The 119,639-nt window shown below is 32.9% G+C and overlaps 8 protein-coding genes and 1 long non-coding RNA gene across 20 annotated transcripts; 3 read left to right on the forward strand and 6 right to left on the reverse strand.

Moving 5' to 3' along the window:
* Window positions 1-15,092: 15,092 nt before the first annotated feature.
* Window positions 15,093-23,204, reverse strand: LOC107425019 (transcription factor bHLH19). Of its 7 annotated transcripts, none has more exons than XM_060819064.1 (7): window positions 20,848-21,026; window positions 19,738-19,862; window positions 18,032-19,105; window positions 17,304-17,372; window positions 16,539-17,057; window positions 15,968-16,345; window positions 15,093-15,422 (listed from the first exon to the last, which is right to left on the reverse strand). In XM_060819064.1, the coding sequence occupies exons 4-7, from the start codon at window positions 17,340-17,342 to the stop codon at window positions 15,351-15,353; spliced, it is 1,008 nt and encodes a 335-aa protein (XP_060675047.1). In that variant the 5' UTR covers window positions 17,343-17,372; window positions 18,032-19,105; window positions 19,738-19,862; window positions 20,848-21,026; the 3' UTR covers window positions 15,093-15,350. The 7 variants fall into 7 exon arrangements, 2 of the variants coding, with proteins under 2 accessions (XP_060675047.1, XP_060675048.1); XM_060819065.1 differs by lacking the exon at window positions 20,848-21,026 and adding an exon at window positions 20,130-20,819; XR_009639686.1 differs by lacking the exons at window positions 15,093-15,422; window positions 15,968-16,345; window positions 16,539-17,057; window positions 17,304-17,372 and having other exon boundaries at window positions 18,058-19,105; window positions 20,848-22,877.
* Window positions 23,205-23,330: 126 nt separating this feature from the next.
* On the reverse strand, window positions 23,331-26,515 carry LOC107424994 (COMPASS-like H3K4 histone methylase component WDR5A). The gene is made up of 2 exons (XM_016034911.4): window positions 25,764-26,515; window positions 23,331-23,872 (listed from the first exon to the last, which is right to left on the reverse strand). Exons 1-2 carry the CDS (start codon window positions 26,421-26,423, stop codon window positions 23,579-23,581), a joined length of 954 nt encoding a protein of 317 aa, XP_015890397.1. The 5' UTR covers window positions 26,424-26,515; the 3' UTR covers window positions 23,331-23,578.
* Window positions 26,516-27,006: 491 nt separating this feature from the next.
* On the reverse strand, window positions 27,007-34,811 carry LOC107424973 (kinesin-like protein KIN-8B). Of its 2 annotated transcripts, XM_048478471.2 has the most exons (16): window positions 34,518-34,811; window positions 34,345-34,418; window positions 34,154-34,225; window positions 33,898-34,014; window positions 33,144-33,232; window positions 32,199-32,343; window positions 32,007-32,102; window positions 31,442-31,533; window positions 30,557-30,805; window positions 30,337-30,487; window positions 29,855-29,917; window positions 29,536-29,772; window positions 29,104-29,208; window positions 28,906-29,019; window positions 27,907-28,515; window positions 27,007-27,558 (listed from the first exon to the last, which is right to left on the reverse strand). In XM_048478471.2, the coding sequence occupies exons 2-16, from the start codon at window positions 34,390-34,392 to the stop codon at window positions 27,319-27,321; spliced, it is 2,427 nt and encodes an 808-aa protein (XP_048334428.2). In that variant the 5' UTR covers window positions 34,393-34,418; window positions 34,518-34,811; the 3' UTR covers window positions 27,007-27,318. The 2 variants fall into 2 exon arrangements, with proteins under 2 accessions (XP_048334428.2, XP_048334427.2); XM_048478470.2 differs by having other exon boundaries at window positions 34,345-34,811.
* A 4,480-nt stretch (window positions 34,812-39,291) lies between these two features.
* On the reverse strand, window positions 39,292-47,180 carry LOC107425041 (probable sphingolipid transporter spinster homolog 2). 2 transcript variants are annotated; one of them, XM_016034970.4, is made up of 16 exons: window positions 46,878-47,175; window positions 46,533-46,664; window positions 46,149-46,250; window positions 45,903-46,007; window positions 45,746-45,821; window positions 45,544-45,618; window positions 44,580-44,682; window positions 44,424-44,489; window positions 43,726-43,777; window positions 42,611-42,708; window positions 42,247-42,323; window positions 41,983-42,096; window positions 40,839-40,958; window positions 40,533-40,661; window positions 40,331-40,409; window positions 39,292-40,104 (listed from the first exon to the last, which is right to left on the reverse strand). In XM_016034970.4, the coding sequence occupies exons 1-16, from the start codon at window positions 47,087-47,089 to the stop codon at window positions 39,971-39,973; spliced, it is 1,674 nt and encodes a 557-aa protein (XP_015890456.2). In that variant the 5' UTR covers window positions 47,090-47,175; the 3' UTR covers window positions 39,292-39,970. The 2 variants fall into 2 exon arrangements, with proteins under 2 accessions (XP_015890456.2, XP_048335352.2); XM_048479395.2 differs by lacking the exon at window positions 45,544-45,618 and having other exon boundaries at window positions 46,878-47,180.
* A 2,340-nt stretch (window positions 47,181-49,520) lies between these two features.
* Window positions 49,521-57,883, reverse strand: LOC107424996 (uncharacterized). The gene is made up of 20 exons (XM_016034915.4): window positions 57,542-57,883; window positions 57,180-57,227; window positions 57,040-57,073; window positions 56,846-56,909; window positions 56,585-56,713; window positions 55,882-56,086; window positions 55,214-55,348; window positions 54,635-54,739; window positions 54,390-54,488; window positions 54,056-54,185; window positions 53,530-53,577; window positions 53,327-53,437; window positions 52,853-52,962; window positions 52,461-52,629; window positions 51,555-51,641; window positions 51,281-51,352; window positions 50,901-51,014; window positions 50,303-50,364; window positions 50,082-50,178; window positions 49,521-49,952 (listed from the first exon to the last, which is right to left on the reverse strand). The coding sequence occupies exons 1-20, from the start codon at window positions 57,655-57,657 to the stop codon at window positions 49,833-49,835; spliced, it is 2,055 nt and encodes a 684-aa protein (XP_015890401.3). The 5' UTR covers window positions 57,658-57,883; the 3' UTR covers window positions 49,521-49,832.
* A 1,429-nt stretch (window positions 57,884-59,312) lies between these two features.
* LOC107424990 (uncharacterized) lies at window positions 59,313-63,630 on the reverse strand. Of its 3 annotated transcripts, none has more exons than XM_060819072.1 (10): window positions 63,344-63,629; window positions 63,094-63,143; window positions 62,697-62,974; window positions 62,091-62,214; window positions 61,726-61,794; window positions 61,524-61,644; window positions 60,925-61,418; window positions 60,665-60,810; window positions 59,964-60,056; window positions 59,313-59,880 (listed from the first exon to the last, which is right to left on the reverse strand). In XM_060819072.1, the coding sequence occupies exons 2-10, from the start codon at window positions 63,112-63,114 to the stop codon at window positions 59,775-59,777; spliced, it is 1,452 nt and encodes a 483-aa protein (XP_060675055.1). In that variant the 5' UTR covers window positions 63,115-63,143; window positions 63,344-63,629; the 3' UTR covers window positions 59,313-59,774. The 3 variants fall into 3 exon arrangements, with proteins under 3 accessions (XP_060675055.1, XP_015890392.3, XP_060675056.1); XM_016034906.4 differs by having other exon boundaries at window positions 60,665-60,795; window positions 63,344-63,625; XM_060819073.1 differs by lacking the exon at window positions 63,094-63,143 and having other exon boundaries at window positions 63,344-63,630.
* Window positions 63,631-64,356: 726 nt separating this feature from the next.
* On the forward strand, window positions 64,357-68,542 carry LOC107425008 (uncharacterized). Of its 2 annotated transcripts, none has more exons than XM_016034936.4 (8): window positions 64,357-64,580; window positions 64,812-64,904; window positions 65,690-65,757; window positions 65,860-66,000; window positions 66,537-66,578; window positions 67,311-67,450; window positions 67,920-68,021; window positions 68,129-68,542. In XM_016034936.4, the coding sequence occupies exons 2-8, from the start codon at window positions 64,828-64,830 to the stop codon at window positions 68,255-68,257; spliced, it is 699 nt and encodes a 232-aa protein (XP_015890422.3). In that variant the 5' UTR covers window positions 64,357-64,580; window positions 64,812-64,827; the 3' UTR covers window positions 68,258-68,542. The 2 variants fall into 2 exon arrangements, with proteins under 2 accessions (XP_015890422.3, XP_015890421.3); XM_016034935.4 differs by having other exon boundaries at window positions 64,827-64,904.
* A 19,045-nt stretch (window positions 68,543-87,587) lies between these two features.
* On the forward strand, window positions 87,588-88,856 carry LOC132804539 (uncharacterized). The gene is made up of 2 exons (XR_009639732.1): window positions 87,588-87,849; window positions 88,398-88,856. It is a non-coding gene; the product is annotated as an uncharacterized LOC132804539 (long non-coding RNA).
* An 11,024-nt stretch (window positions 88,857-99,880) lies between these two features.
* On the forward strand, window positions 99,881-106,716 carry LOC107425119 (phosphoenolpyruvate carboxykinase (ATP) 1). Its single transcript, XM_016035049.4, has 13 exons — window positions 99,881-100,041; window positions 100,311-100,601; window positions 101,204-101,382; window positions 102,095-102,248; window positions 102,377-102,461; window positions 103,321-103,421; window positions 103,645-103,943; window positions 104,147-104,320; window positions 104,466-104,531; window positions 105,463-105,641; window positions 105,783-105,952; window positions 106,047-106,215; window positions 106,338-106,716. Exons 2-13 carry the CDS (start codon window positions 100,321-100,323, stop codon window positions 106,479-106,481), a joined length of 2,001 nt encoding a protein of 666 aa, XP_015890535.3. The 5' UTR covers window positions 99,881-100,041; window positions 100,311-100,320; the 3' UTR covers window positions 106,482-106,716.
* The last annotated feature ends 12,923 nt before the right edge of the window (window positions 106,717-119,639 follow it).

Here is a 119,639-nt window from a genome sequence, read left to right on the forward strand (position 1 = left end):
GACTGAGGAATATGGAATATCCATGAAGATAGGTGATTCTTTCCGGTATAACTTATATATCCCAGAGTCACAAGTTAAAAACTGGAATTAGTTATCAAAGAAAAATAGAAAATGGATCAATAAGACTTCCTAAATGATTAGCTGATATGATCAGTGAAATTATATATATATATATATATATATATTTCCCGTATGCAAGGAATATTGTATTAGCTAGGCTGCTTAAATAATTGGTAGGGGAAGAGGGGAAAAAAAAAAAAAAAGGAAATGAAATTAGATAGAAATTAAAAATAAAAATAAAAAAAATAAAAAGAAGAAGAAGAAGAAGTTTAGACAATTAAGAAGTAATATATATGCCTGAAGCCCTTTCACATTTTTGACATTTTTGTGGGTAAAGAAATGAAGGAGCTCATAAAGTTTTTATGAGAAAGAGGAGGAAATTAGAGCTCGTAAAGTTTTCCTAAGAAAAAGGAAAGAAATTAGAGCTCTCCAGTCAGCAGCACCAACTGAATTGAGGTGCTGGATTGTGTTGGACTAGTATGAGTGAAACGAGGTGAGCAACTTGCTTTATGAAGGCGCAGGCCAGTGGGGGACCAAGGTCACGCACATTTTGAGAACTTTGTTTAAAAAAATTATTTGGTCTGAAAATTAATGAATACCTATTGGGCCACCTAAACTTGTCACTTAGTGTCAAATAAAACACATACAAAATGATGAAATAGTTTAATATATATTAAGTGAATTATACAAAAGCACACATAAATAATTAACCAGTTACAAGTAACACTTTATAATATTACCCAAAAGAAAAAGAAGAAGAAGAAGAAGAAGAGAGTACACCCTAAGTTATGAAAGACAAACAAAGAAGGACAAATCACTAAGTATATTACAAATAATTGTCAAATAATCGTCTCCTGTGTGTTTTAATAATTTTTTTATGTGTCATTCAAATAACTATTCATATTATATATTCACTTAAAAACTAATTAAAAATACATAGATGATATATATATATATAAGATAGTTAATTTTAAAAAGAAATAATTTTTTTATATAGATTATATATATATATATGATTTTACAATAATGGATTTCCATATGATGCACGAAGGTGAATCGGTATAGAAACCACAAAAAAAAAAAGAAGAGGGAAGAGAAAAGAAAATCATACACCCATCTACATGTGGATAGGGGTAATATGCGCATTATATGGTGAGCATGTACACTAATTGTAGCAAAAGTGTATAAATAGTGATACAAGATTTATATATAATTGTTTTTAAATAGTGATACAAGATTTATATAATTACATAATATATATATATATATATATACAATGTTTGTAGTTATGACGTGATTAATATTTGCTAAGATAACATATATGTATGTATAAGATTGACCTTATTACTTTCTGATAATTTAACTTCTGGGAATAGTAATAAACTAATAATTCAACAGTTTTTTTTTCTTTTTTTTTGCATGACTAATATACAATAATATATATATATATATATAAGGAACTTGGAATGTAGAAAAACCATTCGTATTATCTTAATGCAAGGACAAGAAATTCGCTTGTAATTGTTCGATTAGAAAGATGCAAAATATAAACATATAATAAGAATATAAATACTGTTAATAATATCAAATAATTTACTAAAATGCATATAAAATATCATATATCAATATTTAATTGATTTATAATTAATTATATTTATTTTTTCAAAAATTTATTTGTCTATACTAAATTATATTAATACTATATTAATCGATAAAATTAATTCTGACAAATGACATAACATAATCTTGTTATATTAATTTTGATACCTTTACCATTATTCTAGAAATATGGATAAAAAGGACAACATTTTGCAGTGCATCAGTACTGAAAATTGAACGTGATAAAATAAATTAATAGAAGAACTTATTTTTTTCTTTTATAAATAATAAAGCAGAAATTTCATTATCAAATTTTGAATTGAAAATCTAAAAGTTATCATCAATGATAATATTAAAAATACTCTCTTCTAACTTTGTTGGACAATTGAGGAAAAAGCAATGTATAAATTGTGTAAAATATTATATATAGCACGGTTCTAATGGCAAACACTCCTACCATCCATATTAATTAATGATATGGCTACATTAAAATAATTATTGGTACCAGTATAAATTCATAGTTTCACGTGCTGTAGGAGTAGGACGCCGGCAGATGAGATCATTTTAATATTTTCTTAATTTTTTATCCGTCAATCAGAAATCTCAACACCACATGTGCATTTGATAAATATAGAAAATTAATTGTATTATTTTAATATTCGTGTGGGAAAGTAAAAGCTTGTCATGTAGGGAATCCTAGCAAATTAATTTTATCGTTACCAAAATAGTAATCCTTGAGGGGTCGTTGTTAAGATTTGTGAAGGACTATACCCATAGGGGACCATAAGAGCAAAATGTCACAAGTTTGTCTTTCAAATAATTAGTTTTGTAATAGTTCAAACCATCCATATGCGATATTATTTTTTTTAGATCTAAAAAATTCTTTTACAATCCAGTCTTTAAAATTTTAAAAAATCTCATCAAAAAAAATTATCTATAACCACTTATAAAAACTGTTTCGTTCTCTTTTTTAACCAATATGGAACTTCATATATTTAATCATATACCTTTGCTAGTTGGCAAGAGAAATATTAAAAAAAAAAAAACTCTTGCCTTAACTCTCACTAAAATCTCTTTCAGCATTTTTTTTTTCCTACGCATTTATAGGGGGGGAACAGTAAAGTAATTTGTTTTTTGGGAAAATGGCAAAGATTATTAAAGAATAAAACCTCATGCAATTTTTTTTAAAATTTTTTGAATTGGTATATTTTTTTTTTTTTTTAGTGAATAAATTTTTTAATTGGTTTGGTATTGTTTGTGAGTGAATTGACTAATTAAGATGTAGATGGCCCTGCGGTTCTTGCAGGGAAACAGGGATTTATCTGTTTTTGGTAAAGCTACTAAAACATTTCGTTTCCTAATTGGAGCCATTCTACTATGCGCCACGTCATCGCTTGCCGTGGTCCCTCTCTATGTCCCACCTTTCAAAAGCAGTCACTTCATCAATGTAAACAAAAATTTTTGTACGTACTAAACATAAAATGATTAATGTATATATATTGATATATAATTATGTCAACCTCTCCCGGTAAGTAACAGCCAAGCAAGAAACTAGAAATAGAAGATGTTAGAACTTAGAGCACCAACTTTTTTTTTTTTTGTTTTTTTTTTTTTTCCTTTCTAAAGACTAAAATGTATAGGACTACATATTTGAATTCCCGGCATAAAAGTATATGTTGCATATCATTGCTTTTAACATCTTGATGTTGAATATTATAGTTCGACAAAAAAAACAAGTCGTGAGAATTTTAAAGTTGGTACTGATTTTACAGTTTTTAGATGCTAAATGAAAAGATGAAGTTCAACATAATTATAGCGAATTTAAAAGGTCATAAAACAAATATAAACTTCTAAAATTTATTGTTCTCATGATTTGAGATTTACTTTTTTTTTTTTTTTAGAAATTTTATTTGAGACTTTGCTTGTAACATCCCGTCCCAAAGTACAACAGAAATTTTCCAACTTTGACTTAGGTTGACCGTTAACCATTGATTTTGACCGTTGATTGTTGACCATTGACTGAAGAGGTCAAAAGTTGACTTTTTGACTCTGATGGAATTCGAGGTTGACTAAGGTATTGTTACGAAGTACATGTTGGCAGGAATTCGTAGACTAGTAGCACGTTGAAAACGGAACTACGGTTTGAAAGATATGAACGAAACAAGATTGGAATCCAAACTGTCCAAGAGTGCCGGAGTTGATTTTTTATTCATGGGGAAATGAGCTTCGACTCATATATGGGAAGTGCTCGTCGATACGAGTCCATAGACTAACGGCACGCCTGATTTGGACATCCCGTTAAAATGTTATGGACTTGCAAAATTTTAAAATATCGTATTATTTTAATTTTATTTTTAAACGTGTAACAATGTGCCACGTGTAACTTAATAAATGTGACCATGTGTCACCATGATGAGATACCACATGTCAACCATGCTTAACACCATATTATTTTATTATTGTTATTTTAAATAATAATATTATTTAATTATTTTATTTATTTTCTTTTTCTTTTTCTTTTCTTCTCCCCACGTGGAAAAAAAATAAAAGGGGGGAAACACGGGACTTTCTTCTTCTCCCTTCTTTCTTCTTCTTCCTCTCTCTCTCTCCTCCTCTCCCTCTCAGCCTCACAGTTTTTCATTCTCACGGGCCACCAGAAGGACCCACGAGCAGGCCGACATGAAAGCCCGCAGCTGGGCGACACCGGAGGCCAAATCTCCGGCTGAATGGCCAGCAGACGTGCCGGGATCGACCTCCAATGTCGGCGGCCGGTGTGTCGCTGGTTTGCATTTTTTCCGGTAGCCACCGGTCGTGCAACCGATCCGTTCCCACTAATTTGGACCTTCTAATTCCGATTCTAAGCTCCAATTAACTCAACTCCCGTCGATTTGCGAGATACGAGGAGATCAAGATCGTCCGAAGCTTTCCGGCCATATTCTGGCCACCGCCGGTTGAATTGAGCTCAATGGAGGTCGGTAATGTGATCCTCATCTCACAAGCTTTCCATAGACTTATAATTTGTCAATTTTGATTAACGTTTGTGTTAATCCCCCCGAATATTGGGTATTATTTATCCGAATAAAATATTAATTTATTTGAGATGTGTAATATTGTTGTTCTAGGAGCACGTGTACGTCGTGAAATTGATCCCATGAAGGATCTTGGATTAATTGCATGCTCAAGGTAAGTGACCCACCTTCAAAATTATTTTGGGATGTTAAAATATATATATTTTGTGTTAATTTGTTATTTGAAAATATGTTAGATGTGTTGAATATTTAGTAAATTTATATTTGGAATTTTTTGATGCCAAAATTGAATAGAATTAAATATTTGGGCATCATAAAATATGTTGGTTCTAAGGAAATTGAGATTTTGGTAAATTTTATCAAATTTCATTGTTGAAATATCTCATAATTAAATATTTGATAAATATGTTTTATGTATTTGATATTAAGAGAATTCCCAGATAAATGGTGTTGCTAATTTATAATGTTTTTAATATATGTTTTGGTGCCAAAAGAATATATTTGGAAATTTAAAGAAATTGTGGTTTGATTTATTTTAATTATTACTATGGTTATTAGTTTTAAAAACTGTTTTGGGGTATAATATAATATATGTGTTCGAATAATTTGGTTTATATACCATTTGATTGAATGTTTGGATTATGCATATAAAAATATTTGCCTTATTAAATATGAGTTGTCATTTTATGTAAGGTTTGACAATATATTAAATGGTTTTAAATTATAATGGGTTCGTAAGTGAACTTGGAGTAGTTAAATATTTTGGTATTTAAATTGAGATTTTAAATCATATTGGAAACTATTTGGTTTGAGAAACCAGATTAAAAATCATATAATTTTAAGCACGATCAAATATTTTTTAATTTTATGTGCTTAAAATTGGTTTATGGTGAATATATTTCATTGTGGTATTTCTGGTTTTCGTATGAAATGATGTTTTAAGACTTTGAAATATTGAACAAGCGGTTGAACTTGACAATTAAATTATGATTATGATACAGTAGGATACTGTATCGGTCATTTTAAATTGATGTACCATGTAATGTCAATACCTTGGATCAGTATTATATTACATTATATTACCGCACGCTGGGTTTACCACGGTGCCGTGAGGTTGGTTTCATCCAACGGTTATCTATTATTACCACGGACTGTAAGGTCGGGTTTATCTGACGGTTTATTATTATTACCATGGTGCCGTAAGGTTGGTATCATCCAACGGTTTATTATTGCCATGGACCGTGAGGTTGGGTACGTCCCGACGGTTATTTATTATTTCCACGACACCTTTTATATATTGAGGGTTGTGAGGTGGGTGTATCCCACGGTTTACAGATTGGTATATCGCATGGTACATTGTATATGTTGTATAAATTGTTGTTTTTATTATTTATTTAAATTTAAAGCTTTACACAAATTTTATGGAATTGTTATCGTAATTTTATTACCTATTCTCATTAATGTTTAAGAGTTAATTGTCTTGATTTTTATCATTTAAATCGATTAATATTTTAAAATAAATTCTATTATATTTTTTATCAATTATTTTATATAGATGTTTAAATTGATTTAAAATATTCCTTTGGTTATTTCCTTGATTTAAACAATAAATTTTATAATTTATATATTGGATTTATTTTTGTTCTTATGCCAAATTTCTTTAATATAAGTATTATTTATGATTTTATTTATGGTATCCAATGATGTCTTATTCTTTATTTCCATTATAAATTTGGATCCTTAAATTCTTGTATCTTATTCGAAATTTATTGACTAATTGTTTTCCTTGATTTTTGGGGTATAAAAGATTGGGTTTTGCGAAAATATTTTAAAAGGGGAACCTTTCCAACGGAGTGAATGGTGAGGATTTGAAGGGAAATTATTATTTTCCAATTAATTATTAATTATTTATTTATTTATTCTTAATTAATCAAGTGTACTATAATTATCGTGGCTTTATAATTGTACAGTAGTTAGGGTCACTCACTAAGATGATTAGCATCTCATATTTTTTAAATTCTGTTCTCCTAGGTCAAGGATTAGAAGACGTTGATCGTCCGGGGCGAGCCAGACGTCTCAGTTCATTGCCGAAAGTCCAATAAGCATTCCTTCCCTTTTTATTTGTATAATGCTCTGTATACTATATTGGATATTTAGTTATTAATTATGTACCGATTTACTGTTATTCATTTGGAGTGCTGCAAATTTGTGGAATTAAATTGTAGTAATGTGAGAGGAATAAGGGGATGTATATAGAAGTGTGTTTTCAGTGCAGGAAACTTATGGTAAGTCCAAACCTTAAGGGAGGTTCTGTCGGATTTTCCATTGGAAGGTCCGGTAGGGTTATCCTGGGATCAGGGCTTGTCTAGGGTTTCGGTGAGGAATTTTGGATGTGTCCTGACATTGCTAGTTGCATATTGTGTGTGTGTATATATTATTCCAAATTAAGATAAAGAAATGTGACACAAAATCGTTTTTCATCCATTTCATGTCCATGCAAGTTAAATTTCTTTTGAAGTCTATTATTTTACCTACTCCTTGTAGATTATGTTGCTTCTGTCCTTTTCCTTGGACCTCATGCTCAATAATTCAGTTAGCCTGCACATTAATTGATATCTATGATTCTTAAGCTTTTGGTTAAGAAATGCATATAACTAATTAGTAATCTTTTTCTTTCTTTCTTTCTTTCTTTTCTTTTCTTTTAAGTTGGGGCATATAATTAGCAGTAGATATTCAATTAAATAACTCTTTATTTGAATACGAAGTGTTAATGGCCGTGGTAGCATCTAATATATTTCATTCTGACACCTTCTTACCCAACGCATTACTAGGCATCCAAAAACGACATGTCAAAAATTATAATATATTTTTCATATAAGATTTTTTTTTTCCCATATACAATAATTTTTTTCCATTTCAGTCGTCGTAAATGGTTTATTAATTGAAACAAGCTTACTTAATTATTTTAGTTTTTAACTTAATGAATTAAGTTTTAAAGGCCAAAAAAGGAATATAATGCATTCAATGTCAACCAACCGTCTTCATAATTTTGGCCGGTGACAAGTGTAGCTCGACAATGAAAGGAAAATGAGAATCCTTATTTTATCAAATACAAAAAATAAAAATGATCACGTTTAAGCTTTTTCTTTCAGTAAATATAACAAGGAAAAGTATACAAACTATAAAATAATGTTCAGCACTTCACCTAACTAATTTCTTGATGATCGTCGTCATGTAAAGAAAATTGAGATAAATTGAAGTTTGATTTTAATTATAGGTAGAAAGGGATATTTGAATTTGAATATAAAGTATCCATATGCACGTGTTGTTGCTCCTCTTTCATGTAGCGAAAAAGATTAATTGTATTTTAATATTTTGAATTTTAGTTAGATTACAAATTGAATTTTCAAATTTAAAATGTTCTAGACCTTCAATATATAATTTATTTCTCATTAATCAAATCCCTCAACTAATTTTCAAATTGATTAAAAAAAAGGTTAAAAAATGAAAAAAAAACGATTGATTTTTTCATCAATTAATCAATTAATTTTTTTTCTCATCTTTTTGCAAATTGAAAAACAAAAAATCAATTTTTAAATTTTTAAATTTTGTGTTAATTAATTTGAGAATTGGACATTAGTAAAACAAATTGTAGATCGATGAAGATTTAATATGTAACCTGATCAAAGCAAAGAGAAACGGTTTTAGAACAAATTGTCTTTCATTAACATATATTGCATATCAAATTAATTTATAATGTCGTGTTTTGGTTATACATAAATTACTGCTTCTCAAAACGTATATCTAGCATAATTAATAAAACATTTTGACTTCAATATGATCTTCTTTTCAAGAAGAAAATTTCTAAACTACAATTACATAATTTTTATAAATAAAGTTATCCGGGGGTTCGAGAATCAATCATGCAGCACTGATTTGTCTGTCTCCTTCATAAGTTTTACAAATTAACAATGAGATAACGACTCCCCAACTAACCATTTGAGGTTTGCTTTTATAATATTAGACCTTTTCTGGTTTTGAAAATGTCAATTATACTTATGAAATGTGCAAATTATAGAGATTGATGTTAAACTCGAAGGGTGTGAATAACAATCAGGATTGTAAATGAAAATCTTTTAAAGCCATCAAAGAAAAGATGATATTTTTGAATACCGGAAGAGAATAATTGAACTTAAACCAAACTTTCAGTGGAGCAAAATGATATCAACCCAGTAACAAATTTGTTTCTCTTTGCCTATTACCAAATAAATAAATAAAATAAAACAACGTGAAAATCTATGCTGGTGCTACCCCAAAGCCATAATTCATACTTCTGACTCGTTAAAAAATAATAATAATAATAATAATAAAAATCAATCCTCAAGCGACTACAAAAGAAGAGACAGGAAGCTGAAGATAAATTGGCCTAGCATCAATACACAAAAATGTGAAAACATGTTAAAGGCCAAAATAGAATCGCTCCACATGAAAGATATTCAGTTTTATTATTTAAATATTTTGTTTTTGGTCGAATTTTATTTAAATATTACTTCTAAAACTCCCTTCACAAGTTGCTACTTTTACAACGATCTAGTAGTACAATAGATTCCAAAAATAATTAAGCAGGCGGGTATATTTCATTTAAGAATCTATATCGTACATTGAACAGAGAAAAGAGCATCAATTTACATCAAGTTATAAATTAAATAAAAAATACCTTAATTACAAAATTTCTAGAGTCTCTTTGGTGCATGCGAGATGGAAACACATGCACTGAGCAAACTTTTTCCTTTTTTTTTTTTAAAGAAAAAAACAAAATAAAAAAGGGAAAACTAAGGCAAAAACAAGTCTACTGTTGCAGTCATCAGCAGGAGATAAAAATGAGATTAAAATGTAATAATACAATGCCAGCATCATGATTATATTGTACATGGGGCAAGTAAAATCACTGTATCATTAGTTTATCTAACAACAATTTTTTTATTGAAGCAAAAATGGCCAAAATTGTTCAATAGTCCGTAAATAATTAATTGCTTAAGAAACGGAAGAGCTAGCATTTTTCTTTTCCATTTTTGGGTCAAACAAAAAAGCTAGCACTGAGCAAAAAGTGAATGCAAGTTCCCAATTAATGAGACAAGGACATCCTGTAAGCCTAAACGGGGGACGGCACTGAGCTCGAAAATGGAAATTATCTTCGATGATCAATAAAGTGACAAAATTCCTGTAATTCACGCGTTGAATGTCTCAATAAATTAATAAAAATACATGCCTCCTTTAAAGAAAATAATTAATTAGCCAAGAATAAATTGTTTTCTTTAATTTTTTTCAAATTATAATTCGAGCTATTAATTGTACTATACATAATGTTATGTCGTCAATTTGGTGAAATTATGAATAAATAATTAATTAATTAATTTGAAAGGCCGTCTCAATAAGTAAGTTATTCACTCATATTTATAATTGTAAGATCATGAGTTAAAAAAAAAGAAGAAAATTTTTGTATCAGAAAAGAAAATTTGAGAGGCCAATATAATATTATACAATATGATAACTTAATGGGAATATTTTAAAACATTATGGACTAATTGATTTGAGACAGCCAAAAAATTAAGATGGTTATTATCTTATTAGTATTTGCATTGATAATAAATTTTGTTTCATATTTTGCGAGGGATACTAGCTTAGGACATCTGTCTTAAGGAATAATAAATAACTTTGCCCATACCTGTTAGGATCCGTTTAAAATTCTTCATCGCAACTCTAGATAAACTTTGATTACAAGGAAACACCACCGAATCTTCTAACGGAAAATTCAGCAGCATCTTCCCTAATGGTAGGACTTACTACAAAATTCTCTGCACAGAAAACACACTCAATAAACACCACCTTATTCCTCCCACTTTACTACAATTTGTTTCCACAAATTTACAGCACTCCAAAATAATAACAGAGAATCAGTAAGTAATTAAACAAATATCTGTCCAATCCGTATACAGAGTGTTATACAAATAAATATGAAATTAATACAATGTCAGATAAAGAATCAATACAAGATGGAAAAAAAAAAAAAAGGGAGGAAAAGCTCCTCTTGGACTTTCGGCAATGAATTGAGATGTCGAGCTAGCCCCGAACGATCAACATCTCCCAATCGGGGCCTAGGGGAACAGAATTTAAAAACATGAGATGCTAATCATCTCAGTGAGTGACCCTATCTACTATACAATTATAATATTAATAATATAATAATAATAAAAAATTAATTAATCAATACCAAACAATTTCATAAATAATCATAATAAATATTTAAAATAATGTTTTCTCTCAAAAACCCTTACAGTTCACTCAGTCGAAAAAGTTCTCCTTTTAAAAATTTTCGCAAAACCCAATAATTGTAGCCCAAAAATTAAGGAATAATTAATTAAATAATCCAAATACGAATAAAATGTAATGAAATATAATAAAATAAATTTAGAATACTTGCGTGAAAAAAATATAGCATAAAGGAAAAATTCAATATATAATTCATAACATTTGATTTAATAGACTAAATAAACAGTGTAAAAAATATAATCTAAATAATTATAACAATCATGTAAGATAAGTGGTAAAAATATTACAAAATTCCTTTTGAAATATTCAACCAATCTATATAATAAAAATAATATGGCAAGATGCATTCTAAAAACATTAATTTAAAATAAATGACATAAAATATGAATAAATATATTTTAGAAAATATTAATTGTAAATAGGTGATAAAACAAGTTAAATACATTTAATCTACATACGGCTTTAAAACTTTAGGACTTGAAATTTATATATGGAAAATAATACTTGACGCACCACACTATATACCAGTGATACTCTATAATACCCAGCGTCCCGAGCACGATCTGGCAGGAGGTTAAAGAGAAAAACTTCCATACGATCGCTTCAGCATCTCGACAGCGCCGCTGCTTAAACCGTCAACCCAGCCATGGATGGGGGCGGCTTATGTGCACTAGATAAAACTTGCCTGCACTCGGTACGATGGCAACTCACGGGAGACATTATAACTTGCGTGCTCATCCACATATACAGTACAGAACACCAGTACTGTATGAGTGCGTCTAAAACAAATAACCAATTTTATTATTAAAATACACAATTTTTTCCAAAATTCACCATGGAAATTATACCATTTTTCAAACTCACATTCCCATATTTTTCTTTAATCCTCATCATAAATTCATCACTTTAAAATCTATCAAGTTCAAATCCATCAATTTGAATATACAAATTTTTCATTGGCATAAGGTCAAGCCATTAATATTTCAATGCATAAATATTTTTAAACATAATAATTTAAATCCAGATTTTTCTCAAATTCTCAAAAATCAACTTAAATCAGTAATATTAAAACCATATAAATTCCATATATAATTAATTCATATAATTGTGCACAATAATTGAATAATAACCATAGCAATAATTAAAATAAATCAAAACCACATTTTCTTTAAATTCCCAAATATATTCTTTTGGCACAAAAATATATATTAAAAATATTATAAATTGGTAATACAATTCTAGATAGAAATTCTCATAATACTGAACACATAAACATATTTTTGAAATATTCCATTATGAAATATTCCAACAATGAAATTTGATAATAATTACCAAAATCTCAAATTCCTTAAAACCAAAATATTTTATAATGTACAAATATTTAATTCCATTCAATTTTAACATCAAATTTCTAAATATAAATTTACTAAATATTCAACACATCAAACATATTTTTCAAATAACCAATTAACACAAAATATATATATTTTAACATCCCAAAATAATTTTGAAGGTGGGTCAATCATCTCGAGCACGCAATTAACCCAAGATCCTCTATGGGATCAATTCAACGACGCACACGTGCTCCTAAAACAACAATATTGCATAATATCAAATAAATTAATATTTTATTCGGATAAATAATACTCAGTACCTGGGGGGTTTAACACAAACGTTAACTAAAATTTATGAGTAATATACCCAAATGAAGCTTATGGAACGAGGATCACGGATTGAGGCTTACCTCCCAGAGATCGGACCCATGGTGGCCGGGATCTCGTTGGAAAGCTCTCGGAACTCAAGTCCTCGATTCTCTCAATCCGTCGTGAAGTGGAGGAAAACGACCTCGGATTTGGGTTTTAGAGAGGTTGAATTAGTGGGGAAGGATAGGTGGGGCGATCGGAAACTCACCAGAATTGGGTTTTCCGATGAGCCGCTGTGGTCATCGGAATCCGCCACCTCCGATGGTGCGTCCGGTGGCCACTGGTCATGATTTTTGGTGGAAAGATAGATTGGGAAATGAGTGACTCAACGGAACCGGCGGTGAGGCAAACGGAGGTCGGAATAGGGAGAAATCTGGGTTTGAAGTAATCAACACCGCCATCAGAAATCCGGTGGCCACTGGTAATGATTTTTGACTGGCCGGCCGGTTTTCAGGTGGGCTTCAAGTTAGGGTGGCACGTGTACTGTTCTAGTGGCCAAAAATAGGTGAACGACAATTAGCCGGTTGGGTTTCTCTCTTTAGCTCTCTCTCTCTCTCTCTCTCTCTCTCTCTCTCTCTCCTCCTTCTCCTTCTCTCTCCTCCCTCCCCTTCTCAGCCAGTCAAAATGCCCGTGGGTGCCACTGTGCACTCACGGGTGGGTCCATTTTTTTGACACATGGCACTACTGTTCACACACCTACAGACCATGAATAGTAAATGCTATCTCGGAAAAACTTCACAGGTCCGCAACTTTCAAACGACATGTCTAAATCGGACGTGCCGCTAGTCTATAAACTCGTATTGATGAGTACTTCACAACCATGCATGAGTCAAAGCTCAATTTTTGCACGAACAAAAAGTCAACTCGGTACCCCTTGGACAGTTTTGACGTCAACTTGTTTTGCTCATAACTTTCAAACCGTAACTCCTTTTCAACGTGCTACTAGTTTATGGACTCATGACAACGTGTACTTCGTAACTGTACCTCGGTAAATGTGAAATTCCATCAGGAGCAAAAAGTCAACATTTGATCCCTTCTCGGTCAACGACGGTCAAACCCGGTCAATCTTAATCAGATTTTAAAAATTTTCGGTGTACTTCGGGATGGGGTGTTAAATACCTATCTACAAGATCACTATCATTATTACATAATTACCCAAAAAAGAGATCACTAACATTATATATTATTTATAGAGGCCATTTTAAAGGTCATCCATCGTTATAAATTAAGTTTCACGTTAGCCAGATACTTCATCTCTGTAGGGTATATGAATGTGCCTCAACTATTAATATTAAATTAGTTAGCATTTTTAGACAGAAATTTTTTTTTTAATAAATCATTAATAAATCTATATGATATATGATAATTTAAATATTTATTATTAAAAAATTTATTATAAGATTTTAACATAAAAATTATAGAATTAAACATGCTAATTATAATTTACTATTTTATAAAATAGTAACTATTATTAATAGTGATAAATAACAAAATTCTTTTAAATATGATTCAATTGAATTATACTTTTATGTCTAATTAAAAAGTTTATGAAGAATTTTTAAACTACAGGTAACGATGTCTATTTTTGCCATATGTGAAGAGTTTAGGAGCAATTTCACTCAATAATATTGCCATCTTTCGTGTTTTTTTCCTTTTTTTTTTTTTTTTTTTTTTTTTTTTTTTTTTTTCTAATGTTGGTGTTGCTGTTGTTACTTACGGTTGTACAATCAAAAGTTTGCTAATACTACCCCTCAAGTTATTCGCTAAATAATTACTGGTCCAAAATTATTTATTTATTATTTTATTAATTATGGCAATCATCATTAGCAATAATTTTCCGATTTAGGTTCAAGACCTGGTTCAAATCACCCAACTTATAATTTAAAAAAAAAAAAGGCCCAACAATTTTTGTATAATTTGTGGATATTCTACAAACAGAATACCTGCTACAGTATTGACTACTATTTATTGCTTTTAAGTTTTAATGTACAATTAAGACCCATCACCAAAGCAAATAAGGGGGTGTATTTATATTAAGTAACATCCTTAATAATAAACGTGCAAATTAACATATACATAGATTGTAAGAAAAATAATAATAATTATAATAATATAAATATATGGATTGTAGATTTTGAATAATATAATTTTAAATTAAAATTAAAATTATATTAAAAAATATACCTTCTTTATAAATGATATCTAGTATCAACACGATTTATATTTTATGCCCGCTACTATTAATTTAAGGGCATAACATATCGGGATCAAGTACTCAAGTGCTAAAATCATCCGTCGGATATACAAATCCAATAGTGTGGACCCCATCAAGTAAAATAATATACTAAGATTATATTTATTAATACGGAGTAGGAGGGAAGCTGTTTATCGATTACCAAATCGAGTAGTACACACATTGGGAAAACTTCATGCAGTAAGGATCAGAAATTGGTCCTACATCGTAGCATCTATATACCTAATTGAAATGTTTTATTTTATTTTATTTTTTGGGATACTGAGGGGAAGGGATTCGAAATTTATCCAATTGAAGTTTAACAAACATATTTATATAATATATATTATACATATTGGTAATGGATAGAAAACAACTTTGGGTTGAGATTAACAGTCAATGTTGTAAGGCTGAACGAAGACTTCTCACTAGGCCCTTTATTAATCCAGCACAGCTTTCTTTTTCCATCTGTAAATTAACATTGAAGATGACCATGGAGAAGAATCAGAAGAATATGACTAACATCTTTAAACACAAAGAAAGAACTAATCGTCATAGTCCATATCTCTCTGTTTGTTTTAGAAGTACCCTAACATAATAACTAAATAATCTTTTACATGCAATCAACCTCATCAAATATCATGCATACTCAAGACACCTATCAAATTAACTTTCAAACTAACCTTTTCAAATTTAATTTTAAAATATGTATCCACCTCAATTAAAAGAATTTAAAAAAATCCAACAACAGTAATAAGAGACCCTAATTTTGGTTATATTTTTGAAATAATTTTTATTTTCGCTTAGCTTTTTCATAATTTTTTTTAAAAAAGCTATGCTTTACTTGCATTAATTAGGACCTAAGAGCTCTCCCAGAACGTTTAGACCTAAGATCTTTAATATTATAATGATAATCTGATAAGAGACTAGTTGCTATATATAACAGATTAATTACTTTTTATATTTCTAATATAATTGAAATTGTAAAAAAGAATTATTTTAAGGCACAATACCTGAGCCATAACGGTAACGTCCAAAGACAACTCCCCGAACGGCACGGCGCAGCTGTTGATGACCTTCAAGTTAAACTTCTCCATCTCAGTGAGAGTCTTTGCTAGAACACCCTTCTGTTTCTTGCAATGGAGCCTGAGCAGGACATTGTTTCCGGACACTTTAGCTTCGATATGTGGGAGCCACTCTTCCTTGTTGTCATCTGAGATCTCATTGGAGCAATCGTTTTGATCATCTTCATCAACCACGACCTTTGATTTCCTGACTATGACCACTTGTTCAATAGCTTTCTTTCTACTTTGGACCTCAAGCTTCTTTTCTTTTTCTTGCAGCTGTTTTATGTACTTTATAGTCTCTCCAAGAACTGAAGATTTGTCCGTCTGTAAATAATAATTAGAAAGACAAATTATAACCTTTCAGTCCAAGTACTGTGTAGTGCTTGGTCAATAATATGAAAAAATATATGGCAAAATGAAGGGCCTAGAAAGAAAACTAAAATATATGCGAAATTTTCATCTTATTAAAGAATAGTCAGGGGAACCACAGAGAAAGCTAGAAGCTTCAATTGGGTACCTTTTTAAGGCCAGGAACAATGGTCGATAGAGCAATAAATAGCTTGTTGAGATTTTCTCGCCGCTTTCTCTCTGCAATAACATGATCTCGTAACTGAGATGCAGGCTTGGTAGCACTGGTTGTGTTCTTACCCCATTGCCCAAATACGATTTCGTCTTCTTGGTTTGCATGAAATGGATGCTTAGAGTATTGAAAGACAGGAGATGAGGAGCTCAAGTCTCCGGAAAAGCCTGCTATATCTTCTTTGTTGTACTCAGAGTTCCTCAAGAAATCTGGATTATTAAATGAAAGAATCAAGGGTTCAGAATTTTTGTGTTCCATAGTAGTTCTGCACTGTTTTAAGCGTCTTTGATCTTCCATGTATGCGTTTACGGTAGAATCACTGTTCTTAATAGCCAATGTTGGAGAAGAGGAGTTGCTCTCTGATGAGAGAGTTTGCTGGAGACCCTCTACAAATGCAGCAATCATGAGTTCGGTACTTTGCTCGTAGTCATCAGTCAAGATTGAGTCCTCCATTTCCTGCAATTAATCAAGACCAAATGTGTTTCCAACCGCTAATTAGATGATATATGATTGGTGCTTACAACCTCTGATATTCATCACAAGCACATTAACATTGAACCATCAAGAACTTATAAATATATAAATTCTTCATCCACAATAATACATTTAGCATGACAAGGATCATATACAATGAAATTGCCAAATTAGTATAGGAAATTGATAAAGAGTCACTGTAGAGTTCATTCTGGGGAAAGGCCTTACCAGTTCAGACAGCCATGGGATTGATGATGAAAAATCCATTAAGGTATCTGTTTGCTTCCACTATTAAAACTGAAACAAGAGAAAAGGAGTAAGACTTATGACTTAAATGGTCAGCTGATCAGGAGATACATATATATATATATACACGTACATATAAAAAAACATGTAAATTCCGTCGAGGAAGGAAGATATATGGGTTTTATATTTTCTGGCCAGAGGAAGGAATATAGATTTATAGACATATATATTTATGTGAAGGAATATACCTGGTCCTATAAAATTAAATTGGAAATGCGATTGGAAAGGGCAAAAAATTAAGTGGTTTTAAGTTTTAAATCCACCACTTCAATATTTCCCAACTTAAATAAGCTTCCAACTTTGATTGAAAAAAAAATTAATAAAGACAAAAAAGCTTCCAACTTGACCTATTCGAGGTCAAGGTTGAGACTATAAAGGTAATGGCGGGCCTTGATCCAACAGAACCTTCTAGGGGTCAAGGGAAGCTCTAAATTAATCTATTGCATTTCCATGAGACTCCTGTAGGGTGGTTTATTCAAAATCTTTTTTACGTTTAGTCAATAGCAAGTTTCTCAAAGAAAGAAAAATGCAAGTAATGGAGCAATGTAATTTTTTGTGAGAGAAAAAGAAAAACTCAGAGAGAGAGAGAGAGAGAGAGAGAGAGAGAGAGAGAGAGAGAGAGGGAGAGACAAGAAATTAAGCCAGCTCACCATTTATTGAGCCTCTGGATTGTGTTCTATGCGTGAACAATTTGACCGACTTGGTTTAAAATAGTTGTCACAATGCAAGAGAGTGGTAAGATTGTTTAATGGAAAATGAATAAACAAAACCATATATAACCTGCCAACGTGATGGAAAATATCAATCAAACATTTTATGCAAATCCAAGGTGATTTATTGCTGACCTAAAATTTACTCACATGTGACACTGGGCCGAGTAAAGTTATGCACAAATATATAAAATACAGAAAACTATTTTTCATCACAGATTATCAAACATTATAATTAAGGTGGACGAACCATATATACATTCAATTAGAAAAAGCTTCGCCATCTACAACTAATCAAAAAATTTAAATTGAATCCTTCAAATTGTAAAACTCTTAAAATATAAAATGATTCTAAGATTTCCACATATCCTCTGTAATAATCTTTCTTATATTTTCAAATAATTCTTGGTAAATGACAAAGTTACAGCTTCACAGCCTATAGAGCACCCATCTTAAGGCGAGATAATGTTTTCTTTTTGCTGTGTGAAGCACAGTTTTCAACATCATATAATTTTTCTCTATAAGCAAGTGCTCTAAAATGCCAGCGAGAAGAATAAATGAATTTTTATGGGAAATTAAAAAAAATGGCGGAAATATTTATATTCTACTGCTATATTTCACAAGCCGAGGCAGAAAATTGCAACAATTGCAGCAATTACCATGCAGCAGCATGTATAGACCCATGTGCTACTAGGTGGGATCTATAAAAGATGTTCACCAAATTGGTAAACATTTATGATCTTATGAAAATAGTTGGTCTTTGTACGTAGCACATAAAGTTGTTATTTGGTTTCAAACACTTGTATATAATAAAATCATTGCTATATATGTTTATCAAAAAAAAAAAAAAAAAATCACTGGTATGTATAATTTATAATAAATGTACATCTGTACCAGTAAAGTAGAATCTCATAAAACTAGCGGACAGTATGCCCACCGAAATCCTTGCCCTTTTTCCAATAAAATGACCATGCCGGGGAATCAGTATTTGTCTCTTCACACATGATAAGAATCCTTCAAAAGCACAACGACACAGATTAAGAGCTAAGACAATGACCACATGGTTTTTGTTAATTGCTTTGGTTATTGTGTGAAATAAATCAATATTATTTATTTGTCAATTGAATAGGATCTGGCCACGATACCCTTTTGCGGTCCGTTCAAATATATTTGGGTTTTTCTACTTGATTGTCAATTACTAGAAGATTTTTGTCTTCTGCCAGACTAACTGTTTAGGACGTCATCCCAGCAGTGGTCCATGGGCTCAGTTTGAAAAAGCAGCCTCTTCTAATTATTTACATATAATAAATGTATAAACAATCAACCACCCCAAATTGGACCAACCAAATTGGACTTCCTAAATTATGCATCTCATAATTTATCTTTTCTATATTTGTCTTTTTTCTATTTTCTTTTTTGGGTAGCCAGGGAAGGATCTGATTTCCAGGCAATGAGATGACAAAAACAGTCTGTTTCAGAAGCATGCAATGAAACTCTCCTCTTTAAGTCTTACACCTAGTTCCTCAAGATTTTCTTGGTTCTGTTCTTTCCTGGAACCTCAATAATTCAGTTGGCTTTACTTGCACAAACTGCCAATAATATAACCATTTATGATGTGTCACATATAACCAAATGCATTCACATACTTGTAGGACGAGTTTCTCCGTGTTTGTCTTCAAGAAGTCAGACACCAAGTCTAGGGGATCGATGGGTGAAGGCGTTGAAAGTACCTGGTCTTACTTCCAAAAGACCTTCCAGTAATGAGTGATCACTGCAGATCCCAAAATATATGAGAGTTATGAATCACCATTGACCACAAATGAGAACGTGACTTTGTAAATAACTTGTACTCGACACTTGAGATAGTGAAACTATTTAACAACTTGCACTTAGACCAAAGGAATGTCCGTTAATTATATAAGCTGTTAGTATAAACAATTACTAGTAGTTCATAGTATTTTAGTTTGTGAATACGTGGTTAAGCCACGAAATGAAACTTGTATTAGAAGGGATCTATAGCACTAATAATAATGAATACCTTCTACCTAGTCGAAGAGATGTTGGTGTCCGAATAGGATTACACGAAAATGTAAGACATTGCAGAGATTTACATCATTTCTCTCAAACTCGAGGTGTGACCGACTCCATCCTCTTCTCTATATTGGACATTTTGTTTCAGCCTTTAAGAATAAAGGAACGGTCGGATTTCAGGGTACTTGGACCAAGGTCCTCTCAGTACATAATTGATGAGGTTGCATTCACCTATTTGGAACTTGACCTTTCTTGCAGCTCATCTTGGTACCTAACACTTAGACAAGAGGTTTTTCCTAGAGTGATAACCGAGAGGATGAGCTCCAAGTTCATAGGTCATGAAGGAGAATGTCTAAATAATAAGAAATAAATTATCTCCACAATCATCAAAGTTTATCCATAATTTCATATTTTGTAAGTATTATCTAACAAGTTTACTGGAGGCCAGAAAGGGAACCAAATGCGTTAACACAACAACATCCCATAGATAACTTGGTCATTGATATATTGAACCTAGACAATAAAGGAAATAGTGATCCTGATTTGACATTTAAAACACAGGATCATGTTAAATTTTTACTCCACATAAACTATAAAATTGTAAAAAAGTTCAAAGTATGAAGTAATAATCAGTATTTTGCTTCACTGATTTCTTGGTAAACAGATTTCTTAATAATTCAAGGTAAAATTGTGACATAGATGATATAATAGGTTGAGAAGGATACCTGAATTCTTAATAAGTAGTATTCGTATGACATGAAGGCCTAGACATTAAACTAAGCACCACACTTCTACGCAACCACAGTGGTCCCACATAAATAAGCCTCAACAACCAAAATATTTGGCTCCTCCATTACCAACTACTGTAAATATTCCTAAGTATGAGTTATCAGTTTGCTAAAACTATTCTCCAACAATATTTTCTATTTGTTTGAGCATATAACTAGTCTCTTTCATTTCCATGTTCAGCTTTTCCAACTCTACATATATATCTCCCGTACAAGGGTGAGCAATATCACTGACTGAAAAGACATGAACCACTTTATCTACTTCAACCCAACTCCATCCTGCACTTTTCCTTATTGCCTTTTGTTGCATCGATTTCCTAACCTCAGCTACTTCATCCCATAAACCAGCTCTTGCATAAATATGAGACAACGTTACGTAAGGGGCAGCATTACTTGGGTCCATCTCAATCAGTTTTTGAGCAGCCTCTCGTGCAAGGTCTACTTCACCATCTATCTTGCAAGAACTTAAGAATGAACTCCACATTACATAGTTTGGTTTATAAGGCATTTCCTTTATTAACTCCTTTGCCTTTCTCAGACGCCCATTTCTTGCATAGAGATCAACCAGGCAGGCATACTGATCTAGCTCAGGAACTAGCCCATAATCCTGTCTCATTTGGTTAAAATAATCTACTCCTCTTTCAAGAAGCCCTGCATGATTACAGGCTGTCAAAACAGCAGTGAAACAGATATGGTCTGGCGTGAACCTTTCTTCAGCCTTAGCATGCTCAAAAAGCTCTAATGCATCCAACCCCCTACCACTCTGAGCATAACCCATGATCATTGAAGTCCACAAAATACTATTCTTTTCCACTGTCCGATCAAATACATAACGAGCCCAATCAATGCTGCCACATTTTGAATACATATCTATCAAAGCACTGACCACAAAAACATTACTTTCTGAACCCATTTTTGTGACCAGAGAGTGTATTTGGCATCCCTGTTGAAGTACTGCAAGGCTTCCACAGGCATTTAAAATACTGGTTAAAGTATGACTGGTAGGACTCAAATGCTTATTCCTCATTTCCATAAACAGTTTTAGAGCCTCTTCACTGTATAGGTTCTGTGAATACCCTGAAATCATAGAATTGAAAAGAATATTATCCCTATCTGCTGTCTCAGAAAATAACAATGCAGCTTGATCCATTGCTCCCCACTTTGAATAACAATCAATTAAAGTGCTGACAACAAAACTGTTTTCATCGAAACCAAGTCTCATAACATGAGCATGAAGCAATGAAACTTGTTTAAGAGCACCAGTGAGCCGAGTACATGCACTTATAACACTAACATAAGTAAAACTATTGGGTTTGATCTCGGTGCTCAGCATCGCTTTAAACATCGAAATGGCTTCTATTCCATGGCCATTCTGCGAGAACCCAGTTATAATTGACGTCCACGAGACTTGATCATGCCTTTTCATGCAGTAAAATATCCTTCTAGAATCCACAACAGCATTACATTTTGCATACAAATCAACGAGCGCAGTGTTCAAAAACAAATTGTCTTCGTATCCAATTTTAATAACATGAGCATGAATTTGCAAACCTAAGCGCCAGTTCAGGGTTTTAGCACAAGAATTGAGCGCTGTACAAAGAGAGTATTTTGTGAGCTTCCTTCCTACCCAGTTCATCTGTTAAACCGGCTCCAATGCTTTAAAGCAGCCAGGATTGCTTCGCTAGTCCTCTATCACAAACATCTTCATATCCTTTTCCAAGAATCAGAATCAGTAAAATGAGTGTCACCTCTCTCAGGAATTTTGTTGAACGCTTGGCGCGCAGCAGTTAAGATGCATCGACAGACAAGCAGGACTCGGTCTAATAGTGCGGGAAATGATTAACATGAGTTTTACTCTCGCAAAAGGCAGTCTGAAATCTCTAAATGCCAAGCAAGGACACGTATCTAAGCAACAATTTGATTTTGGAAAAAAAAAAAATATATATATATATATATATATGTATGTAAACCATAACGTACCCAGATACCTTAGCGTCACATGGCTCTTGTTATGGACATGAAGTTGTGTATTAATTTTCCGTGTGAATAATGAGAGTGGAAGTGAAAGAAAAAATCAGCATAAATTGGTGGGTTGGGGTTTCTGAATTTGTAGGTTTTCTTCTTCGATTCGTTCTTGCAAACAATGCAGAAACAGAGAAACTATGAGACACTGGCAGCCACTTGGCACTAATTATTTATCTATTTATTTATTTCTAAGCGGTAGAGCATCTCCGCCGAGAAACATGAATTTTACCATTTTAAAAAAATTAATAATAATAATAATGACCTTAATTAAACTGAAACTGAAAAATCCATACGACTATGAGCTTTGGGTCCCATTAATGGGTACTTAGGACCCATACACCTATAAATCCACACAAGGAAAATATATATATATATATATATATATAAGTCGAAGAGATTCAATTACCATATATATGCTTGGAAATATACAGACTTTACAAACCTCATCACCCCATTAAAACACACAGGCACAGTGGCTTAGTGCATCTCAAAACATAGCTTAATTTGCAATTGAACATTTCGATCCAGTTTGATCTCCGACCACAAAAGAAAAGTTCTAAACTACACTGACATACATAATATTCATAAATAAAGTTGGTTTTTGAGAATCATAAAGACTCATAACAAAGAGCAAAAAAGACTCTCAATCCTTGGACTGTGACCAGATTTTCAGAGTCTTGTCGTTGCCGAGTGCACCAGATGCAATTATGTTCTCTTTGGGATGACATGATACTGATATAACCGTGTCAGTGTGACCTTCCAATTTCTGTACTATTTTTCTGTTCTGCAATTCCCACAGGTATACACAATTATCTTCTGAACCACTAACTATATACTTCCCATTTGTCACAGAAAACGCGGACGAAACGCAATATTTTGAATTAACATGGCCAGAGTATGTCTTCAGAAATTTCCCAGTCGACAAGTTCCATAGCCTCTGTGAACTCAATATTCAATCCAAAGTGAGTTTTATTACATTAAAATGAACATAAACCACCACAAAGACTGGAGTCTGAACGGGATGAGAAGAAATAACCTTAACATCATTTTAAGAAATGTGCAAAAATATCTTAAACAAAAATAGAATAATTCACAGTCAGGATCTTTTTTCTTCGACTATTGCCCATGGAAAATCACCCCCCTAAATTGGTACTTGCTACACATGATTCCCCAAAAGAGGCAGCAAGGATTATGCAAGAATATATATTATTGAACCCAGTAACTCTGAACAAAAAGATGTCATGTAGTGTAGGGCATAGAACAATGCCCTGATTCCAAAATTCCTACAGTTTCCCTAGTTTGACAAGGCGAAACCAAGCAAAAATATGAGATAATTACCACCTATCTCTTAACTTAGGCAACCAATGCCCTGATTCCAAAAATCCTACAGCTTCCCCACTTCGACAAGGCAACACCAAGCAAAAATATGAGGTAATTAACCAGCTGTCACTAAACTTAGGAAACCAATCAGGACTAAGCAATAAATATATATAAATTTTTTGCATGACTTTAGTTATACCATATAAATACATGAGACAAAATCATACTGGGGGATTGTAAGTAACTAATCCTCTCACGACCAATCTAAAATGAAGGTTTTCTTTAAAGCAAGAGTCATTTAATCTCAACTTTCATTCTCTAGGCCCAACTTAAACTAATCATCTAAACAAATAGCTCTCTGGTCCAATTCCAACTCATCATTCAACCCAAAGAAACAGCGACGAGGTTAGGATGGGTCAGTACTCCCAAAGTTGGTCCCATTGATTTTTCTTCTTCCACAACTTGACTAGATCAGTTCAGTTGGTGCGTGTCCCAATACTCAGTTGGGTAATCACATATACCCCTTCCAAAAACAAGTCTATGTTCATCAGCAAGGAGCCAAAAGTCATGTTAAAGAAGCATTCTACATATATTCTGGTTTTGAACAAAATGTTATAACGCAATGCTCCCATTATCCTTAAGGAGCAAAAAGAATTATCACTTGAGACCTCCAACCAACATTTTGGTTTTTGGAAAGAAGGACCAAAGGTCCAAATAACCAGTAATGAACTGCTTAAATTCAACAGCAACAGATACTTATTACAAGAATATATAAGAAAAGTGCAGTTCTTCAAATGAAAAACCAAACTAATCCTATAAATTGATGAACTGTATGCGTGCATGCACTGAGCTTCAGGGTTCAAAGAATAATTTGATCAAACAGGAAACACAGAAAGGTAGAAGGAAAAACACTGAGCGTCAATGATTCAATGTAGAGCAAAAAGCTGAGCAAATATTAAGAAGCAAAATCCCAATGAGCCCCTGTAATTCTGAACAGCAAGGAACAACACTGAAGCCAAAAAGTGTAAAAATATAGTCCAGAGTCAAAACAGGAAAAAAGGAGATCAATAAAACATGCTTTGGAGAAAACAGTTAAGAATAAGAATTGGACTCGTTTACAACGAGAATGGTAGTCAAATTTGCTTCTAACTCCAAAACACACTTCTTATTCTCTTTGGTTACATACTATTACCATATACCATAGATTTTATTAACAAAATGACACGAATTATAGCCAATATTGTCTTATAGGCCAATCAGTAGAACCCAAGCATACAAAGTCAAATTTTTTTTTTTTTTCCCCTTCACTCTCTAAATGGAGAAGGCGAAAGGACATTGTGAAAGATCAAACACTGTGCCAAGAAGCTGGCAGGAAATTATATGTTGCGTCATTGTGAAAATTTATAAAGAATTGAGCAATCATTCAGTGCGAAACGCAAGAGGACCATCACGATTGAACCCAAAACGCAAACTTTAAAGCTAAAACCCAGGGAAAAAGTAGAGCTTACCAAAGTATTATCCAGAGTACCAACAAGGATAAACTTGCCATTGGGCGAGAACTTGACAAAGGAAACAGGCGGGTTCTCATCGTCGATGAGGGTCTTCATACAATGCCCAGTAGAAGCATCCCAAATCCTACAGAGACCGTCGTAGCTACTGGAGACAATGAGCGACCCATCGCGGTTGAAATCGACGGAAGTGACGGGGTCAGAATGAGCGGGCAAGACCTTCAAACACTTGCCGGTCTTGACGTCCCAGATTCGAACGGTCTCATCGAACGAACCGGAGACGATCATGTTGGACTGAGGGTTGAAGTTGACGCAGAAAACGTAATTGGTGTGGCCGTGGAGGGTCTTGATAAGGGAACCAGTGGGCACATCCCATAGCCGGAGGGTCTTGTCGTCGGAGGCAGAGACCAGAAACCGCGAGTCCTCCGAGAAGGCAAGGTCGGAGACTCCTTGCTCGTGGCCCTGAAACTCATGGAGCGGAGAGAAGAGGGTACTGGAATCGGACCCATTGAAGGAGTAGGTCCGGAGTGTCTTGTCGGCGGAGGAGGAGCCGAGCAGACGGCCGTTGGATGAGAATTTGACGGCGGAGATGGCACGCTTGTGGCCGGTTAGGGTTTGAGATAGGGTATAGGGTTTATATTGGACTGGCTCAGTCGCCATTTTGGTCTGACCTGTTTGGAGTTTTTGGACAGACGTTGGAGGATTTTTGGAGGGAGCGCTTTCGACGTGGACTATGAAATCAAAGCCACCCAATTTCTAGTGGAGTATGTTTCAGCAAATTTTATTTGCGACCCAAATGGAATATTTCATTTCGACCCCAAAAGTTTACATTAATTTTAATTTAATCCTTTAATTTTAAAAATTATAACTAATACCCTATAGAAATGTAAATGATATTATTTCAAAGGATAAATAAAACATAGGAGAGAAAAATGATAGATTATTTGAACTTAAAAGAATTGATAATATATTTAAAAATATAAGAATCAACTTGTATCTAAATTAAACATAAAAGATGAATGACACTAACCCCTTATGTTTGACAGACTTTTAAAGCAGATTATTTGTCATAGGATCAAATATCTTTTTGCATTAATTATTCTGACCAAAAGGATAAGCTGGATTTTGAAAACATAAATGAATTAAAATTTTATTTTCTTTTCGTCTAGAGGGTAAAATTAAAAAGGAAAAATAAAAATAAAACAAATAATATTCTTAGGTAGAGTAGAATAAAATAGAGGGGAAGTTGCACATATTCCATGGCTGTCAAATTTGGTATTGAAAGAGTGAATTTTATACATTCAAATTTCAAACCATTATATATACAGCATAAAGAACCAAGTTCCTTGTGTGGATGTGCCAAAAACTGTATCAATAACCCTGGCCATTCTATTTCCTCCCATCCAAAATCCCTTTCTTTCTCTCTCTTTGCAAAAAACCTAAAACAATTGAAATTCCCGAGAACATATACTACAACTACAAAACTATTTGAGGAATGTACATTCAATGAAGAGATATGAGAAAGAAAATGCAAGGAAACAGAAGACTATACAGACTATACAAAATTAGGGGTGTGACCATAATTTGATGGAGGAACGTGGGACAAATCTGGGGAGGATTCAGTATTTTGGAAAATATAACTTGAATTAAGCATGCTTGGACCTTGCTTTAATGGACTGCACCCAAACGAAAATGGTTTTTGCTCATCGTGTCTCGTTCTTCTATGTTGGCTGCTGCTCATTCCAATATGAGGATCCTTGAACGGAGGTTGACCCATGGTGTTATTCCATCCATCCTGTATGGAAAGTTTGTTCACAGATTAGAAAGAAAATTTATTACGGCAATTAAATTTAAAAATAGAAAAAATAAAAACTAAAAAGGTCTTTGGCACCCTGCAGATTCGCAAAAGACAATTTAGTGGTAAACTATTCAAACAAAGTGAAACTCATATCATTTTTGTATTAATAGAAACAAACAAGGATAATGAAAATGAGATAGTTAAAATGGGTATAGGACTCTAGTAGCCCCAAATTTAATGTCTCAATGATAGAAATTCTAGTTTAGCATAGTTCTAATATCTAAATGACAAATCAGATAATGGGGTAAAAAAATATAGTATAATTGCTTTAACGTGCATGCATACCATGTCCATCTGGTCAAAATCAGCACTTGGAGTTGACGCAGATATGCAGCTTTTACTATAAGGTGAAGACCAAGGTCTCATCTCTGGACAGGAGCTACGCAAATCTTGAGGAGATTTATCAGGAGAACCAAACCACAAATGGGGCCTGCCATCAACCCGGTATCCACTACTCCTTCTCATCCTGATATATGCTGATGGGGAGTGATAATGAGACACCAAGAAGTAGGAGCTATGATGCTCCTCTCTGCAAAAAGTACGAGCTGAATCCCAGTACCCCTTAGACAATGATCCTGATCCCATATCTTGGCAATGCTGGAAAATGCAAGATGATCTAGAATATAATTGTCCCATGTCAGGAAAGTATTCAAATTGGTCGTTTCTGCTAAAAGCTAACTCTGATGACTGCTTCTGTGCCGACTGCCCAAGCTGTTGTGTTATTGCCCAGTCTTCTATTGTTATTCCCTGCTTAGCTGCAAGGTCCAGTATATGTCTTTCATCAAGTCCTAGCCCCATAAGCACTTCCCACAAGTTTCTTACGGTTTCCCGTTGGTTATGAATGACTTGATCCCTCATTGCCATTTCAAACTGAAGCTCCATATTAGCCATTCCCTGTATTTTTGCAACACAACAATGTCAGGTTTTTAAAGCAACTTCATAGAACCACATCACTATGAGTTGAAATCTTTGACACCAACACCATGTGCAGCAGTTATTATTTCTTACTTTGACACTAACAAATATGTCTATGAAAAATTCCTGTAACTGATTACAATACAACACAAAGATCTATTTGATATCAAGACCAAATAATAATGTATTCTTGCTTGATGTCTAAAACTTCGAATATTGCACATTTAACCAAGCGAAACGAGGACCCCATTTATTTTGGTATGACGTTCCCTGTGACCCATTGTTAATATATATGGTTACCAGATTAAAAATCCAATAGTTGTAAGGATTCTCATGTAAGTGGATTGGGTGCCTATGGTAGTTACTCACCAAGAGTCTGTATTGACTAAGAATACGCAAGTAGGTTTTATTTCCATTATTACTTATGGCCTCCTCAATCATATCTTGGAGTTGGCAACGCTGCTTCTCATTAGCTGCAATTTCCTATAAAAGAAAAGTTGGTAACAAGATTGAAATTCATTAAGAGGTTGTGATCTTATGAGCCATATTGTAGTCCCAGGACAATACCTTCTGGTAGTTAATACCAGCTTCATCATTGTTGCGGATGTTATCTAAAATGACCTGCCGCCTTGCTCTCAAAGCCTCTACAACTGATCCATCTTTTTCAATAGCCTGAGACATAAGAAATTGCTCTCCATTTGTTAGTAATCATTCAAAAGTATCTTTCCTTGCCTGTAGTCATGAGATATCTTGAAGTAAAAGATCAAACTCTTCTCCCATCCCCAAAACTTTTCGGTTAAGGAAAAAAATAAAATAAAATAAAAAAAAATTGAACAAAGTATGATTAGATTCATCTGCACTCCATTTTTCTATTGAAGTTCAACCATACATCCCAGATATAGATAGATGAAGTTTAGGGTCAGAAAATGAGTAATTCGAATAAAACTTTCCAGAATACACAAAGTATGTCTAAAAAGTTGCATAAGCGGCTATATTAACCTGCTGTTTTGCAATAGCATCATCAAGATCTTGGAGTTCAGTGCGGTTATGAAGGTTTGTTTCCTCAAGTTCAAATAGTGCCTTCTGTAAGTTTATCCTTTCCTGAACATTTTCACTGGTTTCACTGCTCAAAATATTCAACCAAGATAACTCATCATCTGCAGCTTTCTCAGCTGGTTTGATGCTTAACTGTGATTCCTTTTCAGCCAGCTCTTTCTTCAATCTGCAAACCTCAATCTATATGCAAAACATGTTATGTTCCAACAAAGACAGAAATTCTACTTGAAATACTGCAAAGAAAACCAAGTCAACTGCTTACCTGAAGACTGTCAATCATTCTTTGGTAGTCTGACACATGGGTATCAATTGTGCCAATGTTTTTCTGTCCAAGAAATAAAACTATCCTCAAACATTATTTATTTGGTAATGATATAAATCTCGTCAGTGATCATATAGAAATGCAAAACATCAGAACATTTGAGTTAGAGTTGTGTTAACAAATCAAGCAAATACAGAAAAATTCCATAGGAAACATAAAATAGCAAAGATAGAAGGCATAATGCAGCATAGACAATAGAGTCAGTGGACAAAAACCCTATCAAGTTCCTATACAATGTAAGTGGGAGGCCAAACAATATACTTAACTACCATATCTTATTGGAAAACCACCAAATAATTTAATGATTTAACAGAAGATGATAATCAAACAAAAGCCATAACAGAATGATTCTGAATATAAGTTTTCTGCCATTCATCCAAATGGCTTAAAGCCATATTAAACCCACTCCTTAAGACTCTCACCTGGATGTGAGTCTTTATTTCCTTTGCTCGGTCAGCATATTTCAAGGTATTTACCGTATGATGATATTGACTGTCTGAAGGGGATATAGTAGCAACCATGACTGTTTGAGAATTACCGCTTAGACCATCTTTGAGTATACGGGTCAATTTGCTGCAAAAATTTTTAAATTAGCTAAGGCAATAGGAAGGGCTTTGGAATACGGTAATTATGATCAAATACCTGTTCCGGTAAGGAACATAAGCAAGACCCTTCTTCTGTTGTTTTCCCAGAGCATTTATGCAGTTTGCAAGAGCAAGAAGCGACCGGTTAATATTAGCTCCATCTCTCAACTTTTGGCCTCCACTATTTGCTTCTGAAGCTCGTTCACTGCCAGCAAGGTCCACAAGCGCAAGTTTCCCTTGCATGACTTGATTCCTATACTTGTTCCTCTGTTTCCTTTTAACAGTTATCTCCAAAACAGCATGTGACCTGGTTTTATAAAAAATGGATCACATATTTGTCAACTTAAAATAGAGGCCTTTACTTTATGTTGTAGGGGCCTTGCTGCTGGTGGTGATGACACTAGTAAAAGTTGTAGTTCAGAAGATGTAGTGCACCTAATATTTGTATCTTATCTATGACACATCAGAACCTAGTGTCCTAAAAAAATATATATAAAAAAAAGGAAAGAAAAACCAACAACAACAACCCAACATGACTAGTGATCAAAAATTTAATCGTAATAAATGCATACCTTATCCAAATACATCAATAATGGAATGTTCTATTACTATTTGATGATTTATCACTGGTCGATGATAGGAATATCAAATTCATAGTTGTAAGATATCATTTGCCAGTAAAATTACTACCCAAATACGAGGGACTGCATACAACATATTGAACATGTGCAACTTTACATGATTTTTTGACCTGAATGTCGCAGCCTTACATGATTTTTTGACCTGAACGTTACAGCCACAGGCATTTAGTTTCAAACTAATTGCACACATGGTGGGTATGGAAAATTAATTATAGGTGAAAATGTTTCCAGAAGCATAAGATTATTGAAAGCAGCCAAATAAACAGTATCTTTAAAAACATGTAGTAAGACTGAGAACAAACCGAGAGGATGTTGCATTAGCCTCTGTGCTTTCAGTTTTCCGCCGACTATTCCCCAAGTTTAGTAGTTCAAGAATCCTATCAGCTGAGTGAACCTGAGTTGTGCAATTCATGAAAGACAATTGAGCCTTACATGCATAACAAAACCAACTAACCAAACTTTTACATGTTGATTACACCAGTTGGCAAATAAACATATATAGAATTCATGAACACTAGAAAAACATCTTTTTTTTTTCTTTTTTTTCCAATAAGAATCGCAAGTTCAGTTCTGTAACAATCTTGCTCTGGTCCAACGTTCAAATAATATTGGATTCTATGTTAATACTTGACCAGTCACACAAACATTTATTACATTGATAATTGTTGGCTAGACTTTTAAACCCACTTGAGTATTACACAATTAAGAAAACATCAGTATTGCTCAAAGGGCTAACAAGCTATCAACAGATAATCATAGTTGAACAGCATATTTGTTGGCATTTTGCATGCCGAGGAAGAATCTGATGAATACATTCAAAGTTCACAGTGCCAGCTAATGGGGAAAAAAAAAAAAAAAAGGTCTGACCTTGATGCATCTCAGACCAGCCACAATTATTCCTTGCTCCGGATCCTCTCTGAGTTCCAAATGGCCTGATGCCTTTTCAAGTAAATCATAGATAACCTGTATTTATTAAAAGCAATTATTAGAAAATTTCCATAGCAAAGAATATAAGCATTGTTAATATATTAATTTTCTTAATTAAAAAAGACACCACACCTCATTATAGACTTCAAGATAGGAACAAGCAACTTCAAACTCATCAGAGCTTTTGTCTTTTTTTATTAGGTTGAAAATTGTATGCAAACTAAGAACCATGAGTCCAGGATCATTTTGGGTCCCAACCATTGTGTATGTTTTACCACTGCAAATGCACAGTAAAAAGCATAAGATGATCATGGATGAAACCAATGGGGAATCAGAATGCATAGTGACTGTAAGAATTAAGTTCTTAAACATTATTCGCACTCGCAAGACATTAAACTCATTATTCACTCAATTTTCATGAATTAGTCAAATTTGTGAAATGTCACTGAGTACAGGGAAAATATATTGAGAGGTCTACCAAAATTTTAATCCTTTCCCAAAAATTGACGTGACAACTGACAATATCAAACTTCAAAAATAAGCAATATGCTCATGAAAGAAGAAGAAATAGTATGCCTACCACAATGAAATTATCCAACACTTAAAAGTACAATACCAAGACAATAACTTTTTCTACACACTTTCAAATTTTTCTGTTTTGATGACTTATAGCCCACTAAGGTTCACAAATTTTGTATAAATTAGTTACAGTCTGAAGGCAGCCATGGATTTAGTCCAAAAGTAATATTCAAAATCAAAGTTTTATGGATTAACTGATTGTGTATGATACGACCCACAAAGAAAAAGTTCCAGTTTACAGACCCCACAAGAAAGCAGTTTAGAAAGACACTTGTCACATAATGCAAGAGTCCCAAACAAAGTCGAAAACTTTTAAAATTAAAAATCCTTAATCAACATCATCAGTAAAATGTAAGGATGGAAGCAGGAAAAATATTGGAAAAATATGGACTGAGATAAATGCAAATTGCCTTTAGTGAGTAGCATAGCAAGAAATCAAGCTCAACATATTTAAGGGTAAAGAATAAAATCAAATACAACAATATATCTATTTAGTACCTTCCAGTTGAACCATATGCAAAAACTGTTGCATTGAGACCCTGAACAACCCCAGTGATTACAGAAGAGATGCTTTCCTTATAAACATCCTGGATGTATAAAGCATAATTAGACAAATAACCAATAATACAAGTGTCCTTAAAATGGAAACCATATCTTTCTAGTCTTTTAGGCCACACAGATTATAAAAGCAACTCGAATAAGCGAACGCTACATTTAAACTGGTACTCAATACGTGTATGCAATGTTTCTATCTAAATATCACATACAAAGCAACCACAACTTTTCAACTGCAAATCAGGTGGCTTGCGGTCATTCTAGGTAATAGAAAGAACAAAGGAAAAACAATTATCACTTAGAGCCTTGCATAACCGAAAACCCCATAAAAGTCCAAGATCCCTGACCTCATCTTAGTTTCATAAAAAGTCAAAAACTAGCATCTTATATACCAATGCCGGTAGTCAGAAGGCTACCAATGGAAGTCACCAGAAGCAAAATACATCCTAGAATGATTCTCAAGCTAGGGAGCTAGAAGCTTATGCGAGCAGAGAATCCAGTCCTTTCACTGAATCAGTTGCCTCAACCGTATCTTAAAATGGCGTTTTCTTTCCATTGAGTACATGCTATTCAATACAAATAACCAAAATACCGAACATAAGGAAACTTAAAATACATTTACGAAAAGAAACAAACTTTTTTCCTTTTCTTGAAAAAATTTAGATTAATTGCCAGTAAGATGACGAAAATGTAATACCAAATTCGTACGATCAGGACCAAAAGCATGATCAAAACAATATGTCTTGGCCTTGGTTCGATTTTGCAAGCGTTCAAGGTAGTCCTTTGATAAGTCAGGATCTAATACAAGTACCTCCTACGCAATCCAAAATTCTTGACTTAGTATATCAAAAATTCCAAAAATTTTAAATTAAAAAAAATAATTAAAAAAATAAAAAAATAAAACAAACAAACAAACTAATATCAAATACAAAATTCGAAAAGCACCACAAAACCTTATTGTCAATCACTCGGACAATGTCTCGGCCACGTTCTCTTTCAAACAACGGCCTGCATTTCACAGCAACCTGTAGCAAAAATGTGACACTGAGCAAAGCTATAACATGTGCTGGAAAAATACTGCATTACGAAAACTTCACAATTTGCATAAAATAAAAATTAACCAAAAAACAAAAAATAAACTAACCGTGAGAGTTGTAGCTTTCTTCGCAGCAGGAACTTTAATGCTCGGCATGTTGATATTCTACATCGATTTCTTAGCTACAGAGAAGTTTTTTTTTTTTTTTTTTTAAGCTAAAATTTGATGAAAATTTTCAAACAGTTCGAATGCGTTATTTTATTTTATTTTATTTTATTTACCTTTTGTATATTCCGCACCTCACATTGCTACGCAGAGATATCAAAACCTCAAAAAAAAAAAAAAAAAGATTTTGTTTTTATTATTTTCTTTCTGTTTTCACGAAAGAATTACAACCAAACAAACAAGAAGATGCAAATTTTCATTCCAAAACGCCCGCATGGAGAGAGAAAGAGAGAAACGGACACTTCATTTCAGTTTTCCAAGAAACATAAAAGAGAGGGTGTCGTTTTTAGGTAGAAAATCAAGAACCTCGAGAAAATGTGTGAGAAAGTTAAGAGCGCGTTTAATAAAAACAGCCAAACAAAAATTTAATAAAAATGAATAAAAATTTTATAATATATGAAAGAGAGAAATAAATCTGAAACCTGAGTTGGCGAAGACGGAAGAGATTCCGTGCTACGCGGTGTAAGGTACAAATCGTAGGAATGCAATTCAAACCGTCCAATTAAATATCGTTGGATTATAATCACATAGCTTTTGGAAGATCCTGACCGTTGATTTTTTTATTTTATTTTTGTCTTTAGGTAGAGAAGAGACAAGAATAGGATTTTTGGATTTCAGAGGGGACCGACGTAGAAGGGAACGTCAAGTTGGGTGTGCAAACTACAAAAAGAGATTGAAAGCGAACTGGCGTTTAATGATACTCTTTTTTATATCATAAAGAGGGGCAAAAAATAAAAAATTTGAGTATTTTTTTTTTTAAATATACTAAATTGTTTTAACAGGTAATAAAAATAAATATAAAAACATTAAATTATGATCACGTAATCTAATACCTGTCATATTTTATTATGATTCAAACATGTAACCTTGTAATTTAATATTAAAGTCTATTATTATTTCTCATATTATTTTAATATTTTTTATTATATTATTTGTTATCTAAGATTTTGTTGTTTGTTCTCTTTTTTTGGGTTGCTTTACTTCCAAAATAGGATACCTTATTTATTGTCTCATTGAAATCAAAATTTTTATAAAATAAAAATAAATAAGAATAATTTGTCTTTGCTTTCCTTGTTATGATATATAATTTTTTTTTATGTTTTTTTAGTATTAGAATCAAATCCTCAAGCAGTAAAATTCTTGATACAAAACAAATAAGACACTAGTCTCATAACAAAGTTACTTTTTAAAACAAAATAATAATTCTAAATTTGAATTTCCATTTAATATATATATATATGTATCTATATTTTATTTTTGTAGGGAAAAAAAAAAAAAAGTGTGATATAAATTGCATGACTACTGACAGCCACGTTTAGTGTCCTGGGATGAGAGACCGCAAAACGCTGCCAATATGAATATAAATCCACAACATTTCATACTAACAGATACATCTTTGATGATGATGTGCCCCAATGCCAACGATTCGTTAGGAGTGGGCTCCATGCCAAGGGCACCCACCCCAAATTGTTATTTTGTTAAATATATTAATGAGTTTTTTCTCTTTTTTTTTTTTTTAGATGTCCATTATTATTATTATTATTTATGTCTCATAAATGACTAAAGAAAAGCAGAGAATACAGTAATTGAATGGAAGAAATGCTTGAAAGCTGGCCTTGCTGTGGCTGATATGAAGTCTCAATTTTGCTTTTTGTTTTTGTTTTTACGTTTTGTCATTTTCTGAATTTATTGTGCCGTGTCTTATACATGGCTTCTTTTTTTTTTTCTTTTTTTTTTTGGTCTTATACATAGCAGTTACAAAAATAATAATAATAATAAAACATGACTCAGAAATTACAGTCAAAATCTGAGTTAGTAAACTATAATCATTATTGGTTTTGCAAGAATGATTTCCAATTCAAATTTATATGACCCAACATAAAAAAGAAAGTTATAATTTTTGATTTTTTTTGTAAATGAAAAGAAAGCTATAATTTTATTTTTTTTGGTCAATAAAAGAAAGCTATAATTGTCTCTTGTATTGTTTGGTGATTGGTATTTTATAATCCTCTATGATAGAAAGTTATGTCTAATTTGAACATTTTAGCCTTCACTACTTAAATTAGACAACATTTTACTTCAAGTTTTTTTTATTTGTTTTGGTCGAGAACATTTTTCTTTAAATTGGTAATGCAAAAAAATGCTGCTACTTTTTTTATTTTTTTTTATTTTATTAATGTGGGAGATAGAAAGAAACAACAGATGGATCTGTTTGTGACAACTGACCAACTAATGTTGTTTGTTGTACCCTGTTAAAGCCCAGAACGTGAACTTTTTTTAAAAGTAGATTTGAAATTGCAATTGCCAAGCATTAATTAAAGTTGCTCCTTCATTTTTACTTTTTCGTGGATTTAGCACAAAAATGGAGATATCAACCACACAAAAACAAAAAACAAAAAAAAAATACAAAAAAAAAAATTGTAAATTTACTTTTCTTTTATATAAATTTGACACACTAATTGTCTTCTTCTTTTCTTCTTTTTTGTACGTCCACAAAGGACTAGTGAACCCTAGGTTATGTAAGAATGATGATATTATACTAGAATTAGTGGAGTACATAGTAAATTTGAATTAAGGTGAGAAGGGAATAATTAACTTTTTGAAAAAAGATTATTATTATTATTATTATTGGTTCATCACTAGAGTACCAACCCTAATAATGTTTGCTTCACTTTCACTACTATAAAGTTGTGGTTAAAATATGGTTTTGATCAATTATACATGAAAAGCAAATTATTGTAACACTAGGAAACTAAGATGCGATGCTTAAGAATTTTTTTTTTTTTTTTTTAAAACTTGTTTAATTTTTTATGATGCCGCAATTGAAGCCATAATGAACTCTTGTAACTTGTTAATTAGTTTAAATCAGGCATCTTTCAAAAGGTTACCTTTAAATTATGGTAATGCAAGACTCAAGAAAACACCAAAAATTAACTTTAAATCATGTAGTAATTACTTTTATTACTAAGGGCTAAAGTTCAGAATTTTCTTCATCTTCATCTTCTTCTTCTACTTCTATTTTTTCTTTTTATTATTATTATTTTTATTTTGGAGTTGAGGATTCAAACTCTTAACCTTTACTTGAGAAGAACACAAAGAAAAAAAAAACTGCTTTTCCACATATATTTTAAAGGTGGATGAGATTTTGTTTATTTGTCTCGAATTCAATTTTTTTCCCCTTGACAAGTGATGCTTTAACTGCTTCGTGATTTTTTTTGTTTTTTCCCAAGAGAATTATGTGAAAAATTAAGAATAACAATGGTGTCAAATTCATGTATAAAATTTTGAATACTCCCATTACTTGTTATCAAATTAGTAAGGCTCTTAGATACAAAAACGGGTGTTATCTAATGCAAACCAATCAAATAGTATCTCACCGCTTTACATCTATAGATTTTGGTAAAACAAATTTATTTGTCATGGAAAAGATTAAAATCATAATTTGATTTGAAATATTGCTGACTTTGATTCTAAACGGCTTCTATGAAATATCAAAGAAAGAATTTCCAAATCTCATTATCATTAGGCCAAATCCAACTATCTACACCAACTTCCACCAATCACGACCCAACCACCACTAAAGATCTTCTGCTTTCTTACTTTTTACAAGTTATAGGTAGAATTTAACCAAGCTTATCGAAACTTTTGCAACAAAAACAAATTATTAGAATCAACATACTCTGGTTCCCAGCTTGCAGAATTTTAACCAAGCTTATCGAAACTTTTGCAACAAAAACAAATTAATAGAATCAGCATACTCTGGTTCTCAGCCAGCATCAGTATCTCTTTGTTGTTCAGCAATAAAATAGTGAGAATGCCCAGCCATAGAACTGGTAACTTTGTTCTCAAAAGAAACAGTAAAAAATAGTGTCATTAACTTTTTTTTTTGGTAAAATGGAGTTATTATGCTTGCTCTTTCATGCATATAGGTATAGTTTAGTACGATTTTTGAAAAGCCTGTTTCTAATTTTTGAAGCCTAAAAAACAGGTCCTTTTCTTCAAGAACCAAAAAACAAAGCAGTTCCTAGATTTGGATAATTTTACTGACAGATTTTGACCTTAAGAATTGTCAGTGGTGGCCAATATGTGTAATTTTTAATATAAAATTCTCCACATAAAAATAATGGGAGTTATTTAAATTTTAATATTTTATAACACATGAGCAGCTATCATCAGCACTTTAAAGCCCTTTAATTAGAACTCTTTTATTTATTTATTTATTTTTTTTCAACTATTACTTTCGTTTCACTTTCATTATTTTGTTTGAACAATATTTCTTCTTTTTTTGTGAAAGTAAATAAGAATAATGTTACATGTACCAATTAATTTATCAAATTATAAACTAAGTATACATTTTAACTTATCAACATATTAATATAATTGAAATACGGATAAATCAACTCTTAAAAATATAAATATAATTAAATATAAACCAATTAAATAATAATATATATATATATATTTAGTAAGCTACTAGAATTAAATTTGTCCCAAAGAAGCTTCATTCTCTCGAAATGAATTCATAACCTTTTGATGAAACGAGTTGTCGAGCTACAGTTTTCCTGTTATTGATGCCACATGGAATTTAGAATTAGGAAAAAAGAAGCATATTTTGTTCTTATTGAAATCGATTTAGTTGCTTAATACTATGGATGTTATTTCATACCAAAGCCTCCTTCGTTATACGTACTGTATGATCTTTTTTTCCAGGGAAAGTGTGGTTTTGACTCGCAGACATTATAAGCAGATCAGTGTTCAATAGCGAGAAATTTTAACAGAAATTTGTTCATTTTATGCGCTACAAATTTCATGTAGAAAAAACATCTAACATTATGTGAGAATTTCTGTGCAATTTTATAATAAGATTCAAGATAACATTACATATTTACATGATCTTTGATTACTGTACACTGCAGAAAAAACTAATGTTAACATTAACACACATACAATTGTTACCTATGAAGAACAAGGACCAGCGGGTAAAGCATGGTAGCTATGCAGCTCGTCGTGGGGGAAATATTGCAGCTTGTTCTTTGATTGATTATAAGGTGGAAATATGTTCGCTATTGCATGATTTCCTTGCAAGCAAATCTGACAAAGCTGCCAGTAAAAGTCAGCAATTTGAGCAAATTTAAGCGGCCCTTCCCTTCCCAAAATAGTTCTTTTACAAAGGGTTACACTTGAAAAGAATGATGTGTAACCAGAAGAATCTAGCTAGAGATTTAGGAGGACTTTTTATCGTTAAATCGCTTGAGAAATTCTAGGCTTTAAATAACTTATTTACAAAGGAAGCTGCTTAAATGAGATCAAATTGCTGTCCAATTCTTGCATATCAAGGCGGTTGTCCTGAGAAGCTAAAGAAAGCCCATGTACATGTATTTTCCACCTTTAAAGATCAGTCAAAGAACATGCAAACAGATTATTTATGCTTTGCTTCCATGTAAGATATTTGAAAGCATATTCTAAATGCAATGAAGTCATGCTGGAATTAAAACATATCATGGGGAACTTATGATTCTCCAGAGTCAACTGGACCAGCATTTCTGTTCTCTTCGAGCAAAGGCTCTAGGCTGCCTCTCGTATTTGCAGCGACTTGATTTTCAAAATCTTCATTAAACCTATCCACACTGTTTAGGAAGATACCTATCAAAGCATGGAATAAACAAACGATACCAGCTCAGCAACAAAAACAAAGAACTCCAGTTCTGCATTAAATAGTTAAAGTGGGGATAATGCACAAAGACACAATGCACACATGCATTCCAAGTCCAAGTTTGAATTCCCAGATTTTATTCCACAAGTATTCCAACTATGGATTCACTAGTGTAGCTTTTACCATGTTGGTTATTTATAACTATCTGCTACTCACCTATGAACCATATTCCAGCAGCAACAAACAGAACAGCTGTCAGAATTAGGGATGTCACCCTCCAGTTGTTAATATTATCCTGTGTTAAAAAGCAAAATCTCACTCAAATCAAACGGTGAAACTGTTAAAAATAATGCTAAGATGGTAAACCAGCCATACTTTTTAAGCATGAAGGTACGACAATGAAACTGTGAAAGCAAACCTGGATGAGCCCAACAAGAGGGGAGGAAGGAACATCACCAAATATGTGAATTGAAACAGTAGAGATAGCCATAGATAGTGGCCTCAGACTTGGTTTAACACAATGGAGACACACATAATTAACAGGAGCCTGCAAAGGCATTATAATATGCCAGTGAATAAAAGTTCATATTATAGACAGCGATTTGATTCTTTTCTTTTCCATATATAAAGGGTTGGGGTATACAGTTAAGCATGGACACCCATAATAACATAAAGTAAGGATGAAACATTCAAATTTTCAAACCATCTGATGCAATTTAGATACCTGTGTTGCAAAAACTAGTATCTCACCCACTGAGAAAAGAGCTATAAAACCATACAAGCTCTTGAAACAGAAGGAACTGAAGCAAAATATTGCACCTAGAAAAGTCGCTCCAGAAAGAAGCTGAAGAAATAGCAGAATATTTTAAATTAGTATACAACTGGATGTCAGCCAAATAAAAGTATTGCACTTGAATGGCACAAATGCAACCTTTATTACAGAAGAAAGCATATGGAAATGATTTTTTGTATCCAATAAACAAATAACAAGGTACAATGAAAATTGCATAAACTTGTACCATTAAATATAAAATTATAAAATAGTAAAACTTCAAGTAACAATTATTGAACAGAAATCTAAAAATATTACATAAGCAGACAAAAATAAACAATAAGAAATAAAAGAATAGAAAATGACAGGACAGAAGCCTCAAAAATACCTGACTCAAAGAAAATCAGAGCAACACTTACATAATCTGAAAGTTTAACTAAAATTCATCTACCCCGCACTTTTCTTCATTAAGTCCAACTACCCTCACAAAAAATTATTGATCAGTTAAAAAATAAAATTTATATCAGGGGAAAAATGGTATTACTAACATGATTTAGAGTAGAAAGAAAACATCTACTAGCTCTTCTAATCAAGTGTTGTCTTTTCCCCTTGATAAGCATAATCAGGGGAGGGGATTGCAAAAGTGGCAAAACTGTGTCTAGCTTTAACTTATCATTCAAAATACAAAAAAAGTGAAATACAAAAATTTTTGCGACATCTTACTATAAAAATGCAATTTCCAATGAAAATTTAGAAATATAGACAGGCGCAATACAAAACCTTGCCTCACAGGGAAACAGGAAAACATGCATCTTTGTGTACATTACTAAAAATGGAAGAGGGAAAAAAATTAAAAATTAATAAAATTAAAATTAAACTGAGATTTAAATTATAATATGCCAACTAATCACTCTGAACTGGTAATATTAATCCATATGCAATGTAAATAAAATTCTTAATGAATGTAGATAATCAGCAGCTCATTGAATTAGAAGCAATAAGCATGTGAACTTTAATCTCCCATTGAAAATAAAATACCTGGTAAAAGATGGCAGAGGCATTCTTGAACCAGTTTCCTAAACATAAAATGACTTACCTTAAATGCGTTAGAAATTGTTGCCGTCATGCTATCAAGGATGAATCCTCCTGACAATGTCCCCAAAATTCCACAAACAACTGTAATCCCTCCAAACAACAAATCCGCATTATTCTGTCAAAAGTGATTCAAAATATCACCAGTATTACCAAGTCAAAATTTTAGTATCTAGAAAGAAATAATAAGGACCCATAATTAAGAAACCAAAAACTTTTATTTGAAAGATTAAGTGAATATAAAAATAAAAGAAGGAATCATCTGTACCATATGATAAATATTATAACCAGCCTTTGGTCCCCAATATGAGTAGGCACCAATAACAAAGTTGTATGATACATAACCTGCCAATCAATTAAATGTGAAGAAAAGTTCAAATAAAATCTAAATTTGCAACATAATTAGAAACTTCTCCAATGAAACAAAACAATATGATTAGTAAACAGGTACTTTTTACACTTCTGCATCAAAATAAAAATTCAAACACATGAATGCATGGAGACAGACAAGCAAATTAAAAACATGATGAACATCAATGAAATGTTAAACTTTTACAATTAAAAATATTCTAAATCATTATTCAAATACTGATATGTAAACCTGTGCAAGAAAAATGAATTTGACCTGATACCTAAAACGTTGACAGCATAAACTTTATCAACCAAGAGCACTTTCATGTCTTTTGAAAATCTTGTGAACAGGTTCGACAATTTGGATACAGAACTCGGCCTGAAATTTGAAGTGAACCCAAAAAACAAAAAACAAAAAAAAAAAGAAAAAAAAGGAGAATAATTAGTTATGGAGGTCTAACCTGATCCTGATTAAATCTATTTGGTTAACGTTATTAAAAGCTCAGTTTAGCTGCTAGGTAAAAAGGAACCTCTCCCTTATCCCTCCTGTCAAGCATTCCCAGATCTGTAACGGGTAATGATGTCTGAATGACAAAAATGGTACTTGATGGTAGTTGCTCAAAGCTTGTCTTAGGGAATCTTATTCAGGGTTTGAGATGCTCTAAAATAGAGTGGCTTAATGAATCAAGGCTAGAACTTAAAGCAACAAGAGGAAATAAATAAAACAGGTTGAAGGGTTTTACTTGTTAAAACAAACAACTAAATTAAGTGGCAATCAAAAATCTTTTCAATTGGTGGCATCTGAAGCAGCTCCTTAATTAATCATGGAACATACACATGGGAGCCAGCCAATAGCCTTTTGGATATTTTTCACTCAAAAGTTTTGATTTATATGTTCTCTTATTGAAACAGAACAGTTCAGGAACTAATTCCAGAATTTAAAAACAAACGACTAAATTAAATGGCAATAAAAAAAAAAAAAATCTTCTTTCCATTGGTGGCATCTGTAGTGTCTCCTTAATTAATCTTGTAACTTACACACAGGAGCCAATATCCTTTGGGATATTTTTCATTTAGAAGTTTTGAATTATATGTTCTCTTATTGAAGCAGAACAATCTGATAGCTACTTCCAGAATTTAAAAAAAAAAAAAAAAAAAAAAAAGAAAAAAACTAATTTCTTGCTTGAAGTCTTTGACAATTTAGAACTCTCTCTCTAGTTGTTGGAGGCAAGTTTATAGATATTTGGTGGCCTTCTCTTATAGTTACTCTTAATTTGAAATTCTCCCTCCACGTGCATATTTTAGCAGTTCTCTTAATTAGCAAGAACAAGAAACGTGCAGCAATATATGTAAGAAAAAAAATGCATGGAAAAACATGGATGAGGTAGCTACTAACCTGGAGCCCTTGTCTGAAGCAACAAGAACATGATCATCTATGTTTGATACCTCTGGATCAGCAATTGTAGACTAATGAGTACTTAGAAAGGAACTTTAAAAACATAATACCAACAAAATGATAAGGTTAGCGATAGAAAGTGGTGAGATGGTTACAAAAGAAAAAAAAAAAGAAAAAAAAAAAAAAAAAAAAACAACAACAACAACAACAAGAAGCAAAGAATGTCATCACAAAAATTTAACCAACCAATTTCAACATCCAAAAATCACATTTCACAGCCTCTAAAAGAGAATAACATCAATATCAGTGTCCATATAACTTCAGAACTTTGTCTTGAGCAAAGTTTTAAGTTAATCCAATTGTATTTAGATAGCAAGAAACTTTATTAAAGTTTCAGATATTGACACCACATGTTTTCCCATACAACATGCAAGGCACTCCATAAGACGCTTTCTAACATTTGCAATTTTCACCATCAATAGGCTTTCAGATGGTCATCTTTTTTTCCATTCCAAAATTCATGAAGTAGCTAATTTTTGAAAATAGAAAATAACCAAAACATGGCTTTTGAGAATCCGGTGTCCCATTGATTTTCTTTACTAACATAATTCCACATTTTGAATATCAACAGCTACACTGCAAATAAAAATTACAATAATAATAGGTGATGGAAAAAAATAAAAACAAGAATACAGTACCTTCCACCATAGGACCAGCTGTTTCAATGACTGTCAATGCTTTATCTGAATCGCCAGAAGTTAAACCTAAGGTTTCAAGTTAAAAACAGGTTAAAAAGAACCTAAAAGAATTATGACAATTTCTCAAACATAAATGATGCATCTCAAACAACATACCTTTCAACTGCAAAGGTTTCATCACAAATCCCAAGATAGCAAATGGAAGCATACAAAATGCCTCTCCCCAGAATGCATACCTCCAATTCAAATAATTTCCAACCTAGAAATTGAGAAAGATATAGGTTATTCTATATCCTGACAAAAATGAAAACATTATGAAGGAACACCATCAAATCAGCCAAATTAAAAATACAGAATCAATAACTATAAAAGTCTACAACAACTAGACATGCATAAAGAACAGCATACGCTGTAGCTTCTCAATCCTTGTACTCGACGGTTCATGAAAACCAATGCTATTTGTAACAATTTCCTGATGAAACTCCCTGTTCAGAATTTAGAATTACTAAAATTAAAATTGAAACATACAACATCTATTTTAGAAACTACTTCTTCATATACTCATTTCCATCAAGTATGTTTTGAGTTGCGTCTACAGGATGCAATGGGCTACATGATTTACTTAAACCAATAAGCCTATAAAGTAACGAAGCTCTTCCAAATTTTTTAAGGAAGGGCTTCAGTTGGTACTACATGATGCTGTAAATGCGATCTAACAAATAACCTCAGCTGAGGGATATCTACAACAAATAACATGATAGCTACTTCAGGAAAGGAAAAGTGCAATTTGATGAGCAGCGGGTTAAAAAAGCAGGTAAAATTAAATCACAGTGCCTACGAGGAACCACCCAAGTGTATTTTTCTTTCTCATTACATTTGTTGAGTGGATTAAACAGAATAAGAGCAAAATGAGGCATCAGCAGATGGTAGGTGTACATAAAGCCAGCTCAATCATCACACCCACTACAGTAGTGGTGCCATGGATTACTAGCAATGTCTACCATCATGTGAAACATTTTACCTAGCAGATTAACCAGGACAAGTAAAGCTGAGATGCAATTTCAACCAAAAAAGATCATACTTGAGATGCTGAAGGTAGAAACCAGATATTTGGACTTACCAGTCCACCATAAACATAGCCCAATGCAACTCCAGAAGGTATGCACATGTAAAACATTGCAAGCCATGCAGTTTTCTGGACAAATGACAAAAGATGTGTTTGATAAATTCTTGAGATAACCACAGAAAAATGTAGCAAGTTACTAAATTTATACAACTAGACATTGAAATATGGTTATGATATCATGGGGAACAAATCAAACCTGTTCAACAGGAGCATTGTCATCGATAAATGGAGCTGCAAGACTTATGAAAGATGCCTCACCAACGCCAACCAGCCTACATGACATCACCCATATTGTAACTCAAAATGTTGATGGAATTAAAAGCAAATAGAATGACCAATGTTGTTATACTTACATGCGACAAAATGTAATAGACCAAAAATTGAATGAGATACCACATCCAGCTGTAGCAAATGTCCAAACAGATAATCCAACCCCAATAAGTCTAAAAGGATTGTGGCTGCAATTTTTAACAAGATATACATTCGTCAACTAAACCAAGTAATGGACAAGCTGAAAATATGCTGATAACCTTGTTGAAAATATAAGTGTAAACCAAGTACAAAGGAAATATACAAGAGAAACTACTTCTAGATTTCACCTCTTCGCCAATGATGCAAATATTGGTGAAGCCACAAGAAGTCCAACCATAAATGCAGAAGATAGAACACCATCTTGAAAATTGTTCAAGTTAAAATCTCCCCTACAAAAAGAAATGATAACCTCAGCCAATTATAGCAAATTAACCATACGGAAAGGAACGTCATACCGAGTCATGCATGCCACTAGCTAAGGTTTCTGGTATCATATCAGAAACATGCTCTAAAATGTACTAAAATGCAAAAGATTGATGTGCTCGTAGACTTTTCCATTTTCTAGTAGTTAACTACCAAAGTGTGGACAAGTCCTTCGGATTAATTCACGACAATATAGAAATCAGATTAAAGGCAGATTATGTGTTCAAATGAGCTTAAAACAATCTTACTGGATTCCGCTACCGGAAGTACAAATTCCACTCTCTGTGCAAGTCCCAAGGCTACCATTTACACCATTGCTAGCTATTGCTCCCCGATCCACATAATTCAATAAGTTAATCACACAGAAGATCAAGAGCAACCTGAAAAAAAATTGAGCACACGGAGGATCAAAATTGAGCATCATAATCACATCGAAAAAAGAGCTTGCTTTTCATGAAAAATAACGAATAGCAAGAGCATAAGATTCTAATCCAAAATTAACAACAATCGATCGAAGAAGAAACCCTAGAACAAAAAATATAGCAAATAACATTTGACGAAAATTTGTTGGGTGAGAGAAACAAGTGTGGTACCTTTTGGGCGTGAACCATGATGGATTTGGAGGTGAGGCCTTGAGCGAGACTACAGCCATTGGAGCCGAGTGTTCGATCGGAATCTGCCTCCTCAGCTGGGCTTTGGAGGTGGTGGTTGTTGTTGTTGTTGTTATTGCTGTTCTGTGTTTACGTATAGCCGAAGCTCCTTCCGTTATTTTGGATACGAATATTCTTCCAACTCCCAACTCCATCAATACTTCCGTACCGTCTCTCTTAATATCTTAATATCTTAATATGATTGTTTTATTCTGTTTTCATTTTATGATTCCGCTTTTCCCATAATCTTAATATCTTAATCTGTTTTCATTTTATTTTTCTTCTCTTTACAGAACAATAAAAACTAGAATTAACAAAAGGTGCAATGCTGGATGCAATGTGCTGTTTGTTAACTCTTTTAATTTTTAGTGTTTTATTTGTGGTTTATTTTTTCAAATCAGGTGTATTTTTATTTACTTTAATTATTTATTTTTGTAAATTATTGTTAATTAGTGATAGTTGAATCTTTACACATATCAATTGATTATAAGTGTAAAAAAGAAAAACATAATTTTAAATTGTTTTTAATTTTATATTTTTGATTTTGTTCTTTATAATTTATAAATTATAATTGATAAAATCATATTAAAATAAATAAACCACATAGAAATTTAAAAAATAAAAAACAAAAAACACATGTACTTCAGTTTTACAACGATGCTCTTCTTATAAAATCAAAATTTACAATTGAAACATCTTTTCATAGATAAATTTATACTGACAACTAGTTCAAGTTTACAATTTTTGTTATCATCCAATTGCATGAAAACATCACTGCACTAGCATATATATTAGTTGTTCTGACCTATTTGTTTTATGAGTAAATAACCATATCCCGGCAACATCTCAATCCTAACGCCTCTCTCTCATATTTAATAATAGCATATCTAATAATATATATTTCCTTCATATTTTACAATAACAGATTTTATAATGAAATTTAATTAAAATGGTAATCCTCATGAAGTATTAATGGATATTAAGTGCCAAAATGGCTGAAGAATGCAAAATCATGAAAAATACACTTACATTTTTAATATATAAATATAACTAAAGTAAAAATAATATATTAATATAACTTATATAAAAATAATAAGTCTTTTGAAAAATAGATATAATTAAATATTTACCAGTTATAATTACTCTAACAACAAAAATAATTAAAAAGTTAACATGGTGTTGATGTCAATGATGTTGACTATTCAGTGATGTCATGACCCACTGTACTATTTCTTTGGGTGTTATGAAATTGCTCTTAAGGATTTTGATTAATTTTCAGCTCTAAGTACTATTTTATATATTTCTATATGAGAAAATATTATTTATGTTTTTTCTTTTTCTGAAAGTTATATTTAATTTTTTAATATCAAAGTTAACAATAATATTATAGTTATTAATATATATATATATATATATATATATATTTATTTAAAAACAGGGAAAAGTATTCAGTCAAAAATTAGGTAAATAAATGGGGTAGATTGGACATATATGTATATAGTATGTTATAAATTAAAAATATAACATAAAAAGTAATAAATGTATATTAAAATAAATTTTTTTAATATATATATATATATATATAATCATTCTATTATTAGGATATTCTAATGAACTTATCATGCACATTTTAACATATCCTTTAGAAGTTGTAAAAATACGCATAAATAAACATAATAATTTCATCAAAATATTATCATACTAAAATTGTATTTATATATATATATATATATATATATTTTATAATAAAGATATATTTGTTGGTAAGATGACAGTAGTGTACATTAAAAAAATCAAAAATAGCAATTAATTAAACAATAAAATAAAAATAAATAAAAGAAGTCTTTTTATATTAGTTTTTTATGTTGTCCTAAAAGAAAAAAAAATTGAAAATATCTATTCTTTCCAACATACATATATGAATATATTTTACTTGCATTATGTTTAATACATTTTGAACTTTTCTCTTTAAAAAAATGCCTTTTTATTTTTTCCCTCTGAACATTGAAATCGAAAAAAAAAAAAAAAAAAAAAGAAGAAAAGAAGTACATATATATTATTCACGGATTTCTAAAATGCTAAATATTTATTAAAACTATTTATCAAATTATATATATTAAGATATATTTGAATAATCCAAATATGATAAATAAATCTTAAATAAATAAATAGATAAAAAAAATAAACTAATTAAATATTGTTGCATCATATCCTACATCATGTAATATTATATTTTTTTAAGTCTAGCATTATTGCAAATCTAATCCAACAATATACATATATCTCTATATATATATATATATTAATCATTTAGAAAATGGAAGACTTGCCAATTCTATAATTAGTGATAGATCAAAGAGTCTATTTACCATGTTTCATACTTAAATTTTATTTTAAAAAAGTCCTTAAATTTTGTATTATTCTTCTTCTGACAGTTCTTTTTTTTTTCTTGGGTGAATTCTTCTTCTGACGGTCTGTTTCCATTTTTTTTTTTAAGATAAAGTTTTATTTTATTGTTTGATTGATTGAAATTATTAAAGAAAAATAACAATAAAAAATATTTAAAAAAAGAAAAAGAAAAATAACTTTTATAGAATCAAATGCCAATTTATTTATTTATTTATTTTTCTACTGAAATCGTTCCAATCATAAGATGGTTCGAGCAAGTAATTTCATTTCATATGAAATTTATTATTGGAGCTACCACCTAAAAAACGTTAACACCAAGTATAAGACACATTCCGATGATCTACCCAAACATCCTGTTTAGATTGGGAAATCAGAAACCTAATATATAATCCCAAAAACCTAGCCTTTACCATCGACAAATAACTATATATCATAAATAGAGATTGAACATGTAGATATTTACACCTACATTTACAAGTTACTAACAGTTCACAGGTCCTTTATGGCTGTGTAAGCAGAAATATGGATGTCACAGCACTCGGCATCCCATGACAAGTCCAGTGCCATTCCTTCCATTATCCTTTGCTTCCACTTAGACGGGTTGTTCCTCTACAAACAGATAACAATAACATTCAGATTTTGCTAAAAGAGTTGGATTTTTTGTCCCCATATTGTTTATATTTCTCAAAGTGGATAGCAAAATATGAAGGTTTAGAAGGAGTTGAAGAGACAACGTACGATTTCATCCAGGGCTTGGTTTAAAGACATGTTTTCAAATGTGGAGCTGATGAACTGCGAGAATCTAGTGGCCTCGGCATGGTGATCTATAGAATGTCTTTAGGGTACAAATTGAGAGAAGAATTATCATTCTTTCTGATGAGCTGAGAGGTTATTACCAGCAAAAAAAAAAAAAAAAAAAATCATTGCAAATTTGGAACAGATTTGTGAAAAAAAAATACCTAAAGCCCATGCTGTTGGAGGATAGTGCAACTGGGGCTGCTCCATACTTCAAAGCCTTTTCCTACGTTATCAGATAATAGATGAAAAAAATGAACTTCATAATAAGCCCAAAAAAAAGAAAACATCTTATACAATTAAACTCATGGTGTGAACCAAACGTATAAAAATATAATGGATGGCTATGAGACAGTTCTTCTAAAGAAAACAAGCGAATGTACTCAGAATGGAGAGATGATCCAACATAAGTTATCAGCAATACCAGGACAAAAGATGGGCAAAAAAGTTGAGTAAGGTATATAACATTTATATCATATGATAAATTGAAGAACACTCTTGCTAAAGCAACATAGCATTGTAGAGATTGAAACTTTACAGTTACTCTTAAGGAATTGCAATTCTATAAGAAAACTAGTACAAGAATAGTTGATCAGCTCTGTTTTGTTTGAAAAAATTTGTGCTTGATTTACTGGCACTTCACTGTAAAAAACATTATAGTAAAAATAATAATAATAAAAAAAAAAAAGAGATAATAAGAGAAGCAATAAGCAAACCACACAAAATAAAGCCAAAATGGAAGAGAGAGAGAGAGATAGTAACTGGAAGTTGGAGAATGGGATCATGGAAAGATGGACACAATATTATATCAGATCCTGCAAAGACCAAATGTGATGATGCTTCATCCTGTCTGCTTATAAATCGTACACCATCACCCTGCAGATATGTAGAACTCAGAAAAAAAAAAAAAAAAAAAAAACATAGCTGCAGATAAGGTACCAGCAAAAAACATTGTTAACTTTTACAACTAATATGCAAGCAGCGTAACTTGACAATTGCAACTCCAATATATTTTCAGTTTAACTATGATGGGTGGTTTCACTTGTATGGACATAAAGTTCTAAAAACAAAGGTAAAACTTTATTATGGTTTGTCATAGGATGTGACAGAGATCGATGAACAAAAGGCATAAATGATTTTACCTTAAGTTCTTCTTGAAAAGATCCAAGACTCATGTTTGCACTTGGAATTTTGCTAAGATCCATGATGATAAACTGTAGAAATCCTCGTTTAAGAATCAATTATATGGGAAATAAATAAACGAACCTACACCTCACATATAAAATAGAAGTCGTAAATTAATTGTTTAGGACCAAGCATATCACAGCGTCTAAGGTTTCAAGAGAAATTCTCTCCTTTAAATTTGGACAACAAAGATTAAAAGTAAGCTCATAATAAGAAAAGGGAGAACATAACCTGGACACCCCTACTGCTGGTATTGCGAACAAGTGACTTAAGGCTCTCCAGATCAACATCTGAAACTTCACAAAAGATGAATCCAACCTGAAAATACGTTTTAAGAATATAAGAAACTGCTGCTTAGCCGATTCACTAAAATTACAACATAGCAACCATAAACATTAGTCATTGTTCAGTAAAGAAAATCTCGTAATCTAATCAGCTTCTTAGAGATCATTTAGGTTATTGAAAGAAACAAAAAACTAAAGATTAAAAAATTCCATTAGGACTATAATATGTTTAAAAGCCTTGAAAGCTTTTTCCATAGAAATAGACTTCCACAAGTTAATATTAATCTACATTCCTTTCAGACAAATTATTGAGTCTAAATGAAGTATGATTACCAGTTACCCTATACACTTCTTATTTTTCGTATATACAAACTCAAACTCTTGCAGAATCAGAGATCAGAATGGTAGCATCAAATTAGACAGATTACACTGTCACAATGATTCTAATTGATCATTCCTGCCCATGTGCTGCTATTGTGCATACCAGTTACAGAATGTTTTCGTCAGGACAATAGTTGAATGAAGTATGACTTACCACTATCCCTCTACATTTCTTATATCTAGCATATACAATAATATCTTCTGAAAACTTAAATTCATGTTTGGAAATCAGTTACTACTATCCCTCTACAATTCTTATATCTAGCATATACAATAATATCTTCAGCAAACATAAACTCAATTGTTTTGCAAATTAGTTCATATTATCTTACAATTCTTGCTGTATCAGTAATTTTAACACACATAGCAACGTGGAATATGGTATTACAAAAGTAAAAGGTAACGAGCAATGACAATCAAAGAACTACATTTTAAAGCAAGAAAAGTGCTTAAACACAGATTCAACACTTACAAGAACACTAGAACCATTATCAGATAACCCCAGTTGCTGCTGTAATGCAACTTTGCACACAGCTTTCCCCTTCATGTCATCCACACTATAATTTTTAGGAAGAAACCTGTCCTTGGAAGGATCCCAGATGGAGCTGTCAAACCCCAATGGAGCAACAACCAACTTGTCCCTGCAAGCAAATGTAAAAATAGAGTGAAAATGCTTTCAATACTCATATCTCAAAATACCCAGCAAGGACATAAGTTAGACAAGAGAAAAACTACTATAGTATTAACTTTGTTATTGACATATTCCTACATCACTTCATCTTTCATAAAGGAAAGAGAATGGATAGATACAATATATTAAAGATTTTGCAAAAGCTTTCAGGATTAGCATTAAATGGTACTTACTTGTGAATGTCTAAGGTAGGTTCCAACCCATGATTTGGACCATAAATGATCCTGCTTTTCGAATGTATGGATGACAAAAATATAACTTTATTGGAGTAAACAACTCCACCCTGAACTCACAAGATGCTGGTCAGCCAAGGAAGGTAGGGATTTTAAAAGTAAGGCAGTTTTCAGAGTTAGATATATCATATAACTTTATATGCTAAAAGAACAAGGCAAGGAAAATGGCAGCTTTTGTATACAGCAATGTTCTTGTCTTTAGCTCAAAACAAGGAAAAAATTTAAAATAATAATAATAATAATAAAACTCAACAGATCGAAATCTTGGGTGTCCTAGACATGTACAGAAGATGAACAATGAAAAATGCTAATAATCAGTACAAAATGAAAAATTTCATGAAATTTTAGCAAAATAAGGTATACCGACTTATTAGATAAGCAATAAAGCAAGATGGAGAGTGAGAAAGGGTGTACCTTTAAAATGTTGATAAGAAGTTTGTTAGTGTTATCTTGTAAACGATCAGGACGGTGAAGTCTAGCAGGATCAAGTCCACATAATGATAGTTTATCCGGTTGCTCAAGGGACTAAAGGATTAACATATGTGTAAAACAATGTCAAGCTCAAATGGACCTTTAAGAATATGTGACGTCAAAAAGGAATATATGCAGCTACTTGCCTGCCTGAAGTCATGACATGTCAAGAGTATTCTTGTATCTCCCAGTCCCTGAATACAAGCTAAACCAATTAAATTATGCAAATGAATCCCACAGAACTTTTTACACCAGATAAAGAAGTTTTTCCTCTGTGATAAGAAGTGTAGTAGAGAATTCATATTTGAACTTTTTACACTAGATAAAGAAGGTTTTCCTCTGTGATAGGAAGTGTAGTAGAGAATTCATATTAGATCTACGTAGTATAAAAGGTCAGGTCGCACCTGAACAAGTAAATTGTACAAGCTTAATAAGAGAGAAAGGCTACTGCTTAAGAGTTTGACCAACAATTTTCAAATTTTTAAGACCAATCGTTTTATTTTATTTTTTGGTAACAATTAAGAACAACATTTTTGTTGTTCCATCTTCAATAAGAAAAGAATAGTTGTTCAAATTTTAATTATTCAACAAACAAAAGGAAAAATAAGGATTAGTGTAACATAACATCATTGATGCATGCCAATTCAAAGTATTTGATATGATCAGTTTGACCTGTTTGACAAAAATATCCCAGAAAAGCGGCCCAACTATAGCAGTTTCCCAGTTATGGATGTGCAACACATCAGGCTTCTTTCCAGCTTTTACTATGTAGTCCAATGATGCACGAGAGAAATAGGTAAACCTGAAAGCATCAGACACATGACTTTTCACGAAACAGAGCTGGGAACTATATATAAGGAATTAAATACCCTCAAATTTTGAAGTTCGGTATCGTAAATTCTAGACTTTCTCATCCAAAGAGAAAAAGAAAGCCATGACCACAAGAAAAACAACGGTAATCATAGTACAGATTATTTGAAAATACGATAGAAATAATATTACTAACCGTTCAAAGTCATCTGAGTAACCATAAACCTTCTCACGATTGAAAAAGGATGCATAGTCCTTGGGCTCAATTAAAGTAACTCCAATGCCATAGGCAACACTGTACCAAGGAGCATAGAAAGTAAGAACAAAACAGGATCTTTAATTTGTGACTAAAACGCAACGTTTCCATACCACTATCGAAATAAAAAATGATGTTACTCAAACACCAACCAGTATGATGCCTGGTAAACAAAGCAAACTCACCCTATCCAAATTCTGTTTGCGTGCAATTGACCATTAAAATATGAATAAGACTCCGCCTCAATTTCTCGTAGCCCTTGAACTTCATCCAAGTCCAAGCTTCCATACCTACTCACAAGGTAAATTACCTTTAGGTAATCAACTAGTAAGTTCAGGTTCACTAGCAAACTTATGATCAAAAACCTGAATTCAACTGCAGTACTTCAGACTGTAACTGCCAAACAAAATATCTAGATGATCGTGAAAACAAGATGAAGCTTGACTTCTTTTGTACACCTAGGACTCAAGGCTAAGGCAGTTAATGATCCAACTAGGCCAGTACATGCTTACGAAGTTGAAAGGATAACCTAGACTAGACCAGAAATTTCAAACTCTGGTGGGAACTATCATGTTTCACATGATAAACCTTACCATATTAGGTTTACTCTTTTCTTCAAATCAAGTCATTAGTATCATTCAAATTCATAGAAGCATATCTTGGCATGCTGTTTTCAATGAACAGAGACAAAATGAAATCTAGATCTCCAACAATGATGAAATCTGTTATCACACATACTAAAGGAAAAGTAAACGGATATTTACTTTGGCAATATAACCTCCACCAAGTAGCCCTTTCTTTGCAATGCACGAGATAAACCTGTTACATATGATGCCAAAGATCCAACAGAGACCAAGGGTGACATTTCAGTACATATGTGGACAATGTGAAAGCCATTCCTGAATCAAAGATGATAAAGAGCATTATTGTTAAAATAGAGAAAGAGGCCAGGAGAAAGGAATAGTCAAAGCAAAATAAGGAGAGAAGAAAAACATGAACTAACAGATCACAAAGGTAACAAAAAAGTTCATTATGTTGCTAAGCATCTCCCCAAACCCCATTCAGGAAATAAATCATATATATGAAGCTTTAAGTAAGAATAAAATTACTGGAGTGGTTAGATATTCGTAAGGACACTCCACCTATTCACCTCTTCTGTGTAACAATATCAACAGTAAATTGATTCAACAATTATGTTAAGAGTGCAAATATGGATGCAGTCATTTACTGCAGGAGCATTGTGAAGAGATTTAAACAGAGGCTACGGAAGAATAAAATTAATAAAAAATGAAAAGGAACAATTTATTGTCAATGCTTACATTTTTTAATTAATTCAACCAAAAAAAAAAAGTCTAATCCAAGCATATTGTATATATATAGTTTTAATCATGAAAATAATAAAAGAGGTCCAAAGACAGTGAACAGATTTTACCCTTTGCTTCCAGACAAGAAGTTCCGAAGTTCATGTAGAAGCTTCACATCTGTCTCTTGTAGGATGTCCGTAGGAAAATCATCCCCACTAACTTTACGCTCCACAAGCAGCCTTCTCATATCAGATGCCTCATTAGTGCTAATAATGCCAGTGAGAACCATTGAGTCTATCCGAAGCAGCAGCTCCCAACAAAATGATAGCCTATCTGATTTTTGGGACACCAATGGAAAGATGCTATTCAATTGAACTTTTGCCATCTTTAATGACTTCATTTTGCTAAGAAAGTAAGCACAAAAATATTTAGCTTGATTTTTCTAACTTATGTGCAAAGAAGAACTGCTTTACAGGCTTTCACAATATTAGCTTTGTAGTTCCTAATTTTAATGCCATGGGACTTTTATTAATCTCAAGAGTCAAGTGTCAACATTCTACACAATTTTCATTCAAGAATGTATTGAAACATCAAATTTTCAATCACTGATATTTGACCGTCAATTGAAAAAACCAGTAAATACAATGCCCAAAATAAAATAAAGGTAAAATAAAATGAAAAAATAGAACTGCAGCATTTTCCTAGATTCCCCTTATGCAACTATAGTTAAAAGTAAAATAAAAGGATCCTGTAAGTCAATCATACTACATCATAGAACTAGTCAAAACCAATTCTTTGGCAATGGGCAGCAAGAAACGAAATTATAATCACCTTTAACAAAACCACTTTGCATTTTTGCCTCCAATATGGCTATCTTCTCAAGCAACAACTCTTTCTCTTGGTTTGTTCTGTTCAGCTCCTCCAAAGCCTTTTGACGTTGTTTGTTCAAGTATAGAATGTCTAGGTTCCATTTAAAACAAGAAAACACAAAACAAAGAATTAAATAATTCAAAATGTCATGTCTTAACCAGCGATTTGGAAAGACAAAATGTTAAAAACAACATAAATCCAATGTTATAAGAAACAACTTACTCTGCTGTGCTTCTTTAAAGAGTCCCCAGATGTCATCGTGTCTTGCTTTGTCTTCATTTGATGACTTATATCATTCCAAGTTCCAACAAAGTATAAAAAAAAAAATCAAATCCTCAGCATAAAAAGAAAATCGAAGTAAATTACATAATAGTTTCAGATATCCAACCAACCAATATATATATATATATATATACCTGAGAAATATTTGCACCTTCCTGACCTTGTAACCTGAAATGCAGATATCTCAAGCTTGCGTATAATTGAGATTCAGACAACCACTAAACCATTCTTAAAAATGCAAAAAAATTAACAGTACTAATAATAAACCACTCACTCCATATGTACAGACGGTCTAGGTAAGCCATTGACCTCCCCACTTTTCCTGAAAAACAAGATTTAATCACACTTAAAACAACGCAAAATTTAATCAAAACTATGCATTTTTCAAATCCTCTATAACATAAAAAATAAAAAAATAAAAACACACATACAAGTAAATGTGTGTTAATTTCGAGTGTGCATATGAAATCAAGGAAACGAAGCCAAACATGATTTGGCATTCTGCATTCAAATGAAAGCTCCAGAAAAGCAGTAACAGAAATTCAATTTTCTAAAAAAATTTCGAGGATAGAAACTGCGAAACAAACAAAACCGAGTTAGAGTGAGGATTTTTGAAGTAATTTTTTGAGTCTGTACCTGGACCAACAACCAAATCGAGCTCTAACAGAAGCAGATTCTCGATGAAATGGTCCGCCGGAATTTGAAGAAAAAGAAGAAGGGCAAGCGATCGCAGTGCTTATCAGCGCCTTCATTTTTATTTTTTATTTTTTGTCAATCACAAAGACACACACACACACACACACACAGCGAGAGAGACTAAATTCGCTGCTTGTAATTCTGTTACATATCTTTCTATTTCCCACTGTAACCGAAAATTTTTATCATTTTTTTCCAGGAAAATTATTTTATTTTATGTTTTTGTATCTCATTGTATTATTTATCAGTGTCTAACAAATGGATGATTTATTATTATTGTTATTATTATTTGGTATATATATATATTTTTTTTTTGTTTGGATTTTCTCGGATCTTGAAAGAGCTATCTATTCTTTTAGCGATAATTGTTTCTCAACAACCGGTTCGTTCTTAATCGGAATTTAAAACAAATAACAAAGACGTCACTTTATTTTTGGTAATCTATCACAAAACGCCACTTGCATTGCATATGCAAGTGCATCTTTACAATCATATTACCAAATGTACCAAAATAAAAATAAAAATGTATGATATATGAAATGAAATTATGAATGCTTTATCCACCAGAAAAAAATAAATTATGAATGCTTTTTTACTTTTTAAAAATTTATTAAAATAGAATTATTAATACAATAGGATATTTAATATATATATATATATATATTGTGCTAAAATAGGATATTATATATTATGCATAAGAAAAAAAAAATTAGAATCACGAAATACTCACATGATATTAAACTTTAAACTTTATATCATTAAATTAGAAAATAAATATTATCTATTATAAATCGATGAAGAAATAAATTTGCCGTCAACTTACAACCTTACAAAGTTATTATGAAACCTATTAAAACAAAAAAAACAAAAAAAAAAAGGTTTAGAAGCTTAAATTATTATAACGTTATTTTTTAAAAAAAAAAATTTAAATAATATATACATATATATTTTGAAAGAATTTTTAAAGAATATATTGATGAATGGAAAATGTATATATGTATATATATATATATTTATTGGTGTACGCTACGAAGTCATTTGAGAATTTTATCTTGTAAAGAAATTTAAAAAGTTCTTATATATCCTATGATTTTTTTGTTATCTTTCTTTTTGTTTTTTTTGCTGGATTAGATATCTCCCATATCTCCAAATGTTAATCTTGCATTTTAAAATATGCATTACACACAATTGTTTTTTTTTTTTTTTTTAACAAAATTTTTATTGAAAATCTAACTTATTTCTTAAATTCTCAATACAATTCAAATAAAATAATAAGCGATTATTTTTTTCTTTGCTGGTAAAGCGTTCAACCAAACTAGTTTTGCGTTTTCAGCTCATGTTTAGCCAAAGAAAGTGCCGCAATGTTACATGTATTTTCATAAAAACACCAATGAATGCACCGCAAAAATTTTATATTTTTAACGCAAACAAATTGTTTTATAAGATAAATGATAAAAACAAATAGAGAAAAAAAAGGAAAAATATTGCCAACTTTTATACGAGACTAGACCTGGCAATCTATCAATGTATCTAAGTCGTGAAAAATAACTTCACACACCATGAAAAAAATGGATATACAAATTTAAAAATTTAAATTTAACTTAATTTTAAAATGATAATAATTTTATTTTAAACTTTGCAAAATAAATCTGCCAGTTTCATACTATTAAAAAAATTAAATTAAGAAAAAGTAAATCATTACACGTTCACATAATAAATTAAATAATTTTTAAAATTGCAATACTTACATAATTACATAAATACCCTCTCTCATAGATATAATCATTAATGGGCCAATTGTTTCACTGTTAACACTAAATATCGTACGGGTTCGGTTCCGGTTCCGGTTCCGGTTCACACCATGAGTCAGCATATCTGGTGAGACTTTGCCAGGCCAATTTACAGGCCTAAAGAAAAGAATGTGTCCCATCATAATGATTCATATTATTCATCCTAAAAATACATTTTTCATTTTGGAGCTGCCAACAACTTCCTACAGCTACTAAAGAAAGAGAAAATTTGATCCAACTCCAATGAATTTCACCACCCATTTTGGCCCAAAGAAATTTCCCAAATACACAAAAAAAAAAGAAAGAATAACAAGGGCCGTGGGATATGAAGGAAGAGGAAGGGGGAGTTAATTAAATAACGCACAACGAAATGTTATTCGAAGCTAGCCCTCCCTCCCCAGCCTCCGCTTTTTGGCTAGACGTTCCCTTCTCTCTTCTTCTTCTATCAACCTAAGTTGCTCTTCATCCTCCTTTCTTGCAATTTTGGCACTGCATTACGATAACAAACCACTTCAATCCACGATAAAAAATACACACCTCACAAATAACAAAATGAACATGCTTGTTTTTACCTTCTTCGCTCTTCTTTCATAATATCATCAAACCTTGCCTCCATATCACTTAAATCATCGTCATCACGGCCTGCAAATTTTGCAGGATTATACCTGTAAAAGTTGTACAAACAATCATCAGCCATAAGTATTCAAATAACCCAAAACACCAAAGCCGAGATATATTTTAACTACCCAAGACATCCAAAATAATATTTTCTTCTAATGCCCGCGAAGTGCACAATGCTATTAGGTATCTAAAGCTAAAAATTAAACTTTTATTTCAAGAAAAACAAACGTTAATAGATTCATATGGAAAGCAAGTTCTAAAAAACTGCCCAAGTTTTTAAAGCACTCTGTGTAGGTCATATCGATTAGAAAATTTTTTGTATACAACTCTTAAAAAAAAAAAAAAAAATGCATGATGGATATTAGTCCACAATAAAATTAAAACACTTAAACTTGCAAATTAGAAGAAAGGGGGGGGGGGAGGTTGGGGTGGGAAAAGAAAAAAAAAAAAAACAGAAAAAAAAAACCTTATTACTTTGAGATTTCCCTTTAGCATTAAAAATTTTATAGAAAGCAAGATATTCACCCATGAGAAGTTTAAATATTTCACAGCAAGTGAAATTTTGAAATCAACCTATGCTTCCTACGACCATTAAAAGAGAGAGAGAGAAAGAGAGAGAGAGAGAGAGAGAGAGAGAGAGAGAGAGCTTTACCCGAACATTTGTCTAATCATACTAATGGCATTTGCATCTTCATCATCTGAATAGCTTCTAACAGGCTTTTTCTTGGGACGATTATCTTGGTATGTATGGTGTGATGAAATTGGCTTCTGTGGTTTGTGTATCTGCTCAATATTACACTGTTAACACACATCCATCTTTCACCCAAAAATAAATAAATAAATAAAAAAAACACACACACACATAAACTGCATTTAAATAAAAATAAATTAAAAAAAAGGGCAGGACAAAACCTGAGGTTTTGACAATCCCACTGGCGTTTTAGGCAACAATTTAGCCTTCTCCGGCTCTCTTACTTCCCTTCTCTGTTCCAACTGCTGCTTTGAAAAAGATGACTGCAACTTAGAAGAAGGTGGTTTGTGCACAACAGGCATGGAACTTTTTGAAACTGGTGCAGAAGCCTTCTTCACTAAGGTAGAAGGAGCCACCTTAGAAGGCAATCCTTTTGGTGCTAGAGGCCGACCAGGCCCATTCCCATTAGAAGGCAATACTTTTGGCGCTAGTGGCCGACCAGGCCCATTCCCATTGCTGCTACCAAGTTGTTTTCTAGAATTCATTGACGTCAAATTGGGCTTACTTCCAGAAGCTAACTTATTGGAGCTAACTGTAGAATGCATGTGTCCGTTCACAGAAACCGATTTCCTTTCTTCATGACCACCATGACCATGTCCACCTCTATTTCCCATAGATTGTTTACTTTTCATCGGCACTTGAGCTGATCGCGGCTCTTCAACATCAGCAAAAAACCTGTATAAGTTTTCTCAATGAAAATAATATGTTTTAAGCCCCATATAACAAGAGCCAGATAGAATGTGGTAAATCAGCAACACACCAAAATTTCGAGCAGGGAGATTTCGAGGAGGCTCCTTTGCAGGAGCTGGAAGTTCTGCATCATCAGATAATAGAAAGGAGTAGTCTCTAGTATCCTTGAGTTTTTGGGCCTTAGTTTTAACCTGAAAGTGCCAGGATTCAGTTACATATACAGTGGCCATGCATGTTAAAAACATAAATATTTGACAATTTACTTCAAGCACCTCATTTACAACTCCTGTACGTTGGTGTGGTGTTCCAGATTTTGATCCTGCAGTGGTTGATCCAGAGCTCTGTTTGTTCAGTAAACGGGCACATGGTTAAAAATTAAACCAGAACTTAGGAAGAGACAATCAGCAACATAAGATTTTCTAGAAAGAACAGTTCCATGCACAACTTCATACAGCAAGTGTACATAGTTAAAATTAATATTTCCTTTCATGAATAGAAGAGAATGAAATGCATATCATATTATCAAAATAAAATTTTCTAATAACAAAGTAGAAGAAGAAGAATTTAGATTTCTTTTAACGAATGTAAGAGAATTAAATGCATATTGTATTATCAAATGCAACATTTTCTAACATACACTATGGCCATGGCTGGACTTTGAAACTCGAGGTGTCAAATGTTTGGTTTCTAGCATTGACTTCCTCTCTTGAATAACTCTTTGAGCAATAACCGGTTTTGATGGGCCAAAAAATGAACCATAACTGCACAAATAAGCAACGAAAAAGTTTAGAAATTACTTTAGCACCATTGCATAATTAAGAAATAAACAAAGAAAAGAGTGCAAAAATATGCCTGCTGGTGTCCAAACGGTAACAGTTTCAAGACTTTTTTCTAAGCAAAAATCTATTTGACTTAGCAATGCGAACCAGCAACAGTTTATCAATTGTAGAGAACCTAAATCTTAGCAATAAGCTATTTGAATCTCCACAAACAAACAGAGACAGAAAAACTACACTGACTAAAATGCTCATCCTTCAAATGCTCCAATCAAGCTGCTATAGATTTGCAAACAACATTGGATTTAGTAGCTTGAATAAAATTTCAATCAACCCCTAATAGCATTCTCAAGTAACCAAACAGGCAACTGTAATAGCTTTGCATAATATTCTTCACCACCAACATAATTCAGTGAAAAGATAGCAGCAATAGATACCTAGAAAAGGAGCTTCGAGAGGTAACTTACTTATCATATGGGAGCTTCTTCTTTTTGTCAAAGGAATTGTCGCAAAGAGAACTGCTTTCCTTCTTCGTCTGCTTTGAATTGCCTTCCTTCTTCATCTGCTTTCTGATTCGTTCTTTTAAGCTTTGCCTCAATTCAAGGAATTCCAACTCTTCCTTGGTAGGCTTTTGGTCTTCTTCCTCTTCATACTCTTCTTCTCCTCCTCCTTCGCCTTCTTCGTATCCCTCGTATCCCTCGTCCTCATAATCCTCATACTCGTCTTCATATCCTTGTTCCATCTCCTAAACAATGAACAACCATTGTAGATATTAAAACTAGGGCAAAATTGAAGGAGGAAAATTTAAAAAAAAAAAAAAAAAGAAGAAAACAAAGAGTAGACATGGATTACACGATTGCTTACCTCTCTACCATATTCCGGCATAGCGGTTATCAATTAACAATTTTTATTACCTAAGATGAAAGAAAACAATCAAATTAGCAAAACTTGATGCGTGCGGTTTCGATCGAAAACCCTAATTTTACAAAAGCACATATAGCTTCATGATTCCCAATAAACCGATCGCATATACGACGATCTAAACAAAACACATATGAAACGGATTGGAATAGATAGAAAAAACCAAAATTCGATACGAAATTGAATCAGATACCTGTAGATATGCCTAAAAACCCGAATTTTCGACAAAATTGAAGATTTTTCACGGGCCGTTTGCACTGAGAAGATCGAAGCTCGGACAGAGAAAACGAAGCAATCTCAGATCTGCGGCAACGAAGCGATGGACAAAGTAGGGCACCAGGAATTTGCGAGAAAAGGGATATAGAGGAAGGAAGCCGAAAGACCCAGAAATAAAATAGCTCTGTTCTAACGTGCGCGGAAGGCGTAGTGCGCATCCCTGCTCTATTTTTTAATATTTCTCTTTTTTTTCCACCGCTTCCCATCTCTGATTCTGTGATTTCGGGCGTTGGCGTGCGCGTCTTTTGGATTGTCGGGTCGGAGTCTACTCAATCAACATCCAGAGAGGTCCAAATTTAATGGTGTATATTATGTTAAAAAAAAACAACACGCTCAAGTATAAAAATAGAAACTACATCTCAAAAAAAAAAAATAAAAAGTATAAAATATATTAGCCATACTACTACTCAAAAAAGTATAAAAATAGAAAACATTTTCACTATTTTTAAGACAAAATTTATTATCCACATATTTTTTAGGTGGAGTTTAAAAATTAATGTAATGTTAAAAGCTAAAATAAGTATATAAAATAAAAAATTTTAAAATATTTGAACAATCTTTTAAAAAGTATTTCGAATTTATTGTAGAGCTAAAAAAAAGAAAAAGGCTTTACGAGATTATATAACCAACATAGAAAAAGGGTATTCCATTATTTAAAAAAAAGGGGGGTTAAAAAAAATAAATATATTTTAGTCTTTTATGCACCCCCACCCTCCAAAAATATGTCTTAAAGTACAAATTTAAATATATATTTTTCAAAAAAAGTTGTTTTCTTTAATAATTCACCAAAAAAAAAAAAGTTGTTTTCTTTAATAGGAAAATTACATATATGTATATATAAATAAATAATAAAAAGGGAGAACCTACAAGCTCCAAAACCCAACCATTTTGGAGGTTCCCTACAGATTAACTACTAAACAGTCGGGGCAAAAACCCCCCCCAAAATCCATACCCGCGCCGTAAAAAATTAAAACCCACGCCGTGAAGTCTATTAACGGCTTAAAGCGGCAACACATTCGGAAAACAAAGCCAAAGTCAGAAAATTCTCTCTCTCTCTCTCTCTTTCTCTCTTTCGCTGCGTAGCTTGCTCCACCTTTAGACTTCAAGAGCTCCACTAGACGGAAAATTGAAGCAAAAGCACGTTTTGGGCAGCGGTAAAGCTAACTTTTTCACTCTTTTATATTCTCTTCTCTTTTAACTATTTGCTGTAATCAGTTTTTTTTTTTTTTTCCTGTTTGATTTTTGGTATTTTGTTGGTTTGTGAATAGACTTTTGGTGTCGTTGGAATTTGAAAAAAATTTTGGTGTTCTTTTACACAACGCATGTTATTCTTTTCAAGTTAAAAGTGATTTTTTGTTTTGTTTTTTTTTTTTTTTTTTTAATAGCTGTAATACTCGCAGAATGGGAAGTGAAGAAGGTAAATCAAATTTGGATTTACATGAGAAGATTTTTAATATTTACAAAGATTTCATGGCGAGGTGAGTTCTCAACTATGTTTGTGTTTTGAGATGTTATGGCAAGGATAGTTGAACCTTTGATGGAGAAAAAAAATCCCAACTGTTGAAATGTTTTCTGGGCTATATTTTGAAAAATTTAATTGAATGAGGTGGTTGGAAAGTTTTCTCTTTTACTGCTAAAATGATGTAGTTCACTCGTCTTGGCCATTTGCTTACTTGCCCTTAGACTTGTGAGCTTTTTTGTCATACTGTGAGTTTGAAATTTTTATATGATACAAAGAGGAAATGTTTATGAAGTGTTATTGGTACACTGCACAAGAACAAAATAATAGAATTGAGGAGAGGCATACATTTGCAGCACTCACTTTTGCCTTACTTAGGGGTTATCTGCATGCCACAGCCAGATAGGAAAGAGTAATGATATAATAAAAATGAAAATTATACCCTGCATCACATAGGAAAGCGATTTATTAATCATAATAAAGAAGCATTGCCTTGGGTAGCTGCATGAATAAAAAAATCGAGTCATATTGGAGATGAGAGGAGAGGGTAGAAACTGCACGTCAAGTATGTATGAGGTTTTGGTGTGATGCACAGTTACCCGTGTATTAGATGGTGAATAACCTTTTGTTGTGCCATTGGAATTTCTCTATTGCTAGTTTTCTTTCTTCACAGCCCATATCAACTTTTCAAAACCCATAATTACTCTAGCATGGTTCTGCCCATGGAAGTTTTGAACTGTTTTGTTTCATTTTGCTCTGCTTGTGTTCTTTTCAGAATAAGTTTTTGACTTCTTGTTGTGGTAGGGTTACAAAGTTTGAAGAACTGGTAGCTGTTGGAAGCAGATTACTTGTTGGCTTTCAGCAAGGGCTGGGTAGTATCAAAATTATGTTTATTCATGTTACTTGCCTCAGGATTGAGAATTTTTGCTATATTTCTTAGAAATTTAAGATTGTTCCTTTTACATTTTGTATAGAGTTTTTAAGAAGGCCCCCCATTGATAATACATCTGGGTTGATTAAGTCTGTAATCAAGGCAAATCAAACAAAGAGGATTCAGTCATACCTTGAAGCTGGATGCAGAAACACTCATGATGGGGTGCAAAACGTAAGCAAATGTATGGGCTATTCTTTTATTTTTTTTGGATAGACTTTGTTTCTTTGACAAGAAGGTAATCTAGGAACTATTCGATTTAGGTAAGTCCTAGCCAACTAAGGATAGAGTTTAAAAATAGTGAACTATGGTGGAAAATCTGTTTTATATTCATATTGCTAATGGGATAATTTGAAGGGATATATTTCTCTCTTCATTTTGACCCTCATCCACCCTCTCTTCTTAATGTTTATGGTAAACTGATTTTTGGACCCCTATTCTCCTGCAATCCCACTTTCCTGTCCCTTACAAGGTCAAAAGCTAACTAATTATCATTTGGTTGATTATTGAGATTGATTGAAATGTAGTGGTATTAAAACTCAAGTCATGCTTTGCTTGTTTACGTGCTTTTTTCCTTGACATCATTGTCATCTACCCTTCTGTCCACTTCTTTTTCGTTTTGGTGTCATATATCTTAACTTGCTTTTTGCTAATCCCCATTCGTCATCAGTCTAACTGCATTTACCTTTTTAATGCATGGGAAACATTTGTGTCAAGAAGTGCACACATGCCAACTTGGACTCCAAGACTATTTAAGTGAAGGTATGATCCCTTCCTCACATTTACATTTACTCATATTTTCTCCATTACAAAGAAATCATGAGAAAAAAGGCAACACAAAGTCTTGAAATCTTCGAGGTAACAAGATGGGTTTGTGTTAGTGTATTATGAAAATTGAATTTCTTTTTAATAACTCATTAAAGAGAAGTGGCTTAGCAACTTAAGGCTTTGGCTTATAATTTATCTTACAGACATAATTATTTCCATAAGACATTTAAGAATGCAGAATGCCAGATTATTGAACTTTGTGTCTGCCCTATATATAGATTTGAAGAAAGATGATTATTTGACTGGATATTGATAAGATTCTTCCTTGTTTGTTACGGTGATCAGTCCATAAAAAGTCATATTGTTTCTTTGAAAATAGCGACTGCCAGTTGTTCATGTTGTCATCTCTAAGTATTTTTCTTTTTCTTTTTTTTTTCTTTTTTGATAATTGTCTTCTAAGAAATTAAAAGAATCTATGGTTGACTTATGCACCTTCTTTATCATTTGGTAATCTTTTAAGCGACTCAAACTGCTAATTTTTAAGACAGTAATGGATTTTATGTCACCTGTAAGAGGTGCCTCATGATTATTTACCTATTTATTTTGGAGTAAAATCAAGTTTAAATGCTGCCTATTTGTTTATCTGGAGAAGATCGTGTACTTCTTTGTTTCTTTTAATATTCTCTAGCTTGGACACGATGCTTATATGAGTCATGGGAGCTACAGGCAGAAGCATACTTAATCAGCTGGAATTCCTTATGGAGGATGTAACTAATGCAATGCAATCTGCTATGGGAAATTCACCACTCTCTGAGGACGAAGATTTTGATACTGGGATTAATGAACAAGCAACTAGAGATGATAAGGTAGTTTCTTTCCCCCTTTTTTTTTTTTTTTTTTTTTTTTTTTTTTGTTTTGTTTGTTCTCTGTTTCTTTCCCAAAGATTACTTGATGCTATTTACAAATTTCCGCATTTGCTTTGTGTTTTTACTTCTTTTTATTTGTTAGGTCAAGTAAATACTCCATATATATGTATTTTAAGTATCAACCATTTCTTTGTATCTATTTTACCCTAGATAATATGTTACTATTTTGTACTTACATATTCAAACAGTAGCCGAATCATTTTGTTTTTCTCGGTTTTCTTGTCTTTTTATTTTGCTTCTTCTTTTTGACTGGGGATTTTGACTCGGTGTTCATTTGTTTTGTGGACCTGTCTTCCTTCTAATTTAGACTTGCAAAATCAGCAGAACTCTTATGCAAACTTTCTTTTTTAGTTTCTTATGTTTATATTACTAAGATAGTAACTTCTGGCTGCTGTATTTTATTCCTTAGGAGGGAAGTGCACCGTCTCATATTAAAAGATATGATGTTACTGATTTTGCTGTTTTGATGGGGGCTATTTACAGTATGGTTAAGAAAGAATATGTAATGCAGGTAATTTGTTGCTTAGATTCTGTTTCTGACATTTTTCCCGTTTGGAATAAACATGAAAAACATCTATTTCCTTCTCTTTTTGAGTCCGGTATTATAACTTGCTGCAGGAAAAGATTGTTTCTTCTCTAAATCTCAAATCATCTTCTGGAGAGTTAGAGAGCTACTGCCTTATGTGGTCTTTGCGTCCTTTAATAAATGATGACATTATGCATCAAGCTTGGAAACTTATTCCTTGAATCCGAGTCTCTTTTCTCATACTTGTTACCAGAAGATTATCCTTATCTGAATCAATTCATTTGACAAAAGTGTCAATTTAATTAAAAAAAAAACAAAAAAAGAAATTATTTGTATATGTATATATATATATATTAGAGAAGTGTAATGGTAACTGGTATTTGTTTGATAAAAGTACACACTGGTTTGGTACTGAAGGGACGGATTAAAGAGTGTTAATATGTTGTTTAGATAGAATATGAATAAAGCCCTTCTCGTGAAGCAAGCTTGCTTGGAGGTTGTTACAATGTGATTCCAGTATTTGGGCTCCGATTCTTAAAGTGCAGATATAAATATCATCAAATCTTTAGAAAGTTTGATCATGCTGGAGGTTTAAATTCGTGTCAATGGTCTGTAATTAATCTGGGTTTGGATCTGCTGAGAAAGGGTTTGATATGGAGAATTGGTAATGGCAGGGATGTTTTATTTTCGGATGATATCTGGTGCCATGGGAAGAGGATGAAAGATTTTGCGGTTGAAAATTTTACCATCGATTGGAAGCTTAGAGTGGGAGTTGGAAATGAACTGAATTACATAAGTTGGTTTTGGTACATTTAGTGTTAAATGTGCTTGCTTATTTGAAAACTTGTCTACCTGCAAAATTTGCAACTGGAATTGAATTTGGAACTTGGAAGTTTTTCCAAGAGTCCAATCTGTTTGCTGGTTTATGATTCTTGACAGATTATTAAATAATATCAACAGGGTGAAAAGAAATTTAAGTTCTGAGAGCAGCTATTCTATGTGTGAGCAAGCTGATGAAAGCAATTTACATGTGTTGAGAGATTGCAGAATGGCCAAAGGTGTTTTGGATTTCCCTAGGTGTTCATGATATGGATTCTGCTTTCTTCGTTTATAATTACGGGGACTGTTTGCTGTCATTCTATATAGGGAGAGAATACAAAATGGCTATAAGCATATGAATTGGAATGTGGCGTGAGAAGAGTACCTTTAGAGATAAAAATGGTGAATATATAAAAGGATATGAACTTCTATCCAAACAGATTATAGTTATTTTATTTCCAAACTTAACGAGGACTACAACTTTGGGATTGGAATTATAAATCAATAGAATGAATTCACATAACAAATAATAAATAATTTTATTAAAATGGGTAATTTATATAATTTGGATTTTAAAAAAAAAGGTGTAAAATAAGCAATATGTTTAATAAGATAAAAAGTGTTGCATACCTTATTAATTTAAATTATCCCATTTGACAGTAATTATATAGATTGTTAGAGATTGAAATGGTTTCTAACCTATATGATATAAATATCTAATTCTAGACATTAAATTCAAAAATTATTCTATCTAAGCTCAAGTAATTAATTATGTGCATATATATTTTTTCCAAAAAATTAATAATAATCAATAATGATTTTTTATTAATTTTTTATTTTGAAAAATATTTGATAAGTAACATTGTGTAAATAGACCATGACAATCTCTTTACAAGTGTTATGTGTGACACATCAACTTGACAAGAGCCATTAAATAGACTTTTAAAAAAAAAAAAAATATGCCTATATTTCTGATGTAACATAAAAAATATATCAATTCATATAACTATTAGAGATGCTTTAATGATCCTTTGTAAATATTTTCAAAATCTAAATTCAAAGCCTAGCTTTAAAATCAACCCTTTTCAAATAAAAAAAAATATCTATGTCTATATTTCTAATGTAACAAAAAATATATATCAATTCATATAACCATTAGAGATGCTTTAATGGTCACTTATAAATATTTTCAAATTCTAAATTCAAAACCTAGCTTTAAAATCAACTCCTTTCAAATATGTATATATATATATAAAACCTTTATTAATTTTAAAAATTGAACAAACATGAAAAATGTATATAGCTTTTTCTGAATAATGGGACAATGAACTTTGGAACGTGGAATTCTTCCTCTTTCCTAACAATCTCAATGATGGATCATGAGATAATTTACCCAATCAAGTTATTTGATAGAGCATAATATAGGATTGACGATTATCGCACATAGATCCAATTTAGAATAAACGAATATTTCATTAGTTTTTATTTCAATAATTTACATAAATCAATTATCAAGTGATTAATTTTACTAATTATTTTTTTTTCAGAAAAGAGAGAGAGAGTGAGAGAGAAAAACATATGAACAAATCCTATTAAAAAAATATCGAAATAAAAATCACAATAAGATACACAAACTAAAATTCATGATGATTTCTCATACCTATAAAATAATTTTAAAAAAATGTTATTCATAATCATTAACAATCATTTGATGATTTAAATGTTTATCTAATAGGTTTAGTTTTCTAAATTAATTTTTTAAAATAAAAATTAACAAATAATTAAATATAATTAATTAATAATTATCATATTAACTATAATTCTGGTTATGGTCATCATCATTGCTAATTGCTAATAAATAGTTAAACAATAAAACAATTGAAAATATATGTGACGAGTGGAGGGGTCCAGTTCACGGTAACACTTCGACGATGACGACGGAAAATAAACATAACAAAAAAATATAAAAATAAAAATAAAAATAAAGGCCCATTTTATGAAAAGAAACTTTCGTGACAAACAACTAAGAATGGGACCATCACAAAGATGATTTCCAATTGACGCATTAAATCAAGAAGCTTCGTCCATCTCTAATGCAAACTATTTCTTATGCATGACACCCATTTTTTGGAGACTTTTGTGTGTAAAGCCTCTACCAGCTTCAACTGTTCCCAAAGAAACACAAAATTACCATTCAATCAAAATTCTGATTTTATTATTTTATTCCATCCATATTGTGTATGACTATTGACCATAATTAATTTGCTGTGAATTTTGAATCCTACGTTTATTATTATTATTATTATTGGCTTATTGTTTGGTAGGAACTTCAAATTCCATTAAAAAAAAAAAGTGGACTATCTGGTTATTAGAAATGCCATTTAATTATAATGTTCGCAGAAGTCTAAACATTCACCACTGAGTTTTGTTTTGCTCCTGTAAGTACAGACCAGCAATTTTAACATATAGGAGCGTGACAAAACAAATCATTCAAGAAAAATGTAAATGAAGCAAAAGTAAACAACATTCAAAGTTTTGGAACGGTTTAGATATCAATGACCATTGTAGTTAATTCTATATTTCAAATCACAACATTGGAATGGTTAACATTTTCACTCTTCCTTCCTTTATAATACAAGTACAAAGAACATGCTAAAATGAATTTGACAATCACCCAAAAAAAAATATATATATATATATATATAAATGACGACAGATAACGTTTTTTTAGTTTGACATTAAATTAAAGCTTAAATTCTAAGCTAATATTTTTGTTACGACAATTATTAATGTTTAACCATCTAAAATTTAATTGATAATTAATAAAACCATATAATCATATAATCACATATTCTAATATATATATATATATATGCAACTTTACCAGGAGATTACAGAGTAAACGAGGGTCCAATAATAATTAATAAGAAAATAGTAAAAGAAAAGGAAATCCTGCCGGCCAATACAGGGAAGCGAGAATTTCAATGAACAACAGTCAATAATGAATCTACCCCACGCTTGGAAGTTGGAACTCATCCCTGGAAATTCCAATTTTTATTAATTTATTAGTCCAAGAAAATAGTAAGGACCTCCCTCAAAGCCAGACAAAATCGTGACCATACCATTTCCCATTCCGGCCATCCACATCATCCATCCATTAATTGACCCGTCTATGTCACACCCTTCGTTGAGCCTCACCACGAAAACCTCTCCTTTTTTAACTATCCAAACCAAGAAAAATAAAGAAGTTTTCCTCCAATTTGATATATTTTCATGTGATTGGGGTCACGTGCAAGTTTGAAGTTTTTGGCAACTCTTAATTTGGATCCCAAAAAGGGATTAAAATTATATAAGATCCTTCAAACACTACGCAAAGATATTGTGTATAGTGTTTGAAAGTGATTTTTTAAAATTAATTTTGGTAGGGCCAGAAAACCTGATCATCATGAAGCAAGGATGTTTTGTGATGGTGATGCCTGATCTTCTATTGGTATGGACCAATTGGCCTCTTTGGTTTGTCAAATTGTCACCACCCTATCAATATTCAATAATGTTTCTAGCTAGGCATGACCGGATTTTTAGTGTCCAATTTTAATTCTTTAAAAAACTAAAAACTATTGAGGATTTTATACTTATTGTCAAATTGCTCTAACCAAACGACTAAATTCATTGTAATACCTTTTGAAAAAAACAAAAGCAAAGGAACCATTTGTACGGACCACCACTTCTTGAATTCGATAAGGTCTGAATTTAAAAATTAAAAAGAAAATAAAAAATTCTCATTTTCAATCCATCACACGTCGGGATAATTATTCGATTAGAATTTATACTTATTGCGTATGCCTTAAAAACTTAATACTTTTTGTAACCATTCCTAACTCAATACCCTAACCCTAAAAGTAGTAGAGAAATTATTCTTTGCAAATAATTATTAGGTGTAAGACTCTCTGTTGGACAGGATCAACAAAGAGCTTTTGGATCTGATCTTCGTCACCAACCATAGACTCATGGTTGTGTACTGATAGCTCCATGGTATCTTGGCCCATAAAGAGACATACCAATTTTCCCACCAAAAAAAAAAAAAAAAAAAAAAAAGGAAAAGGAAGAACGAAACATATATAGAAGCTTCAAAGTTGTGTCTGTTTCCTTTGCTCCTTACCATTCAAATTTCAAATAAGATAGGATACCAACTTTTTCCTTTTATTTATTTATTTATTTTTAATCTTCACCAGATAATTATATATTTTCAACCACTTGGTAATGGATCTTGATTTGGAGCCATGTCATTTTTTTGGGTCTAAAAAATGGTGGCTAAGAAAATGATCAGAGAAGGTGGGTTGTGCATTATCTTATGTATGAACATCGCATTCCAATATAGAATCGTAGAATCGTGATATATGTGAGCCTGTGTGGAGAAAAGCTATTAATAGAAAGCTTTTGAAAGCTACTAGTTATGGCTTTTATTTTATATAAATTAATAAATACCATAAAAAAGGAAATTCACAAATTGCATAACGTTTTTTTTTTTTTTACCCAAAATGAAATGGAATATTTAAATTAAAATCTAAAAATCTTATAGCAAAAGAAAAAAGAAATAAAAGAAAAGTCTATAATACTTTTTCATCAAATTTAAATAGCAAATAATTCACTATTATTTTATTAATTTGTTTTGAGTTCGTCTACCTTTGCATTTGTATAGGAAAATATTAAGAAAAATTAAGTCAAAAATATTAATTGAGTTAGTATGATATATAATTTTAAAAATATATAAAACAATTGCTTCTTTCTTTTCGTTCGACCCTCCATACGAAATATGAACGAGTGCTGAAGATTTATTATAATATTATTAAATTAATTGTCATTTGATTATGAAATTACTTTAACAAAACCAAAAGGTGGAACTCTATCCCCAAAAGGCTTTAACAATTTTCCTCTTTGTGCCGTTTTAGAAATTTCATTGTTGTCATTCACTAGTAAATGAAAAAGAGGCACCTAAATCCTATCCAGTTGAATTTGACATCAATCCGCTGCAAAGAATTTCAGCCGTTGGTGAGATGATAATCCTTCTGCGCCTTCCACGATGCTCCCTATTATCACGGACTTGTTTGTTTACCCTTCAAGCCGTGCGGCCTTAGTTGCTATTCCGACCCTTTGTTGCAACTAAGTAAGCTTGTTGCCCACTAAAAGAGAAAGCTAAGCAAAGAAAGCTAGAGCACAAAAAGAGTTTGGGAGAATGAAAGTATATTGCTTGAAAGAGAGCTTTACAAAGGTAGCTTGGATTCTTGAATCCTTGGATGCTTGGATTCTTGGATGGTTGGATGGTTTGGCCAAATGAGGCCTCCACCTATTTATAGGCATACAAAGTCTAATCCTACGGCTATAATAGCTTTAATCCTACGGTGGAGAATGGGTGTCTAGATCCTTCCCACCTCCTTTACAAAAATATCTAAAGAAGTATCTAGAAATGGATATGTACATGGCTTGACCTAGAGTTCTCCATAATGTTCTAGAGAATTCTACACTACTCTAGGTGTTTGGCCCATTGTATGGCCCAAAATGGATTATAAGGCCCAAAATGGAGAGAATGCTCACCAAGTGTTTGATGAAATGCCCCAACCGTGACATTCTCCCCCACCTATGCCGTCGACGTCCTCGTCGAGCTTGCTTCATGGAACCTCTTGATGTGATTTTCGAATTGCCAAAGCGCGGTTGCAGGTTCCCAACTTGCTTCGCTATCGGGAAGTCCCTTCCATTTCACCAAGTACTCATGACTCGGATGGTTGTCCCTTCCACGAACTATTCGATTGGCTAATATGCTATCCACATCCTTGTCATAAGTGTTGTAGACCCCTATTGGTGCTCGCTTGGACTCCCCTCTTGTATGGTCTTCCTCATCCTTGTAGTATGGCTTTAGACAACTTACATGGAAGACCGGGTGAAGTTTGAGTGTAGGAGGCAACTCCACCTTATAAGATACCTTGCCCACCTTCTTGACAATTGGGAATGGTCCCTCGTATCGGCGAACAAGGCCTTTGTGCAGCCCTCGAGTAGACTTGTGTTGGGATGAAAGGATTTTGATGAACACCAAGTCTCCCACTTGATACTCCACGTGCCTTCTTTTGGCATCCGCCCACTTCTTCATTTTCTTGGTGGCCTTATGGAGGTACGACCTTGCTAAGTCCACTTGTTCATGCCAATTTTTGGCAACCTTAAATGCGGCAGGACTCCTTCCTCCATACTTGGTAACAAGTGTTTGTGGAGTGAGTGGTTGTTGCCCCGTGGCTAACTCGAATGGACTTCGATTGGTGGACTCGCTTCTTTGCAAGTTGTAGGAGAATTGGGCAACATCTAGCAGCTTTGCCCAATCATGTTGATTGGCACTCACAAAGTGCCGTAGATATAGCTCCAATAATGCATTAGCTCGCTCGGTTTGCCCATCAGTTTGTGGATGAAAGCTTGTAAAGAAATGCAACTCCGAGCCCATGAGCTTGAATAATTCCGTCCAAAACCTTCCGGTGAACCTTGAGTCTCGATCACTTATAATTGATCTTGGAAGTCCCCAATACTTCACCACGTGCTTGAAAAATAGCCGTGCCGTCTCCTCAGCTGGACACTCCTTTGTCGCGGCAATGAATGTAGCATACTTGGAGAATCGATCAACCACTACGATTATAGTGCTACATCCCTCGGACTTGGGTAAGCCAATGATGAAGTCCATGGAGATGCTCTCCCATGGTCTCTCCGGAGTTGGTAGTGGCTCCAATAAACCTGCGGGTTGTCGTTGCTCCACCTTGTCTTGTTGACAAACAAGGCAGGGCTTCACATACATCTCGATGTCGTCCCGCATTTGTAGCCAATAATAGTTCGTCTCCAACAAAGCTCTCGTACGCTTTTGCCTCGGGTGGCCGGCCCATTTGGTGTCATGGCATTCCTTGATCAAATTCTTCCTTATGTTGCCCCACCTTGGTACATAGATGCGATGCCCCTTTGTGTAGAGAAGGCCATCTTCAGCCCAAAACCTCTTAGTCTTGCCCTCCATGGCAAGTTGTAGGAGTTGCTTGGCCACAACATCACGATCCATGCCCTCCTTTATTAGGTTGAGCAGCTCCCCTTGGAACTTGGTTATCGATGCTAGTTCGGCCTTCCTACTTAATGCATCGGCAACTACATTGGCCGTACCGGGCTTGTATTCGAGCTTGTAGTCGAACTCGGCAAGAAAGTCTTGCCAACGAGCTTGCTTGGGGCTTAACTTCTTTTGAGTTTGGAAATAGCTTGTGGCCACATTGTCAGTCTTTACCACGAATTTGGACCCCAGCAAGTAATGTCTCCAAGTGCGCAAGCAATGGATGATGGCGGTCCTCTCCTTCTCTTGGACGGTATACCTCCTCTCCGTGTCATTGAGCTTGCGGCTTTCATATGCGATTGGATGCCTTTCTTGCATCAACACGCCCCCTATGGCAAAATCGGAAGCATCGGTGTGCACCTCGTATGGTTTGGAGTAATCGGGCAATGCCAACACGGGTTCCTTCATAATCGCCTCCTTCAAATTCTCAAAGGCTTGTTGGCATTGGGTGGACCAACTCCATGTCTTGTTCTTCTTTAGTAGATCGGTGAGTGGTGCGGCTAGGGCAGAATACCCTTTGATAAACCTCCTATAATAGTTAACAAGACCAAGAAAAGATCGCAGCTCACTCACCTTGGTTGGAGGATCCCACTCTTGAATGGCTTTCACTTTGGCTTCATCCATGTGCAGCTTGCCATCCTTGATCTTATGGCCGAGGAAGTACATCTCATTGGTTGCAAATGAGCACTTCTCTTTCTTCACGTAAAGTTCATTATCCTTTAGAACCTTGAACACAATTCGTAGGTGGTGGATATGCTCCTCTAACGTCTTGCTATAGATGACGATGTCATCCAAATAGACCACCACGAATTTGTCCAAGTAAGGATGGAAGATCTTGTTCATGAGAGTGCAGAATGTGGCGGGTGCGTTGGTAAGACCAAAGGGCATGATGAGGAATTCGTATGCTCCATATCGAGTAACACACGTAGTCTTTGGCTCATCACCCTCCGCAATTCTAACTTGGTAGTACCCCGACCTTAAGTCAAGTTTAGTAAAGTACCTTGCTCCTCCAAGTTGATCAAACAAATCGGCTATCAACGGTATAGGATACTTATTCTTGATGGTAACCTTGTTAAGTGCCCTATAGTCGATGCATAGCCTTAACGAACCATCGTGCTTCTTTTGGAACAAGACGGGTGCTCCATAAGGTGCTTTCGACGGTTGAATGTAACCGGCATCCAAAAGCTCTTTAAGTTGTCTCCTTAGCTCCTCTAGCTCCGGTGGAGACATGCGATATGGTGCTTTTGCAGGTGGTTTTGCACCAGGCTCCAACTCGATGCAATGATCCACCTCCCTCCTAGGTGGAAGTTTCTTGGGTAGTTATGGTGGCATGACATCTTTGAACTCCTCAAGGACTTGGCCAACCTCCTTCGGTGGCTCCTTGGAAGTAACTTCTTCTTCCTCGCGTAGAGTAGCAAGGAATGTAGGCTCTCCTTTCTTTACTCCTTTCTTGAGTTGCATGGCGGAGAGGCGATTGGAAGTACTTGGCTTGTGCATTGTTGGAATCATGCAAGGGCCTCCCTCCATTATGCACACCGTGTTGTAGCGAGGGAGTGGGACCACATTGAATTGCCTAAGGAATTCCATGCCAAGTACAATATCAAAGTCATCCATAGGAGCAATGGAGAAGTTTACGTTACCTTGCCAAGTGCCAAGGTGCAACTCCACGTTACGGGCCACGCCATCTAGCGGTTTAGCCTCCGCATTCACAGTTTTCAACCACCCTTGACCTTTGTCGAGTTTGAGGCCAAGCCTCATGGCCTCCTCCTTCCTTACGAAGTTGTGAGATGCGCCGGTGTCTACCATGACTTGGGCATCTTTCCCGTTGATACGTGCCGCCACGTACATTAGGGAGTTGTTCTTCGTATTGTTGGTTGGGATTGGACTTGCCTTCAGTGAGTTGAGGAGTTGTAGACAACCCATTTGTGTGTGCTCGTGAGTTTCCCTCTCTTCGAGCATGGCACTTAAGGACTTCCTCTTTGGACAATCTCTAGCCCAATGGGGACCATCACATAAGAAGCAATTTTCTTTCGGCTTAAATTCCGGCTTGCCTCCTTTCTTCCAATCTTTGTTAGGTAGTGGTGGCCTTCTTGGAAACTCCTTACTTTGGGGAGTTTTATGGAATTTGGCTCCCCCACCTTTAATATAATTAATCTTAGGCTTAAAGTTGGAAGACTCACCTTGCCTATATTCGACAAGCGTTTCGGCCGTAGTGAGGGCAGTGGAAATATCTTGTACTCCCCTTCGTTGAAGCTCTTGGCATGCCCACGGTTGCAACCCATCCATGAAGTTGAAAAGGAGGTCCTCCTCACTCATGTTGGGAATTTGGAGCATTAACCCAGAGAATTGCTCCACATATTCACGGATGGATCGTTGGTGCTTCAACTCCTTCATGCGTTTCCTAGCTTCATTCGCCACATTCTCGGGATAGAATTGTTTCTTCAATTCACTCTTTAAATCTTCCCAAGAATTGATAGAGCATATGCCTTTCTTCATTTCTTCATGCTTTCTACGCCACCATACCGCAGCAAGATTAGTAAGATAGAGGGTAGCGGTGTTTACCTTTTGCTTCTCGTCTTGGAAATCCAATGCCTCGAAGTACCGTTCCATATGCCACATGTAGTTGTCCAACTCCTTTGCATCCCTTCTCCCACTAAACTCCTTGGGCTTGGGAGCATCTACCCTTGGAGTAGAGACTATTTGTTGGGTAGTGACGGTGCCACTAGTTGCGGCTCTCTTGCATAACGCCCAATCCTCACGTGTCTCCTCTAAACTCTTCTTAAACTCATCTAATTGAGCTTGCATAAGAGACAAGGTTTCGATTACCTTTGTTTGGAAAGCTTGGCTTTCATGACGCCATGCCTCGGTGTTGGCCTCGTTGGTGCTTTGCATGGTACCTCTAAGCTCCCCCACTTGGTCACCCACACGACCATCGAGCTCCTCCATGCCTTGCTCCACATGATCAAGCCGCTCCAACATGTCGGCAACAGCCAACTCCATCTTGACCACCTTGGTCTCCATGGCGGTGAGAACGTCCTTCGACTTTGAACGCCCACGTCCCTTCCTTGCAGCTTCGGGGATGACCTCCCTTCCCCTTGCTTCTTCAACCACAACCTCTGATGAAGACATGTTGCTCTAGATGCTAACTTTAACCTTGGCTCTGATACCACTTGTCACGGACTTATTTGTTTACCCTTCAAGCCGTGCGGCCTTAGTTGCTATTCCGACCCTTTGTTGCAACTAAGTAAGCCTGTTGCCCACTAAAAGAGAAAGCTAAGCAAAGAAAGCTAGAGCACAAAAAGAGTTTGGGAGAATGAAAGTATATTGCTTGAAAGAGAGCTTTACAAAGGTAGCTTGGATTCTTGAATCCTTGGATGCTTGGATTCTTGGATGGTTGGATGGTTTGGCCAAATGAGGCCTCCACCTATTTATAGGCATACAAAGTCTAATCCTACGGCTATAATAGCTTTAATCCTACGGTGGAGAATGGGTGTCTAGATCCTTCCCACCTCCTTTACAAAAAATATCTAAAGAAGTATCTAGAAATGGATATGTACATGGCTTGACCTAGAGTTCTCCATAATGTTCTAGAGAATTCTACACTACTCTAGGTGCTTGGCCCATTGTATGGCCCAAAATGGATTATAAGGCCCAAAATGGAGAGAATGCTCACCAAGTGTTTGATGAAATGCCCCAACCGTGACACTATTGTACCTCCCATTGATATTTTATTATTCAATTTTAATTTATTGGGAAATTTTTAATTTATAATGAAAGTATATTGATATGACAATAGATAAATGTTAATCATTGGTCCAATTATTTTTTTAAATTTAAAAATTGTGCATTGTTTTTTGAAATTGGAGATAAAGATTTGGATTCCTATCATCTATGATCATATTTTACAAAAAACTAAAAGTTTTTTTTTTAAAAAAAAAGCATTAAAATTGATGCTTTTCCAAATAAATACTTTAGGATTTAAAAAATGTATTAATTAAAATAAAAAATATAAAAAATAAATTTGAAAGTTTTGTTTTCAATTCTATACAACAACTCACTTTATAGAGCATTTATTAACAAAAATACCATAAAATAAGTGTAATGAAAAATAAATATTTATAAAAAAGAAATACTACTAAACACTTCCAAAACGTAAAAAAATATATTTTTAATATAAGGTAAGGAAGTATTAAGTTAAAAATATCAATTCAATTAATGATTTTAAATTAAAAACCAAATTAGACCCACCTCTGTCACTTACTACCATTTTAATATATGGGGTAACATCCTATTATTATTATTATTATTATTTTTAATGACATATTTTTGTTATTTTTTTGAGGGTGGAAATAGCAGAGTCCATTGCTATCAGAATAATGAGGAGCTGAATTGTAGGAACCATGGACCCCATGCACCCATTCAAATTCTACCTCCTAAAGTCGTAAAAATAAAAATAATAATATAAACTTGCACACCCCATGCACCCATTCAAATTCTACCTCCTAAAGTCGTAAAAATAAAAATAATAATATAAACTTGCAAACAATAAAATACGATAGGAAAAAAAATAAAAAAATAAAAAAATGTAAAACTTAGAGTCCTGACTTGTCGGTATATCTTGGGTGGAATATGACAGTGGGGACGCTTAAATCTCGGATAGTTTTCAGCTACGGTACATGACGTGGCGCTTCGTTTGGCGGCCGTACTTGATTCTATGCCCGAACGATAACGGCTGACGTGGACTTGATGATGTGATAGCTGTAAAGATTGAGACACAGAGCTGCCGTCCATCTTGATTATGAGTATTATTATGTATTTTTAATTACTTTTTATTTTTGGTCAAAACAAATTGTTAGAAGTTTAATCAAAACACCGTTTCTTTTTATTATTGTTATTTTGCAGGAACATAAATGGTTAGTTACTGATAAAATTATATGTGATATACATTGTAGAAAAAATTAAGCTAATGACGAATGGAGACCAATCAATATGGAAATATTAATTTAAAAAATAATATAGAATTATAGATGGTAAGTGAAAGAAGAGATATTTATAATTTTGAGAGAATTGTTATGGAAAACCAAATTTGATCTTCACTATCGACTGAATAACCAAAAATGGAAACAAAAACGTTCAACCATTCATTGGTTAAATTTGGTTGTAAAATTATTTGCTATTTTTACAGTGAGTATTCCTATTGGTATAATTGTAAATCATAGGGCAATTGATCTTCAATATTTTTCTCTCATTTACGTCAGCCTAGTTGATTGTCCATATTGCACCGAAAGCATTTGTGGACAAAGACTCTCAATCATCGTTCTGACCGTTATTGAATCGTACGGTAGTCATCTCTTCGCAGATCTTATTTCTCCTCTCAACAAATGAACGGTGTATAATTAACCAAGAAAATTCATCGGAAAAAAATAAGTATGATTAACCCAAGAAAGAATCAAGTTAGGGTCCACTTTTTCCAATAGTTTTTGCTTTGTGCCTTGCGGCGAGCAGCCGCCGATAGAGCTTTCACAAATTTCAATGTGCTAACATGTAATCTGTTGTAAACCATGATTTATTAAGCTAAATGAGGATTGCTAATTTTGATTTTTAAAAAAATACTATTTATTACTGGTAATAAATTGTTATTAATAAAATTTCTATATTAAATCATAATTTAGATGATTATGGAAAGCAAGACTTACTTAAAAGTTAGCTTTCAACAACGTTGTAGAAGCTGTCTTAACATACATATCGGAATCAATGAAAATTTATCAGTGCTAATGAAATATTGTTTGTCCTGCATAATTAGACTCAGCAACACTTTTACTTACTATTACTAAATATAAAATTCTCTCTCTCCCTCTCTCTCTCTCTCTCTTTCATTTACTAAAGCTTCGGTATTTTCAACCGATTCAAAAAACTAGATCCAAATCCTTGCTTTCCTATCACGCATCTCATGCTTATTCCCAAATCCTTATTTAGGAAAGTGATTTTGTTCTTCCTTCTTCGGTCTCCAACCAAACGTACGGTCCAAAACCATATCAATTTCCTATCTCCCAATTTTGTTCTTCCCTCAACCAGACAGTCCAAAACCATCAATTTCGTGACTCTCAATTGTCGCATACAGATGGAACTTAGCAGTTAGCACTTCTCATTTCAAAGACCATGTTTAAACAAGTAAATTATTAATTGTCCTTACAATAGGAATATAATACACACACACACACATATATATATATATATATATATGACATTAGAAACAGTTATTTTCGGTAACTAAATGATGGTGTCAATGAGTCAGTATCTCGAATAACCCTTTACTTACAAAAATGAATGTCAACATTATCAAACGTGCACAATGCAACAATGACAGAGGACCGATTACCATTACTTGCAACAATATAGACAAACAGCATAAAGTCAAGTTGCTTTGTGTTTACTCAAATTTTAACACTTTTTAAATGCAGCCAACAGCTAGTGGCATATATTTATCTATATTAATATTATATAATTAAATAAAAAAACCTTTAAATTTAAAGCTATACAATTATTTGAGTGGTCATTACGAGCCTAAATAAGCTACAAAAATTTTGGGTAAGAAATAGCGGCAACTCGAAAATAATATATTTTAAATTTTGGAGACTGGTAGAGAAAAGTAATTGGTAGGGAAAAGGAAAAAATTATTAATTTGTTGTATAATAAAATATTCGCAAGAATCGTTTACTCTGCGCTCGCATTTCAGTATCTTATAAACAATAATCTCCTCTCCGTACGTAATGTCTGCACCATACTCTGCAGCTAATAATCTAAACGGCAGCGTCCCCTAAACACACCCCGAAAATAATAAAAATAAAAAAATAAAAACCAAATTCATCTAACTGAATAATAAAATTAAATAGATAAAAATATATATATACAATAAAATAAATTATAACTATAATATAAAAATATATATTACCCAACGGCGTGTGCGGACCCACCCACGTGCCCCTTCTAATTTTTGTTTCCCTTTAAAATATTAAGAGCTTTTTTAGTTTTGTTTTTTTTTTTTTTTTTTTTTTTTTTTTTTTTTTATCTTAAAGAGCTTTTTTAGTTTTTACCATTAAATGCTCCTAATTATTAACTTTTACTGACTTTTACTTTTTTTTTCCCCATTTAATATGACGTCCAATTTTTTTTTCTCTTTAATTTTTTTTTTGTTTACTTCATGATCTTTTATATTGTTTCTGCTGTTTGTTTTGCTTTAAAATTATATTCCCAAGAAATTATTTTTGATTAATTTTTGTTTCCGCTGTTTAGTGTTAAATTATATATATATATATATATATATATATTTTTTTTTTTTCTATAGTTGCGAATTTTCACGTAAAGGATCAAAGTTTATGACCGTGCCTAGATAATACCAAGCAAGTACTTTAAACGTTTCTTTTCAATTTATTTTGTTAATTTCTATTTTAACTTTTTAATATACTTGTAGTTAATTAATTACTAATAAATTAAAATTTATCTTCATTTTTAATATGATTTAAAATAAGATTGTCATAGACTTATTTTAAAAACGTTAAAAACTCTTAAATTAAGATCTCGTGCTGTGACCATATTGAGTTTCATGCATACATAATTCTAAAGAAGATAACCTGCTTTATTTAAAATATATATATATATATATATATAAATATACCCTAATTTATGTGAAATATTATTTACAACTGTAGGACAGTAATTGGTTAAGAATCTCTGAAAATTTTCTGTGTTTGCAGCGGAACTTTTCAACGATGTTCAGCCATTGCTAATTACCTTTGCTTAAGTATCGACCATCTAAAGAACTCCAGCAAGGAGAAACCGTGTTTTTTGTTTGTCATTTGCTGGCCCATATCTGCTTGTACCATTGCCAATATTATTAATTAAAAGGAGGTAGCATTTCTTATACATATACAATCTCAGATTTTGATGTGGTCTAAGTTAAATTTGACTCTGCTGAAATACTGGAGAATGTAGTCAATGATATATAAATGTAGCCAAGCATTAGTATAGCCATTGCACATAGAATCTGAAATATTGGAGAATGTAGTCAAAGATATATAAATGTAGCCAAGAATTAATATGGCCATTGCACATAGAATCCATACATGGTCCTACAGTTTTGTTTAAGAGAAGTCATTAAATTATAAAAAAATTAATCAGTTGTTTGCCGTACAACATGTCGTATTAACATATGTCTGAAAGTAGATGTTCTGTTTATCAGCGGCGATGACATGATCAATGTGTTGGAAGTCTACATTTCTTTCCTGCTCTTACTATGCCCATCCTGTATTTAATCAACTTATGTGTCTTGACTTTTCTTGTAGGTTGGGAGATGCTTTATCTTCTTTAAGTGACTTCAAAAATGTAATTCCCAATTTTCCGAAGTCCAAGCTAACCAAAGTGCTTGCAGACTCACAAGGATTAATCTGTTCTTATCTTTTATGTGGGCACTATTTGTGATGAGAACTCTTTTGAAAGTGAAGAGGAATAACAAAGTCTTTTATGGGAAACAATGAAGAGAAATTGCATATGCGTTACATGTGTGTTACTAAACACATATGCGGATTTATGATGGATTTACAAAGAGGTTTCATCTTAATTTTGTAAAGTATGCCCATTATACAGTGGGATCAACCTGATGATGTGAGCTTGAGTAAACACACAGAGCCTTAAGAATATACATTTAGGCGTGATCTTGGGTAATTGATAGAAATTGATTACGCTTTTCCCAACAATTGCAACTTTTTAGACAAATGTTGTATTGTCCAACTTTTGCTTTTTATTGTATGAAAATATTTATTGTTATTCACATTATTTCATTTCCTTTCTATTTAGTAATCATTTAAACAATAATTACTAATAAATACCTTCTTCTTCTTTTTTCTTTTTTTTTTTTTCCCCTTTCTCATTAAATTTATCCTTTATTTTCTTTTCTTTCCTTCAATCCAATTACAGTGTAAGTGAGAGAGAATCATACAGATGTGTTATTGAACATATGAATGGGCTTATATTGTGTTTTCTAAGAGGATCCAATTTAAATTTGTAATATCCAAAGAGCAAAGCTTGAAGATTGCGTTTTTTGAACTTGACCCTGAATGACCAATAGTAATTAATTGCGTCCCTCCCAACTATTGCAATTTTTTATAAAAAATGGTGCATTATCCTACACCAATATGATATGATTTTGTTTTTTATAAGAAAATTGCATGCCAAGTCTTTATTTATCAAGTTTGTGTATCTCACAGTAGAGTCATGCACCATGCAATCTATTTTGGTTGCTTGTTGGCTCAGGGGATCGTTTTTCGTTGTTTATTTAATGATTTTGGGTTATTTTGTATGACTTCGTAAGAAATTATTTTATCAGTATGATATATTTGTTGTTTGTAGTTTTATACGATAATCATGACCTTGATTAAAAGGAACACAAACGCTTCTCCATCCAAACATTATAACTATGAAAATGGTGCCTAATGGCAATGATATGTGTAAAGCTAATTGCACGGGCATAAAGTGGTGAAGTTTCCTATAAGTTGACCAGTATCTTTCTTTTTGGTCCATGATATATCTAAAGCGAGCACCCAAGTATAATTTACCTTGAGGAATTTGTGGAGTTCTGGCTGCATTTATTTTGTTTCCGAAAGATTAAATTGGATTACTCTTCTGCATTATTATTATTATTATATTATGTCCCATTGGAGGCCGATGTTCAAAATCTTTGATGATTCTTAATGTCTGTCCAAATGTTTCAACTTTGATGGAGACATTGTCTTCACTCAATTTCTCTGCTAGAGCTCGAATGCTGTTCTGAATCTTGAAGCCGTGGTGTGTAAAGAGTTTTCTTTTACATAGATTATTATTATATTTTACATATTTACTTTTTTTGTTTAAAATAATTGAAGAGGAGATTTCATCACCAAAATTTTGAACTAAAATTTAAAAATTATCATCAATAATTATTGTCATTTAAACTATTTTGGAACTTAAATATTTAATTATTATTATTATTATTTATAAGAGAAGGAAAATTGATTTAAGGGAGAGTACCTTTGGACATAAAAATGCTAAATAAAAGGATACGATCTTCTGTCCAACAAAACACCAAACAAGAGAGATTATAGTTATTTTATTTCCAACATTAACAAGGGCTATAACTTCGGGATTGGAATTATAAATCAATAAAATGGATTTACATAATGAATATATTAAAATGGGTAATTTGTATAATTTGGATGCAAGAAAGTGTAAAATGGGCAATATGATTACGAAGGAAAAAAAAAATTATAAACCTTGTTAAATTAAAAATTAGACAAACATGAAACATGTGTATAGCTTTTTTGGATAATGGTATAATGAAGTTTGGAATGTGGGATTCAACTTTTCTCTTAACAATCTTAATGATGAATCATGACATAATCTTACCTAATCACGTTATTTGCTAGAGCATGATATAGGATTGGCGGTCTTTCATGCTCTACTTACTGCTAGGAGAATGGGGTTTTATGAGATTCAAGTTGAGTATGATTGTGCAGAATTGATTAATGGGATTGTTGCCTGCCATTTGCCGATTGGGGCTGTGTTTTCTAAAATCAGTCATTTAAGGGTTTTATTTTATTTTATTTTATTGCGTTCTTGCTCTTTCAATTTGATGGCTAGATCTTTAAATAAGCCAGCAGATTAGATAGCTAAAAAAGAATTAGACGAAAACCTTCCATTAAACTAGTCCCCTAGTAACCAACCTGAGTTGGTTCACATTTAGTCCCAAGATATTTCTCGTTATTGAAAGTTTATCTTGTTTGCCCAAAAAAAATTTATCAAGCGATTACTTTTCTTAATTTTTTTAAAAAAATAAAACTAAATGAAAAGATAGAGAGGGAAGAACATAAGAGTAAATCCCATGAAAAAAAACTATCAAAATAAAAGCAATAATGCTACGATATAGAGAGAGAAGAACATGAGAGTAAATCCCATAAAAAACTATCAAAATAAAGACAATAATGCTATAATATCAAAATATTTATTAAATAATACGTATTAAAATGTTATTAATTAACATATTATATGATCTAAATAATGAATGTGTGAACCTTTAAATAGAAAAATAAATTAAATATTATTACATCATTTATCATCCATTTGATCAATAAATTTAATAAATATTTTGATAAATTTTACATTATTGAAATAAAAATCATAATAAAATACAATCTCAAATTCATAATTTTCACCCCCAAAAAATCTAAAATTCATGATGATTATCTTATCCATAGAATAATTAATAATGAAAACAATATTTATAATTATTAGTGATAATTATATGTCAAATTTATATGCTATTTGATAATTTAAATAATTGTTTAAAATGTTCACTTTTTGAAATTAATTTTTTAAAATAAAAACTCAATACATAATTATATATAATCAAAATAATTAACATATCAACAATAATCCCTTTGATAATTATCGTCATCGTTAATAAATCACACAGAAGACAGTTGAAAATGTATGATGTGTGGAGGCCCCAATTCACGGTGACACTTCTATGATGACGACAAAAAATTAACATAACAAAAAATTATAAAATAAAAAAAAGGGTTTTTTCGATAACTAGCCACTTTACAATTGCATTTTAGAAAAATAGCAAATTTTTTTATTTTTTTAAAAACTAACCAATATTTTACCCGTTTGGACTAAAGTACCCTTATCTACAAATGCTTTCCTTTCTTCTACACAGCCGTTCGTTCGTGGGGGTGGGGTTTATACAAAACTGTTCGTGGGGTTTCTCTAAACTCTTTGCATCTCATCGCCTCTCACTCTCAATTTTTTGTATTTTCTCAGATCTCAAACTAAAATCAGGTAAAAATTTTATCTTTTTTCTTATTAGATGAAAGTAAGGAAATATGTATTTTTTTTGTTTTTTCTCTTTCTATTTTTTCTTGTAAGTTTTATTAGTTTATGGTTTTTTAAGCTTTTTATTTGATATGGGTATGCAAGAAATTGATTTATGAGATGTTCTATGTGATTTTAAAGATACTTTAGGTGGCATATGGTTTGAAAATGGGAGAAATTTTGTGTAAAACTGAAAAATCGCGAAAAACAGTAAAAACGGAGGAAATTTGGCGAAAAAGATGAATTTCCGCCAATTTCTTCCAGTTTGTCAGTTTTCGCAAATTTCCGCCAATTTTCCGCCAGTTTTCCGCCATTTTTCCGCCAGTTTTCCATCAGTTTTTCGCCAGTTTTTCGCCAATTTTCCGCCAGTTTTCCGCCAGTAGGAAAAAGCTATATTTGGCCCGAAAAAAAAAACAGAATCAACTTTTTTAATACAGTTAATATGTTTGTTTAATATTATTCAAAATTTTATATATTTATTGATTTAGTTTAACGTTATTCATTTAATTTTGTAGTCAAATGGAAGATGATGACATTGTAATTGCGGTTTTATACAATGGAACATTGGTACAAAATGATAGTGGTGATTGGGAATATCGAAATGGTAAAAATGTAATGGTTTCCGTCGGCAAGAGATGCACAAAATCAGAGTTAGAGGACTGTGGCATATTTACACTCAAGACCATCGAATTCTTACATGCTAGATTACCATTGACATTCACACAAGATAACATGGAGTTCTTTAGGAAGAAGTATGCATATGAGGTTTACAACAAAGAACTTAGCATATGAGCTGCGTGGTGATGCTTTTTTCTTTCCTTTTTTCATGTTTATAGATGCATATTATTTATTATATTTGACTTTTAATTGTAAATATAATGGTGGCTTATAATGTTCATTTAACAAAGATAACAATGTGGTATTGATGTAATGATAAGTAATTGACCTTATAGGAAATGTGCCATGTTTATTTATTAGAATTCCGTTATGCACAAACGCCTTAAGAGCTCAATTGCAAATTTTAAAAAATTTTCCGCTTGTCGGAAATATTTCCTATAGGCCGAAAAATTTTCCTACTGGAGGAAAAATGGAGGAAAAACGTTCCTCCAGTCGGAAATCCCATATGAAGAAAAATTGAAGCCTCTTGATAAATTTCCGCCAGGTATAAAAATTTTCCTCCAAGCGGAAATAGTTTTCCTCCTGTTGGAAAACATTTCCTGCAAGCGGAAATTGTTGAATAATTTTTACTCCTATTAGAAACTAATTTCCTCCACTTCGAAAATCAATTTCTAATAGATTATATAAGTTAATAGTAGGATAAAAAAAATTGGGAGTGGAGACAAATATTATATAAGATGAAGATGGAATTAACAAAAAATGTAGTGACATTTAAAATCAATAACCATTTTAAATAAAAATAAAATTGATATATGTTTGTTTTTATTTTCAAAATCATTTGAACATTTCATAAAATGATATGTAAACTAAAGATTGAAAATCAATTCCAGAAAGCATCTTTTCATTTAGGATTAAATTCAAAAAAAAAAAAGATATGAAATAATTATCAAAACATATTAAACCATAATACTAAATTAAAACTTTCTAATTCGAAGCATAAGACAATGGATTCGTACATCTCTGCCTATAATGTCCAACACCACCGCATCGGCTACATCTACGTCCAATAACATCTTCACCTTCGGATGGTATGCGTTGCATCCTTGGTCTACCGGCTCGCCTACGTGTCCATCTTGGTGGAAGAACAATGCGACTTGCCACGTCATCCGGGACATGCCACTGTTTTTCATCTAACAAAGGATAAATGGACTCAGCATAAGCTGCACGATATGCATCCGCGGTGTAGTAATGAGAACACATGCCATAAGGAGCAATTTTTCGGTCTCTGCAAGCGGCAATACAATGATCACAAGGATATTGATCAAGATCGAAGACTTTGCATGAGCATGTTTTTGATTGGAGATTAATTGTACCCCTCAAACTCCCACCTTCCACAAGAAATTCATGCATATTAATGGCTTTCACACGTAGTCCGATGGACTCCAAATTTCGTAGTTTGAGTTGCTCTTCCATATGGTCAGTCACAGGCTTTGTCAATTTTGCACCTGTAGTACGTCGCTCATAAAACCACCTTTGCAGTAAATCCCGTATGTGCTCTATTAATGCTACTATTGGCATCTCTCTAGCATCTAGCAGAATGCCATTCAAGCTTTCTGCAATATTGGTGGTCATGATAGTGTACCTTCTACATGGATAAAGAGAACGTGCCCACCTTGTAGGGTCACATGATCGAATGTACTGGGCAGCCCTAATGTTTTTTACCTCAATTTGCCCCATATAAAACTCAAAATCTTCAACCAAATATGCACTAGCTGCGAGCATGAAACATTGTATTATTGATTCATCTTTCGCATGTCCATTTGCTTTAATATTTCTGCTTATATGGTACGTGCACAACGCATGGTATGCATTGGGAAAAACTTTGCGTAATGCCCTTTCAATAGCGGGGTGTCTATCACTCACAAACACCAAATCTGGAAAATCTCCGATGGCATCCTTCAGGTTTTGGAAAAACCATGTATATGCTTGCTCGTTCTCTCCATCTCCAATGCCGAAAGCCAAAGGATATATTTGCTTATTGCCATCCATGCCCGATGCAATATACATGTACCCTTTGTATTTCCCTTTCAATGTAGTTGCATCAACAGCCAATACGGATCTTATGTGGGATTTAAATCCCCTAATGCTTGCTCCAATCGCCATAAAGAAATATACAAAATTGTTATTATCGTCTGTTTTGATACGTGTAACAGTCCCAGGGTTCTTCGACACTAACTCAAAACAGTAGGCAGGTAACTTAGCAAAATTCTCCTATGTATTAAAAATTAAACAAACATCTTCCATTTGACTACATTAAATGAATAATGTTAAACTAAATCAATAAATATATAAAATTTTGAATAATATTAAACAAACATATTAACTGTATTAAAAAAGTTGATTCTGTTTTTTTTTTTCGGGCCAAATATAGCTTTTTCCTACTGGCGGAAAACTGGCGGAAAATTGGCGGAAAACTGGCGGAAAACTGATGGAAAACTGGCGGAAAACTGGCGGAAAATTGGCGGAAATTTGCGAAAACTGACAAACTGGAGGAAATTGGCGGAAATTCATCTTTTTCGCCAAATTTCCTCCGTTTTTACTGTTTTTCGCGATTTTTCAGTTTTACACAAAATTTCTCCCATTTTCAAACCATATGCCACCTAAAGTATCTTTAAAATCACATAGAACATCTCATAAATCAATTTCTTGCATACCCATATCAAATAAAAAGCTTAAAAAACCCTAAACTAATAAAACTTACAAGAAAAAATAGAAAGAGAAAAAACAAAAAAAATACATATTTCCTTACTTTCATCTAATAAGAAAAAAGATAAAATTTTTACCTGATTTTAGTTTGAGATCTGAGAAAATACAAAAAATTGGGAGTGAGAGGCGATGAGATGCAAAGAGTTTAGAGAAACCCCACGAACAGTTTTGTATAAATCCCACCCCCACGAACGAACGGCTGTGTAGAAGAAAGGAAAGCTTTTGTGTAATTTTCAATTTTATCAAGGGTATTTTTGTCCCAAGGTGGCTAGTTTTTAAAAAAAAAAAAAAAATTTACTATTTTTCTAAAATGGAGTTGTAAGGTGGTTATTTATGGGAAAAACCCTAAAAAAAACCCACACTTTTGAAAAGAAGCTTCGTTACAAACAACTAAGAATGGGACGTCACAAAGATAATTTCCAATTGATGCATTAAATCAAGAAGCTTCGTCCATCTCTAGTGGAAACTATTTCTTCTGCATGACACCCATTTTTTGGAGACTTTTGTGGGTAAAGCCTCTACCAGCTTTAACTGTTCCCAAAGAAACACGAAATTAACATTCAATCAAAATTTTGATTTTATTATTTTACACCATCCATATTGTGTATGACTATTGACCGTAATTAATTTGCTATGAATTTTGAATCCTACGTTTATATATATATATATATATATTTTTTGGCTTATTGTTTGGTAGAAACTCCAAATTCCATTTTAAAAAAGTGGACTATATGGTAATTATAAGAAATACCATTAAATTATGATGTTAGCTGGAGTCTAAACGTTCATCACTGAGTTTTTGATTTGCTCCAATAAGTACAGACCAACAATTTTAACATATATGACCGTGACAAAACAAATCATTCAAAGAAAAATGTAAATCAAACAAACAACGTATCAAAATTTGAACGGTTTAGATGACACTGACAATCATAGTCCATTATATATTTTAGTTCCAATCAAGTCCCAGACAGCATTGGCATGGTTAACAATTTCCCTCTTCCTCTCCTTATAACACAAGCACAAAGAATATGTTAAAAAGAGAAGTTTTTTGACAATGCAAAAAGAAACTCTATACAGTCCATAACCATTTAGCAAAATATCCATATTTAGTTACCTTCTCCTTATTTTCTTCTCCTTTTAATATCTTATTCTTCCTCTTAAAACATAAATCACATTGTCGGAGCCTAAAGAAAACTGATAATTTGCTTGGCGAACCATTAGATCTCCAGCGAGCTTTCAACGTTCTCCAGTGCCCATTTTTCTTTTTTTTAAAGTTTCATCAATGGCGGCATTGCTATAGGTGGGAAAAAAACCAACAATGACGACCTCCTTGATGAAAGCTTTATATGACTACCACTAAAGCTCGTGATTAGACTAAAATTAGTTTCCAAACATAGGCTATCTCTCATCTCCGGTGTTTGTTCTCATCGAAACCCTTACCCCAATTCCACCAGCAGCCTAATTGTGTTTTGCAACAGTTATAATTACATAGATTTCATTGATTTCAATGGTGGAAACACCGATTTGAATTCTCTGGCCACACCAGCCCCTTGAAATATCTCCAATTCCTTAAAAACAGTACAACAAGTAGTGATCTATTGCACATATGCAATGGGTTATTGTTATTTCGTATTCTAGAAAGGAATTTCTTCACCTGTAATGGCCACATTTAGTAGCTCCTATCTCCGACATGGTATTTAAAGGAGAATAAGACATTAAAAATTAAAATTTTTTTTATTAAAATTAATAAATTAAAAGTTTGGCCCTTTCAAAACTTAAAAAGAATATATATATATATATATATATATGAAAGAAAGAGAAATATTAAATAAGGATATTATGGTAATGTAAATTTTTTAAAACTGTATAGAGATATTTTTGCATTGCAACTAGAATTTATATGAATGGGGATAGATAACATTTTTTTTTTTTTTTTGAGATTAAGTTAAAAGCTTAAATTCTAGGCTTATAGTTTGTTATGACAAATATTATTGTTTTACCATCTAAAATTTAATTGATAATTAATAAAACCATATAATCATAATCACATATGATAATATATATATATGTAACTTTACCAGGAGATTACAAAATAAACAAGGATCCAATCCTATTACCAAAAAAAAAAAAAAAAAAAAAAAACCAAGGATTCAATAATTAATAATTAAATTTTAAAAAAAAGAAAAGAAAAAAAAAAAAGCTTACCGGCCAAAACAGGGAAGTGAGAGTTTGAATGAACAACAGTCAATCATGAATCTCCCCCAGGCTTGGAACTCGTCCCTGGAAACTACAATTTTTATTAATTTATTAATTTATTAGTCCAAGAAAATAGTAAGGACCTCCCTCAAAGCCAGACAAAATCGTGAACATGCCATTCCCCATTCTGGCCATCTACATCATCCGTTTGTTCCAATTGACCCGTCTACGTCATACCCTTCGTTGAGCCTCTACCACATATACCCTCCCCTAGTTTCCTCCTATAAAAGCCATTACCACAAAAGCCTCTCCTTTTTTACTATTTAAACAAAGAAAAATGAAAAAGTTTTCCTCCACTTTGATATATTTTCATGTGATTGGGGTCATGTGCAACTTTGAAGTTTTTGTCAATTCTACTTTGGATCCCAAAAAAGGGATTAAAATCATATAAGATCCTTCAATTTGAAAGTGATTTTTTAAATTAATTTTGGTAGGGCCAGAAAGCCTGATCATCATGAACCAAGGATGTTTTATGATGGTTATTTACCCAAAAAAAAAAGAAAAAAAAAAGGATGTTTTATGATGGTGATGCGTGATCTTCTATTGGTATCGACCAATTGGCCTCTTGGGTTCGTCAAATTGTCACCCTATCAATATTGAATAATATTTCTAGCTAGGCATGATGGGATTTTCAGTGTCCAATTGAATTCTTAGAAAACCATTAACCATTGAGGATTTCATACTTGTTGTCAAATTGCTGTAACCAAATGACCAATTTCAGTGTAATACCTTTCAAGAAACACATCAAATAACCATTTCTACATACCACCACACCTTGAATTCGATAAATTCTGAATTTCCCCCCCCCCCCCCCCCCAAAAAAAAAAAAAAAAAAAAAAAAGTCTCCCTTATTTTCAATTCATCACCACGTCGGGATAGTTACTCGATTAGAATTTATACTTATTACGTATACCTTAAATACCTTTTTGTAACTATTCCCAATCGAATACCCTAATCTAGAAGTAATAAAGAATTATTCTTTGCAAATAATTATTAGGTATATGATTCTCTGTTGGACAGGATCAACAAAAAGCTTTAAGATCTGATATTCATAACCAAACCATGGACTCATGGTTGTGTGCTGATGACTCCACGGTATCTTGGCCTATAAAAAGGCATACCATAATTTTTAATTAAAAAAAGGTGGAAGCTTCAGAGTTGTGCTTGTTTTCTTTGCTCCTTACCATTCAAATAAGATCGAATATCAACTTTTTCCTTTTTTTATTTTTTTATTTTTTTATTTTTTTTATTTTCACCAGATAATTATGTATATTTTCAACCACTTGGTAATGGATCTTGATTTGGCGCCATGTCAATTTTTTTTGGGTCAAAAAAATGGTGGCTGAGAAAATGATCAGAGAAAGTGGGTCGTGCATTATCTTTTATATATATATATATACATCGCAGTTTAATACAGAATCATGATATACGTGAGCCTGTATGAAAAAAATCTGTTAATAGAAAGCTCTTGAAAGCTACTAGTTATGACTTTTATTTTATGTCATTTATTTCATACCGGAAAAAAAAAAAAAAGGAAATTCACAAATTGCATAATTTTTCTTTAGTTGCATCAATTCTAAAATAGCAACTAATTCATTATTATTTAATTAGTTTACTTTGAGTTCATCTACCTTTGCATTAATATAGAAAAATATTAAGAAAAATTAAGTTGAAATTGGTATAATACAATTTAGCAATCGCTTCTTTCTTTTTCGTTCATCAGTCCGTGCCAAATATATAAGAGTGCTGAAAATTTATTAATATATATAAAATTAAATTTGTCATCTAATTGTTAAATTACTCTAACAAAACCAAAAGATGGAGCTTTTTCCCCAAAAAACTATAACAATTTTCTTCTTGTACGTTTTTAGAAATTTTATTGTCGTCACCTAGAATCCTATCCAGTTGAATTTAATATTAAGCGGCTACAAAGAATTTTCAGTAGCAGGTGAGAAGATAATAATCCCTCTGCCCCTTCCACGACTCTCCCTGTCGCACCTGCCATTGAATATTTTATCATTCAATTTTAATTTATTGCTTTTCAAAAAAAAAAAATTACAACTATTTATCACCTGTCCAATTATGTCTTTAAATTTATATTGAGGAAATTTTATTTTTTAAATTAAAATTGAAAAAATTTAATTCAATTAATTGTATAGCGAAATAGTAAATTTTACCATTGAATCATCTGGATAATAATTTAATATTATTATATTTAGAACGTAACCACAATAAAAACATAGCTAGCTCTTATGACAGATAAGAAATATATTTTGAATATAGGGTCAAGGATTGAGGACATTATTTCAATCAATGATATCAAAATAATAACCAAATTACTGCAACCATTTTAATATATGGGTAACATTTAATTATATATATGTGTGTTACTTTTTGGTGGGGGAAGTGCCAGAATCTATTGCTATCAGAAATTCAGAATAATGAGGTGCTGAACTGTGGAAATATGGACCACATGCACCCATTCAAATTCTACGACTTAAAGTTGTAAAAATAAAAATAAAAATATATAATAAACTACGATAAAAAATAAAAAAATAAAAATAAATAAAAATAAAAAGTATTAACCTTAGTGTCGGTATATCTTGGGTGGGGTTTGACGGTAGGGTCGCTTAAACCTCGGATAGTTTTCGGCTATGATGCATGACGTGGCGCTTCGTTTGGCGGCCGTACTTGATTCTACGACCGAACGATAACGGCTGACATGGACTTGATGATGTGATAGCTGTAAAGATTGACGTGCATAAGATGCCGTCTATTTTGATTATTATTATTTATTTTTTATTACTTTTCATATTTGGTCAAAACGAATTTTTAAAAGTTTAATCAAATACACTGTTTCTTCTTATTGTTTTTCTTCAGCCTCAAAAAAAGAATTATAATAATAATAATTCCTAATAAAATTATATGTGATGTACATTGGACATGGCAATAAAAACTAAGCTAATGATGAATGGAGACCAATTACTATGAAAAATGATAAATACATTTTTTCATACTTTACTTAATCTATATATAATTGGAATTGATTTTCTAAAAATTATTTTTTGTTCTTTTATTTTTTTTTTCTTTCATTGGTTGCGTTAAATCCGAGATCTCTTTACTGAAAAAGTTTGCTACTACCATTAAACTCATCAAAACAAGCCATTTTCAATTATTTTTTAGGTGGACATGGTGGTTTTGACACTAATTGATTGCATGTTTGGTATTTTTTTATTTTTATTTTTTTTATAGTTAAAAGTGCTTTTGAGAAAATAAGGATAACATAGTACTTTTGAAGAAGTATATATATATATATATACATACACTCTTGATACTTGAAACATTTAATATTTAAAAAAAATTATATTTTACTCTTGGTCATCTGGATTTTTATATTTTTACTCAAATATCTCATTACATCTTTACGAAATGCTATTTGCTACAGAATAAAAACGTTTATAAAAAGACTTTACCAAACACATCCTTAATCATTTATATAATGGAAGCAAATAATAATAATATTAATAATATTAATAATAAGTGTTTATATGCATATTTATTGAATCAAATATACGTTTAGAAATGAGAGGAAAATAAAAGGAGAGAAAAAAGTGATGAAATAGAGTATATTTGGAAAGCACTGGGATAAACCAATGAAAGAAGCTTGGAGAGGAATTCAAAGATAAATTATGAATGAGAAAAGGTAAAAGTATTAATTAATTAGATAAGGAAAGAATATATAAGTCATAAATACAACTGGAAAGATAATTTTGAGAGAGAAAGTACATTGACAGATTTGTGTTGTTTAATTATGTCCAGAATTTCACTTATAGTGTGTTATAAACGTGAAAATTTTTATATATAAACAAATATAAAATCACCGTCAATGTTAATATATGGTATAAAAAAATGCAAGTGTACAATTTTTTTACGCTACTTTATAATTGTTATTAGATTGTTTTTTTTTATACATATAATCGTTTCTAGATCGTTTTTTATATAATTGTTATTTAAAATGGTAAATTATTCTATTTTTTGTTAAAAATATAATTTGTTGTAATTCGTACCATTATTGTACTAAACCATCTGAAGTCCAAACACACAAATAAATAAAAAAGCATTTTTATTATTTATAAACATTTTTGCATTAAAAATTATATATCCTTACATAAAAAAATAGGCTTAAAATAACAAAAATGGTTATCTCGCTTTTTCATTTGAGGTTATGAAAAAAGAGCTTTCAGCCACGTGTCTATCACCCAAATATCTCGATTTTGTAAATTATATATGAATACTTGACAATTAAAGAGTTTACTTTAGCAACGTCAAGGAGATCCAACCAAATTCCATGTATATAGTTAATTTGATTTTCACAACTATGGCACTAAGGTAGTCAAATTTTCACAATACATATACATATATATATATATATATATATATATTAATCTCCGATATGTTTTAACATTATGTAACATAATTTGATATCCAAAGTAAATAACTAATTTGTACTATTTTTAAGTTTTCATTTTTTATAATATAAAAAATAGATGAAATTAAAACATCTTACATTTGTCCCTTAATACAAAAATAAAAATTAAAACAAATCTTGCGCTCTATTTATAAATTTTATGTGCATTATGATAGTGCGTATAATATTTTTTTTTCGAAACAATTAGATAAATTATATGATAGGACAAAAATATGCAAAAATAGTAATTTAAAAGATAATATAGAGTTATAGATAATATGTGAGACACATTTATAATTTTGAAATAATTCTTATGGGAAATCAAATTTGGTTTTCATTTATGGACTGAATGACCAAAAATGGGAACAAAAATTTTCAGCCATTCGTTGGTTAAATTTGGTTGTAAAATTAGCTGTATTTACTATTTTTACAGCGAGCATTGCCATCAGTATAATTGTAAATCATAGGATAATTGATCTACAATTACGGAATTACCCCCCTCACTAACTTTCTCTCACTTACGTTAGCTAAATTGATCGTCCATATTGCACCGAATGCCTTCATGGACAAAGACTCTCACGCATCGTTTCAACCGTTTGATTGAATCTTACGGTAATAGCAAAAAAAGGGTAAAAAAGGAAAAAAAAAAAAAAAAAAACTCGTCTTCTCGCATGCGGTCCTATTTCTCCTCTCAACAAATGAACGGTGTATGATTAACCTAAGAAATTTCATCTATTAAAAAAAAAAAAAGTATAATTAACTCAAGAAAGAATCAAGACCGGGTCCACTTTTCGGCAGTTTTTGCTTTGTTCCTTGTGGCGAGCAGACGCCGATAGAGCTTTCACAAATTTCAATGTGCAAACATTACCATGATTTATTAGATATTCCTTAATAATGTTAAACCGGTTTGAAATTTATTTTAGATATTATTATGTAGAGTAATTTTTAAAAATAATATTTATATTTATTTATGTACTATGTTAATTTTTAAAATTTTTATATTTTTTATATTAGTTTTTTTATAAATAATAATTTATATTTTTATTTCAGATGCCATGATAATCAAGTTTACTACAATTTAATTATTAATTACAAGTTGGTTAAAAAAGTTGAAGGTAAAAAAAAATCTGGAATTTGACTGTAAATACGGAACCCAAGTTTTATTTAAATTTGATTTAGACATTTTATTGTATGTACAGCACGCATACGGTTGTTATAATTATTTTCAAATCTTTAATGCATATGTGTTCTCTGTGGGGGCTACGTCGTTTGCGGTTTGCGTGTCTCTGTAAATGGTATTAGAGCAGAGAGAAATGTTTACCTGCTTACTTGACTGCTGCGTCCGTCTGTTCCTCACCAATTGAGTCCACCTTATTATTGGGTTTTGGTTTACTTTTTTTTTTCATAGTTGACTTTTTCTATTTCATTCAAAATTTTCATATATTGTTCAAAATTTTTAAAGTTTCAAATTTAATTTAAATTACAACGTAAACTTTCTTATCCATAAAATAGACGTTGGTACTTTTTTTTTTTTTGGTTGAAATTTTTAGATAATGTTCTCTATATTTTACGTTAAAAAAAGAAGAAGATAAGTTTGAGTATAAAAAGTTGTTTCCCATATTTTCTAAAAACAGTTATTCAAAAAAATTATTCTAAAAAGAGAACGAGAATTAATAAGACAGATGAAGTGGGGATATATAGAACAGTAGACAGCTACGGTGGGGATAAGGACCAGCGGATTACTCTCGCATCGTGTTTAATGGGCTTTGGAATTTTTCTCTTTTCGGAGCTTGACCCTCTGATGATGGATAGATTTTAACCATGGTTAAAAAAAACTAAACCATAGTTAAGTAACCATGGGCTAGTGAAGCCTTTAAAAGGAACTCTTCGGGGGTTCTCAAAACTCCATCACCTTCTCATCATTTGCCTTGAACAATACCCATACAATTTTCATGGTTTCCAACTCCTTTATTTTCTTTCCCGTTTCTCATTAGCATTTTCGCCTGTTTTCTTTTCCTTCTTCGTTCGTTTCCAGCTCCAAAACTCTGGTCCTCCTCTCTCTCTCTCTCTCTCTCTCTCTCTCTCTCTTTTCTCTCTCTAGCATAGCTTTGATTAATGATCATGATCTGTTACTTTGTTGCATGGCGATTTTGATGAATGGATCATGGTGTCCATGTTCAATTTTGACGATAAAAAAAAAAATCAGATTCATTATATAAAAATATATAATTCTTGTCGTTAAATTAGTAATATCCTAATCGTAAATTTTGAATTTATGCTGAGTTTTTTTTTTTTTTTTTTTTTTTGGTGGTTTTAGAGGGACGGAGATGGCAAGTAACGGAAACGGAGAGTTCAGCTTCGGGAACGCAACGGCTTCCGTGACGGCGGCGAGGAACGGGTTGGCAAAGATCCAGACTCATCCGAAGAAGAACAACGGAATATGCCACGACGACAGTACGCCGCCGGTGAAGGCTCAGACCATCGATGAGCTGCACTCGCTTCAGAAGAAGAGGTCCGCGCCTACGACCCCCATTAAGGGGACTCAAGGTGCTTTCACCCCCACCATATCGGAAGAAGAGCGTCAGAAACAGCAGCTCCAATCTATCAGGTATATATGTTTTTGTACACACGCGTCACATATTATAAAAATAAAATAATAATAATATTAATTTAAGAATAATTCCCGAAAAACCGTGAACACGAAAAGCCAGGGAGGCGGAGACCAACACATAGTGGGGACCCATTTGCAGTTAGAGATGTAGACCCTACTCAATTTTTGATATCGACGGTGAAAATTCAATGATGATTCCGATGTGTTGTGTGGGGCCCACTCGGAGACTATACGACGCGTTTTAATGATGCGGGATAACGTATGTGTTAAAAAAAAAAAAAAAAACAAAAAAAACTCAACTTCCTCCGATGGGAATTTTTTTTTCTAATGATTTAATATAATTCCTTGATGGCCAAAACACCCAAAAAAAATAAAAAAATAAAAAAATCACATCCTTTGAAATCGGGCCCCACACCATTTGATTGATGATCTTTTCCCCTCACCGTTTGATTTTAATTTCTCTTTTTTTCTTTTGTTGATGTGTGCTTAGACCTTTTCTTTTGGTAAAATTTTCTTCTATGTGTTTGGCACCAACTAGTTTTCCGGGGAAGTTTCCTTGGAAAAGCAGATGTTGAAATTGTTTTTGAAATATTTGACAGTGCGTCTTTGGCTTCGCTGACAAGAGAGACTGGACCGAGGGTGGTTAGAGGCGACCCGGCACGGAAGTCCGAGACACCGCGGGCTTCCCATTCGTCGCACCACTATTTCACACCCACTATCAGCGTCAGTGACAGCTCTTTGAAGTTCACCCATGTCCTCTACAATCTCTCTCCTGCTGGTAAAACTTTCTTACTTAGACCATCTTTCCCGTTTCCATCTGGGTTTGTCATAATGAAATTTGGTTTCATTTTTTTTATGATTAAAAATGTGATCTTTTTATTTTCTCTGAGGATATACTGAAAGAAAAAAACATATTTTTTTATTACTCTGTTTTCTCTAACCAGGGAAAAAAGAAAAGAAAAGAAAACTCTATTTTCTTATTTTTTATGATATTCATTTGTTGCTTCAACCATGAATATATTTGACATGTCTAGTTGTAATGTTTTATAAAAATATATTTGTGTGTCACAAATGGATTTGTAGTCCTAACCACCTAGCAATTAATATGCATATTTTAGACTCCGAGCACTTTCCAAAAGTGATGAGGCAGTCCAAGAAAAATCTCACATCCGAAGTCTAATCATTTATCGTCTCCTGCGCTGACTGAGAAATACCGATTTGTGACCATCAAAAATTGGTCTTTTTTATTTATTTTATTTTATTTTATTTTTTGTTTAGCTGCTTAATTTTGGGACTTATGTGTTTATAAAATATTGATATCATGGCCGGCGAAGCTCAGGGATTTTCCATGATATCTATAATGGTCGTTCACGTGTTATACGAGATTAGTGCGTAAAAGTTGAATAAAGATTAACTTTAATTAATATGATAATATGTATGCACCCATATTAAAATAAAATCTCTTGAGGGGGTGTTTGAATCTGGTGCAGAGCTATATGAGCAGTCCATAAAGTATGAAAAAGGGTCTTTTATTACGTCAACCGGTGCCTTGGCCACGCTATCTGGAGCCAAGACCGGTCGGTCACCCAGAGATAAACGGGTTGTCAAGGATGAGACCACTGAGGATGACCTTTGGTGGGGCAAGTAAGTGGCCCTCTCAACTCCCTTTTTGCTTTTTGTTTGTAATTCAATATGTGCCTTTATCGACTTTTCATCTTTTTTTCTGGTTGGGTCTTCTGACGATTTTTGTGTAAAATATTTTGTTCATACAGGGGTTCACCCAACATTGAAATGGATGAGCACACGTTCTTGGTGAACAGAGAAAGAGCGGTGGATTACTTGAATTCTTTGGACAAGGTCATACTTTATTTTCATAGATTTACCTCTCTTTAACTTTTCATCTTTTTTCATTTTTACGCTTCGTGACAATTTTGCGCCATCCTAAAGTTGGGCTTGTAGATTAGTACTCTTGCAATAGCACGTCTTATTTGGAATATTTTTGCTTTTGAATGATGGTGATGTGGATGATATGTGGTATCTTCATTGTCTTCTTCTGCAAGTTGGGCAAAGAGGGCCCTGATATGGTGGGACAAGCAACTTTGTCGTTGTTTATATAATTAATAAGTCCATGTTTCAGCTGTGCTTTTCAGCGGTGCTCTTTATTTGCTATTACACTCTTGTCGTATTCAACCCCATAAAATTTGCAGCCAAACTGTTCCAGAGAATTATGAACATTGATTTTTTGATATTCTGTCTGCGTTTAGTTAAATAGAATATAAATTTTCTTTATATTTATGCCATCCAATTATTAGCACCTTGGTTTCCTTATCTTTAATGAAGAAATCTACAAGAACAGTTGGTTTTCTCATTTTGCTAAATATTCTACTGGTTTAAGATTTTAAAATTATGAGCTTGGATATCAATGGGGGTTTTGGTCTATTTTTGAAGTAAGTTTCATTATTGTTTTGACTTGTGTAACCATACATGATGGCAGGGAAATTAGAGAAAAATACATAGCTTATTTTTTTGTTAATTATATAGTTGAATGTATGATGTTTAATAAAGATAAAAACAAAGTCATTAGGATGATGCTTATGTGATGTGGAACCCGTTTCTGCCAGACTAATACTTGTTTGGTCAATTACTTGATCGACCCCTTGTAGATGTAACCGAACGGCAGCTTAGCTAATTATGATCTGGATTTTATAATTTACAGGTATTTGTGAATGATCAATTTCTGAACTGGGATCCAGAAAACAGAATTAAAGTCCGGATTGTCTCTGCCAGAGCTTACCACTCATTGTTCATGCACAACATGTAAGTAGAAGATATAATAGCTAGAACTATCTGCAGTTATTTTTTTTTTTTCTCTCTCCCTTCCACATGGTTCTAAGCCCACCAGATAAGTCCTCTGAACGTTAATAAAATCTTTGAGTATTATTATCCCTACTTAGAATTCAGGCCCATAAAAAGGTAAAAAAGCCGTGTACAGGGATGTGTATTAGCCTTAGTGTACAATCGATAACTGGGTGGGTTTCAGGTGTATCCGACCCACTCCTGAAGAGCTGGAGAATTTCGGTACTCCGGACTTCACTATATACAATGCTGGCCAGTTTCCGTGTAATCGTTACACCCACTACATGACATCCTCCACTAGCATTGATCTTAATCTTGCTAGGAGGGAAATGGTTATCCTCGGCACCCAGTACGCCGGGGAAATGAAGAAGGGTCTTTTCAGTGTTATGCATTATCTCATGCCTAAGCGACAAATCCTCTCCCTACATTCTGGATGCAATATGGGGAAAAATGGAGATGTTGCCCTCTTCTTTGGATTGTCAGGTATAGTATCAAAGGATCGTGGTCACAATGTGGCTCCAGCAGCTGCCATATGATATGTGCCTTCTTACTCTCTCTAGCCATCCTTGACCACTAATTATAAATGTTTTGACATATATTTTTTTAAGTGGTTGTATATAATTTGCATTTATAAATTTTAATTGGTATTAATAAGTTCTTTTCTATTTCCTTTTCTTTCAAATTAGGTACCGGAAAGACAACTCTGTCTACGGATCACAATAGGTACTTAATTGGAGACGATGAACATTGCTGGAGTGAGAATGGAGTGTCAAATATCGAAGGTGGTTGCTATGCCAAGTGCATTGATCTCTCAAGGGAGAAGGAGCCTGATATTTGGAATGCCATCAAGTTTGGGACTGGTAATATTTCATATTTTGTTGTCTCTTCATGTAATCATAAAATAAGCTGGAATAGGAGGAACAGAATTAGGAAAGTGTATTTTTTGAATCTGTAAAATCAATTGATGTTTGTCATGTAAATGATAGAATTGATTGTGCTTGGCAGTGCTGGAAAATGTGGTGTTTGAGGAGCATACGCGGGAGGTGGATTACTCTGACAAATCTGTCACAGGTAATTCTATGGTTTAGCTTAGTAGAATATCAGGGTTATTGTTTTCTTCTGGAACTCTGCCTCCCAAATGTACTGAAAAAGGAATATCAGGGATCATCTGCTCAAAGTTAAGACTTTAGCATTAGCAATGGTAGAGAAAACCTGACCATCCATTTCATTGTTTGTTCACTGATTTTTCTTAAATGGAGTTGACAAAGAATGGTATCTGTAACAACCTACTAATGGCAAGGAACAGCTGACCTTATCTACTTTCTTTATTTATTCTCCAGTTACTGATCAGCTGGTTTAGACCATTTAATAGAACATAAGGATTATTATCTCCTGTGCGCAAAGTTGACAAAATTTTCTGGACTTTAAATATGCTATTTTAAAAGAATAAAATGAAACTAAAGCTGTCAATAAGGGTTTCCGTGATGATTTGTCAAGCCTCTCAACGGCTGACCTTGTTATGAGTTTAATTATTTATTCAACCATCATTATTTGCTGATTTAAGGCCAACTCAATCAAGGTTGTCGATTGGGTTGCTCATGTCAACCATATAGCTCCTAACTTTGGCATAAAGTGAGAGGAGGCTCAACGGCTGACCTTGTTATTAGTTTAATTATTTATTCATCCATCATTATTTGCTGATTTAAAGTCAACTCAATCAAGGTTGTCGATTGGGTTGCTTAAGTCAATCATATAGCTCCTAACTTTGGCATAAAGTGAGAGGAGGAAAAAGAAAATTAGAAAGCACATAAGGAATCTCTTTAACATGCTAACCTACAAACTTGATGCAAAATGTTTAAATAAATACTGGTCAAATTATAACATTTAGAATTTTCCGATTTGAAATGGCTGATGCAAGTGATAAAATAGTTTACAGAACCTTAAATCTATCTTAATGTGCACCAGATTGGATTTTATAGCATTGTTGTTCTTCTGGTTGCAGAGAATACTCGCGCAGCTTACCCCATCGAGTACATCCCCAATGCGAAGTTACCATGTGTAGGCCCGCACCCAAAGAATGTCATACTTTTGGCATGTGATGCATTTGGGGTGCTCCCACCTGTTAGCAAGCTGAACCTAGCACAGACCATGTACCATTTCATAAGTGGCTACACCGCTCTGGTAAATTTTTCCTCATATTTATAAAACTTTTATACAGTGGGAACTGGGAAGCTGAACAAAGGCCATCTACTAAATGTTATCGAGCAATATGCTCTTGATGGTCCAACTCCAATAATACAAATATTTTATATATGAATTCAGGTTGCTGGAACTGAAGAGGGTGTGAAGGAACCACAGGCAACATTCTCAGCTTGTTTTGGTGCAGCATTTATAATGCTGCATCCTACCAGGTATGCAGCCATGCTCGCTGAGAAGATGCAGAAGCACGGTGCAACAGCATGGCTCGTCAACACTGGCTGGTCAGGTGGAAGGTACGTAGCGAATATAATCAAATATTGGAGCCAGAAAAAAACTTTTCAAAGTTTTTAGCTGGAAAAGCTGAACCAGTTCTCTGTTTCTTTGCAGGTATGGTGTGGGAAGTCGTATCAAGCTACCCTACACGCGGAAAATCATTGATGCAATTCACTCTGGCAGTCTATCAAATGCAACTTACAAGAAAACTGAAGTGTTTGGACTTGAGATCCCCACTGAAGTTGAGGGAGTGCCTTCAGAAATCCTGGATCCAGTGAACACTGTTAGTTGCCCTTCTTTTTAAAACGATTCCTTTGCTTTATTGTTTTTGTTTTATTAATAACCTATCTTTTTTCAATGTTTTTTCATTTGAATTTTCTAACATTGTTGGCTTTTGTGTTTCAGTGGTCAGACAAGAAGGCTTACAAGGAAACACTGCTGAAGCTTGGTGGCTTGTTCAAGAAGAACTTTGATACATTCACCACCTACAAGATTGGCAAGGACAACAAGCTCACTGAAGAGATCCTTGCAGCTGGACCCATTTTTTAAAATTTGCATAAGAAAAGAAGAAACTATCTAAGAGTATTTGGGGATTCAATCGATAGAAATAAGAGTTGGTTATGTTGGGAATGTAATGAAGCTGTGTTTCAATTGGGGTATGTAAAATGGTTAATGTAGGTTAATTTGTAGTCAAAATATTTAGGTAAAGAAAATGGTCTTGTGTCTGTTCTCGGTGCTAGTGATAGCATACTTCATAAATTTTAGATTTTCACCAATTTTACAAGTGACTCTCTCTCTCTCTCTCTCTCTCTCATACAAAAATAAACACAGGCTGACATCTGGCAGTGTCAACACTTCGTACCCTGGAGATGTCACGTAATTTTTTGTCAAATACCTTTTGAGTAACGTTATTATCAGGGAACTTTTATTTATATTATCAAAATGAAAGTACAATTAACAAGGAACAACTATTGCACAAGATTACGGATCCTATTTGTTTAATAGGTGCCTAATTAACAAAAACCAAGAACATTTCAACCAAAAACCTAGTCTAATCTTAATTTAATTACATGTCCTTAACATATTTTATTTTACAAGAAACTAGAATAAACTAGCTCTTGTTGACCATTCTCTATTTGGCCATCCTTACTGATAACTTAAAAAAAATTGACGGTTACACATTGCTCGTGAAGAGAAAGAGGGAAAGAGAAGCAATTGATTACTTCAACTCTGTTCCCCATTCCCCTCGTAATTTTAATTTTCTTTGATACAGAACTTTGAAATTTGATAGTGAACAAGCTTTATTATTATTATTTTTTTTATAATGATAAAATTACCCTCAATACAAATATTAAAAGTAAAAAAACCAATTGGCATTAATATATTATGGTAAATTACCCTTGATATTTACCACATCTAAACAGAAACAGGTCAAAGTTCATAAGAAAACCCTCATTCCTCAAAAACTCGATAGTGTCTAGTCAGTTGGGTTATCGCTAAAGATTATGGGAAGGAAATCAATATATCTGACGGAAGACTTGATGATGAATATCCTGTTGAGGTTACTGGTGATATCTCTGATGCGATTCAAGTGCGTGTGCAAGTTATGGTATTCATTAATCAACACCTCAGCCTTCATGGCTGCCAAACAATCGCTTCTTGACCGGAATGCTCTCCTTATGTGGTCGTCGTAGGCCTTAATCTAAATCTTTTTCCCATATATGAAACTCGCATACTTTTTTACGATACACTTGGAGACCAAGGAGTTTACGACAACTGAAAGTTCTCACTAGCACGCTCTCGAGGTCATGGTCATGACAACAGATGTGTAGAAATTTACTGCCTTTCCTGTTGCGACAGTGTACTATTTGTTAAATATCCAATTACAAAGAGGAATGAGAATGGGCTGAGGAATAAGCTTGCCCTTTGGAACCCTTTGATTGGAGATTCCAAGGCTGTCCCAATCGATTTTACCAGATACAATCGGTTCTTTGAAAATTATGGATTTGTGGATAACCATGGATGTGGGTTTGATTTCAAAAATAATGAGTACATGCCCTTCTTGGTTCGCAGCGACACGCGATTGTATTCTATGCAGATTGAGATCTACAGCTTCATCAACAACGAATGGAAACTCATTGAATATCCTGGCATTATTTCGCATGGACCTATGTAACTGGAAGTGGAGATGGTTTACGACAATGCAATTTGTCACTGGGTAGGATTCAACTCCCTTTTTGATAGGGATGTGGTATTAACCACACCCCTTCTTGATGATATTTTTAATTCTTATAGTCATAATGATGAGCCCAACAATTATCCTTATCTTTTGCTTTCAATGAATCTCTTGCTCTGGTTAAACGTCATCAGTGTTGGATTAATGCTCTTGAAGCAAGCTAATCCATAATTAGAAGCCTTGATTAATAATAAGTCGTAGGATCTCCAAACTAGCTCATTAAGTGACAGAGTCCATTTAATTGATTATTAAGATACAAGAAGGAGCCCATTAATTGGGCCCAAGGCGTTATTAAACCTTAGGAGAATTAGGATTAGCAGTCTATAAGCCTCCAGTTAAGAAGTTTAATGTATTATTTTCTAGAGATTTAGAATCTCAGTAGAAAATAAAACATCTTGAGAGAAAAACAGAAACTGTGAGTTTAAGAGGTTTTTTCAGATTAATCTTCTTGTTTCTTTTGTGATCAGGTACGCCCACACGTAGATCTATCGCTTAGAGAATAGTTTGGAAGGTTCTACGTTAAAGGTTAGTAAACTTATGGATAATGACGTAATTTATTGCACACTTTATTCAATCTCGATCAGGCTTCTGCTGTATATATGATACTAGCATTTGGTATCAAAGCCGTGATTGAATCGGTGTGTGATAAAACGAATCCATTTTTTTTATTTTTTATGTATATATGATGTATATTAGATATATGGCACCTAGGATTCTATTATTCATGTTATTTATATTTTTTTTTTATTATGAATGAATGATTTGGTTTTGGCCTTAATCCATGGTAGATTTTTGCTTGTATATTTTTTTTGGGATGTAACAAGGAGGCTAATCATAAGATTAGGGTTTCCTCCTTGATTGATTTACTTATTTATTTTTCCTGTAATTTTATTTTATATTTTTTTATATGTAAATTCGGATTTATTGGAAAAATATGAAAAAATACTCGAAAAAAAACTGTATACTCGTTGCTGTTCATCGTTTTTCGTGTGTATTGGAGCTGAGGCTTGATAGATCAACATCATAAGAAGTTGAAGGACACGAAGGAGGATCGGTGGGAGGAGAACAGTCGCCGAAAACACCTGCATGCACCCACACACTCCACTCAAAGCGGCTGAGAGTGGGATTCACGCGCATGAATTCATCAGGCGCGTGGAGGCGAGTGCGTGATCAGATTTTGATTATTTTTTGTGGGTAGATTCCTTATTTGGGTATCTACCTTCCTGTAAAATTTCATGGTGATCCGAGTTTTGTGTGGCGACTGGCGGCGGTTTTGGTGCTCGGGATTAATAGGGGACTTGTTAGGGTTTTGTGTTTTTTGGGCTAAAAACCCTAAAAACCAATTCTAACTTGGCCCACACCCCATTAACTTGCAAGATCTGAAGAAAAGAAGAAGTACGGGCCAGATATTAAGTTGGGCTTTTTGGGCCTATTGGGTTTGTAATTTTTCTTTTCTAGGAAACCATGGACTAGGGCCTATTAATTATTCTATGTTTATAATTGTTTAACTTATATAGAGATAACATGTGATATGTGCTTAACATGTCATTTAGAATAGGTGGTGCCATATAATTGCATCATTTGATATATACATGTGCATAATAATATTTGTTTTATCTAGATAATATTATTATGGAAAACCCTAATTAATTAATGTAAAATATTGAATGGATGAAGGTTTTAAAGAATTAATTTAATTAATTTGAAACCTGCGGGCTCCATTAAGGGTCCAATAATAAAATGGTTATATGATGCCCCAACGGATAAACATGACCAGATTTTATTGGATTGTATCTAAAATAATTTTAAAATTTTAATAAGTTTGTACTGCTCAATGTCGACAATACTTAGATATTAAAGATAATTTTGAAATTAAAATTAATGGTTATTACATTCAATTTTAATGATATTAATAATTCTCCCAACGAGGCTCTGTTAGTGTTATTAAAAGCCCAAAGATTATTGAAACAATGGTTGATTTTAAAATTAATTTTGAATGATGTGTGTTTGTGTTATCTGAGAAGGCTCTGTCTAAGGAGGTAGGTTTTTAAGGAGTCTGAGACCCACCTCACATTTCCTGGGAGCTAACTTAGTAGGACATTAAAATATACCATGTTCAAAATTTAATTTATTACAAATGTTTTACCCAACGTAAGTATTTGTAATGGAAATTAAATTATTGTTGCAATAAACATTAATAATAAGTAGTTTAAGGGATCTACATATTTGTATGTTTGTTGTGTTGATTATGTGTTAATATGTGTGCATTTTAATTTTCAGAAAATGGCATCCTTTAATCTTCTAGCTACAATTTTGAATCAAAAACCATTGGATGGAAATAACTACAAAACTATGGAAAACCAATCTCTATATTGTCCTTGATTTTGAGAGAATTAAATTCATTACAACAACTCCGAAACCCCAGGAGTCCGCTGCTAATGCTTCAGAGGAAACTAAGAAGCAATTTACAGATTGGCAACGGGCAAATATAACAGCACGTTGTTATATTCTTACCAACGTTGTAGAACATTTGCAAAAGCAACTTGATAGTCTGGAGTGTGTGTCACAAATGATTCAGACTCTAGATGGGATGTTTGCTAAAAATAGCAGTACTGCTAGACAAGCAGCTATAGGGGCATTAATGAACACTTACATGATTGGAGGCAGTGTGCGGGACCATTGTTTAAAGATGATGGCGCACATCAGTACTGCGGAAGTGATGGGGGCTAAGCTGGAACAAGAGATGAAGATAGATATGATCTTGGAATCTCTACCGAATAGCTTTAGTCAGTTCAAAATGAACTACAATATGAACAAATTAAAGCTTACTCCTGTTGAACTGATGCACGAGCTTGAGAGTGCTGAACGGTTCTCGGGAAGCAAGAAAGTGCTTATCATGCTGAAAGTTCTTCAAAGCCTAAAGGGAAGCCTAAGGGTGGAAAGAAGAACAAGAAGCAGAAGGGAACAGGTCCAGCTGTCAAATCGGCTGCAATGAAGAAGCCGAAAGGCAAGTGCTTCAAGTGCGGATAGAAAGGTCATTGGAAGAAGGACTGTCCTAAATCAGGTATGGGTAGTCTAAATGTTATTGAGGCTTGTTTAGTGGAGAATTAAAATGACAAATGGATCATTGATTCAGGAGCCACTAACCATGTTTGTTACTCTTTGCAGTGGTTCAAGCAAAGCAGCCCACTCAATAAAGGACAAAGAAGCTTGAAGTTGGGAAACGGATAATATGTCTTCGTAATGGCAGTAGGACTAGTGGAGTTATATTTTGATAATAAAATTTTAAGTTTATTAGACTGTTTATTTGTTCCGAATTTTAAGAGGAATTTGGTTTCTGTTAGTTTTTTAGTTGAACATGGTTTAACAGTACAGTTTAATTCCTCAGTTTCAATAAAGAGTAATAATACTTTTATTTGTTCTGGATTATTGATGAATGATCTATATTTTTTAACTCCTTTGTCTTATAGTATTAATGCCATTGAAATTAATGATGATGAGCAACTTCCCTTATCTAAGAAAAGCAAGGTTTCAAATGAAACCTATCTATGGCATTTGCGATTAGGTCATATTAATTCTAGCAAGATTTATGGTTTGGTTAAAAATGGAATTTTAAATTCCTTGATCTTTGAACTTATACCAGTATGTGAATCATGTTTAGAAGGTAAAATGACAAAGAGGCCTTTCAAGGCCAAAGAAAATCGTGCCACCATACAATTGGAATTGGTACATACTGATGTATGTGGACCAATGAGCGTTCAAGCAAGAGGCGGATATGAGTATTTCATCACATTTACTAATGACTACTCAGGATATAGTTATGTTTACCTAATGCGTCATAAGTCTGAAGCTTTTGATAAATTTCGAGAGTATAAGGCTGAGGCAGAAAAGCAATTAGGCGTCTATATCAAACAGCTTCGGTCTGACTGAGGCGGTGAATACTTGTCTGGAGAGTTCAAGTCTTACTTGGCTAAAAAAGGGATCATTTCTCAATTATCATCTCCTGGAACGCCCCAGCAAAATGGAGTCTTTGAAAGGAGAAATAGAACCCTTTTAGATATGGTGAGGTCAATGCTTAGTTATTCATCATTACCTGAATAGTTTTGGGGATATGCCTTAGAAACAGCTATATACATACTAAACTTGGTTCCATTTAAATCTGTTTCAAAAACACCCACAAAATTATGGAAAGGGCGCAAGCCCACCTTAAACCATATTCGGATTTGGGGTGCCCTAGCACATGTCTTAGCACAGAAATCTCATAAATTAGAATCTCATACAGAAATGCGTATGTTTATTGGCTACCCTAAGGGAACGAGAGGTGGAATATTTTATAATCCAAAGGAAAAGAAGGTGATAGTAAGTACTAATGCCACTTTCTTAGAAAAGGATTATATGAACAATTTTAAACCTAAGAATAAAATGGTTCTTGAAGAGGTTGACTCAGTTCGAGATCCACCAAAAACTCCTATTTTTCCACCCCTGTTTCCTGTTGATGTTCAAAGAGGGGAAAATGTACTAAATATACCCGAAGGTGAACAAACACAGGAAATAGCTCAGGACCAAATTCAAGAAACTCAAGAACAAGGATATAATGAAGAGATTGATAATCCACTTGAACCACAAAACTTGGATCCTCCTGTACATGTACAACCAGTGTAGCAAACTCGTAGTGGGAGAATGATACGTAAACCTGCAAGGTATGCCTTGTTAGGAGAGACTTATTAAGTCGTTTTGGATAATCCTGATGACGACCCTACCACATATAGAGAGGCATTGGAGGATATTGATGTGCAAGAATGGAGAAAGGCCGTGGACCATGAGATGGAATCTATGGATTCTAACTCAATCTGGTCTCTTGTAGAAGCACCTAAAGGGGTAAAACCAATTGGGTGTAAGTGGATCTACAAGAGAAAGAGAGGACCAGATGGGGAGGTTGAAACCTTCAAAGCTAGATTTGTGGCAAAAGGTTACACCAAGAAAGAGGGCATCGATTATGATGAAACCTTTTCGCCAGTAGCCATGCTTAAATCTGTCCAGATTCTCTTAGCTGTAGCAGCAGCTCTCGATTATGAGATCTGGCAAATGGATGTCAAAACAGCTTTTCTAAATGGGAAGCTGGAAGAGGACATTTATATGCAGCAACCGGAAGGGTTTATAACAAAAGGTCAAGAGCACATGGTTTGCAAGTTGCATAGGTCTATTTATGGACTTAAGCAAGCATCTAGATCATGGAACATCAGGTTTGATCAAGTTATCAAATTATATGGTTTTGAGAAAAGCCCTGATGAACCATGTGTGTATAAAAAGATTCAAGGAATAGTAGTTATTTTTCTGGCTCTTTATGTAGATGACATTCTGTTAATTGGAAACAGTGTGAAAGTGTTGTCAGACGTAAAGGGTTACCTGAAAGAGCAGTTTGATATGAAGGACTTGGGTGAAGCTAACTATATTCTAGGAATCAAACTTTTACGAAACCGGAAGAAGAAGATGTTAGCTCTATCCTAAGCTTCCTATATTGATAAAATAGTGACCAGGTTCGGCATGAAAAATTCCAAAAGGGGACTTCTACCCTTCAGATATGGAATTCATCTTTCTAAGGAGCAATCACCAAAAACTCCTGAAGAGAAAGAACTCATGAGTAAGAAACCTTATGCTTCGGCTGTTGGTAGTCTCATGTATGCCATACTATGTACCAGGTCAGATATTTGCCATGCGGTGGGAGTAGTAAGCAGGTACCAATCAGATCCCGGAGTAGAACACTGGACTGCTGTGAAACATATACTCAAGTATTTAAAGAGAACGAGGGATTATATGTTGGTGTATTCCAGTGGGAGTCTTGAAATCCTTGGTTATACGAACTCTGATTTTCAAGGGGATATTGATTCTAGCAAATCAACATCAGGATATATGTTTACCCTAAATGGAGGAGCCATTTGTTGGAGGAGTGTTAAACAGACTTGTGTTGCTGACTCCACAATTGAAGCTGAACATGTAGTTGCATCTGAAGCTGCAAAGGAAGCTGTATGGCTTAAGAAATTTCTTTTGGATCTCCATGTGATACCAGGTGCAGATCGGCCCATTGCCCTTTACTGTGATAACAGTGGGGTCGTAGCACAATCCAAAGAACCTAGGTCTCACAAAAAGCAGAAACACATATTAAGAAAGTACCACTTGATCCGTGATTTCATTGATAGAGGAGATACAGTGGTTACTAAGATAGCATCTGAGGAGAACCTAATAGACCATTTACTAAGACTCTTCCTGAACGTGTGTTTGAGAAGCATGTAAATTGTATGGGTCTTAAGAGGATTCCAGACTTACTTTAGAGTAAGTGGGAGTTGGTTACATTTATGCTCTAGGAGCAAGACTAATTGTAATTTTATTTTCTGATTTAATGTATGGATTTTCAATTCTTATGCACGTTTTATTTTACATATAAGGTCCAGATTAATTATGTAGTATATGATCATATGGATATGTCCATAGAAGACATGGTCATAGGTTCTCATAATTAATGAATTATCTCACAGTTGTTAAATAAAGTTGGGCACTTTATTTAGACTGCAATATTTTATGAAATAATCTATCTTGGTTATTATAAAATATTGGAATGAATTATGGTCATTCTGAGAGGATCAGAAGAGATTTAATTAAGGATAAATTTATGTGAAATGTATTAATTCTCAGGCGATATTAGATATGTTATTTTTCTTAATCCTGAGTATATTATAAATAGGTAATTAAGTGACTATGGTTCTTTGAATTATCAATAGGTGAGGTCTATGTTTGAACGGCCAATATCTTGATGATTTGGGAATTATGGTCCTTTGATTGCTAAGTATTTATGAAATATACAAAAAGAAATTTGTATGAAATATCCTCTTGACATGTTTCGGTACTCGGATGTTGAAAGTCACTGGCCAGTGCATTGGATCCGTTAGAGAAACTGATTAGTTAAGAGAATAAATAATTAATTGATTGACAGAAATTATTATCAATTAATTATTAATATTTTACAAAGAAAAAATACATTTAATATAAATATTATTAATCTTGGAGTTCACATCTGGGCTTTTAGTGGAATAGTACCAGATAAGATCACGGTCCCAGGCTTACTCAGAGCAAGTGGGAGATTGTTGGATTAATGCTCTTGGAGCAAGCTAATCCATGATTAGGAGCCTTGACTAATAATGAGCCGTAGGATCCCCAAACTAGCTCATTAATTGACAGAGCCCATTTAATTGATTATTAAGATACAAGAAGGAGCCCATTAATTGGGCCCAAGGTGTTATTAAACCCTAGGAGGATTAGGGTTAGCAGTCTATAAATATACTGTTTACTAGCCTCCAGTTAAGAAGTTTAACGTATTATTTTCTAGAGATTTAGAATCTCAGTAGAAAATAAAACACCTTGAGAGAAAAATAGAAACTGTGAGTTTCAGAGATTTTTTCAGATTAATCTTCTTGTTTCTTTTGTGATCAGGTGTGCTCACACGCAGATTTGTCGCTTAGAGAATAGTTTGGAAGGTTCTACGCTAAAGGTTAGTAAACTTATGGATAATGACATAATTTATTGCACACTTTATTCAATCTCGATCAGGCTTCCGCTGTATATATGATACTAGCAATCAGAACAATATTGTTGATGATGACTATGGGTTAGCAGTAGCAGGAACAAGTAGTTTTGATATATGCGTATTAGGTGAGTATGGTACCAAAGATTCATGGACTAAGCTGTTCACTATCGGACCCCTGCCTACAGAATTGGCAAGGACAACTAGCTCACTGAAGAGATCTTTGCAGCTGGACCCATTTTTTAAAATTTGCATAAGAAAAGAAGAAACTATCGAAGAGGAGTTGGGGGTTTAATAAGTAGAAATAAGAGCTGGTTATGTTGGGAATGTAATGAAGTTGTGTTTCAATTTGGGTATGTAAAATGGTTAATGTAGGTTAATTTGTAGTCAAAATATTTTGGTGAAGAAAATGATCCTATCTCTCTTCTCGGTGCAAGTGATTGCATATTCATAAATTTTAGATTCTCACCAATTTGAGAAGTCTCTCTCTCTCTCTCTCTCTTACGCAAACATACACAAGCTGACTTCTGGCAGTGTCAACATTTTGTATTCTGGAGATGTCGCGTAATTTTTTGTCAAATAACTTAGAATAAAGTTATATAAAGGAACTTTTATTTATATTATCAAAATGAAAGTAGAATTAAGAAGGAACAACTTATTACACAAGGTTACGGATCCTATTTGTTTAATTTGTGCCCAATTAACAAGTCCAAGAACATTTCAACCCAAAGCCTAGTCTAATCTTAATTTAATTACTTATACTTTACATATTTTATTTTACAAGAAACTAGAATAAACTAGCTCTTGTTCACTATTTTCTATTTGGCCATCCTAATTGATTACTTGAAATGGATGGTTACACATTGCTCGTGAAGATATTAGAGGGAAAGGAAGAGAAGCAATTGATTACTTCAACTCTATTACCCTTGTAATTTTAATTTTCGTTGACACACTCACAGTTCTTTTGCTAAAACTTTGAAATTTGATAGTCAACAAGCTTTATTTTTTATAGTGACAAAAATATCCTCAATATAAATATTAAAAGTAAAAAACCAATGGCGTTTATATATTATGTTATAAATTGTACAAACTCCTTGTTTCAAGTTTTTTCAAATACACTTAATTTTTTAAAAATTGCACACACTGTTGTTTTGTATCCACAACCTCATGTATAAATGTGAAAGATATACCAGTGGAGCTAGTTTCACTCTAACAATTTTTTCATAAATTAAGGTATACAAACAAATTTAAATATAATTATGTTTAGTTTACTTAAAAAACAATTATTGATTTTAATTTAATATGTATTAGTAGCATTACGTATTAATCAAAATATATTAAATTTCTAGAGCATTTTGTTTAAAAAGAATAATTTTTTTGAGTTTTAATGACAAAGATATAGTATGGGGATTAAGATTTAAAAAAGAAAAAAGAAAAATAAAATTGAACTTAGGCATTGGACCAAATTGAGAGACTCTAACAACCCAGCCCACTTCAAAGAGAATAGAAGAAGAAGAAAAAAGAAAGAAAGCAGAAACAGGGCAAAGTTCATAAGAAAACCCTAATTTCTTAAAAACTCGATATTCTCTAGTTCGTTGAGTTAATATCTAAAGAATATGGGGAGGAAAATATAAATAAAAAAAAGTTCATATTCCATTAGCTTAAACTTTTGAGATTAATAGTAATTTAATATGGTATCAAAATCAGAGATTCAAAAGGTAAGTGTTATAGAAAATATAAATAAGATGAAAGCCCATATTCTATCCCCTTAAGTTAGGGGAGTGTTAAAGGAAAAATATAAATAAAATAAAAACCCACATTCCATCAGTTTAAACTTTTTAGATCAGTGGTAATTCAAATTACTATATCTCGTGGAAGACTTGACGATGAATATCCTATTGAAGTTAGTGGTGATATCTATTCAAGTGGGTGTGACGATGAATATCCTATTGAGGTTACTGGTGATATCTATTCAAGTGCGTGTGGAAGTCATGGTATTCAGTAATCAACACCTCATCCTTCCTTCATGGCCACCAAACAATCGCTCCTCGACTGGGATGCTCCTCCTTATGTCATTGTTGTAGGCCTTAATCTAAATGTTTCTCCCATGTGTGAAACTCACATACTTTCTGACGATACACTTGGAGACTAAGGAGTTTTTGACAACCAAAAGTTATCACCAGCACGCCCTTGAGGTCATCATCTTGGTCATGACAACAGATGTATAGAAATTTACTGCTTTTCCTATTGCAATGGTGTCCTATTCGTTGAATATCCAATTACAACGAGGAATGAGCTAAGTATTAAGCATGCCCTATGGAACCTTGTAAATGGAGATACCAAGGCTATCCCAGTCAATCTTATTAGATACGACCGATTCTAGAAAAATTATGAATTTGTGGATGACCATGGACGTGGGTTTGAGTCCAAAAATAATGAGTACGGGCCTTTCTTGCTTCACAGCGACACTCAATTGTATTTTATTGCAGATTAAGATTTACAGCTTCATTAACAAAAAATGAAAACTCATTGAATATCGTGGGATTATTTTGCAAATTGTCATTGGGTAAGATTCAACTCCCTCGTTGATAGGGATGTGGTCATTTCATTTGACACCACCAATGAGGTGATTCTAACCACAACCTTTCCTAATGATATTACTTATACTTATAGTCATAATTATTATTACTGTAAGGTTAGAGAAGAGTCACAAAGTGGTTTTGATAGAGCTTTTTCAAATATTTTTCCTTCTTTCATTCTTTTTCTCCTTCTTTGAATATTCATTAAATTTTCTCAGTGCAGCACTTAATGATATTTAACAATTCCTTCCATGGTTTCTCAGCTTCTTTTTATGTTTCAAATGATAATCTTCAATCTCATCATCTCTAGTTTTAACTTCTTTTATGTTCCAAATGATAGTCTTCAACCTCATCTATTCTTTAAATATACACTATGCAGTACTTAATGATATCTAAAAAGAAATGAGAAATAAAAAATAAACCTGTTATGAAAAGCTTCAACAAATCCCATGGTTTCTTTTAATTCATCAATATTAAGCCCAGAGTGCATCCTTTTCAGTTTCTTTTTATGCTTCAAATGATAGTCTTCAACTTCATGATCTCTGGTTGGAAGAGTGTGGACATATTTCAATTCTTCTAAGTCAAACCAAGAATCATCACTGGATGCTGCAACCTTTTCAAATTTGAAATCGTCTGTACAATAAGGATAACTTATCCAAATCACTTAAATGGGCTTCATAAATTCACTCGTAAATCCAATGCAACAAAAAAAAAAAAATGGAATAAGACTAAAAAGTCACGCTCTATCATCATGATCAAAATCATCAGTAGGATATTGTCTTACCAGTCACATGTAAAAGACTATATGTCAAGACCCTTAAAACCAACCATTTGCGAAAGATTCCATGTCGATATCTAGGCAACCAATTATGCAGGTAAAGTCAGCAGAGCGCCAAATATCCATCGTAGATTACATATAAAAGGTAAAGTTAGCAGGGGAAAAAATATTACTGTAAAAACAGTGGAGCTTTTTAAGAGAAGGGACCAAACCCATTAAAAAAGACATCCTTTTGAGTAGAAAATAATTGTGAAAGTATTAATATTAAAGCTTGCATCTAATTTTAAATGCCAGTTGAGTGGGGAGACAATCCTATACCACCAAAGAGGAAGTTTAATAGTTTAATAGATTTATTCAATCATCGATTCAAGTCCATCTGATAGGCTTCCAGTGCTTATTCCTTTTCTTTTTTTTGTAGTGAATTTATGAAGGCCCCTCTAAGTGGCCTAGATAAGTTGCTTAGTTACTCTTAGAGGATTTCAAATTTGAAAAGGTTGCAGCATCCAATGATAATTCTTGATTTAACCTAGAAGAATTG

Source organism: Ziziphus jujuba, chromosome 7 (assembly GCF_031755915.1).
Source record: "Ziziphus jujuba cultivar Dongzao chromosome 7, ASM3175591v1".
NCBI lineage: Eukaryota > Viridiplantae > Streptophyta > Magnoliopsida > Rosales > Rhamnaceae > Ziziphus > Ziziphus jujuba.

Coding starts and splice junctions, on each gene's coding strand:
- LOC107425019 (XM_060819064.1), bottom strand. CDS start 17,342: ATGGATTTTTCATCATCAATCCCATGGCTGTCTGAACTG. Junction 17,058..17,303: donor TCCCATGGCTGTCTGAACTG/GTAAGGCCTTTC, acceptor GATTAATTGCAG/GAAATGGAGGACTCAATCTT. Junction 16,346..16,538: donor TTGTTCCTGGCCTTAAAAAG/GTACCCAATTGA, acceptor TATTATTTACAG/ACGGACAAATCTTCAGTTCT.
- LOC107424994 (XM_016034911.4), bottom strand. CDS start 26,423: ATGGCGACTGAGCCAGTCCAATATAAACCCTATACCCTATCTCAAACC. Junction 23,873..25,763: donor GTACTCTGGATAATACTTTG/GTAAGCTCTACT, acceptor TTGAGTTCACAG/AGGCTATGGAACTTGTCGAC.
- LOC107424973 (XM_048478471.2), bottom strand. CDS start 34,392: ATGCCGAGCATTAAAGTTCCTGCTGCGAAGAAAGCTACAACTCTCACG. Junction 34,226..34,344: donor AGAAAGCTACAACTCTCACG/GTTAGTTTATTT, acceptor TTTTTGCTACAG/GTTGCTGTGAAATGCAGGCC. Junction 33,233..33,897: donor GTCCTGATCGTACGAATTTG/GTATTACATTTT, acceptor TTATACATCCAG/GATGTTTATAAGGAAAGCAT.
- LOC107425041 (XM_016034970.4), bottom strand. CDS start 47,089: ATGGAGTTGGGAGTTGGAAGAATATTCGTATCCAAAATAACGGAAGGA. Junction 46,008..46,148: donor TTTGCATCATTGGCGAAGAG/GTGAAATCTAGA, acceptor TAAAAATTGCAG/CCACAATCCTTTTAGACTTA. Junction 43,778..44,423: donor AGCTGGTCCTATGGTGGAAG/GTACTGTATTCT, acceptor TTGCTGATCCAG/AGGTATCAAACATAGATGAT.
- LOC107424996 (XM_016034915.4), bottom strand. CDS start 57,657: ATGAAGGCGCTGATAAGCACTGCGATCGCTTGCCCTTCTTCTTTTTCT. Junction 52,963..53,326: donor TTCTTATCAACATTTTAAAG/GTACACCCTTTC, acceptor TTGTGAGTTCAG/GGTGGAGTTGTTTACTCCAA. Junction 52,630..52,852: donor CCTACCTTAGACATTCACAA/GTAAGTACCATT, acceptor ATTTGCTTGCAG/GGACAAGTTGGTTGTTGCTC.
- LOC107424990 (XM_060819072.1), bottom strand. CDS start 63,114: ATGCCGGAATATGGTAGAGAG. Junction 61,795..62,090: donor AGTCCAGCCATGGCCATAGT/GTATGTTAGAAA, acceptor CTGAACAAACAG/AGCTCTGGATCAACCACTGC. Junction 60,811..60,924: donor TGGGATTGTCAAAACCTCAG/GTTTTGTCCTGC, acceptor GTGTGTTAACAG/TGTAATATTGAGCAGATACA.
- LOC107425008 (XM_016034936.4), top strand. CDS start 64,828: ATGGGAAGTGAAGAAGGTAAATCAAATTTGGATTTACATGAGAAGATT. Junction 66,579..67,310: donor CCAAGACTATTTAAGTGAAG/GTATGATCCCTT, acceptor TGGGAGCTACAG/GCAGAAGCATACTTAATCAG. Junction 68,022..68,128: donor AGAAAGAATATGTAATGCAG/GTAATTTGTTGC, acceptor AACTTGCTGCAG/GAAAAGATTGTTTCTTCTCT.
- LOC107425119 (XM_016035049.4), top strand. CDS start 100,321: ATGGCAAGTAACGGAAACGGAGAGTTCAGCTTCGGGAACGCAACGGCT. Junction 101,383..102,094: donor CTACAATCTCTCTCCTGCTG/GTAAAACTTTCT, acceptor AATCTGGTGCAG/AGCTATATGAGCAGTCCATA. Junction 104,321..104,465: donor TGCCATCAAGTTTGGGACTG/GTAATATTTCAT, acceptor TGTGCTTGGCAG/TGCTGGAAAATGTGGTGTTT.